At 36.1% G+C, this 144,179-nt stretch overlaps 5 protein-coding genes, 3 long non-coding RNA genes and 1 pseudogene across 14 annotated transcripts in view; 1 reads left to right on the top strand and 8 right to left on the bottom strand.

The window, feature by feature from the left end:
* Window positions 1-11,919, top strand: part of LOC109068998 (melatonin receptor type 1B-A-like) — a 16,074-nt gene extending 4,155 nt beyond the window's left edge. The window contains exon 2 of the mRNA XM_042771610.1: window positions 7,948-11,919. Coding sequence (XP_042627544.1) covers window positions 7,948-8,816 — 869 coding nt within the window. The 3' untranslated portion in view covers window positions 8,817-11,919. The remainder of the gene's footprint in view (window positions 1-7,947) is intronic.
* A 31,639-nt stretch (window positions 11,920-43,558) lies between these two features.
* LOC109104466 (proton-coupled amino acid transporter 4-like) lies at window positions 43,559-68,656 on the bottom strand. Its single transcript, XM_042771609.1, has 12 exons — window positions 68,376-68,656; window positions 67,190-67,309; window positions 66,387-66,486; window positions 66,077-66,167; window positions 65,399-65,487; window positions 60,577-60,673; window positions 56,415-56,498; window positions 55,935-56,198; window positions 53,456-53,554; window positions 52,321-52,490; window positions 49,654-49,823; window positions 43,559-43,852 (listed from the first exon to the last, which is right to left on the bottom strand). The coding sequence occupies exons 2-12, from the start codon at window positions 67,209-67,211 to the stop codon at window positions 43,602-43,604; spliced, it is 1,437 nt and encodes a 478-aa protein (XP_042627543.1). The 5' UTR covers window positions 67,212-67,309; window positions 68,376-68,656; the 3' UTR covers window positions 43,559-43,601.
* A 5,735-nt stretch (window positions 68,657-74,391) lies between these two features.
* On the bottom strand, window positions 74,392-81,491 carry LOC109104465 (coiled-coil domain-containing protein 150-like). Of its 7 annotated transcripts, XM_042771605.1 has the most exons (10): window positions 81,192-81,491; window positions 79,955-80,132; window positions 78,807-78,854; window positions 78,522-78,614; window positions 78,363-78,446; window positions 78,014-78,122; window positions 77,056-77,120; window positions 75,853-75,925; window positions 74,835-74,912; window positions 74,392-74,528 (listed from the first exon to the last, which is right to left on the bottom strand). In XM_042771605.1, exons 2-8 carry the CDS (start codon window positions 80,051-80,053, stop codon window positions 75,893-75,895), a joined length of 531 nt encoding a protein of 176 aa, XP_042627539.1. In that variant the 5' UTR covers window positions 80,054-80,132; window positions 81,192-81,491; the 3' UTR covers window positions 74,392-74,528; window positions 74,835-74,912; window positions 75,853-75,892. The 7 variants fall into 7 exon arrangements, with proteins under 7 accessions (XP_042627539.1, XP_042627542.1, XP_042627536.1 ...); XM_042771602.1 differs by lacking the exons at window positions 74,392-74,528; window positions 74,835-74,912; window positions 75,853-75,925 and adding an exon at window positions 76,597-76,974; XM_042771604.1 differs by lacking the exons at window positions 74,392-74,528; window positions 74,835-74,912; window positions 75,853-75,925 and adding an exon at window positions 76,597-76,974 and having other exon boundaries at window positions 78,074-78,122.
* Window positions 81,492-85,119: 3,628 nt separating this feature from the next.
* On the bottom strand, window positions 85,120-86,363 carry LOC122147748. Its single transcript, XR_006161818.1, has 3 exons — window positions 86,302-86,363; window positions 85,287-85,433; window positions 85,120-85,151 (listed from the first exon to the last, which is right to left on the bottom strand). It is a non-coding gene; the product is annotated as an uncharacterized LOC122147748 (long non-coding RNA).
* Window positions 86,364-86,734: 371 nt separating this feature from the next.
* LOC109104189 (ubiquitin carboxyl-terminal hydrolase 16-like) lies at window positions 86,735-94,199 on the bottom strand. Its single transcript, XM_019117558.2, has 17 exons — window positions 94,039-94,199; window positions 93,713-93,793; window positions 93,438-93,622; window positions 93,261-93,361; window positions 93,074-93,189; window positions 92,024-92,232; window positions 91,844-91,939; window positions 91,623-91,753; window positions 90,635-90,722; window positions 90,392-90,473; window positions 90,114-90,259; window positions 89,865-90,038; window positions 88,492-89,146; window positions 88,278-88,372; window positions 88,093-88,179; window positions 87,868-88,015; window positions 86,735-87,706 (listed from the first exon to the last, which is right to left on the bottom strand). The coding sequence occupies exons 2-17, from the start codon at window positions 93,771-93,773 to the stop codon at window positions 87,582-87,584; spliced, it is 2,499 nt and encodes an 832-aa protein (XP_018973103.2). The 5' UTR covers window positions 93,774-93,793; window positions 94,039-94,199; the 3' UTR covers window positions 86,735-87,581.
* A 2,072-nt stretch (window positions 94,200-96,271) lies between these two features.
* Window positions 96,272-97,423, bottom strand: LOC122134452. The gene is made up of 2 exons (XR_006161849.1): window positions 96,707-97,423; window positions 96,272-96,360 (listed from the first exon to the last, which is right to left on the bottom strand). It is a non-coding gene; the product is annotated as an uncharacterized LOC122134452 (long non-coding RNA).
* Window positions 97,424-103,647: 6,224 nt separating this feature from the next.
* On the bottom strand, window positions 103,648-119,668 carry LOC109104195 (annotated as a pseudogene).
* A 3,827-nt stretch (window positions 119,669-123,495) lies between these two features.
* LOC109075228 (NACHT, LRR and PYD domains-containing protein 3-like) overlaps window positions 123,496-144,179 on the bottom strand; it is a 388,647-nt gene continuing 367,963 nt past the window's right edge. Inside the window, 11 exon segments of the mRNA XM_042771796.1 lie at window positions 123,496-124,610; window positions 124,935-125,113; window positions 127,517-127,687; window positions 130,362-130,535; window positions 131,391-131,564; window positions 132,279-133,828; window positions 133,830-133,862; window positions 133,864-134,086; window positions 134,194-134,307; window positions 134,606-134,719; window positions 135,079-135,138. Coding sequence (XP_042627730.1) covers window positions 124,609-124,610; window positions 124,935-125,113; window positions 127,517-127,687; window positions 130,362-130,535; window positions 131,391-131,564; window positions 132,279-133,828; window positions 133,830-133,862; window positions 133,864-134,086; window positions 134,194-134,307; window positions 134,606-134,719; window positions 135,079-135,138 — 2,794 coding nt within the window. The 3' untranslated portion in view covers window positions 123,496-124,608.
* LOC122134447 lies at window positions 139,967-140,445 on the bottom strand. The gene is made up of 2 exons (XR_006161851.1): window positions 140,389-140,445; window positions 139,967-140,074 (listed from the first exon to the last, which is right to left on the bottom strand). It is a non-coding gene; the product is annotated as an uncharacterized LOC122134447 (long non-coding RNA).

Raw genomic sequence — 144,179 nt, 5'->3', positions numbered from 1 at the left:
ACACAGTACAAAGTACTCCAACATGTAAACTGCGTGCTAAGCACTGACAATAAATGCAAATAAACAGTTTGTCATATCCTGTAAACATGCGTTGGGACACCCATGACCCTCAGAACAGGCCTATTTCTCTGAAATATTGTCCACAATTCTGTCTAAATCTGTGTTTGTGAGCACTTCTCCTTTGCCCAGATAATCCATCCACCTCACAGGTGTGGCATATCATGATGCTGATTAGACACAATGATTATTGCACAGGTGTGCCTTTGGCTGGCCTCAATGGTGTGGCATTTTAAGATGCTGATTTTTATCAATGATTATTGTGCAGGTGTTGTTGTAAGTTTTGAGGGAGCTTACAATTGGCATGCTGACTGCAGGAATGTCCACCAGAGCTGTTGCCCGTGAATTGAATGTTCATTTCTCTACCATAAGCCGTCTCCAAAGGCGTTTCAGAAAATTTGGCAATACATCCAACCGGCCTCACAACCGCAGACCACGTTTAACCACACCAGTCCAGGACCTCCACATCCAGCATCTTCACCTCCAAGATCAACTGAGACCAGCCACCCGGATAGCTGCTGCAACAACTGGTTTGCATAACCAAAGAATGTATGCACAAACCATCAGAAACCGTCTCAGGGAAGCTCATCTGCATGCTTGTCGTGCTCATTTGGGTCTCGACCTGACTGCAGTTCGTCATCGTAACTGACTTGAGTGGTCAAATGCTCACATTCGATGGCGTCTGGCACTTTGGAGAGGTGTTCTCTTCACGGATTAATCCAGGTTTTCACTGTACAGGGCAAGATGGCAGGTATGGCGTTGTGTGGGTGAACGGTTTACTGATGTAAACATTGTGGATCGAGTGGCCCATGGTGGCGGTGGGGTTATGGTATGGGCAGGCGTATGTTATGGACAACAAACACAGGGGCATTTTATTGATGACATTTTGAATGCACAGAGATACCGTGATGAGATCCTGAGGCCCATTGTTGTGCCATTCCTCCACGACCATCACCTCATGTTGCAGCATGATAATGCACAGCCCCATATTCCATATTCCTGGAAGCTAAAAACATCCCAGTTCTTGCATGGCCAGCATACTCACCGGACATGTCACCCATAGAGCATGTTTTGGATGCTCTGGATTGGCGTATATGACAGCTTGTTTCAGTTCCTGCCAATATCCAGCACAATACAGTAAAACTGCACGTTTTAGAGTGGAGTTTTATTGTGGCCAGCCTAAGGCACACCTGTGCAATAATCATGCTGTCTAATCAGCATCTTGATATGCCACACCTGTGAGGTGGATGGATTATCTCGGCAAAGGACAAGTGCTCACTAACACAGATTTAGACAGATTTGTGAACAATATTTGAGAGAAATAGGCCTTTGTGTACAAAGAAAGAGTCTTAGATCTTTGAGTGCAGCTCATGAAAAATGAGGGCAAAAACATTTTATAATTTTGTTCAGTGTAATATACTTTCTGTCTCATTCAATTATAACACTGGATCAGAGAAATAGGTTATTTTAAACACTTGACTGATGTTGTAATTAATTTTGGAGCAAACAAGTTGTGATTTAATGCTATGTTAAGATAACATGCTAGCTTAGCCATTATGCACTAGTTGCCAGAATGTGACTTATATTTTATGATTAATTTGAAAAGCAAATCCACGTAAGATCAGCATAATATTTCTTTATTTTAAGAAGGTAATTTCATACAAAGGCAAGTAAGGTGAAGTGAGAAGTTTGATCAAAGTAATGAGGGAATAAAACACTGTGACTAGACATAGGCGTCGTTCACTCCTGCAGTCATCAACATGCGCTCCATAATGCCATCACAAGCACAGCAGTCCTCTACATCACCCAGTAATCACATTAAATGATCAAATAAACCTTAGGCAGCTGCCAAAATATTAGGGACTTTAAGCAGCCGCCACTGATGGAACGGCAACGGCATTCAGACATCATATTGAGCTTGCATGACTTTAACTACTACTTCTTGAAGTTCTACTGTAACCATCTACTATGGGAGAATAGCTGGTTAGAACATGACAGATTAGCTAAGTAAATGTTACGTTTTATGGTATATAGCAGTGCAATTGCATCAGTATATGACTCTACCATTAGTCTTTTATTTAATCTGTGTTGATATGTTTTAAATTTAAGCTAATTTTAACGATAGATATGCTAGGTCGCATTTTCTGACACAAAATTCATTTAGGCATTCATCTTCCTCCATGACACTGAAAATAAAAGGCAAATACTGCTTTCACTGTAAATCTAGGTTTTTAGATTTATTAGCATCAAACACGAGTAAAAACTCTTCTTCTGACAATAGATTATCATTTAATGTCAAAAGCAATCCTTCTCCATTCCATTCGCAGCTGTTGCTTAAAGTCCCTATTCTCAATGCAGGAAAACCCCTGTACATTGCGTCTGGGCTAAAAAGTTGCACTTTAACACACCATGAAGACAACAGCCAACTATCACATATGTTTGAGTGGTAATAGTCTAAATTTGTCAATCAAAAACCGAAACTGAAACCAGGACTGCTGATATATAAACCATTACCAAAGCAGCACTGCCTTAACATTTTGAATATTTGAATTTTGTGTGTCCTCTTAACTTTGTCATTTGCTCACTTTCATCACTTTCTCTTTTCTTCTCATGCCCTGGTTGCCCAACCTGAACAGCCAATCCGAGTAATCTGTCTCAACGACTGCTTGATGCCGATTCAACACACTCATTGGCCATAAATGCTGCCAACAGGGTCTGACTACTGCCGACGGCAGAGAACATACCCTAAAACTGAGCTGACAAATGCTCAACAACAGCCTCCCGTTTGCTGCCGGCTGACAGTCATCTTGGTGTGTCATGGCCTCTTGTAACTTTATGCTGTGCACACTTGCAGATTACCTAGCAATCTTGTAAAATCTCAGCGAGAGGTGGCTCTTTGTCATTTCTGCAAAAAAAGCACAAGAGGTCAGAGATTAAGAGCTGTAAAAGTGATTGGTGCGTCTGAAAATGTAGAGGTCAAAGTGTTAAAGTTTGGAATGGAACACAGGCTGCAGAGGTCAGTCAAAAACAGCATCAGTGTCAACGGAGACCGGCCACGTCAGCGACGCGCAGTGAAACATGATCCATGCTGACAAAGAAAAATGTTGCGTTTTCTACATGAATGTGTGTGTGTGTGAGTGTGTGGCCATTTTATACAAAACAGTTTAATCATCCAACAAAGCCGCTCCTTTATACACACACCTACTAAAATTTCCTCAGATACAGGGTTATTGGTGCCAAGTGAGATTACAAATTCCCCGGGGACATTGCCTGTGGAGCTGCTACGTCAGGAAGCACTTTAGACCTGCGTTCATTTATCTTATGCACACACACCCAGTTAGGTAAAAGAGAGATGGTACTGTGGTAGAAACTTTCATGTGTGTATTTACCTTATGAAATAGTGAATGAGTTAGTGAAATCCTCGTTAGTTTGAGCATTAGAGATTTAATTAACATTCATGTTGACTAAGCACTATCCTTCGTTGCTGTCATTAATGGTTGTGTGTGTGTGGGGGGGGGCATTCTCTGTTATGCTGTTTTTAATTTAAGCCTTTGTGTGTGCTTATGTTTGTAAGAGAGACACCCGAAGGAAACTTTTAATTCTCAGAGGTATGTGGCTCAAAAGACCTAATGGAGTTCTCATGTGTGTCTCATTTCAATATCCCCTTCCTCCTAAAATTTTCTGCATGATGCGAAATTAAATTAGCTGTTACTGTACCTGAGCAAATCTGACCACAAGACATTGTTGAGCTCTTTTCTGAAACGAGATGTGATGGTCATTTTCTCAGGAGAAAAATCTAATTTTTAATGTCAGTGATGCCTAGGAGAAACGGTTGAAGCATTAATGAGTTCCATTGGTGTAGCTTGACATTTAGGCTATTGGTGGGCCAGACCATGATACTGGGTTTCTAGATTTAATATTAACCTGTTTAAATAATAGGCTTGAATCGCTCTTGCTCATCAGTTGTGCTTATATGTAATTAAATGTACCATCCAGTTTGTCCTAAGCATACATTTGGACCATATACTATAAGTGTAATATTAAAACAGTTGAAAACAGTATATTCTTAATCCAATTAGCCCATTTTTCATTTCCACTGTTTGACATTTAGAATTTTACAGCATGCAAAATTTTGAAAAAGTGACTTGAATAGTCAAAGGGATACTCCACCCAAGAATGAAAAGTCTCTCATCGACTACTTACACTCATGCCATCCCAGTATTTATGACTTTCTCTCTTCTGTGAAACACAAACATAAAAAAAAAATGAAAACTGGCCTGCATCAAACAGTACTTGCTGAATGAAATCCTGTACTTTTTTTTTTTTTTAAACAGTTTTGGGGTGCTCAATTCAAAAATAGAGCCCGTTTTGATCGGCCATGTCACACTTTCTCACAAAATATGTGTCTTAGTTAGCATTTTTGCTTTTGACAACCATTTGTCAGGTGAAGAAATCTTGTATTATGCCTTAATCAGCAAGAAAAGACATGATACCTGTCTTCATATGAGCCAGGTTACAACTATTTGTTCGATTCTCAGCCTATTTTTTTCACATGTATAAATGTTTTTGAAGACATTTCCACCTTTTCCAATCCTTTGTAAATTGTAAGTAACTGTAAATGATACATTTAGATTTAGAACTTCTTTTTTTTCATTAAAACTTTTGTCATTTAACTGCTTTTGTTATTTGATAAAATGCATTAAAGCTGATACATATATATAATTAGAATTTTTTTTTTATTGATAGCTTTGAATTCGGCATCTTCAAATGAGGTAATATTGGTTAAATCAGCAGAATTTTTTTTTTCAAGATGTGTGATGTAAACGTGTTGAGTATCGACATGAGACATGAAAGTCTTCTGTTTCTTCTAGATTATGGATGATGGTTGCATTCGTTTTGAAGTACCAGCTTTGAAGGACCAGTCCAATTGTATGGATGAGAGATGGATTATTGTAAAATATTGCAAAGCTTGTAATTTTTAATGTGACATTGATATTAGGAGCTTCTGCTGTATCAGCTTTAGCTGCATTTTGGGTTCTTTGCTTCATTATTTTGTTCTGCTCTCGCAATGTAAAACACACCACAGATAGTGCAGATCAGGTCATCCAATTAAATTTTTAAAAAATTCTATGAATTTTTCTACTGGAATACACATGGAATCTCTCATTTCTCTTACCAATTCACTTGCATCTCTCTCTGTTTTTCGTGAGGTGCTTTTAAAACTTTATTTTCTCTCCTTGTCTTCCCTTCTAATCCCTTTTAGCATCCATTACTGGGAATGTTTCCAAAGTAGGGAACTGCTATAGACCAGACATCGGATATTTTTTGTCTCTCAAATCACGGCAGGCATTTTACATTTCATTTATGCATTTGGCATACGCTTTTATACAAAGTGAATTTGCATTGAAGATAATACAGTTCATTGGTTCACAGAGAACTGAATTTTGAAATATACTGAACATGATGGTTTTGGTGAACAACATCGATGTAATAAGTTAGTGATACAATAATTTTAAAGCAGGGGCCAATGTGTTTTTGAGTGTGAAGGCAGCAGTTCAAAAATTCATCTGTTTAGCAAACACACTTAATGTTGTTCCAAATGTCAAAGCCTAGAATCCCACAGGAAGCATTTGTGTATCTGGCGCACAATTCATCTCCTGAACACTTATTCCTCACACCCTCTTCCTCACATCAGTATGCGGTAGGATCACAGAGATAATGAGCGAAGTGTGTGTGTGTGTGTGTGTGTGTGTGTGTGTGTGTGTGTGTGTGTGTGTGTGTGTGTGTGTGTGTGTGGTGCTCTACTAAAGCCGATTTTTATTTGTTTCTTTGCTTAGGCATCTCTGTCGAGCTACACTCTGTTTTCAGGTTCAACAGCATACATTCTGGCCCAGTTTCTGAACAAGAGATTAGACCAAATTTCTCTCTCAGAAAGCCTTTCGACGTTCCAATTAAAACATTTAAAAGTCCAGCTGATTTCTTCCTCTTGCCTGTTAATCTTCTTGTGAGAAGAACGAAAGAGAGGGAAGGCAAATTGAGTTGTAATAAGTGAGAAGGAAAGAGATGGATCAGAAATCAGATACGGTGAGAGATATTGACACAAAGCGAGAGAACGATAGCAGACATTGACGTATCCAAATGAGAAAGACAAAATGGAGAAGAAGAGGGAGAGTGAGATAAGAGGAAATGGATGGCTGTGAAAGTTGACAGCGATTTGTGGTGACAGGGCTTGTCCTGTGATGCAACACTTTGAAAAGGTTTACGTTTATGCAAATGAGCATCAATAGAATTTAAACAGTGTCAGAAAGGGCTGTTCTAAGCTTGTTTGAATCATGCATTGATAGTCATTCATCTTGTTCATGACAAAATGCATTGCTGCAATATCTATACCAATGTATTTGAGCAAGAGGAATGGCTGCTAGTGACCTGCCGACCTCCGGCAATAAAATCAGTGTGAATGGAGCATCAGTCATTTGCATGAGGAATAGATTATTAACCTAAAATGATCGCTTTCTGTATGGATTCTTTTTTGCAGATGCATTCAATCGATTTTCATTGAATGCATGTATCCGTTAAAAAAAACTATTTCAGTTCTGTAACGCATTGGTTTAGGCATACAAGTGTGTGTGTACAGTACTGTGTTGAACTCCATATGAACTGCATCTATAAATGCTAATACATCCTGATCTGAGGAGAAAACCTCAACTCCCAACAAACCAGTACACAACACATGCATGCGAGAGACCGGCTGGTAAACAAAGCAAACATGCACAAAAAGTGCGGTGTCTGTGACACTGGGTCCATACAGTGCTTCTGTAGAGGAGAACTCAGTGTCACAGACACCGCACTTAATCTAATGGATCTGAACCAAACAGTCAGAATACTACAGCTCCTGAGCCTGTCCTACACACACACACACACACACACACACACACACACACACACACATGCTCCCACACTCCCAGACATGCAATATGTCAACTACAGTTCAGGTGCTGTTATCAAGTTTCCTTTCTTGTGTTTGTGTGTTCTACATTTTGTGTTTTACCTTTGTAAAAAAAAATACATTCTTTTTATTTTATAGTGGCAAATAAATGCTGCATTAGTGTCATGATTTCATGGAAAAACAAATGTCTAAATCTGAAGAACCTCATGCATTTTTATTGGAATCTGTTTTTCACAGTTACTTAACAAGTGAGAAAGAGAAATTTACAATGTGTTGTTCAAAAACACAGCATCCTACGCTGATGTAATGTGATACAGCATCAGACATCATCTCTTCTATCTGAAATTGCTGTTCTGACACTGAAAAGCCCTGTCTACAGTAACCTTTCATTGGTTTAAATCTTATTCCACACAGTTATATATGAAACATCTTTTTTTATCTAGATGTTAGTAGCTACACTACTGTTAACTACTTGTCACGAAGTTTTCAGTAATGATGCTGAAAATTCAGCTTTGCATCAAATTAATAAATGAAATTTTAAAACATTCAAATAGAAAAAGTTTTTTAAATTGTAATAATAATTTTACAATATTACTGTTTTAATGTATTTTTGATAAGTGCAAATAAATGCAGCCTTGGTAAGCATAAGAGAAATATATATGCATTAAAAATAAAAAACAACTTACCAATCCCAAACCTTTGAACAGTAGTGTAGTTACAGTACTTGACTACATCTTACTGTTGTTGCCATTTCTAATTTGCTGGTTTTTATATAATGTAATAGTCAAGTAAGCGAATTTTGTAATTTTGAGTTTTTACAATTTAGAAACTGGTAACTATAATAATTTTGACATGATCTGAATGTAACAAAACAGTTCACCTTACTCTAATGCCATAACTTAGGTCTTGTATTTAAATTTTTTCTCTCTGTGTGTGTGTCTTAGGTAATGCATTTGTAGTGAGCCTGGCTTTCGCCGATCTCCTGGTGGTTTGCTATCCCTACCCTCTGGTCTTGCATGGCATGCTGCACGCGGGCTGGTTGCCGGGGGAGATGGAGTGTAAGGTCAGCGGCTTCCTGATGGGAGCGAGCGTCATCGGCTCCATCTTCAACATCACCGCCATCGCCATCAACCGCTACTGTTTCATCTGCCAGGCCAACACCTACGAGAAAATCTACGGCCGCGCCGGAACCTTGGCACTACTGATGTTAGTCTGGGTGCTCACCGCCATCGCCATTCTTCCAAACCTGGCACTGGGGTCGTTGACGTACGACCCTCGCGTTTATTCATGCACCTTTAGTCAAACGACAAGCGCGGGCTACACCATTGCTGTGGTGACCGTGCATTTCCTGCTTCCTATCGCGGTAGTAACGTTCTGCTATCTGAGGATTTGGGTGCTGGTGCTCCGTGTGAGGAGGCGGGTCACAACCGACGTCAGGCCACGCCCCCGTCCGAGTGAGTTACGCCACTTCTTGACCATGTTCGTCGTCTTTGTGCTGTTTGCCGTCTGCTGGGCGCCACTGAATTTGATTGGCCTGGCTGTAGCGGTGGACCCGCCCCGTGTAGCGCCCTTGGTCCCTGATTGGCTGTTTGTGGTGAGTTATTTCATGGCATACTTTAACTCCTGCCTGAACGCCGTAGTGTACGGACTGCTCAATCAGAACTTCCGCAGAGAATATCGAAGAATACTTCTGTCACTTTGTAAGCCACGCCTCTTCCTGCAGGAGACATCAAAGGGCGGAACTGAGCGCAGCAACAAACAGTCACCTGGCAACAACAATAACGATGATCAGCCCAAAGCAAACACAATATAACTTACCCACAATGCATTTCATTGTTCAGAGATATCAAAGAAAGAATGCTGCAAAAATGTTTTAAATTATGTCCACTAATCTTTTAAAAATGTCGTTTTTGTCTCACATTAGATACCACCCCAATACTTCATTTGTTGGAAACCATACAATTATAATAATCCTCAGTATTAGAAAAATTTATTACATCTCAGAAGTATTACAATCACATTCAATTAATGCATGCTAATGTTTGAGAACAGTGCAATAAATCATTACCAGACAAAAGGTGCAAGCTTGAGAAAGACAAAGACTGCAGAACATTTTCATCTTCTCCAAACATGCGCCCCTAGAAAATAACTTATATTTCTCACTGTTAGTTGGAGGCTGTTTTCTCCAGCCATCCATAAATTCTCACCTAACAGATCTCTCACAAGAAGGCAGCACCAGAGGACTTGCACAGTTTCACAAGTCTTTCCCTAATGATATAACAATATTAAAGAAACGCTCCCTGAATGCTTACACATTTGTGACCGTTCAGCACCTTGACATACGTTTTCCCGGCATTCCAACAGTGTTAGCACTTTTGGCACTGTAGAGCCTCCCCTTGTGCTATGCAACCAATTAATTTTAAACTCAACGGAGAAAGTGTAAAACTAGGGCTCCCTTAGGTTTGCAGCAGAGGTTATCCAAATGTTCCCCAAAACACTGCAGCATCGTCCTTGTAAAACTCCCCTATTGCTATGCAAACTCAACGTGAGCAACCCCCACAGCTGCATTCATACAAACACTGTGGAACTCTTCCTATATCCTTCCCACAAAATTGCTCTACTAGGTCTGTGGATGCAGTCCTATGGGAATATGCCAAAATGCTGCAAGAAAATGTTTTTATATTCTCCATAGGTTAAAAAACAAAACATCACACGCTCCCTATGTCTGCATGTGCACCAGAACAGATCTGCACATACTGCAAGTTACACCGTACTTACATTGAATCTATTAACAGGGTTCAAATGATCAACACAATTTAATCATATAAAAAAATGAGCGTAGGGCTTCATATTTATTTAACACAATGAATAGACTTTGTCAGCATCTTTAATTTCTTAACAGTCTGATTTATAAGAAGAAGAAGAAGAAGAAGAAGACAAAAGTTAAAATAATCTTTATTAATATACCAGCATGTCATTCTGTGTCAATAGACATTTTATACATACACACTTCAAGATGCCAGTCAATCAAACCACAAAATTAAAGAAGGACCAATTCTTCATGAAATACATTTGATAGCTTTGATATACTGTATGATCAATTCATACTGATACAATCATTTATAGATAGTTAGAAAGTCAAAACTGCACAGTGAGGAAAGTTTCCATCTCAGTCATCCATATCAGCGACTAAAATTACATTTTAAAGTTTCACTTCACAAATAATATAAGTTTTACTTTGCGTACCCAGTACTAGTAGTCTGTCTGTCTGTGATGATAAGCAATGGGCTCTGGCTGTTACCGTTTCACAAAGAACAAGCTTTGTGTTCCACTGCGCCGCTTTTGAATAATTTTTGAAAACCCAAATCTTTGATTCTACCTTTTCAGTACCTTTTCACATGCACACCCCGTTTTTAAATTGGTGTTTACGGTTAACTTTTAAAGCACGAGTCGAGATCCTGTAATCTTTTCCATGTCACTGAGCTGTGTTTTGCTCATTTAAAAGCAAAAAAGCGTTCTGTGTAAATGGCCTCTTGTATCATGTCAGCTCACCGCAGTTTTAAAGCCCGCCGACATTTATATAGCCAGCTATTCGGCGGTAAGTTTCAATAAACCGTCATTGACTGAAGTGCTGGATGAGGAAATAATAAAACTGTTCAGCGAAATTGAGTACTTTTAACTTCTTAGCTTTTTAGAGAATGGAATGTTAATATTATTTAGTTTAGTTTAATTAGTCACCTTACTAATTGGTCCTTATTCCTGACATTCGTTCAAAGAAAAGTTGTAAGTTACTGATTTTTAATGCCTTTTCTTCTGGTGTAATTCATTTTTAGTAATTAATGGGGTCATATGATATATTTTCATGTTTTCCTTTTTCATTAGTGTGCTAAGATCTGCAAAGTCACAAAGCTCAAAGTCTCCCACAAAAGGATTTTTTTCTATCGATTAGCGATTTTGGCCATGATTTGGTCGTCTGAGACAAATTTTGAAAATCCTAAAGATTCCTATAATCCTAGGCTAAAATCTGTAGTCTTTAATCGCTGGTTTGACATGTTCACCGAGGGCCGAGTAATGGCCGCTGCAATCAAATTTTACCTCCGACTAAATTCTGGCAGTGTCAGAAGATTTGGCGCACTGTCCTGCAGTGTGACTTCTCCTATGACGAACGTCAAACTGTCTTCGTTTTTCAAGACAAGCCATGATCAGAATTAATGCTAGAGATTTCTTCTAACCACATAAACTCCAGTTGCGCCACTGTTTTCATGTGGGTGTGTAGTGCTGCTTGCACTATTAAAAACGCTGCAGTTCATATGCTTTTAATGACAGCCAACATTACAGCCCTGCCTGCAATTCAGCTCGTAGTCACTGAACGTGTATAAGTTGATAATGTAAGACTCCGGACAAGTTTCCTCGCGTACACCCGTTTTTAACGCGTCTTGACTGTCGTACAGTCTACCATTAATGACAACTGAGATCCCACAGTGTGACATGATCATCATGTTCATACAGTCTGACAAGTACAATCCTAAAGGACTTTTAAAAATTGCACAGTGTGAGCCCGGCTTAAAAGAGATGGCTGATCCAGACTGGCCAAAACACCTCAATCGAATTCTCCCTCACATATCTATATCACTAACAGGGAATATTTGCATAATGCTGCCCAAATGTATACGCAAAGAAAGAAGGCATGGGGTGCATCTCAGTCAGCTCCCTAGCTCCCGACATCAGCTTACAGTAGGGCTGTGCGATATGGACAAAAAAAAAAACCTATCGCGATTTCTCTGATCAGTTTTGCGATTTAGATTTTAATCACGATTTTGACACACACAGACATGCTTTACAGTCATAAATGCATTCAGTATGAATTTGAAACATATTTCCAAAAGAAAACCAATTAGAGCTTTATCAAAAAGTTGTAACATTTCTCTAGCACAGACATGTCAAAATAATCACTAAGTAAAGGTGTTACAAAATGTGTAGACATATGGCAAAAAAATAAAAATAAAAATAAATCCCGTGTCCAGGGATTTTTATTTTATTTTTTATTTTTTTGCCATGCATTGCGTGCTGCATTCTGATTGGATTGGATAGCATACTGCGGGAGGTTGGGCCGCGGAAAATCGTGCTATAATGCGATTTAGAAATCGTGCATGCTCAAATCGTGATTTTATGACGATTTTGATTAATTGCACAGCGCTATCTTACAGTGTTGTAAAACGTCACTGCTGGTATTAATCAACAACAAGAAGGAACCAAACTTTTTTAAACACATTGTTCTGTTACTTATCCTGACAACATTTCAGCCAGATGTGCACAAAGGCTGTTTCTAAAAAAGGGGGCTATTCCAACTTTGCAAGGACAATCTGGCACTACTGAATCAGAGGCTGTATGTATGTTTTATGCAGAGTTTGGTGAAGTGTACAGTAATGTATATTGTTTGTTGTTCTTATGATCACAAGTGCAGATATGGATTTATGTTTACAAAGTATCCTCTGTCCTCAATTGGCTTGGTCATCTGAATTTTCAGATTTATCTGACTCAAACTGATATGGTAAAACTGACAACATTATTAACTGTCTTTATAATTGCTTTGGAAGCTGAAATTCATGATTAAGATAAGGGGCGTTACATTTCCATCACTGGGTCAGCCAATCAGAGCACACACTGAGCTTTTCAGAAGGAGGGGCTTCGTAGAAATTGGCGCGTTACAATGAGTGAAAATAATGTTTTTTTAACATTAAAGCATGTTAACATGATCTTTGAAAATAGCATCAAATGACCCCTTTAATCTCTATAACCTGTGCTCACCTAAGACATCTTTTAAGTACTTTTTCATTATTCTGGAAATTATGTTGCTAAAATATTTTTTTGTCTTTAAAGATACCACTCCAGATGTGTTCATTGTCAGACTGTGTATATAATCTTTGTGTGTATGTGAATGCGTAAGCCTCAGAAATTTAAAAACTAGAATCTGCCAAAAAAACTGATGTGAATTCACTAAACATGGGTTTCCTTTTATTCACATTAATCAGTGGATCTATCAGTTCAGGGTCAGATTTAAGCCTCAAATTTTAAGTACTTCAAATTATGAATACCAGTAGCAGTAAAGTTTTAACAGTTTATTCCGAAGAGTTTTTGGCTCCTTTTCAAAGGGGGCTTCAATTCTGGTTCCAGTGAGTAATAATAAAGCTTTATAAAAGGCAACAATGCACTTAAGTATTCTGCAATCTTTAAAAATCGTATTTTATAATCTTTTGAACCATGGTGCATTTTAGCAGTCTGTAACATTTTTATTTCACATGATTAGAAATAGATAAAATTTTTGCGTCGACGTAAATTGGGAAAAATGTTACTGAAACCCAAACACCATATGGTCCGAGAGTGCTCAGGGTGTTAAAAAATATTCCTACAAAGAGTCCAAGTTTACCTGACTGCATTTCAAGTTCTTAGTAACAATGATCTATTTCAGCTGTGAGTTCATATCAGACCATGTGAGGTGGGGGTTTCGACATATTTACCTGGGGTATTACAAACATAATAGGCTGCAGTCGCCCTTAAGCATGATTCAAAAGCACAACGAAGATGTCATTAGAAAGAGAGCGGTGTACTTGTTCTGTTTACAGTTCCAGTGTTATCTTAGTAATGGAGTTTGTCGCAGGACAGTGAATGACTCCATGTGTCTCTATGCATTTAAAACACGTCATGCCATCAGTCACCGATATCTTAGTACTCCAACCGAGCGCCCGAGCACTCGCATATCGTACTGTTTATATGGGTATTCCTTCTTTTGATTCTGAGTATTTTATATCAGTTTGTCTCATGGGTAACCTGATCTTAGTATTTACGATGAGAGTAGACTAATCTTAGTAACTTCAATGAGTATCTCACACTTCTTACTGTGGCGAGATCACATGCTCATTTCTTAGTACCTTTGATGACTATGATGAACAATCTCTGTATTTACGACAAATGCTCGTTTAGTAATCTCTTTGTCTTGGTAAACCTGATAAGTGCTGCCATCTTTGTGTCTGCAGTTAGTATTCTTGTCTTGGAATTTTTGATGAGTCCTTAAAAATCGAAGAAAAGCTTTTATCCAGCACCTGTAAAAGTGATATTCACATTGGTGGAATAAATATGATGTGCTTTGCTGAGAACGAATAAATATATTTATTATTGTATGTATTTGTTATTTATATTAATTATTTTTAAATAGTTTTTTGTTGTTATTGCTACCTTCTGTACTTTGATACCATTTCCCAGTCTGTGAGCATCCATTTTGATCACTGTAATTGTACTGTATTTGGCTAATTTAATTTTTTTTATATGGTACAAAGACTTGAGTACTTCTCTTCGTTTCCACAACAAGTACTAAACTGTCTTAAATGAGTTTACTTAAATGTTTTATGCAAAATTATTAATTTATTTCCAATTTTATTTAAATGTGAATACCCAGAAAAAAATGAAAAATAAAAACACTGTGCAGACTGTGTTACCTCAAGTTAAAGAACTAAATTAATTTGTAGTCAATAAATGAAGTTCTCTCATCTTAGTAATGCTGCTGTAGTGGTGAACATGAACTGATGTACTATGTTTGTAAAACTTAACTTAGTAAATCAAAGCATTAATCAGGTCAAACTGTTACAGCCCCAAACACTTGTGATATTTCATACCGCAAAATGAATGTGCATGAACGTTGATTGTTTTATTTGTATCTTTTGACTTTGTGCGCTTAAGGAACAAGACAGTGATTACTTTTGGACAAATCACGGCACGTGATAAATTGCTAAGAAAAAAAAAATGGACTTATGGGGAAAAAAGAGCCAAGAGGCTTTAAAAATAATGTGACATGGTCTAAAATGATACCATGATGAGTGCTGGTGTAAGATTTTACATGTTAATAAAACTTTTATTTTTAAGAAGTGTCCAATTTGTGTTTTCTTTTGACTCTTTGCTTCGCTGATGGAGTCACGTGTGAAGGAGTAAACACAATACCACAAACAGCGGACTGAGAACAAGCTGCTGGAGACCTCGTCCCCCTCTTTCTCCCTAAATATCCATCCTCAAGTGGTCCACTTTTCCTGAATTCTTAAATAAAGGGCTTTCGGGTTTTCTTGTTCCTTTCCCCTCCAAAGTCCTTTTCTTGTCAAATGCCTTTTTCCATCATCACTCAATCATGACCTCCTCTTATCACTCACGTCACTCTATTTCACCGTTTTCTTTGTCTCCACATGCCTTTTGCTCTTTCTTTGTCAGATCTTCTGCTTATTTAAGAGTGCATGCTAAATCAAACGTCAGTATAACTGGGGTAGTGATTTAAACTCCTAAAGGCACACCAAGAATGATAACTATAAGGATAATGACACAGCAACAGCTTCACAATAATGTTCACAATAATAAGCATGCGCTCCAATTACATCGTTTGCCACTTTAAATGTTCAAGCTCTTTAAAGCAGGATGGAATTTAGAGCTATATCTTTATCGGTATCATTATAGTTTCCATCCTTGTTGTAAACCCTTCATTAAATAGTGGTGTGTGACTTGTCCCAAGGCATTTGTGCTAAAGACGGATACCTAAAATTGTGTGGTTTGTTGAGGCGAGGTGTGCTATTACTTTTCACAGTAATCAGATTTTCATTTGGTGGATTATAAATTGCCAAAAAAGTCACCAAGGTGAAGGATGGCCTTGGGGTACTTGGGGTAGTTTTGGGAAACCTATTTTAAAACTAATGAAATTGGTTACAATGCTAAAAGCTGCACAAAGTAGGCTATACAATTTACAAAAACTAGTCAGCTAATTTCTAAGCTTAAAGTAGCTTACTACATTTAAGTTACTTAATATATATATATATATATATATATATATATATATATATATATATATATATATATATATATATATATTACTTAATATATAATTAATATATATTATTTTAAATATATAACCATCTCGAGATATAATTTATAATATAGATTATACTTTAAATAGAAATATAGTTTACTATAGGCAATTTTTTTGGCACATAACAATAAGAATTTTTAATCACTAGAAAAAGGATAGGCTACTCAGGATAAAAAAGGATACTCAGGATACACCATAATTTGTATAACGACAATAAAACATCTCAATAAGATGATGGACGGATTTAAATATTCTTCGGTAAAATAAAGATAAATGCTAAATCCCTTCTCAGAAATGAAGGGACTAGAATCGGTGAATCATTGTTTGAATTTTTTAATTTATACGAAGCGTCCTAGCGAACCAATTCAATAGAATGAATCGGAATTCCCAACGCAATATGCAGCGAGCAGTTCGAACGAACCGATTCATTAGAATGATTCAATTGTTTCAACGCTACATTTGAAACCGAGGATCCATTTAAAGCGAATCGAATCTCTACAATGAATCGAGTTTTCCTACAACCGGGAAAGAAGACCGTTGAGGTGAGTTTGTTTGATTATTTCCTCACCTTCTTTGCCAGTAGGTATGTGTTCACACCAACTTGGCCTTACAAAATACAAAAACTGCTGTTAAGCTAGTCGTGTATGTAGTTAGGTATAAGCTTAAAGAAAAAAACCTTAGCAAACGCCTAGCAAAACCCCGGCAATCAGTCACAACACCACATCACAGTGCCCATGCTTTTCTTAAGAAAATGTAAAAATGAAGCTTTATTTTTTTCTCTTTTGCTCTAGTTATTATTTTATTCTCATTATCCTTGTAAAAATGTGAGTCTTATGTGAGCTGCTAATCTGATTGGCCTCCTGCCTGCATATTAACTATCCAAAGTTTCTTCCGAATTCAATCCGTTTTCTATGTGGGAGAGAAAACCACATTCAATCATATCGAGGCAGAGGCGGCATGTGATAACCGAGGTGTACTGACAGACAGACAGATGAAATAAAGCTCTTGATTTTCCTCACTCTGATTTAAATGCAAATGAAAACTGTAAACAGTTGATATCTTCCAATTGAGCACCGCGTATGTTTTTGTGTGCTTATGCATGAAAGAACGTGACTGAGAGGCACTCGCCGCAATTATATGAAAAATGAATCTCAGATCTGTAAATAAAAGGATAAAGCCCTTTATTTTTCCCAGGGTATTCCTGTAGGACACCTTCAGAAGTTTTAGAAACTGCACGAACTTCCTGAGTCAGGCTGACTGTCTAAAAGCAGCCTGACAGGAACTGATTCTGTTAAGCTCAAATGGTTACTTTTAAAGTGAAAAGTGAAAGTGACGTGACATTCAGCCAAGTATGGTGACCCATACTCAGAATTCGTGCTCTGCATTTAACCCATCCGAAGTGCACACACACAGAGCAGTGAACACACACACACTGTGAACACACACCCGGAGCAGTGGGCAGCCATTTTTATGCTGCGGCGCCCGGGGAGCAGTTGGGGGTTCGATGCCTTGCTCAAGGGCACCTAAGTCATGGTATTGAAGGTGGAGAGAGAACTGTACATGCACTCCCCCCACCAACAATTCCTGCCGGCCCGAGACTCGAACTCACAACCCTTCGATTGGGAGTCCGACTCTCTAACCATTAGGCCACGACTTCCCCACATAATTTAAAGTTTTAAATTATAGCTCATACTTAAGGTTAGGGATTTAAACAAACACCTAATCCTAAGTATTAAACTTAGGTGTGTAACTCATTTCGCACCATTTTATGCTACAGATATGAATGCTATTCTACTTTTGTCATGGAGAGGTGTCTGAGTCATCAGACATACAATTTTTGGCTCACAGATGTATAAAATGGGTGAAAAAAAATCCCAGTTTTTTTTCATTTGGCAAAATAAGCAACAACAACATTCTAACCCAGTTAACAGGTAACATTCTCAGAACTTTGGCTAACATTATGGTAAAGGTTGTCTCAAAGGTATAAACAAGTTCTTCCAGTTACATTAATAGACTGGTCGTTAAAAGCTATTTGGTATTTAATAATGTTTCAAAACTTTAGCACAAGAGGATTATTTATGCTTAGTTCCTGGAACCTTTTGACTTAAACGTTTCAGAATGTTCAGATAAAGTTCAAAAGTCATGTTCCCATAAATGTTTGCAAAATAATAAAAATGGGATGTTCTCTTAACGTTTGTATAACCAAGAAAAAATGTTCCTATTATATCTGCAAAATTATAAAATGGTGCCTTTAACATGAAGACAAGAAAAAAAAGAACAGCAGTTCTTAGAACATATTTTTGTTAGCTGGGAAAATACTCCAAGCACGTACCTGAGCAATGCCTTAGAAAAGACTCAAACAATGACAACATGGCAAAATGAAAAAATATTGTGATTTTAATTTTATATAGCCTATATATGTATACACACACACACGTATATATGTATGAGAGCTGATTAACAGAACCGTTATATGTGATTAATCAGCCAAAACGTAATTTACAATAATGAACTTACATTTGCACAGACAGTAAAAAGTATGCCCAGGTGAACTTGACGTTACATGCTTCTAGTCAGAATTTTTTTAACTTACCTTAAAATACACTAAACTTAATGCAATTACCTGTAACTCTAAAACATGGGAAATGTATTTTCTATATAATAGAGTAACAGTAGTTACACTTTTTAAGACAGTTGCATATTATGTATTTTATATTAATGTGATTTTACTCACATTAAAACATAAAACTTCATTCTTTTAGCTTTTAGCTGTTAAACATTCCAGTTGAATTTCCCCACCTGTAGATTATTGAAGCATTTTATCTTCCGTAATCATAATTTAAGCTCCAGCTCTTCACATGTGACCGTTTGTTGTACGTCAGGCGAATGAGTTATGAGCGTTTGTCTCTGTCTCTGTGCCACACAGAACTTCAGCACTTACTCCAGACCTTTACGAGGGTGAAAAATGACAATCTTCCAGACTTCTATGTGGTTAATCTGTTCCAGGCCTCGTTTCAGACTGCTTGCGTGTGTGTGTGTGCTTATAGGACCAATCCACGGTGACCTCTGTATCATCATCAGCAGTGACGCGGTTATTATGGGCTGTCCGCCGTGTGTCCTGTGAATGATGACGCCTTTGCTGCGAAAGCAAAAATGTCTCCTTCGGTCATATATTCTGATGGAACGTTTCAGCAGGGTCGTGCTCGGCCTCATCTAACGATTTGGCAATTTTTGCAAGCGGCCTATTTTTTTTCTGGCTCTTGCGCCGCATCCTAACCAGATGTGATAGAGCGATAAAACACTCTCTTTCATGTAGGTAAATGTGCTTTTGTCCTAAACAGCCGCAACAAATGTCATTTTGACGCTTGGTTTATATCTGTTTTACCCAATCTTTTAATCTCACTGGTCAACAATAATGTTCCACATAACTATACTTCAAACGTCATCTGAAGTCTGACTGATCCAGTTTAACTCAATGGCATTTGGTTCCAGCGGTTCTTTGGTGAGTAAACACAAGTGTAATTTTAATCATTTATTTAATTATCGAAAGCATATATGTATGTGTATATATATATATATATATATATATATATATATATATATATATATATGTATGTATATGTGTGTGTATATGTACATGTATGTATATATGTGTATAAAATCTGTATGGATGGCAAGTCAGAAACCTAATTGATGTTTTAGGATTCTCCATTATTGCCAACTCTGTGGCTCTGCAAATGCCCCACCCTTTCTCTAATGAGTTTTCTCAAGGTAACAACCCTCCTGTGAAATTCTAAGAAATATGTGCTTTATCAACAAAAACCTCAGGAATTAAAAAAGGCGAATATTGCCTTCAAGTAGAAAAATGCATAAAACATCAGGCGTTCTTCTGTTGTTGCTCTTCAAGGCTTTGAAGGATTCATACCGACTTCAGGTTTGAATAGAAGCTCAGGTGAAGTGATTAGCTGAACACACAATGGCTGGGCTCTCCAAGGGCTTGATGCGCTCTACTCGATTCACTGCCAAGGTCCCTACAACAGGGTTGCTGGGATTTTATCCTCTGATTGACTTTTGACTTAAGAGCTGGGAATTTAGCTTCCTGGTAAGCTAACACTCAATAATCAATGACAAAACAATCACATCCTCATGCACACACATGCATGAGCAACCTCATGTTGTTTCTGCTAGTTTTTTTTCCCTATGTAGTCCCTATGCAGTAGTCACTATCAGCAAATGTTTAAGAACTCAACTTGGACTCAGTTCTGTTCCATTAGTTTATATGTCCTAATCTAGTCCTTGAAAGTAGTAAAGACAAACAGATTGGAAAGTGTAAACTAATGTACCTCGCTGTCCACAGAGGAGGATCTCGAACATGGGATTCAACTCAAGCTTCCCTCCAGATTACTTAAATAAAGATAATTAAGATTAAAAATGAAGGCGGTATGTCAGGATGCCAAAAGAATTGTCACAGGAGTGAAGTAAGTGCTGCTTGTATGCATTTGCGTTGTGATTGACACATACTAAATTAACAATCTCCTCATGAGCTTTCGTTTAGAACCCCATTATGATTTATTACAGATAGGGGGAGTGTTAATTATATGCAAAACTTGCTGCTATGATGCTAGAGTATTCTGGTGGTTGCAAAGTGGTGAATGGAAGTTTAAGGGGGTGTTTACATGACACCGGTTTCAACTAAAAACTGGAAATGTCTTTATGCATTTTGGTGGTTCATTTACATGATGACAGCGTTTTGGGAGCAAAATAATTTATCCAAAAAAAAAAAAAATCCTCTGGGATTATTATTTAGGGTATGTGATAATTAAGGTATGTGTAATGTCTTGAATAGTTCAGCAGTGGTTTCACTGGGAAAATCTTCCTAAAAGTGCTCTGAATGAGCTCTGGGGGTGTGGTGTGATTTACAAACTGGTTCTGATAGCGAAGAAATCTCTGACCCGTCTGATTAAAACAGCGATTGTGATCAGCCTTATGCTTAACCAAAGCTCTGACCTCTGCGACAGATGCCATTGTTGGCACGATAAAGGTCTGCAAATGGCACAGCCGTGATCAAAGCCCTAATGAAAAAGTGGTCAAAAGAAAGTCATATTAGAGGCTCTTACCTGAGTTGCAGTAACTTTGAGAAATGTGATGACATTGCAGATCTTAAGTTTAGCTCCCTGCAGGCATCCTTTGGGAAAACCTGACACTTCACCTGAATAACACTGGTGTGTTTGAGAAGAAAAGAAAGTGCATATGTATTATTATAGAATGCACATACAAGCATATGCATGTGCTACAAATAGAGCTGTGCATGCATTTCACTCTCTTTCTTTCTCTGGGTTCATCTTGTCCTTTGAGACACTAGTTATAAAAGTGCATTTATATAAGTAAATACTGGACTCAAACAGAGCTACAAAAACAAGAATGTTAGCACTTTCAAATATATCTTGTAATTTTACCAGTCCTTTTTGTTAACTTTAGGTTATAAAAAATAAGATGCATCATCTTGGACATAAATGACATAGCTATATTAAGTCATATTATGGCTGCATTCAGTATGCATAAATGTTTGTACATGAACATCTAAAATGTTGTGTGTGATATATATATATATATGTATGTATGTGTGTATATGTGTGTATGTGTTTTTTTTTTTTTGTATTATATGTATATATGTATATATATATATATAAATATACATATACGTGTGTGTGTGTGTATATGTATATGTGTATATGTATATATATATGTATACAGTATATGTATATATATGTATGTATTTTTTTTATGTGTATATATGTATATATATATATATATATAAAAAAACTTTTTTTCATGCAGTGTTTAAGACCTCAAAATAATTCAGAGACTTTTGGATTCCACTGTTCTTCTACGCACTTTCCAATTTTGTGCATGATGGGAAAGTATGTACTTTTGAGTGTGTAGTAAGAAAGTATGCCAGTTTTGGGAGACCGACACCTTTAACACTGTTTGCATTGATTTGTAACTGTCAGCACGTTAAAATTAATTTTAACCTCATTTTTAGCTTAATTTTACACTAGAAGATCTAAAACATTTGCCAAATTGTGCAGTGCTGTATATACAACAATACATATAGTAATGAATATTGCATCTTAACCTCCAGATTTTACCATAATTTTATGATATATTTTTCTCGACTCATTACTAATACATTAAAAATATTTTCTGAATAATAACTGGACAGAACTTAAACACTAGGCAGCGGTGTCAGCAATTTGTTTGAACCATGCAGTGTTGCATATTTTATGCATACTATTTAAAATATGCTGATTAAAATATACTAAAATATTAAACAATTCTTAAAGATTAAAGTATGCAGGATATTAAAACATACTGACATCATACTATTTACAATGTACTGTGCAACAGTCTATTTGGTTTCACACCCAGCCACTGTTTCCAACACACTATGATTTCTGACTAACTAATCCTGATCTCAAATGCTGGAATAAGACACTGCATGGGATTTAGTTACTACATAATTATGTATATGAATATTTACGTAGTGCAGCATGATCAATGCCAACAAAAAGAGGGCAGGTCTATGTGCAAAAGTGAATGTTAAAATATATTTAGCAAATAAATGAGTTAATATCATGTATGGCAATGTGGGAAAAAATATGTAATGTATAAATAAAATGATTGTTCATGACTCATTTTCTGCATTTCTGTCAGGGGTGATAATTTTTGAGCAAGGCATGAATGTGTGGATAATGACACTGTGATAGATGCGGTACTTGAGTTTCCAACAATGTCCTTTGGCATGAATAAATGGTTTAATTTACTGTGTTAAAGTAAAGATGAACTCTAAAAATGACCACATGATGAATCAGTTATGAAATGTCTGTTTTTTTTTTTTTTTTGGATGCCCGCAATATTGTGGTTTGTGTGTTAAATGTTGAGGCTAATTTGTGCGGTATCTAATGATGCTAGACATTTAGATTGGACCAGTTGCTGAAATAATGAGTTAGATCGAGTTTTGATGTGACGCGCCGCTTGCTGTCAGTAATGATCGGATGAGAAGCGTCCTGGTGGCGGATCATGAGTTGATCTTTTATTATGGACTGTTTGTGTCTCGCGTGGGCCACCTGGTACATGAGGGTGTGGGTGGATGTTGAAAATATGAGAACAAGAGTTACATTTTGAGCAGGTTGAAAGCAGCATCATCAATGGACGATTGTATCGTGATTTCTGTGGTATTGTATGTGTCTGTATGAGTATTTTATTGATGTCGGACATAAAAGCATCTCCACAGCGCAGGGAGACATTAGGTAGTACACAGATTAATAATGTAGTAAAGCGATTCACTGGGTTATCCATAGTTACAGGAAGGAAGGTGTTTGTGTGTGTGTATAAAAGTAAAGTTTCTTCTATGGGTTTTGGCAAAGAAGCATTTTTTTTTTGCATAGTGTTCTTGAGTTATACTAAAAAACCTTCACCATCACGTTCTTTGTTGTATTCTTTAGATCAGCATGCTACTTGGTTTCATGTGTTAACAAAGCACAAACAATGCTGGCCATACTACCACATTTTTTAAAGAGAAGTCAGTAAAACATTTTGAAAACCAGCTTCAATACAAGTTTGTGCTGTTGATTGCCACAGAAAATTATTCACCCTTCAGTTCATAAAGAGCAAAATCCTTTTTTACAGTTATTCACTTGGAATGGAGGATAATACAGTAACACACATTACAGTAAAAAATCAGCAAGACTGTTAGTTAAAAAAAAATAGAAAATATTAATTTTATTCAGCAAGGAGGCATTAAATTGATCAAAAATGCAATTTAAAGACATTTACATTGTTACAGTGTAAGTTTGATATTTTGATTCATCATTCATCCTGAAAAAAAAGTTTGGAGCAGCAAAAATGTGGAGCAGCACAACTGTTTTCAGCACTGATAATAGTAAGAAATGTTTCTTGCGCAGCAAATCAATCAGCATATTAAAATGAAATCTAAAGGATCATGTGACACTGAAGACTGGAGTAATGATGCTGAAAATTCAGCTTAAAGCACAGGAATATACTACAACCTAATATATATTACAATAGAAACCCTTTATTTGAAATTCTAATAATATTTCACAATATTACCATTTTTATTGTACGTTTGATCAAATAAATGCAGCCTTAGTGAGTGAGACTTCTTTGAATATGTATTATAAAATAATGCATTATAAAATATTATTTATGTAATATTTATGTTGTATATTTACACATTTTAAGTCAATTTTTAAGTGCATTAATGTGAATGATTTTTGTTTGATTTTATTAACTAAAGGATGAGTATCCTATGCAATCAGCCTCAAAAAACCTTCAGGAAACTTTAGTTTACATCTGTACACCATTTCCGTTCTAATTTTTCTTTATTTTGCATTTCTATCCCTAGGAGACAGCAATTAGTGACAGTAAGAAACCGAAACATGCACAAAAAAACCTCCAGATCTGTTGTTTTGTGTATTTACAGCTTATTAACCAAATACCTTTTGCAGTCTGAAATCTACGACGTTGGCAATGTGTGTGGAGTGGGTGCTCTCTAACTGGTTAGCAGTAGCGATGATTTAAATGCCTCTGTTTGAACGCTGTTATGTTTGAGTGTGCAGGTGCGCCAGGGTCACTTAACAGGGTAACAACACCAGATTTGTGCCAGAAAATCACAGATAATGGCTGCGTCCAAAATTGCATACTTTGAGTAGGTACTTTTTTGAATAATTACTCCATGACTGTGAAACGAGTACTATTTAAAATGAATGTGTGTAGTATGACTGTAATCTGGACGTACTATATACGCCATGTTGTTATTATCACATGCCCTACCAGCTTCAGTTACAGTTGTAAAGTCCATCCATATTTCCGAATCAAGCCAGTAGTAGTAGAAGTACTTTTTGCCAAATCTTTTATGAGTACTATGAATTCAAACATGCTTCCTCTCACATACTGTTTTCCACCTACTATATAGTAGAGAGGTGTGTGATTTCAGATGCAGCCCCTGTGTCCGAATATGCCTACTACCATAATATATAGTATGCAAGAAACAATATGTGAGCCAAGTAGTACAGTATGTCCGAATTCATAGGCTGCATCTGAAATTGCATACTTCCCTACCATATTGTATGAAAAGCTGTATGTGAACAGAGTTTATATGTCTAAATAGTATTCATAAAACAGTAGAGCAAAAAGTCCCCGGATGACTTGCTAATTCCAGTGAGATTTTGAAGGACACTCGACATCTGATGGACACTTTACTAACCCATGAGGCCACAGGAGAGAATTTGTGAATGCATTGTAGTGACACAACTGACACGGGTAGGTCACATTACAATGATACCATGATGAATATACATAGTATGTCTGGATCACGGTCATACTACATGCATTCATACCATGTAGATTACTATGTTTTTTAATGGCCTTGGCCACTAAGTAATAACTTGTTCAAAAGAAGTACCTACTAAGAGAATATGCAATTTCGGATGCAGCCATAGTATTCATAAAACAGCAGGTGAAAAGATCTTAAAACGGGTGGTTCTTTAGTATTAGTATATAATATTTTGGGTTTATATTGTAATTAGTATTCTTTAAAATTAGTATAACCTAACCTTCACGTTGTTGAAATACAAACCGGAAGGCAACAAGCACAGTGCTGAAAAGGGGCGGGACAACAGAAGGTCTGTATACTGTAGAACATACTTTTTTACAGTTATGAAGCAAGTTTCAAAACAAATGCAGTACCTACTATACAGTATTAGATTTTGAAAGTGAAAGTCTTGAAATTTGCCAAGTATGGTAACCCATACTCGGAATTGGTGCTCTGCATTTAACCCATCCAAGTGCACACACACAGCAGTGAGAAATGAACACACCGTGAACACACACCCGGAGCAGTGGGCAGCTATATTTCCAACGCCCAGGGAGCAACTGGGGGTTCAGTGCCTTGCTCAAGGGCACTTCAGCCATGGGTACTGAGGGTGGAAGAGAGCGCTGTTCATTCACTCCCTCCCACCTACAACTCCTGCCAGCACTGAGACTCGAAACCTGCGACCTTCGGGTTACAAGTCCAAATCTTTAACCATTAGGCCACAGCAGCCCCTGGATTTTGGATACAAACACTTAGAAACCACTCGAAACCACATAGCAACCACATAGCAATGTGTTAATAGCAACACCAAATGCATTTTAGCATGAAGTTATGCACGAGCAAACAGCGCTAAAACTCTAACTATGCAATATTTTCTGTTTGCAAATGCCTTAGCAATACAAATATACAATAGTTTGTCATACCAATAAAGTGAATTAGATCTGTAACAGATACTAAGAGAGAGAGAAAGAGTTTTGCATTGCAAGAACGGTCAGATAATTAGAGTACATCGTCTGTATGTGTGAAATAAATTATGATTTAGAGCATCTTTACAAATTAATATGATCCAGATGACATTATACGAAGGACGAAGGAAACTGTTAATAACTTTTCAAAGGCTTTGCACCACAATAATCAGAGAATAATTGTGTCTGCAACAGGGACCGTCTGCTATGATCAAGCTCCTGGTGAGTGTGTATGTGCGCGAGTATCTGTTCAGAGCTTGTGGTCTGTGTTTTTATCCCACCCTCCTGTAGTTTCCCTGTCTCGTAATTAATTGAATCTGTTTAATATTTTAGTTCAAAAGGTTCTGGCCGTCTGAAATATATTGATATTAATGTTCCGGAAGACGGTTATTACTCCAGCAGACGTGTGCTTTGTGCACGTGTGTTTGTGTATGACTTTGAAGTGGACTGTTTTAATTTATTTGCTTAATTATATTTCAAAGCTTCTAATGAAGTACAGCAGATTAGCATACACAATAAATCCATCAGTGGAAGCAGTGACAGCTCCTCACACACAGTGATATTAAAGCTGGACGTCCTCTCTCATCTCTCTGTTACGACCCCCTGCATGCGCTCTGTGTAATTAGCTTTTATCTGAAAGGACACCCAGGCTTCTGCAGTCACCCATCACTGCCGATACTGTCGAGAATTGCTTATGAAGATCTGCACCCCCCTCGATACGCCCGGACGTCAGGAACCTCCCCAGACACTCCGCCTGCAATTTCAGAGTTCGATGGCGGCAGCCTGTCCTTCATTCTTGTGGATTTATTTACTATCCTAAAAATAACCAAATTAAAAGTGCAATAGAAGTGACTTGCTATTAGTCAACACAAAATGAAGAAAATGACAGGTAGATTTGAAGATTAGTCTTTTTGAAGGCCATATTAATTTATTAACAAAGCTATTACTGTCATTATATCAAACTATAGTGATTTGAACATCATCCTCTTAATTCTAAGAACTAGCAATCAGATTGATTTGATAAAACTGAGACATGGATGTGGGAGTTTTTCACTTGGGCCATTAAGCAACTGCCTAGTACACAGACTGAAAATTATAGCAACCACCTAGTAACCGCTTATGGCACTTTCCACTGCATGGTACGGCATGGTATGGTTCACTTTTGGGGGGGTTTTCCACTGGGTATAGTACCTGGTACATGTTACTTTTTTTTTTAGTACCACCTCGGTTAAGGTTCCAATTGAACCGTTCCGTTACTAAAACGTGATGTGTAAACTCTGCTGATCACGGATTGGCCGGAGAGAATCATCCCTACCTGCATCACTGATCTTGCGACACAAACGCAACAGAAACGCTAGATTTAAATCAGCACAGCCAGCAAAGGATCGAATGCAACTATTTTGAATGAGCACACTTTTTTTTAACAACCAAAAAGTTTCATTGTCTGATGCGGAAGTACAGATGTTCCTCTCATTGATAGCAGAGACGCGGATCCAGCGAGAGCTTGATGGGGCGACGCAGAATGAAAACGTTTTTCAGGAGTCCCGGCAGTAGAGGTGGCGCAACTATAATGATGTGAATAAACGCGCCCACTCTAATGCGATAATTGACTGCAGTGGAAACGCAAACCGAGCAGAGTCGTGCCATACTGTAACGTACTGAGTCAAGTCATACCACGCAGTGGAAAAGCGCCATTCCTAGTGCATCCCTTCATCTCACTCTATTCTATTACATGTTATTATCTATAGCACAACTGTTCATACAATTTATTTATCTGCTTTTTTTTTTTTCTGTGTACTGGAAGCTTATGTCACTAAAACAAATTCCTTGTACGCGCAAGCATACTTGGCAATAAAGCTCTTTCTGATTTCTGATTCTGATTAGTAACCACTCATAATACCATAATACTGGAACCACCCGGAACACCCTAATAACCAACCAGAACACTGTAGTAACCACCCAGAATATCCTAAAAAACCACCTAGTATCCAATCAGAGCACTGTAGTAACCACCCAGAACACCCAAGCAACTTCGTAGTAACCACCCAGAACACCCAAGCAACTTCCTAGTAACCACCTAGAACACCCTAACAACCACCTTCTTGTAACTACAAACAACACTTAAATAGTAACCATCTAGCCAGTCACCCATAAAACCCTAGCAACTAATTACCAGCCACTCAGAACAACCCAGTAACCACATAGTAAACATTCAGAACACTTTAGTTACCAATAGCTGCCTAGTAACCACCTAGAACATCTTAGCAACTGCTTAATCACTCAGTAATTAAGCAGTAATCAATCACTCACGTCACTACCCACAAGGCTGTAGCAACCATCTGAAAAACCCTAGTGACCACCTAGCAACCACCCAGAATACCTTAGAATCCACATAGTAACCATTTATAACACCATATTAACTACACAGAACACCATACACCAACCACCTAGTAACCACTCATAAAAACTCTAGGATCCACTTAGTAATCACTCATAATTTCATAGGAAGCACCTCAAAATCACCCAGGATACCTTAGCAACCACCTGGTAACCAATCAGAACACCCAAGCAACTTCATAGTAAACATCTCTAGAGCACCCTAATGTCATTTCAACCCATGGACTAAAAAACAACCCACGGCAACAGTGTAGTAGTAGCCCAATTCCAATTCCCAACCACATGAATATCTGAGAAGTGTTGAGAGGATTTCCTCAGACAACGATGCTACAAATTGCAGTCTGCTTGATAAACAGCTGAACTAGCTAGCGTCTGAGCTCAGTCATGAATGTTTCAAAATACACTTCATCATGTGAAGCTATTAATTTCCATTAAGTACCGACTGACATGCTAAACACAAGCTGGCTCCATGAATATTTTAAGAGAGTGTGGAGCATCTAGAGAACTAAATGATCTGGTCTGGAATGAGCTGATATGACTTTAGACTTAGCAAGTGATGTATGAAAAGAACAGAGTGGAGAACTGAGCAGAGTGGTACAGACACGAGTGTGGATTTTCACTGATGGGTCCTTGCAGCTCAGCGCTGAGGACTCCTGGGAGATAAGGATGGTTGTAATTGAGTGTTGTTTGCTGTTTTGTTCTGACGATGACTGCACTGAATGTTGACAACAGACCCTGCAACAGAACATGAAACGCAAACACTTACAGTAGAGACCGACTCACTGAGGTAAATAACTCAGAGCACCGCAGAGCTACTCCTGGAAATTATCGACAAACAAAGAGCGAGAACACGAAAATAAGCCGTAAAGCATTCAGATGTCCAGAGATGTTTTTGTGTATCTATTAGTCGTGTGAAAGTGAAACAGAGCAAGATTGAGAAACAGTCATACTGAGGAACAGAAACATCTCCAGTAGCGATTCTCTAGGGGTGCACAGACTGACCAGCAGGGGTGACATCATGCAAATTACGTGTTCTGTCTGTATGTGTATTGTGTTTCTTTACAAAGTGACATCGCCAACTACTGGCCTGGCATGCATAATACAGCATTTTCAGTTGTTTTTGCAGATCCTATGTGAACAGGGATCGTTTTGACAACATTGTGGTCTGTATGCGAAACTTTTCAAAAATGCAAAGAAAAAACTTTGTTTTTAGTACAGTCATTGTTGTGTCAATGTACCTTAAGATTCAGGAGTTTTGAGCAAATCCCTAACCCTAAGTCTGAGCAATAATAGCAATGCTAGTGTTAGCAAACATAGTAATTAGCTTCATTTAAGAACAAAGTCAATTGGAAGTTCCCATCTAGAAGTGCACATACTCAAATACACTTATCTTTTCATAGCGAGTGACTCATTAGAGGCATGTTTGCTAATGAGGACACTCGATGAGCTCTCCACACTGAATGACGTCAGGACTGCACCCCAAGCGCTGACCTGCTCGTGTCGACCTGTGAATGAGTGCGTGAGAACCAAAGTATGAGACAGTGAGTTGTGTTGTGTAAATGAATCCTCCGCTTAAGGGACTTCATGGAGAATGGCTCAACAATCGGGCTCTGTCAAATGTTTCACACACGTTTGTGTGTGTTTATTAGTACTAGACTGTCAGCTGATGTGCAGATGTTACACAAAGGTCACATGCTCATGTAGTGATGTATTATATTCACAGCTGACTGTACTCAGCTTTTCATGTTTGTGCCTGTTATTTATACAATTGCTTTGACACAAAATAGTTTTTTAGTTCAATATTTTGCATATTTTGCATAAGAGAACCAAATTTTAAAGATCCAAAAATGACACATACCGTACTGTCAAAAATATATATTTATATATATATATATATATATATATATATATATATATATATATATATATATATATATATATATATATATATTGTCCTTCTATATATATATTCTGAAAATATATTTAAAAAAATTAAAATATTTTTAAAAATCATTTAAAAGTATTTAAAAGTATGTGTATATATATATATATATATATATATATATATATATATATATATATATATATATATATATATATATATATATATATATAAAAATCACTGTTTCCAAAATACATAGAAAATAAAATTTGACTAGAAAAATAACTTTTTTTTTTTTTCTTTTTTTGATGTATGGGACTGTATACATACCATTAAAGCAGTCCACATGACTCCTTGCGCTATAATCCAAGTGCAAAGACAGAGGGGAAGATTTTCAGCAAATAAACAGCTTGAAGTCTGAATATTTCCTGAAGGCAGATGGAAAAGAGCAGAAGAGAAAGATTTGAGAGAACAGACCTCCCTAGGTGCTTTATTGATCACTTCATGCAATAAAATGTTAAATCATTTTTTCACAAAGAGGTCTGAGCCCTCATAATAAAAATGGCACGTGGATCACTTGAGAAATGAAGAAAACCTGTTGCAAATGCAATAATGCTCAACATGTATGTAAAAGACCTTTTTCATTAACTTCTCAATTTTTTTTTCTTTCAAACAGAGCCATGTTTCCTTTTGCATGCATATACAGTAGTTCATACGCACATAATATTGATCTGCTTTCTAGTAAACCTGGACATAAACATTGAGAGATCAAAAAAAAAAAATTTTGTTTTTAGTATTATGTAATAATGAAATCAATATCCAATCACACAAAAATAAGAATAAAAAAGAAACTTCACAAAACACAAGTCATTCTCAGGAACTTGTGTTATTTGGCTATTTTTCATCATTTATTTTGTGTCATACAAAGTAAATAAAAATAGTCAGATATTTACATGTAACGCTGAAGACTGGAGTAATGATGCTAAAAAAATCAGTTTGCATCACAGGGATAAATTACAGTTTAAAATTGATATTTTTGAATGGCAGTGTATGTTAAACAAAAAAAATAATAAATTATAATGTGTAATTTAACTACCTGAATTATCTTGTAAACAATGTACTATATGGCTGTGGTTCTTACATTTTGGGCCTGAAGAGAATCTGAATTTTAAAATGATAAAAAAGGCTTTTTATGCACACATGAGATTGAGCCCCACACACACTAGTATGGTTCCCAGCTGGGCCTTGTGTCTGTCTCTAGCTATTACACCATACACACATCTGTCACTGCAGGCCACCAGTCCTTTCTCATTGGAGGTTTTTGACAAGGTCTGCCACTCCAGACCGTGATGGTGCAATAGCACACCCAAAAAATGAAAACTCTGTCATCATGCTGTGCCAAACACACAAAACTTTCTTCTTCAGTGGAACACAGAAATCGCATTCATGAATGTTCTTGTATATATGAAAGTAAAATGTGTTTGAAGCTCCGAAATGACACAAAAACCACCATAAAAACTCATGTTCTATATGTATAGAAGCTTGTTTTTTATGTGATTAAAAAATTAAAGTTGTGACATTTAATAGTGCCTTTTTGTATCACAATTCTGACTTTTTTGAAGTTTTTTTGCATGTTTATTTCTCAGTTCACAGGTCTGAGAAAAAAAAGTCTGAAGTGCAAGATGTTCACAATTAAAAGTTATAAAAAAAGGTAAAAATTATGAGATAAAAACTTGTAATTTTGAGGGGAAAAAATACAATTGTGAGACTGTAAAAAGTCATAAAAACCTTTTCTATTATTGTATTTTGTCTCAGAAATGGGCTTCTATGCATATGTGCTATAGTCTGTTATTAACACTAAACTGAAATAGTGTTTAAGTGTTTATCCATTGAAAATGCACCAAATTCGAATCATGCATGTCTGTTTGTACTTCAGTGACTTGAAGTAAAGTTATCAAAGTTTTGGATGAATGTGCAGAAGTCATATTGTCTACTTTCTGAAACATGTATGTTCCTTTTTGTGTCTTATTGGAGACTTTTCGATTTCAATTAAAATTTTTGTATAGAAAGAGTAACCTGAATATTCCCCAAACATGCACCTCTTATGTCCTGCAGAAGCAAGAAAGTCATTTGGAACTGCGTAAGTATTAACATTTTTGGCTGAGCTATTCCTTTAACATTGATGTCCCAAAGTAAACGCCCTGCTTTCATTCTGCCACGTTTCAGCAGGATCTTTAACTTTTGGCTCTGGGAGGAAACCAGGTGTCTTTATCTTTAACTGGAAGACAGAATTTATGTGTCAGAGAGAGAGATATAGCAAGAGAGAGAACCAGAGGATAGCTGAAGTCAAAGAGGTCAATCATTCAACTGTCTGAGACTGTAGCTCCAGCTGGCGTTTGTGTCTGTCTTACACACACACACACACACACACACGGTGTCACTAGGGTTCAGTAAGCCATCTGCCAAGACACTAGACTGATAAAGACACATCATCCAAACAAGTATTACATCTCTCACTGTCTGTTCTGCCCAGGAGTACACGCACAACAACAAACAACTCCCATTTCGTGTCAGCTAAACACTGATGACAGTTTGCGTAAAATAAATCTACAATAATGTCTCCAAATTAAAAGTAACGATTTTCTTTGCTGTACTGAATGAAAAATTGGCACACCGGCGTTGTGCGGCTTCAACAGGTTCATGCATTTGATGGACTGCTATGGCTCTCCGGCCGGCTTTTCTGCAGATAAACAACATTACACAAGACTAATGACGGACAAAAACTGGAGTGACTGAAAAATTATTTTTATTATTATCTTTTTTTTTTTGCAATGCAAACTATGTGTTTATTTAATGCTGTGAAGTCCGCTAAATGTAAAATCAATACATGAAATGAGAGCAAATCTCTAGTTGCCGTTTTAAAGGCAGATGTGCAGCTTTGTGTGACTCCTGATTCTGTTGATCAGGAAATCCTCTTTGACCTCGCACAGTATTATGCAGTCAGCGCTGGCACGGTTCCTAATGGGCTGCGAATTTACCTGATGAACTGAGAAATTTCACAGCATGTGGTGGGTACCTGCTTGAAGAATGAGTCGTTGAGGTGTTTCCTGAGGCAGCGTTCTGCCGGTGTTGGTAGTCTTTTATGTGACTGTTGGTGGTACAAGGGAGACTGAGCTTATTAAATATTTATTCTTAAGGAATGAAAGAACTAAATTAGGGGTGAGTGATATGGCAAAAATATATCACGATTTTTTTCAGGAAAATCACAATGAGGTTCCTTCTGTTGAACATAAAAGTTACTTTAGAGAATTTGGTTAACCAAATAGTTGCTGGTCACCAGTGACTTCCATAGTATTTTTTTTCTACTATCAGAGTCTACTATCAACCTGTCAGCACCTGTCATTAGTCTGTTTACTATAATTAGTCTGCTCTCACTTTAGGATCTGCATGCATCTAATATACAGGTGCGCATTTGTTTTTCTCTTAACAGTTAACTTTCACTTTAGACATAAAATGCGCAAAAATTAAATGGCAAGGCCTTTGTGAATAAGTGTAGTGTCCCGTGAGTGTAACTCTACCGCAAAGTTAACATTTGATGTGAATGTATGTCAAGTTACACAGTATATTGAGATTGAGGCACCAGAACTGCAACTGATAGAATGTGCGCTGTAGCACCATACTAAGATATTTCTTCAAAAGCAGATTGTGGAGACATTTTAATCATCCACGTTCAAAAATCGTGATACCGCACACCCCTAAACTAAAGTGATAAACATATCTAAGGTTTTAGTCAGTTTACTTAGTAAAAAGTAGTACTTATACTGATTACCTTACTTTTACTATAAAAGAATTTGATTAGAATTTTTGAAAAAAAGTTAAGGCTTTGAAGGTTATACGAATAGATGGATGGATGGAAGGGTGGATAGAATGAGGGATGGACGGACAGATGATAGAACGGCAGATGGACGGATGGATGAATAGAACAAAGGAGGTAGGGATGGTTGGATGGATAGAACGACAGATGGATGATAGAATGACGAACAAATAAATGGATGGATAGAATGATTGACGGATGGATAGAATGACAAATAAATAAATGGATGGATAGAATGACGAATGATAAATGGATGGATAGAACGATGGATGGATGGATGGCTAGAACGACAGAAGAATGATACAGATGGATGGATGGGTAGAATGACAAACGAATAGATGGATGGACAGAATGACGGATGGATGGATGGTGTACAGCAATATGGTCATCAGCAGAAAAACAATAATAAAATGTAATAATAATAAATCATTTAATTATTTGATCAGAAAACTTAAACATCAGTCTTGCTTAAAATGTCTTACAGACTGCCACTGTTCACTACCAGCTTTTCCCATTAGAAAGAAAATCACAAAAGCAATATCTGTTTTTTTTTCTTTGACAGCAGTGAGACAGCAGCGACATCAATTCAGATGTGATTAGTTTCTTAATGACATTTGAGCTACAATACACAATGTCTGCAGGCTTTAAAAAGGTGGGAGTGACTGTTGTCTGGATGTGCATCACAACAACACCTGAAATTATCCAGACTAATGTGAATAATTATAACATTATGTATATAATTAAGGAAATGATTGAATTGTCTTAGTTGACATGATTGTCTAAAGTGGACACTCTTCTTTGATTAATTTCTCCTTGTATGTTGGATGTGATGCCATCAGTACTTGAACCACCAGCTGTTATTTCACCATAATGTTTGCAAAAAGGTCTAAATCCATAATGAAGGTTCACCAGGCAGCGTGACGAGAAATTTAGTTTTAGTTAATGTATTCCACAAAGGTCAAAGTAATTTAGGGAAGAGTTGTGAAAAAATATTTTACCACAATCATGGAAATTTCTCTCCAGATGGGATGAGAGGATGGCTGAGTTGGTGCTTAATTTGCTCTGTAATATTTAGAGGTTTAAAGTCATAATGTAGAACCGCAAAACAAACATTAACCAAATTTACAGTTGGCTGACTTTCATTTTGTATGTTTCAAACCACCTCTTCTTCAAGAAATGCATCTTAGAGAGTACTGATCTTTTCATCACCTGTAAAAAGGATTTCAGTGTAAATTCAAACATTATCATACAACTTATCCAAAACTCAATTATATTGAATAGCTCCATAATCTGGCAGTCAAAAATTGCATAATTAGTTTCTGTATTTGAATTTGTCCTTACGAGTTTTAGGAAAAACATCTGGGATAAAGTTAACTTGAACTTGAAAGAGCAACAAAATGTTCTTCTGGGTGTGAAATGTGTCCTGGCCTTTTTAACTGAGTACCAAAAGAGCGTCCCCTGATATGTTTTGGCCAAACAGAAATGGAAGCGAAAAGTATTAAATACTGAAATATAAAAGTTGAAATATTTACTTTGCAATAGAACAGAAAACAAAGATAAACTATGCACATGTGTAAAGCTAAAAATCTAGTTTGTATTCATTAAAAACTAAAAGGAAAAATCTTAGTCCATGCTTCTCACAAGGTTCACTTATGCTTTAATCACCAGCTGGCAGGAGCAGTAAAGCTCTTCTCATCCCCAAATGTTACGCTTAATACAGAAGTTAATGCTCGCACCAGAGGCAGAAGTGCACATCACACCAAATGCACTGGATTTCAAACTCAACATACACTCATTAGCTCTTCGTCCCTGTACGACCTCAGTCCCAGTATACTGTGGATGCAGTATGAAGATACTTTCCCACAAGGTGCTCAAATCACCCATGTTCTCCTAAAACCAGGTGAAATAAGGGTGAGGCAGCATTTCATTTTCAACTCAAGACTACAAAAAGCCTCATAGATCATCCGAGGACAGCAGAATTATTGAACACGGTGAATATATGGTAAGTGAAAAGTAAGTCACACAGGGATATTTCACAAACACTTTAAATGCAGAAATGTTCCTAGTTAACAGTTCTTAGTAAAATGACTACCTAGAGGGACTCATTTGGAGCAATGTAAACATAAGTGGCTTCAAAAGACATGATTAGAAGTTTAATGTGATGGATGGATGGGTTACAGAACGATGGAGGGATGGAATGATAGATAGAATTAGACATAAATCATCTGAGAACACCAGAATTATTGGAACATTGAACTGGAGAGAAAAGTAAGTCACAGAGGGATATTTCACTTATAACACTTGAAATGAAGAAATGATTCTTATTTTTTTTTATTCTTTTTTTTAAAATGACTCACCCAGAGGGACTCATTCAGAGCAGTGTGATAGTTACATTGTTTAGAAGTGTCTTCAAAAGACATGATTAGAAGTTTAATGCGTTTTAGTTGCTACTTGCATTTGCACATGCATGCATTGTGTACAGTCAGCAGCTTCTCCAGGTAATTGCCATGATTAATGTGATCTTTAAGTCGCTTTGTTTAGAAAAGCATCAGCTATATAGCTAAGTGCATTTTAAATACAAATAATTTGTTTTAGTAAGTTGTATCTTTAAAAAAAATAAAATGCACAATTTTCACAACCTAATGCATAGATCATTTGAGCTTGGTGGTGATGTGAACAGATTTGGGGGGAAAAAAGCAAGTCAGATTGAAACACCTTTGACCTCAGACCAAGAATTACCTCAGAAGCACAATTTTATATTTAAAATACAATTGCATGACTTGAACAACACAATCCATAGATCATTTGTGCTTGGAAGTAATTTGAACAGATCAAGTCAAGTATGATTAGCCCCAAGCAAGCATCATAATTTGCAAAACCAACAGACATCACCATATGCATAAAACAAGTAGACTACCAGAGAAATCAATAAGCAAGTTAATCCGCTTTGGATCTGTTAGAAACAACAAAACAGATTTGAATCACAGATGCACTGACTACATTTTCGTCACGTAATAAAGGTAATTGCTTAATCCACTAAAAAACATTTAAACGACTCACGTTTGGTAAACAATCACTGTTGTTCACGGTACTTAGCAAGCCAGCAATCTTGAATACTTAATTCAATGGATCATTGAATCTGTGGATATTTTTAAAAAATGTTTGCACAGATTAAACTTGTTTTTCCTCTGTTTCTGGCAACAATCTAGACATAAAACTGACGGCTCTTTCCGCTGCAATTTTCATTTTAGTTAGGATACTGTCAGTTTTGAGCTTATAGTTCAGGTTTGTCGTCATTTTGTGCATCGCAAGTGTATCGCTGCATAAGGTTTTATTAGCCTCAGTGGTGTGGAATTGTTGTTCACAAATCAAAATCTCAAATTCCTGAGACTTTTCTATCATCATCTTGACTTGCAAAACAAGCACTTGATGGCTGATAGGAAAATGCTTTACTCATCCCTGAAGGGCAATTCAGGCATTTTTCTCAGTTTCTGCATTTGGATTAACAGAACGGTAAACAACCGTATTTTGTTACACAAGCACAAATGCATAAAGATTATGGATTGCAGTGATTTTGAGTGAGGATGTGTGACAATGACACACGGTCTGCTCCGGGAGCCACAGATGACCTGTCAGTCATCACAGACGGGCTCTGTGTGCGTTTAGACAGACTTGGCTCTTCCCATCCTTTACGCTGACTGTTTAGCCAAGCCTGGATCAGCTCATCCATTACTGATCACTGCGGGTAGACACATCCGTCTCACTCCATCTTCTGTAGACACACTCGCTCTGGTTCACACCAGAAAGCCATGCATTTCATTGTGTACGCATACCCACAGGACTGTATAGCAGTCATTATCATATTCATTCAGCCCTTTTTGGGGGAGAATTTTAATACACTTACAATGCACGCAAATATGGTATTAACTTTTTTTTTTTTTGGACGTACATCAGGGTAGCATCATTTGTTAGAATAAGGAAGCTAGAATAATGTTTTTGTACTAAAGAATGATTTCTGAAGGATCATGTGACACTGACGACTGGAGTAATGATGCTAAAAATTCAGCTTTGATCACAGGAATAAATCACATTTTACAATATATTCATATAGGAAACAGTTACTTTAAATTGTAATAATATTTCACAATATTGATTTTACTGTATTTTATAAAAAATAAATGCAGCATTTGTGAACATGAGTCTTCTTTCAAAAACATTTAAAAATCTTACCAAAAATCTTTTATAAGCAAAAGTAGACTGGGTTGCACAGATGTGGTGACATTAACAGGTTTCAATAACAGTTGATGTCTATATTCATCTATTATTAGCCTACAGAAAATAATTGACCTTACCTATAGTTTGCAAAACCTGCATTTAAAGTAATGCACATTTGCATTGAAATTTTATTTTACAGTGTTTGCGATGTACAGCCACTAGAATTTTCTGTACTGACTGATATTGTGAATGTTTTATTGGTGAATGTTACTAAAAATCATCTGTCTTCAAAATCTGTTATTCGCTCTTCCACTGAAACTACCTTCCTTTGCAGGAATAAAATGGCTTGCAAGTTGCAATTCACTTTAAGCATGTTCATGGGGACGAGCACTCGTGCAAAGTCAAGCGTTCATATGTTTCTGTCCTTACAGACAAACGCATATGTGACAAAGACCTCCAGACATGTCAGCTCGACGAAAGAAAGAAACTCTAAATATACTTTCTCGTAGGCTGCACCTATAAATACACATCACGTTGAGAGCCTTCCCTCTGAATTATGCACGCTTTTAAAGTGAGTCCTACTGCTCTCATTTGAATGATAGATGTTAAATTTTGTGCATGTCGAAAATAGATTTCCCAAACGGAGCTGGTGGATGGAGGAGGGTGCGCTCCTTCAGAAATCATTTCCAAAAGAGCAGGCGAGTCCTTTCTTACTCACTCCATCTTGCTTGCTCTGTGATCTGCGCTATATTTAGCTCGCAGAAGTCTATTTTTGTCCTCACATGCCAGACAGACTCCCCTCACGCACTCGTGCTCTCATGAAAACTCTCCCCGTTCTTTCTTCCTCCCTCCACGCCTCGCTTTCTCCCTCTATTTTCCAGCTTCTAATTTGCTCCATCTCTCTCTGATCCGAGTGTTTTGCCTCTCGCTTTTCATATTCGATCAGCCTCTCTCTCTCTTTCTCTCTGCCGCGTGCCAGTTGTCAGGTGTCCAGCTTTCTGCAGTGAGAGGAGCAAACATGAGGAGAATATAAACAAGACCCGAATAATGAGCCAGAGAGAGAGAGTAAGGAGAGACAGTAAGAAAGGGCTGTCTGGTGTCACTTTGGAGCTTTTTCAGATCTATTTAATTAATCAGAAATAGGAGGTAACGGCCAGACCTTAGGCGACAGGACGGATCTGTATTTCTATTTAAAGTAATCTTATTAAACGTGGCAATCAGCAGACATATTTCGATTCTGACTGACACCGATGACCATTATGATATGGACAACAAGCAATTCCGACATTTAATTTAAAGCAATCTGGCATCCATTCTTCCTGAATATTGCATGTTTCATTGCTAAATTGACCCCAAATGCATTCTTAACCAGTGTTGGTAAGGTTACTTTGGAAATGTAATAGGTTACAGATTACAAGTTACCTTATTTAAAATGTAATAGTAGTGTAACTTTTTCAAATACTTTATTAATGTAATTGATTACCTTTGATTACTTTTTGATTACTTTTCTAATGAATGTTTATTTGCAACTGTTAATCATTTTCAAACACTTACACCATGCAGGGTTAACCTCACAGTAGTGCTCAACACTGTTAGACTTTCACAACCCTTCATCACTTGAATTAAGATGATCAAATTTGAACACATCCACCACAAAATCAGATTTAGTACCAGCTTTTACTTTGAGATTGATCTGAAGTTCAATACATATTTAAAATCATAAGGAGTAGTTTACTGATACAGTTTTTGAAACCAAATCTTTGCTTAACACTGCATCTAACAATGGTTTGTTAAAAAATAGTTAATTAAAAAATAATAATAAATAAAAGCATTTATACATCACCTCAAATATGGTTATCTAATAAGCATGTGTCCTATTCTGTGTACTTAACTCCTCTTTATATATGATATGATGATAGTTTTCTCAAAATAAGTAAAATGCTCATGAAGAGCAGTTCTAGAGATTATGTTTATGTGTTCATGTAGTCATATATTGAGGCTGAAAACACAGCAAGCTTCTGTATTACATTAAACTGCATGTCTGCGCCTTTAATTTCCACGAGGAGCGTACTGAGAAAAAAATTTCAGGCTGGGAAATCTCACACTTATACACCAACAACAAATTCTGAAACATGGACAACCCTATTTTTTATGGATCTCACATGAAAAAAGTTTAAATCCTTTTGTTGGGGACATGCAAAATAATGCAAAGTTCTTTCCTGAACTGCACCTTCACTTCCATTTTTCTAGAAATGTATCAAAACTATACTTTCTAAATCGCCTACATGTCAAAATTAGTACATCACTACAATATCTTTATAGAAAAATCCTAATACTGAACATGAGTCATGTTTTTCCCTTACAAGAATTAACCATGCTTTTATTAGGCTACAGTAAAAGTACAGTAACCATGTTTTTTTTTTTGTTTTTTTTTTGGCAAATGGAATACCATTTGTACTTATTTTTTACTACAAATTCCATAGTTAAACTGTGGTTAGTGTAGCAAAAAAACATGGTTAATTTGTGGTTACCATGGTTTAACAATAGTATCTATTGTCTTTAGATTTATAGTAAAATCATCGTTAATTTTCATAAGAGTTGTTGTTCTCTGCCCTAGCTCCCCCTAAACCTCTAATAAAATATGATAATTTGTCTGCTAAATTTCTACTGAAACATTAGATAATAATAATGTCCTTTATACAGTATTTTGAGTGATGACTGATGAGCTAAGTAAACTAAGACAAAACTACAATAGCATATTTACAGATGAAACTGACCTGCACTTGAAACCTAGAACAGTAGTTTTGCTTCTCTGCTCCACCTGTGCGCTTCCACAGTCCACTCCTCTCTCGTATTGATTTCTCTGATCCAAACCGTTTGGCGGAGGCTCGGAGAGCACGCGAGTCGAAGCATTGCCAGTCACGACTAACTTATTCATGATTTATTAGAGAGTTAATTATCAAATGGCGAAGTGGAATGGAAAAAATTGCTTTAGTACATTTGGCAGGCAACTACACAATAATATTAAAACAGTGGGCCAAATCGTCTGCCAGGCCACCAGGAATTGTCCCGGTTCTCCCGATGGAAAGTCCACACCTGACGCAGAACGTGCAGGATACATATATACTCTTTTTGCAGTTTAATATTCACAGACACTAGTCCGTATCGCGTTTTGATTCAAGTGTACTGACCTATTGATTTATTCGTCCAAAATGTGGAATATTCCGTCCACGTTAGGTTAGGATTCTACGAACCAGACTGTGTTATAGGGCCGTATGTCAATTTGGGAAAGAAATCAATTAAATCTGTATGTGGATATGGTAAATATTCAAATGTAATCCCCTTTGTAATCGTTAACATTTTCATAAGTAACTATAATTTAATTACACATTTTTTCTAAGTAACTGTAACTGATTACAGTAACATTTATTTTGTAATTAAATTACGTAACGCCGTTACATGCAACTAGTTACTCCCCAACACTGTTCTTAACACACGTTCCGATCTTATTGTGAATTAATTATCAGTGCACATTATTTCAAAGACTAAAAAATATAGTTTGACTTTCATCAAAATCTAATAACTTCCTCTGCCACTGAAACAAATCTTCTTTCGGATGACATCACCAAACCCTCTTTAATTTTTTCACCCAGGCGCTATTCTGGTATAAATTGTAAATTCACGATTTAAAATCTAATGGCCAAAATGTATCCTCAATCATTATCCTGTTTCACTTGGAAGTTGTTTATTTTAGTAAACTATATTAACTGTACTTACTAACATTGCTTGTTCAAAATACAATTCAAAACAACAACAAAAAGATGACAAATTAATTTTAGTTTTGTATACAACCCATCTGAATTAACATGAAAATGCCACTAGTCATCAATAACACTAATGTGAGTGCTGGGAAATTTAATTCTATTTAACATTTTTAAGTCACACCAGTAAGCTTTGGTAGCTCTGAAAATGCTTAAATAAAAGTTAAATGCTGAGAACACTAAAATAATAGATATAATTTTTTTTAAAACTGAACTGAAGATGAAATAGAAATAAAATGTATTTCTATAAATTAACAGTAAAAATGTATTTTTGTTGATAATCAGAAATGCATCATTAAAAGGATTATTTAGAAACACGCTTTCATACTTAGAGTTTTTACTATAAAGCTTCTTGAATGCCTTCTTTTGTACATGCATTAGTGCACACTTGATTTTTGCTGGTCTTTACAAACTGAGAGATGTCCAAAACTGTGTGTTAAATGACAACAAATTCAGATTGAAACCGGTTGAAAACCGCTTGTTTTGGATCCTGAATAGTTCTACTCGTTTATTACAATCAAGAGTGGATTTTTATTTAACAGCTTAAAAGCCTGTAATACATTTAACGTTCCAATGTTTGTCATTAAATAAAAGACTCATTAATCCCCCTGAATACTGCAGCAGTCAAAAAAAGAACAAAATAAATAAATATCGCAAGGCTCAGGAGAAACGATTGGTTTATTAATAATACCTCTAGTCAGCAGGAATGTGCATTCTTTACAGTATGCGCTCTCCCTTAGTGTTAAAAGCTGACCGCCAGTCATGCTATACGGTCCACTGACCTGATGGAGTAAAACCCATTCCATCTACAGCAGGGTAGAGTCATGGAAAGTCCATGAGCCTGTGTGGAGGAAATATTTCCCACGCACACCATCACTCACTCACTAACACATGCATCCGCGCTACAGACGCACACCTCGGGCATGTGCCTGTGGAATGAAAAATGACAGAAAAAACACCTCAAACCCTATAAGACGAGCTCTCCGTCCCAGAGCCACAGTCACTCACAGGAAGAAGCATCTGTGCCGTTACAGTATTCAAAATGGTCGATGTTGTGTTTTTTTATTGTGGATGTGTGTTTTTTTTTGTTTTTTTTGTTTGTGTGGTTTTCTCTTGGGGGTGGTGTAGTGGGTGTGGTCCACTTCCTGTTGTCACGGAGATGGTCCTTGGTCGTCGGGATAAATGATCTCCTCCAGCGTCACGTAAGTTCCAGTCAGGAAGCCGATGAAGCCGAGGGCGGCGATGGAGAGGTCTTTGAGGAGCAGGAGAGGAGGAGGAGGTTGGCTGGGAAACGCAACCAGCTCCACCAGAGGCGGGAAGACAAGCGCCAGCGCCGAGCTGCTCACCGCGCCGACCAATGAGATCACCAGATCTAACCGCGGTATCAAGACTGCTGTTATGCCTGAGAGAGAGAGACACGAGGAGAAATGAGATTTTAGAAAGCATTAGTGGTGTTTGCCCGTGTGAATCTCAGAGCCACCATTCTGACAGCTCTGAGTGGTTGCCAAGGTGTTGCTAGGGAGTATCTGATGGTTGCTATGGAATTGCCATGTTTTTATAAGGGTGTCCTGCAGTTTTGTTACTGTTAACAACTTAAATAGTAAAAACCTTTTTTTTATAATTGAAATAATACTGAAATAAATTAGCCTGGTTGCCCTGAAAACTTACTGAAATGAGTTAAAGTTCTAAAATTACTAAAACTAAGACTGAAATATAAATCAATTAAAGCTAAATAAAAATATTTAACAAAGTAAAAAAAAAAAAATTTTTGAAAGCACAACAGAATTACTGAAACAAAGTTGAAAACTCAAAAAAAAAAGAAAAAAAAAATATATATATACATACTAAATATATACATATATACACTAATTACTGTAATGGCATTTAATAATAGTAAAAAACATTTGTTATCTGGGTAGTTGCTAGGGTGTTACTATACAGTTGCTAGGTGTTCAGTAGTATGTTGGGATATACTGTGTTGTGAGTGGTTACTAGGGTGTTCTGGTTGGTTGTTAAGAGTTCCCTAGGATGTATTGGGTTATATAAACCATCACAATGCATTTTCTCATGTTGTGGGTGGTCGCTAGGGTGTTGCTATGTGGGTGTGAGGATGTGTTGACACAGTGTTACAGTGCAGTTGCTAATGTGTTGTGGGTGGTTGCTAGGGTGTTGCTATGTGGCTGTGAGGATGTGTTGACACAGTGTTACAGTGCAGTTGCTAATGTGTTGTGGGTGGTTGCTAGGGTGTTGCTATGTGGCTGCGAGGATGTGTTGACACAGTGTTACAGTGCAGTTGCTAATGTTATGTGGGTGGTTGCTAGGGTGTTGCTATGTGGGTGTGAGGATGTGTTGACACAGTGTTACAGTGCAGTTGCTAATGTGTTGTGGGTGGTTGCTAGGGCATTGCTAAGGTGTTCTGGATAGACTGTTTGGTAGGAAACAATGCAGTTGCCTGTGTGTTGAGTGGTTGCTAGGGCCAAAATTTTAGGTCAGTTTTGTTCGTTTGCACTACAAGGCATGTTACATATCAAAATTTCATACTTGTGGTCACCACTAATTATAATAAAGAAAAACAGACGCAGATGGAGACCAATGTTATTTATGAGCAGTTTGTGCAAAAAGCTACAAAGCAACAACTTCACAATTTATCCAGCTGTGGTTTCGAACTGCAGTGTGTGTGTGTGTGTGTGTGTGTGTGTGTGTGTGTGTGTGTGTTTAACTCTCTGCCATCCTGACTGGTGTATGGACAGATGTATGCAGAGGATCGTGGCTGAAGGACTAAATCAAAAATCAATATTCATCTTTTCTGCTGACGTGGAAGACAAAACCCCTTCTCTTTTCTCTGAAAACAAAGGCACAACAATTTATAACCGCGCACATATACAGCTTTTAGTGGAATGACTGTAAATGCTCCTCGCAGCCTTTTATAAAAAGCACACACACTAAGGATGTCCACATATGTTTAATTCATGAGACTCGAGTGTGAAGTGTCACACCTGCGCTCTAAGCTACATCTCACTGTCTCGCTCTCCTTCTCTCTGTTGCAGAAGAAACCAGTAACATGTAACACACACTGGATTCTCGCTCTCGCATCTGAACACTATCTCACAAACACACATGAACACTTCAGCTTCTCCTCTCTGTGTGCTACTGCCACCCTCAGGATAAACGTTTGACAGTTCGGCACATGATATGAGAGATAAATTTAGATTTCAAAAAGGAAATCTAAAAACAAACAAGCAAGCATGCAAACAACCAAATATGAATAATAATTAAGGAATGTGATGTTTTATGCATACTGATGAAGCAAACATCTATTGCTATTTCATGTAATTGTTTTAGAGACAATCCAAGTCAGTGTTATCGAGTTTAAAGATAAACTGTATCCACAAATTCTATATCATCATTATAATCAATTATGATATCTAAATATGTATATTTATAGTCAGCCTTATTGTTAACTAAAACTGAAATTAAATAAAAAAAACAATGTAAAATTTTTATTAAACTTTTATTTTAGTAATTTAATTCTTAAATGATTATGATCTCATTAATTTTATTCTTATTTTTCTTCAGTAATTTGCTAACTGAAATAATTTGTTTAGTTTGTTAACATATTAAAATAAAAATAAAAAAATACAATAATAATAATAATAACTGAATAGACATTTAAAAAATGAAAAAACTGCACCTCAGACTTGATAAGGAAAATATCAAAATAAAACCAAATTCAAAACATTAATAAAAACTATGTTAATATGTACTGATACTAAAAGAACAATGATCCAAGTGTAGCAACCTGAGATTGCATAGCTTGATCCTTGATCCTTCCTACACAAACACCTCAAAGCCAGAGGCTTCTTGGAGAATGTCTCGGATTGAAGGGTCTCAGCATGCAGGTGTTTGATAAGCCCTATCACAGAGCTCCGTGACAGGCCTCAGCGAAGAGCTCCATGATGGGCCTGTCTCCACAGGGCAAGCAGGTAATAATTCACAGAGCCTCAGGAAGACTGAGATAAATGAGCAGACACTAAAAGAGTCCCTCAACTCTGCCCCAGCTCTCACACACACCATAAAAAACATACACGGCAACCACACACACACATGTATATCCATACACGCAATGTGCCCACTAATCTATCACAGCGCTCAGAGGGGTGACGGCCTCGGGCCGGGGTGAGAGGGAGGAAGCACGTCAGGCAGAAAGAACACACAGAGAGATAAAAGACAGCATGAACAAGTGACAGATTGAGAACTTCATCTTTTTATCTACCAGCACAGGCCACGGACCCGCAACCTTCAGAGCTCATTACCCCGTCCACCAGCATTTCCACGGGCCTCTTCTAGAACTTCCTCAGAGCTACATGCAGCATAAAACACTCCAACAGACCTACAAGATGCAGTTCCATGTGATATTTATGATAAATATTAAATAATTTTATATTTCAAGATGAATACAGTTTATTTAACATTTTTTACTTTAGTTGTTTGAATTTATAAAAATTCAATTAAAAATAAAATCTTTATTGAAATATGGAATTACTTAATTTTTATGTACCAAATCTGTATCCAGTCATGGTAATTTAAAGGTCAAAAGGTCTGTGTGTGTGTGTGTGTGTGTGTGTGTGTGTGTGTGTGTGTGTGTGTGTGTGTGTGTATTTTCTTTCTTTATATTTTTAGAGATCATGATATGATTCTAACAGTGATATATATTTTAATATTTTTTATTTATTTAATTTTAAATTAATAAATGATTTTAAAGTAATATATTTAATTATATATATATATATATATATATATATATATATATATATATATATATATATATATATATATATATATATATATATATTTTTTTTTTTTTTTTTTTTATATATCCTTATCGGTGTCATTACTTTTTCCATAATTTTTCCAGGTGTTTGTGACTACTGGATAGACTTTTGTAGACTGCCTTGAAAAAGAGCTATTTGCTCACAAAGCGTGAAGGATTTCAAAATTGTATTTATTCTCATGACTTTTCCATATATTTGACTTTTGCCTCAATTTCTAATTTAAATAATTACTGTGTATTTAGAGTGTGGGAACCCTGCTGTTTTTCATCCTCATAAATGTCCCTGGTCTTATTGTACACAACTCAATGGTGCATTTTATTGTGAATGCTTTTCATAATCTTTCATCAAAATGTAATGACTTTCCTGCAGTGTGGGCAGAGACAATAATATAAACCAGTAATATCTCGGCCAAACTCCACTGGATAAAATCAAGTTCCACTTAACAACATTTCCCACCAACTATCGTTTTACTCTGATATGCATAATTCTGAAAATGTTAAATGTAGTTTAGCAATGAATTAATGTGAATATTTTTCAAATCCCACCAAGCTCTTCACTTTAAATAATGGTGTCCGTGTTTCTTTCATGTCGGCCTGTTGCAACTTGAAACTTTGGAGAGAGAGACGGAGCAGCGAGTGACCGAGGGGGCGGGACAAAAGAGAGAAAGAAAGTCATGTATGTAATAATAAAAATCTTATAAGCAGAGAAAGTGATATGTCCAAGAGACCAGAGGGATGGATAGAACAAATGAATAGAGAGCAGGGCCACTGGGGAGGGAGGAAAGATTGTATCTACATAGAATGATAGATAGCTACAATATCAGTCGCTGGAATGGTAGATTGCAAGAAAGATGGGTCGCTAAAAAATAGCTAGAATGATGAATACCTGGAACAATAGATAGGTGGTTAGAACAAGACGTAGAATGATAGTTTCTATTAATAACAGCTAGAACAATAACTATAATAATAGATTAATAGCTTATATGATGTCTTGAACAATAGGTAGAACAATGGATAGTTAGCCAGAATGATAAAAAAGACAACTAGAATGATACAAAAAGCTAGACAGAACAGATGGATAGAATGAACAAGGAATGGATGAATGAACATTGGATGGATGGATGGATGGATACAATGAATAAGTGAACAATGGATGGATAGATGGTTGAATCGATAGAATGAACAATGGATGGATGATAGAATGATGGATGAACAGATAGATGATAGAATGAATGATGGATAGATGACAATGAATAATGGATGATGGACAGATGAATTAACAATGGATGAATGATGGATAGATGGACAGAATGAAAATGGATGGATAGAATGAATGATGGATGGATGAAGGAATGAACATTGGATGAATAGATGGATAGAATGAACAATGGATTGATGGATGATAGAAGGAATGATAAGCAGAACATCAGATAGAAAAATAGATAGCTAGAATAACTTGATGGATGGATAGATTAGATAAATATAATGGAAAAATGAAAAACTACACATAAAAACTTTAAAAATATGAATGAATATTATAATAGTACATAAATAATATTAAAAGCACACTGATAGGCAGATCCTGTTTTAACAGCTTGCATTTCACACAGTCTCGCTCCATTTTTCTCTGCTTCGAATACAAAAGCACACACCATCATCCACTCAATTCCTGCAACATTCTCTCTTCCTCTCTCATTCTCTTTTTTCACAGCAAACACTCTTTCACTCGTACCTGCATGACTGACGGTGTTAAACAAATATTTATTTTCATATTTTAGGTCTCTGGATGGTTCACGGTTCAGTGGCGGACTCAATTTTTCCAAAGGTAAAAAACATATATCAAACTAATCCAAAAGCCTTCAGCTTTACAATGGTTCACAGCATCCATCCATCATTTTGGGAGGGGAACAAACCTCCACTATCTCTCCTCTCATCACCAATGGATACTAGAGGCAGGATTAGGATGAGGAGAAGACAGGAATGGGGAAAAAAATGAGGGAAGCAAGGAACAGAATGAACGGATAGTTGGCTGGAAGTAGTGCAGAGAAAACAGAATGGGAAAGAGAGGATGATGGAGGAGGAGCATTATACAAGATGAACTAATAGTGCAATACTATTTAAAATGATATGTATTGAATGAAATACAAGTATACTTGTCATACAGCTTTTCCCCTTGTTTGATTCACAATCTTGAATTTTTCACTTTCAGTTTTCACTGAGCTCGACCCAATGCATTCTGGGACTGCTTTATCATAAAATACATGACTATGATTCTTTAAAATGCTGATTATAGAGGCAACTCACAGTGTTTTGGACAGGAGCGTGTGCATGTGTATGTGTGTGTGTGTGTGTGTGTGTGTGTGTTCACTCACAGGTGAGGCAGACGAGCAGCGCTCGGAGGCTGAGATCAGCCACCCGTCTCCAGCTCTTCCTGATGCGCTCACACACGGGCGGAATCAGAATCTCTGCCGGCACGAAAAACTGCACCGCAAAACTCACAAACACCCCGAACGAGTACAAGACCTTCACCAGCTGATTAGACCTGCAACACACACACAGACACACACATGAATACTGCAGAGAAACAGAGAACAGATCCAGTCAGAAACCACAGAACCTGCAATTAAAGGGATAGTTCACCCAAAAATGAAAATACTGTCATTAATTACTCACCCTCAAGTCATTCCAAACCTGTAAGACCCTTTGTTCATCTCCAGAACACAAATTAAGATATTTTTGATGCATTCAAAGAGCTCTTTGACCCTCCCATAGACAGCAAGGGTACTACCACAATCAAGGTCCAGAAACATAGTAAGGACATCAGTAAAATAGTCCATGTGACATCAGTGGTTCAACTGTGATTTTACGAAGCTACAAGAATACTTTTTAATACGCTGAGTTGCTGTGTTGAAAACAGTGCTGCTTTACATTTTTGTGGAAACGTGATGCTTTTTTTTTCTTCAGCATTCAAAGAACATTTATTGGAAATATTTTGTAACATAAATGTCTTTACTGTCACTTTTAATTAATTTAATGCATCCTTTCTTTATTAAAAAAAATATATATATATATAAAAAACTGACCTTAAACTTAAGGTCATCAACTTAAATGTTAGTGTTGTTTAACAGCGTCACATTTCAGAACACTGCCGTCACTGCTGGATATGTCAACAAACCAGACGCTGAATCAGATATTGGATCTGGTGGCAGATTGTCCTCGGCTGAAAGGATGCTAATGACATCCAGAAATACGTTAACTGCTAATAAAAGTCTCCAGGAAAGTTAGAAATGGTAGGATTTATTTAGAGCTACACTTAAAAGCAGCTGGTTTCTTCGTAAAATCAGCTTTGATTTCTCCGTAATTTGATCTTAAGTGGCTCAGAGCTGCGATCAATCAGTCGAGATGTTTCTGACAGTGACTCCAGCGAGGAGTTTAATATTAGTTCTCTGAATTTAACTCCACTATAGCAGAGTGCTGCGACAACTAAATTGAACTGACTTAACACTCAGATGTGATAGATGAGACTTATTTTTCAGCTTTTGCCGCTTTTTACTTGGAGGTAGTCGAGAAAAACATAAGGAGAGACTCGGTTGAGAACATGATGCAGGCCAGACTGAACTCGTTTTAAAGTTCTAACGTGAATCAGTTTGTATTAATATATTTTATATAAATATATATATATAAATCGTTTTTTTTATTATAATTATTTATACTATAATGTTACCATTATATTGATTTATATTTATTTATACTATTAAACACTCACCGGCCAATTTATTAGGTACACCTATTCAATTGCTTGGTAACACAAATTGCTAATCAGCCAATCACATGGCAGCAGCTCAATGCATTTAGGCATCTAGATGTGGTGAAGACGACTTGCTGAAGTTCAAACCGAGCATCAGAATGGGGAAGAAAGGGGATTTAAGTGACTTTGAATGTGGAATGGTTGTTGGTGCAGACGGGCTGATCTGAGTATTTCAAAAACTGCTGATCTACTGAGATTTTCACAGCAAGGCAACAGTAACTCAAATAACCGCTCGTTACAACCAAGGTCTGCAGAATAGCATCTCTGAACACACAACACGTCGAACCCTGAAGCAGATGGGCTACAGCAGCAGAATACCACACCGGATGCCGCTCCTGTCAGCTAAGAACAGGAAATGGAGGCTACAATTCACACAGGCTCACCAAAATTGGACAACAGAAGATTGGAAAAATGTTGCCTGGTCTGATGAGTCTCGATTACTGCTGCAACATTCAGATGGTAGGGTCAGAATTTGGCATAAAGAACATGAAAGCATGGCTCCATCCTGCCTTGTCTCAACGGTTCAGGCTGCTGGTGGTGGTGTAATGGTGTTGGGGATATATTCTTGGCACACTTTGGGCCCCTTAGTACCAATTGAGCATTGTTTAAACGCCACAGCCTACCTGAGTATTGTTGCTGACCATGTCCATCCCTTTATGACTACAGTGTACTCATCTTCTGATGGCTACTTCCAGCAGGATAATGCACCATGTCACAAAGCTCAAATCATCTCAGACTGGTTTCTTGAACATGACAATGAGTTCACTTTACTCAAATGACCTCCACAGTCACCAGATCTCAATCCAATAGAGCAACTTTGGGATGCGGTGGAACGGGAGATTCACATCATGGATGTGCACCCAACAAATCTCCAGCAACTGCGTGATGCTATCATGTCAATATGGACCAAAATATCTGAGGAATGTTTCCAACACCTTGTTGAATCTATGCCATGAAGAATTAAGGCAGTTCTGAAGGCAAAAGGGGGTCCAACCCGGTACTAGCAAGGTGTACCTAATAAAGTGGCCAGTAAGTGTGTATATACACAATACTGTTCAAAAGTTTGGGGTCAGTATGAATAAAAACATCATTCAGCAGGCATGCATTAAATGTATTATGTAACAAAAGATTTCTATTTTAAATAAATGCTGTTCTTTTGAACATAGAGAGAAATCCACATCACCTCTCTGATGTCTGATGGACTTTTGAAGTGTCTATGCATCATATTTACCAGGAGTCATGTGGAAGGTTAAGTGTGATGCTTCCTTTGATGCCGTCTCTGAAGCGGAGGTATCCCAGCGTCGCCAGGGTCACGTAGAGGATGATGATGAAGCCCATGCCAATGTTAAGGGCTTGAGGGAATCGCTTCGGTTCCCTCATTTGATTCTCCAATGGAAGAACCTACACAAACAAAGCGAGAGAGAGAAAAATACAGGAGACTGATCGGTACGTGGTCAAGCTTTGCTCCAGGCATCACATGCACAAAGCCTAGCCCAAAAAGTAGTGTGCAAGATGATGCTGCCTTCTAAGACACCTTCCTTTGATCAAATTCAGAAGCACATCATGCATCCTGTAGCTCAAATAGCAAAGCATGGAGCTAGCAACGGCAAGGTCATGGGTTCAATCCCCAGGGAATGCATGAATCAAGGAATCTGCAAGTATCAGCACTTCCAGTTTATTACGTTTTGACACCATTTTCAAGACCTTTACAAAAATGTTTCACCAGTTACTCTAATGGAGAAAGAAAATAAAATCCACCATTGTCTTTCCATGACTTTCCAGCAGAGGAAAAAAAAAGAGAGAGATCGATTATGGAGGTCAAAATTTATTATCACTCCTTGCAGCATTGTTTACTTGTTTTGTAATTAAATGGCAAGGTAATATAACACAATTTATAGTAAATTATAAAATGCATATTAAGTTATTTTTTAAAGAAGAAGAAAAAAACTATTTTGTAATATTGCACTAAAAATATGCAAGTTGCTTTGGATAAAAGCATCTGCCAGATCTAATAATGTAAATGTACTCTTTGCAGAAAAAAAAAATCCCATTGCATTGCAACTAGCTCAGCATTTAAAATAAATAAATACATTTATTTTAATAAATTATTATTTATTAATAATTTATAAGACCATAGAAAAAAGCAAGAAGCACACTATTAAATAGTCAGCAAATACAGTAAATATTAAAAATATTACTACAATATAAAATGACTATATTATAATTATACCTAATTTCTTCAATACCACGAGTAAAATTATGATTTAAAAAAAAAGATTAAAAATAAAAATAACAGATAAACGTCAAACACCATGTATAGTAGAAGTATCAAAATCAAAAAAATAAAACCTGAATCATCATCTCACCACTCCAATTCCCTCAAAGGCAAATATGGCTGTTCCAAAGAAGAAGGAAAACTTCCTCCACGTGGAGGCGTACGGCAGACGTCTGGGATCACTCACATCCTACAGACAGTCAGAGATGGTAACAGGCATTATATAGTTTCACATCAGGATTATAATTGCAGTCTTTCTTTGTGACACAGAGGATGAAAGACGCACACACGTACAGGAACAGTACATGTACAGATCTAGCGTCAGCCGCCCACAACCCTGACGATCTGCTGCATACAAAAAAGCCTCCAATATGATTTGATAGCTTTATACAATTTGTGAGCGTTTGCATGCATAGGCTTGTATCAGTCGTGTTCTTAGGCTGAACAATGAGGAGGATTCCTGACTACTAAAGTGGATATATGAGACTAGACATCTAGACAGATATCAGACAGCACAATTAATCAGAATAAAACCAAAATTGTGATATGGCTTAGTGCAATTATCAAATCACAAAGCCTGTGATATATTTAAATAAATATGCACAGCGAGAGTGAAGCACAGCTCTGTTCTTTTTTTTTCAGCATCTCAGAGCAGCTTTGTTCACAGGAAATGCTGCTCGAAACAAACTCCTCTCTGCATCAGTTTGAGTTGCATTTGCGAACGTAACATGTGTCCACCAACTTCCCAAATTTGTAATGAGATACTCTGATAACCTCGCTTCTCATTACAATAACTGAAGCTCATTGCAGCTTTAAGGGATCCATGAGGTTTATGCCAAAATAAAATCTTGATGGTTTAACATTTGAAAATGAAGAAATTAGACAGCCATAATTAACGGTCATATAAGTAGGGCTGTGCAAAAAATCAAAAGCGATTTCCATGCGCATCTCATCAGTAAAGACGCTCCTGTGATTAGTAGTATATCTCCAGCACGTGCGTTAAGATCAGGGTTGCCATGTTTTCACAACAAATCCTGCCCAGTTGCTTCTCAGAATCAGAATCAGAATCAGAAAGAGCTTTATTGCCAAGTATGCTTACGCATACAAGGAATTTGTTTTAGTGACATAAGCTTCCAGTAAACAGAGACAACAACAACAAAAAAAAAAACAAAAAAACAAATTGCAAATAAATAAATTGTATGAACAGTTGTGCTATAGATGACAATGGATTAGAATAGAGTAAGATGCAGAGATGTACTTGGATGGAGGGGTAACAAATAAATATAAGTAACAAATAAATATAACTAGTCCAAAACTAGCCCAATCACGTTTCAAGGAGGTTCCCCGATAAAAATTGCATCCCGGGGTTAAAATATAAGTTTTTTGGCAGGGTTGCCTTGGTAAAATTTGCATTTTAGGGGCTAAATATCACGTTATTGGTATTGGGGTCGTTTCAACCCACGAACATGAAAAACAACCGCAGACTTGGCAACACTGGTTCAGGTGGAGCGGAATTTACTACACAGAGCCGTAGTCCACCGACAAGCTACACAAAATCGCTTTTTAAAAATCGACAAAGAATCGCCTGCGATTTTAAACTCGATTTTGTGTAGATTGTCGGTGTACTACGGCTCTGTGTAGTAAATGCCAACCAATGTTGCCAAGTCTGTGGTTGTTTTCCATGTTCGCGGGTTGAAGCGACCCCAATGCCAATAACGTTATATTTAGCCCCTAAAATGTGAATTTTACCAAGGCAACCATGCCAAAAATGTGTATTTTTATCGCCCGGAACGAAACGCGATTAGACTAGTTTTGAGAAGCAATTGGGCAGGTTTTGTTTTGAAAACCTGGCAACCCTGATCTGAACGCACGTGCTGGAGATATACTACTAATCACAGGAGCGCCTTTACTGAGGAGATGACTGAGGAGAGCACAGCCCTACATATAAGTATTGTATTTAACAGTTGTACTGTAAAGTAAAATAAGTAAAATACTTTTTTTTTTTTTTTGTAGTGAAATTCCATTAGTAATATTTCTTAGATTTATTAACTAATAATAATTATTATTACTATTATAATATTTTTGTTAAATACTTGATTATTTTACAAAAATTACAAATATTTCAATAGTAATATTTCTTATTTTAATAGTTTTGTTTAATAAAAATAATAATAATTATTATTATTTTATTACGTTTCTTAAATACTTGATTTATTTTACAGTAACATATTAAAGTAGTTATTTTACAGTTAAATATTACATTAGTAATATTTCTTATTTTAATAGTTTTGTTTACTAAATAAATAATAATTCTAAATATTTATTATATAACTTTTTATTAAACACTTGATTTTACAGTCAATTATTACATTAAAAATATTACTATTTTAATAGTTTTGATTAGTAGTAATAGTAGTAGTAATAATAATAATTATTATTATTTTATAGTCGTATTGCTATATAATCACAGCAAACCTGGAGCTTTATAAGAATGCATTTTAAATCACAATCTTAAAAAAAAAAGGCAAATCAGTTTTCCCTCAAATTGTGCAGCTGGCACACATACTTACGTTGAGTATATATGTGAAGATGAGGATGAGGCTGACAGCCATACAGAGGTTGGCGATGGCGGAGAGTGCGGCCATGTTCCTCAGGTCTCTGATGAAGGTCAGAACGATGATGAAGGGAACGAGGAAGACCATGTAGAGCCGCAGGTCCAGCCCTGTAGCCACGGCGACAGAAGGTGTATCCGGGGAGACGGCGCCCTCCTCTGAGCTGTTGGAGTGTATCAGCACAGTCTCCACAGAGCCGTTCAGATGAGTTCCCTCCATCACCTAACAAACACACACACAGCTTTGACTTCATTCAAAAAAAGAGTATGCATGAATTGCCTTTTACATTCGAAAAAAGAAATCTGACTGGAAGCTGCTGGGCTTTATTCTGGAAATGTGTATTTCCATTAGTTTTCATAAGCACCGGCTCCGTCACATAATAAAAATCAGTTCATCTATGGAGACAATGAACTTCTGGAGCTCGACGGTCACACATACCTGTTTAATGTTCTCAGCCAGGAACACAAAATAAACACTACAGAAGCCCAGCTGGGTCAAAACCAGGAAGAAATTCACCAAGTGTGTAAAAGATATTGACATGAGAGCAAATCACAGAATTATATGAGAAGACAGAGAACTTGTAACTTAGCTGATTATTTTGTTTGTTTTATTTTTCCATTAAAATAAGAGATTTTATTGTTACTATTGCCTCCAGTGAGACTTTACTTTCAAACTACAAACCAAGCCTCAAACAAGAACAAACACAAGGGAGTCTTCTACGTCACTCCTGAAGGACTTTAACCTGCAGGCGGGTGAGTGCTTTATGGTTTGGGGTCTTCTACCTCACTCTTGAAGTACTTTATTATTTATAGGTTTAAAGGTGTAAGATAAAAGGACACACCGAGTAACATGGCGCCCAACTTGCGGGGCTTGAGGTTTGAGTTTTAAGTTGAAATTCTAGTTACCACATTGAAGAGCTACCAGTAAGACCCACATACTGTAGACCAATCCAGAAAGGATTCAGAGATACTAATGCCGAGGGTATTAGCATATTCCAGTCCAGAGAAAGGACTGAAGGGCCAAGGAAACGGGGTCGCTACCCGTGAGATTGTTAATAAGAAATATAATTAGAGAAGCTGTGAGTAGAGGAAACAGGGAAATATATATGGTTCCAGTGAGTCCAGTTATAGAGGGTCTAATACTGTAGCTGGAATAATAGAAATGTCTCAAGAAAAGCAAGTAACTATAAACCTCATTGTTAAAGAGCGAGAACAAGAGGAAATAAAGAGTATTATTAAGAGCCAAAAAGAGAGATGTATATGTCAAGAATGTATAAACACCTCACAACCTACGGCACCATTTAGTGAGGATTTTGAATGTAAAGTGACAGAATACCACTCTCAGGGGTCAGGAGAGTGGCTGTCTGATTCAGATGAGCAGGAAACAACAGACAGTGCCAGCAGTGAGTCATCAGAAGATGATATTAGAGAAGTAAGATTTCGAAATAAGAGAGCAGGCAAGTTAGAGCTAAAAGAGTGTTGCATCAAATAAATAATGATTGGCCTGAAGTTAATTTTAACGGGATAAAATATAAAAATCCTAGAAGCAGAGAAAGAGGCAGACAATTAGAGAGAAAGTGGGATCAAAAAGTAATCAGAGGATGCAGTTTCACGTATGGTCAAATGAGGTCAGCAAGTAGATCTCCATCAGCCAAAGTATTGCTGGGGCAGAAGTTTGGACAAAGTCTGGTTATAATTTTCAGGAAGGATATTGTTATATGAGGAAGGCAATTAGGGAGATGGACAGAATGCTAAAGGTCCTTAAAAAAGAAAATAAAAAACTGCAACTGACATTAGAAGAGCCAGAACCTGAATATAGCATGGAGAAAGACTCCAGAGAACAGACAAGGAGAGTCAGGATTAGATCATAAACACCAGTTCCAGCGAACAGGACAACTCCTAGATACCTCACATTTAATGCCTCAAAAGAGTCAAGAGAAGAACAGGTTGATTTACAATCTGAATTATTAGAGTTAAACTTAACTGAGACTGTAAGGTAGCAGGTAGGAGGCAGGAAACAGGGCGAGGACCTCAGTGTTTACGCAACACGCATTATGAAAGCAGCTGAAGCTGCAAGACTTGGCATTGATTCAATCACCAGGTTAGTGCACACTTGCACAGACCGTGCTGTCTCACAAGAGGTGACTGGGACAGAGGATAAGTTTAAGACGTGGAAAAAAGACTCAGTTGAAGCTCAAAAAGATGGTGTACCAATATTAAATATGTGGCTGTCAATAAAAGATGAGATCCCTCATGAGGACAAGATCAGGTTGTTGCATGTAGTAGGTAGAAGTATACCTGTATGTGTAATGAGTATACCATTAGCCACAATATTAAACAATGCCAGCAAAAAAGAAATTGAAAACAGATTAGCAGCAGAGTATGATCTTACTACCCAGCATATAAAAAAAGAAGAGAGCAAAACCGCTCAGAGCAGGTTTATAAAAAAAAGGTGGCAGCATTAAACCATTTAAACCTAGAACTGGGGAGCAGAAAAGATATAATACTAGGTTCCAGAGTAGGCAGACTAACCAAAGTGTCCCTAGTTCTCAGAAGTGGACTAATCAGAGTCCAACAAATTAGAGAATAAGAAAAGCCCAGAGTAGTAAATAAGACAGTGACACCTGTTAAGAATAGCTTTATCCCAGATGAAAAATGGGATCTAATGACTCCAGAAGATAAGAGAAAGATAATAAATAAAAGAAAAAATATTACAGTTACCCCAAAGAAGGTGCAGGAGAAATAAAGTGATTGAGCAAACACAGAAGAAACAGGAAGTACGAAAAGAGTAACAATACAAAAATATCTGACTGAAGCAAATGAATCAAAAGCCATGTGATACGTTTTCTAAAGGGATTGTTCACCTAAAAATGGAAATATTATTATTAAGTAAAACTATTAAAATACATTTTATTTATTGAAATAAAGCTGAAATAAGGTAATATGTAAATATTAGATTTAAATGAGAAAGTTTGTCTTTGCAGCTGATGGAAATAAACTGAGAAAAATACTAAAAGAGTAAAAAAAAAAAATTTACAAATAAAAAGTAAATTATTTTTTTAAAAACAAAAATGACAAAAGTCCACAACAGTAAAATTTAATACAACATTTGAATGAAATTTAAGAAAATATTCAAATGATGTATTGCATTTAATGAAAATATAAAAATAAAAGGAGATTAAAAAGTTGAATAAAATTGTAATTGTATATAATTAATACTAAAATAACACTAAACAGAAATTGTCATAATTTACTCAACCTCATGTCGTTCGAAAACTATGAATTTCTTTTGAACCCATATGACTTTTCATTTAAAAATCCTGCTCTTTTTTTATGAATAAATACTTTTAAAAAAGGCTTTTTCACAAACAAATGTATAGCTATATATGCCATATAAAATATTATTACAATATTTAATATTATTTACATATACAAAAATTATTATAATTATTTATTTTATATTAGTATTATTAGTATAGTATAATAATATATTTATAATATATTACATATTTTTTCAATATGTAGTACATTATCCGAAACAGAGTAAATGATGACAGAATTTTATGTTAAATAAAATGTTACTTTTTTTAATAATAATAATTACTATTATTAATAATTTTGTTGTAGTAGTAGTTTCATCAGGGTTTTATTATTCAAAGTGCATGATATTATTTTCTGTCACAGATAAAAATGAGGCAGCATTTCCTGGTAAGACAGATCTTTTTAAGATTCTGGGGGCGAGGTCTGTCTGTGTGTGGGACATCAGATGTGAAAACACACCACTGCAGGCAGCGTCCTGTCTCTGCGCACGCTAATGAATATATTCATTCAAGCACAGACATTTGCCCTCTTGCCATCCATCGCTCTCACTATCACATATGCACATGTGAGGGGTGTGTGGGGGGGGCTGTCATGCCAATGAACTGCATGATGGGATAGCTCACCTCCCAAAATGAGCACCTTTCCTCAGGCACTGGGAGGAACTCATCTCCATGGCAAACTGCAATTAAAAAAAAATATCACTCCAAATTTAAAAATAGTATTTAAAGCAAAAAAACACTTTCTAATAAAATTTTATTTTAATATTAGTATTATTAGTATAAGTATAATAATATATTTATACGTAAATACATGGCAATTTTTTTTTTCATGTAGTTTAAAAATTTATCGAAAAAACAGAGTAAATGATGGGGGTTAAATAACATTGTTTACTTTTTTTTAAATAATAATACATTACTATTATTTTAATAATTTTTTGTTGTAGTAGTAGTATTCATCAGGGGGGTTTTTTGTTATTCAAAGGTGCATGATATTATTTTTCTGACACAGATAAAAAATGATGGCAGCAGCTCCCTGGTAAGACAGATCTTTTTAAGGGATTCTGGGGGCGAGGTCTGTCTGTGTGTGGGGACATCAGATGTGAAAACACAACCACTGCAGGCAGCGTCCTGTCTCTGCGCACGCTAATGAAATATATTCCATTCAGCACAGAATTTGCCCTCTTGCCATCCATCGCTCTCACTATCACATATGCACATGTGAGGGGTGTGTGGGGGGGGCGGGCTGTTCATGCCAATGAACTGCATGTTGGGGATAGCTCACCTCCCAAAATGAGCACCTTTCCTCAGGCACTGGGAGGAACTCATCTCCATGGCAACTGCAACTGTGTCACTGTAACCAAGGGGGGAACGTTTCAACCTGTGAGGAAGGAGAGACAGAGAGAGAAAAACAAAGGCAAATATTCTTCAAGAACAAAGCAGTGCAGAAAAAAAAAAAAAAAAAACGCTTTTTGTGTAATTCTAGAGGGAAAAATGCAGTCAAAACACTTCAATAAAAGAGGAGGGACAAAAAAAGTTCACCACACATGGCACTCATATTGCATGTGGTTGGGGACAAAACTGACCCCTAAAGCTAAATCTTTAAAAATAACTCCCAAAAATACTCATTTCACACAAAGCAGGGGTGCATGCTTAAGGTTTTCATTAACTATAATAACCCTGATGCAATAATCCCAAAACAGCCAAATCTCATCTGATTAACTGATAATCTAATAGCATATCCTCACTGCGATAACTTGACAAATGTGACAGCACACTGATGAGCGTGAGGTTGACATCTCTTCACGCGAACACTGACATGAGCTGAAGATGCAGGACCCGGATCTGATTTGTGTGGTGGAGTGGGCTGCGCTTCCAGGAGTCCGACCCGAGGGAGAGGCCTTTGATCGCGTTTGAACGCATGCATGAAGCGGCGTTTTTTAAGTGTGAACGCACAGACAGAAATCCAGACTGCAGGAAAGTCCACACGCTAGAAAACCGCTGCGTTCTGAATACACAATACGCATGCTTCAAATGCTTGAGCTGACTGCAAAAACACTATGACTATAATTTCACAAACAATCTGAGACTGATATTTATTTGAACAGTTAAAGAGATTTATTTCCCAGGTTACCCATCAGGAACGGCCCTTCAAATGTGACATGGGAGCCTCTTTATTCAGCTCTCACTGCATGTGTGTTTGCTGTGTTGCATGGAAGTGAGCTTTAGTTTTCCGTCACCAACAGGATCAAATGTTTGGTTAGAATTTCAGGAAATTTTCCATGAAAAGAGAGGGGAAAACTCCACCAGGGGGCCACAGTAATCTGAAAGTCACCTGCACTGTGTGATGCTTTATCTAGAAGCTTAGATGGGAACCTGCTTTGTGTGAAATTAACTATTTTTGGGGGTTATTTTTGTCTATTATCCAGGTAAAGAGAAGAATGACAGGAAGTTAGTCGGGAGAGAGAAGAATGGGACTGAGATATGAGTGTAACACAGATGGATGAAAAGCTAATAATTAAATCATTAAAATATAAATAAAAGCATCAAAAAAATAAAATTATAATAATTATGTGTGTGTATATATAAGATGTATAAAACAATAAAAACCTGCGTGCCATGTGACCATTAACCAACATCACAGAACTGTGATCATGCAAATACATTGTTAAATTATTGAAATATTCAATTATAAGGGGTCTTCAAGGCAATATTTTAGGTCAATGGGGTTCAGCTGACAAAAAAAATAAAATCATACAAGCATTATAAGTTGGAGTAGAACAAGGGTTATTATAGTTAAATAAAACTAGCACCTTATATATTGTCACGTGTATGCTCTGTTCTCCCTGCCTTGACCTAGTTTCCCTTTGTTGATTGATTAGTTCATTACTTTCCACCTGTGTTCATTAATTATCTTATTAGTTCATTGTTTGGTTTAGTATTTATATCCCTGCCTTTCCTCAGTTACTTTGTCCTGTCTCCGTCGTGTAAAGAGGTTTTTTTCTCCATCTCTCCCTTGTGGATTTATTAAAGACTGTTTGTTTGATATCTGCCTCCTTCGAGCTTGTTTCTCCTGGCAATCCGAGCCAGTTGAAAATCGATTCAAATATGTGACTATTCAAATCGGTTGAGATGCTGAACAAATCATGATTATAATGGTTGTTTTAGTTTTTGTGGTTGTATGTCTGAGGGGAACTTACTGTCTTTAGAAAAGTTTTTATGTTGTATTTTTTTTTCATCTTGCCTCTGTATAAAGCATTTTAAAGTTCATAAGTGCCAGTGCTGCTTTGTTTACAGCAGAAACCAAGGAGGAAGCTTTAGCGCCCACCTGATTGGGCAGAGTTGTAATCTGCGTCTCGTTCACGTCTGCTCCGGTTTTCAGAGATAGTTTCACAAAACTGAAGTCCAAACCATTCTGTTTTTGATTCAAAGTTTTGAATTAGGTTTTTAGAAATTTTAAACAAAAACTCATTTAAAAACTCAGCATGTATGCAGCATCTTTGTTTGGATCATGATTAAAATGCAGTAGTTGCCTCTAATTTTAAATGGAAAGAGCACAGACAAACCCTTATTTTAATTATATGAAGAGATTTATTTTGTGTTATTTGATTTCGGGCTTGTTTTACAAATTTCAATTTATTTTTGTTATTTACATTATATTTAAATTTTGTTATTTAGCAGACGCTTTTATCCAAAGCGACTTACAAATGAGGAAGCAATCAAAACCAACAAAAGAGCACTGATATGCAAGTGCTATATTAGTATGTTATTATAATGTTATTTCAATTTCACAAAGAAACATGCAGCATTTTGTCCAAGCAATAATCTAAGGACACATTTAATTTATAATTTGTCTTAAATCTCATTTTGTTAAATTGTGAATTGATTCGTGAAATCAAAATTGTGAATCGTATCATGACTTCAGTAAATCATTACATCCCTAGTATGTATATGTATGTGTGTGTGTATATATATAAACTTTCGTTACTTGGAGTTAGTGTTAACAGAAAATAAAATATTTTAAAAAACATATTATAAACGTATTAATAAGCTTATTTTTCATCTAGGTGCCAGGCAACATTTCTCATTTAAAGCTGCATGATTCTGCAGATTTATTTTTTTTTTTGTCTCCAATAGAGATCATGATTCTTCTGAACTAAACAATAGAATGTGTAATTTACTAGAGACTGTTACAAAATAGTAATTTAAATGTTTAATTAATTTGAATGAAGATTATATTATATATAATATATTATATATATATATATATATTATATATATATATATATAATATATATATTTTTTTTTTTTTTTTTTTTTAATTATATTTAATAAACCAAAACTAATAATTTAAGTTTTTAATATTACAATTATGAAAAAGCGGTTTAAATTCATGATTCAATGACTCACTACTTTCACTTGTATGGTTACTGGATGAATCAGAGTTTTTGAACAAACCTCTTGAATGAATGATTCAATGACAAATACATTTTGTAACAGTCACTTGTCGCCACCTAGTGTTTGAATCGAGATTGCGATCTTTTAACAATTAATCATGCAGTTCTATTTCTTTCACTTAAATGAACTAAAATAAGTACAACTAAATCCCATGCAAACAAAAAAAGAACTAAACTGCTCAAATTCCAATTTTAAATTCCAATATTAATAAGTCAGTATTTTAGTATCAGAGATACTATTATAGTTTTTATTTTAAAATTTTCTGTTTTCATGTTAATTTTAGTAATTATGTTGTTTTTTTTTGTAATTTTTTGTTAGTAGTCTTATACTGTATGTATATGCAGTTTTTATGCATTTTTATTATATTTTGTTATTTTAGTATGAGAATTTTACCTTTGCAACTAGTTGAAATGAAAGGTTTTTGTTGTTGTTGTTGTTGTTGTTTTTTCAGTTAACGTTTATTTTAATCTTTTGGTTTTCATTAGTATCGTATGTTTTTTTTTTTTGTTTTAGTTTAATTTATTTTTGTTTTGAGTTTTAGTTAACTACACCCTGACTGAGATAACTCAAACCTAGGTCACTCATGTTTGCATCAATCTGCGTCTCATTCAGAATAAGTGAAAGCTAGTATTTTATTTAGAATAGAGGAAAATAACACCTTAACCACCAGTGTTCAGTTACTGTAATATTACTTTTTGCAGTAACTAGTAGTGCAACTAATTACAAATAAGATTTCAGTAATAATATTAGTTACCATCCATAAATCAGCTTAGTTACCTTTGATGCCCCAACCCCGCTGATTTAAAATCCAACAATCAAATAATTTTCCCTAGATTATTTTGAGTTCTAATTTTCATGACATGCAATGTGATGTCCCCAGTGCAGCAGGCAAGCTTGGAATATGGAAAAGCTTACATTCAGCAGAAAAAGATGATCTGAACAATGAGTAAGTTGTGGCTTTACTTTACAACGGCATTACATCCCACCCACACCCCTCTGATCATCATGTGGTACAATAAATAATAAAAAATCTACCTATAACCTAACCCTTTCTTACAAACTTATGTGATTTGATAATGAAAGCTTCAAGCTGCACATGACAATTAATGAGATTAATACAACACTTCTACTTGAATGTCACTATCAATCACTATCGAGTGTTTGTAACTTCTGACTGTGATCCAATGTGGATTTTGGTCAAATTATGAGACAGAAATAAGCTGTTAGTAACATTCTAGAAGAATTTTATGCGTAAGATACACAATCACAACTTCTGTGGGGCGAAGAAAGAGTAATATAACTAGTAGTGTAACTAATTACTGTTGCCAGAAAGTAATAAGTAAAGTAATTATGTTACATTACTTTTGTAATGAGTAACTAGTAATGAGTAATAAATTACATTCTTTGAGTAACTAGCCCAACACTGTTCACCACAGAAACCATGCTTAGTCAAGCCTAGTCCTAGTTCTGCTTTCCAACAGCCACTTTTCAAAATCAAACCACTTCTCCATTAAATGAAATGTCTCACATTTTTTTTCAACTACATTTTTAAACACCATGCCATGAAAAAGGAAAAAAACAAAAGAGAAGCTGAAATGTGATTGGTTGTGGCGACTGAAGCAGTGGGCTGTGATTGGTGCGTTCTTACCGCTCACTGAGCTGATGACTGCAGCTGACCAGGATGTGCATGCAGTGCACACACACAACGCCCATCAGAACCAGACTAACTGGACCGAGCTGAAGGAAAATAAAAAGCAGAATCATGTGTTTTAGACTCTTTTAAAACTGTTTTAAGTGTTTTAATCTGCTAGAGCAATAAAGCCTTATCGTTCTCTCTCAGTATGAACTTTGCTTACATTCTGCACAAGGCCTTTATGGCAGCAATAAAGCTTGTGGACTGACACGCTTACAAACAAACAGCAGTTGAGCTGTCAGCACACAAAACAGCCTACACGGGTTCAGTCTGTAAACCAGTCTGACCTGTTTTAAACCCACATTCCACCCATTAAACAGTCAGTATCCGGCGATCAGGACATGATGGTGAAAACAAACTAATTTAATCACAGGGGCAATAAAGCTGGGAACAACTAATACATTTAATAGTCCTCAAAGCATTTCAGGTTTTTACAGTCGGATTCATGGTGTACTTGGTGTACAGTCTGAACCTGAAAACCTGGACACAAAATCTAGAAGAGTGTTCAGATTCCGCCGGGATAGTTTTAAAACTTTAGAAAAAGGAAAGTAAGGTTCTGTATGCGACAGAAATTGATTTATACTGGGTTTATCGCTGATGTGTTTTCACAGAAGAAGCTGCAATGCTGCATACCACAATCCCAGCATTCTTCACTGCTAGAGGAAGCCCAAGCAACCCTGTGCCGATATTCCCCTTTAAGAGATGCAGCAGCGTTTGAGTGAACCTGAGGAACAGAGAAAACAGACGTTTTGTCTGCATTCATGTTGATATTCTAAACAGGAAGATGTCAGACATGAGAGAGGTTACAACATGGTGTATTACGTAACATAAGAATATGCTGTTTATATATACACACACATCTGCTACAGATAAAACTGACTGTTTGTAAACAAACGGCTGTTTTAACCCAAATCTCCAAAAGAAACCCTGATGTGAGACTCACGTGATGCCTTGCGGCAGATGTTCTGGATCTTCATCTATGTCTTCATCCTCCTCCTCCTCACCTCCTGCTTCCTCCATCAGAGGGGTCATCACCTCCATGTCTACTCCGTGAAATAAAACCACAGATTTAAAGGCACTGGATCTTACGGAGTATTAAATGAATGGCCTAATTAAACAGACCTAGTTAAAAATTTAAAAACAGCACCCTGATGCTTTATTCAGTTCATAAAGAAACACCGGAGCAGCCCAAAATAGTGTCCGCTCAGCCTCATATGGACAGTGTGTTTTTCAGACCATGCATCTGGTGATCATAACAGGTCAGAGATAAAATTGCCCTAAAGTTTAAAGAACACAGGTATCGCTGCTGAGAAAGCACTTGGTGTGGTTCTAAGTAAATTAAAAAAGTATACAAATATAGAAATATAATTTAAAAATTGATAACTATATTTTATTTTATATATACATATTTGTGTGTGTATTTTACATTACTTTTATCTTTCAATAAATATTAAAAAAAACAAAAAACATTTTAAATATTACTTTTAATATAGTGCATATGTGTTATTCAAAACAATACTACATAATGTTTTATATTTTGTATATTTATTTACAATGTGTTATTCAAAAAAATTTAAATATTAACATTTATGTATTTTATTTTAAAATGATCTGGTGTACTGTGTTGTTGTTTTTATTATTAATAATAATAATAATAATAATGTGTTATTCAAAACAATACTACACAGCATGTTTTAAAAATAGATTGGTTCAGTGTCGTCTGTGAGGTAAAACACACATCATTACCTAGTTGCTCGGCTGCTGGCATCTTGTGCCGCTCATCTGGAGGGTGTTTGCTTAAACCTGCTGAAGCTGATTCTGCTGCGGGTGTTGTGTGCTCTGATGAGTTGGCACACGGGGAATCAGCTGTAGACGGCATACGCAATGACACACGTTCATTACACTCCAAACACACGACAGACAGAAAACTCAAACTACACCATTTGACTTGTTGCACACTAATGTGACATTTTAAAACTAACTTGTAATTACATTACGGTTAAATGTTAAGTAGTTCCTAACTGTTAAGCAGCTTAAAAGCATATAAATATTATGCATATTGTGTTGCAAATACTAAGCAAACTACCAGACTCATGTTTAGACACACCTATTCTTTATCATGACAATTTTCCACATTTTAGAGTAATAGTAAAGTCATCAAAACTATTAAACCCAAAATTATGGGAATGCACTCTGCTCTATTTATATATATATATATATATATATATATATATATATTTATATATATATATATATACGCACATAATATTAATTATATTATATTATATTATATACGTAATGCATAATATTATATAATACATATACAGTATTGCATAATAAATAATAATGATATACATAATTATAATATTATATAATGAAATCTACAGTATTGATATTATATAATACATATACAGTATTGCATAATAAATAATAATAATAATAATGATTATAATAACAATAAAAGCTACAATTAATCTATAATTGTTATACAAGCAATACACAACACAATATACTGTACAATAGAAAATTATATATCTAATGCACTTACTAATAAAAGTTAACATCACACATAGTACTCAATACACAATTTGTATTTTGTTACATAATTTAATACATATAATAATTTTACTTAATCACACTTAATTTTATTTTTATATACATACGGAATATTTTTAAAAAATGTGTTTGTGTTACATTATATATATTGATTTTTGTGTTTTTTGTTATTTATAATGTATTTTTTTGTTATTTTTTTTTTAACATTAGTGTTTTGATTAATAATTTTATTTATAGTTGTTTTTAGTTAAAAAGATATATTTTATAACTTTAGATTTTAGAAATAAATCAATATAAGGAGCTAAATGTTGATTATGTAGTGCATTATAAGCTGTATAACGTGATGAGTTCAGTAGTGGAAGTGTAGGTGTGTTACCGACGAAACGCAGAAATCACAGCCGCTCCTCTGTTGCTCTCTCCGGCTTCATGCGCGACCATCACCGGCCCTGTGCTGGATCCGCTATCCGCACCGAACAACCCGCGCGATCAGATTCAGACTCAAGCCCAAAGTGATGACATGCCATCCATGAATATGAGTCCTCGGTGTGAGATTTGTATTGGATCACAGCTGATGAGACTGACTCGCACGGTGGAAATCATCACCGGATCTCACACACAAACTATGCGCGCAACGTCACCGCGGGGATAACGAAGCAGATCCTTAAAGGAGCCGCGACACTAATACAGCCGCCGGATACGAGTGGTCACGGCCAGGAGTCACGTGTGACTGGTTTGTTTTAGCAGGTACTACACCATAATGCAGGCTATTTTTTTTTCTGACATTTTTACCCAACATACTGATTTTTTTTTTTTTTTTTTTTTATTTTAGTAGTTATGTTATATGTTTTTTGATGGTGTTTGTTTTCATTTAATTAAAGTAGTAATTATCAATCATATATGGAAGTTATATTTAAATTATTGTACAGTAGTATAATTTTGTATAACACATATAGTAGTAATAAATAGTAAAAACTGCATTACAGTGTTTGCTGCTTTCTTCTGAAACTTACTCTTAAATACTGGGATAGCTGCTTAATTTATCATTTTCTTTTTTGTGAATTGTTAATAAATTTGAAAAGTTATCTTTTTGTTGTGGGAGGAAGTGTGTGTTTTTTGTTTTTTAGGTGTAGGATGTTGATATTTAGTTTGGTTTTGTTTTTTTTGAAGATTATGTGTTCCACAAAGTAACTGAGTCCTCTTGCTAATATGAAGTGGGAGAAAAAAAATATATTTCAATGCTTTTGTGAGCAAACGCAAGGTTTTACGAGACAATGCATTACTTTTGTGAACGAGAGCGCAAAACGTTTTGCAAGCTAATGCAGAATTTCTCAGGGAAATGAAATACTTTTTGCATGAGAGATGGGAGGAAAATGATATTTCAGTCAGTGCATTCTCTCATAAAACGTTTGTGCTGAAAAACTATATTTGAATGCTTGTGTAAGCGAATGCAAAGTTCTTCAGGGGAATAAAAATACTTTTGCGAGAGGAAAAACTGTTTTTCAATGCATGCACTCACAAAGCTTTTGCAGAAAAACTATATTTCAGTTCTTGTGCACGTTAAGTTTCTTAAGGAGATGCGATTATTTTTGCGAGAAAACGTTTTGTCAGCAAAAGCAAAGTTCCTAAAAGAATGAAATACTTTTGTAAGAGATAGATGGGAGGAAAAACTTGAAAGATCAAAACAGTCTTATTAAAACCATACTTAAAGCAGTCAGCATGGCTTTCTATTTCTTTATTAATACTTTAAATGCTGTTATGTCATTAAACATTAAGGCACATTTTAAGATCCAAGTCCTGCTGGAATACATTTTAAAATAAGAGTAGGTTTGCTGCTTTGATTGTATATCACAGATGTGTCATAGAAACATGCACTTCGTTGTGCATATGCTTACACACACACACACACACACACACACACACACACACACACACATTAACCAAAAACATCAGCAACTGCTTGTTAAGAGGGATTCGGTAATGAGCAATAAGAAGTATACATTCTGGGTAACATACAATTCTGTCATTAATGGTTTCATGTGACACCCATCACTGTTCATTTGTGGATCTGTGTGTGTGTGTGCATTTGCATGCTACAAACATGTGCAATACTACAGTCACTTCTCATTTGTATTGACTTTGACCACAGAGTCATCAGATCTGGCCCGGTTCCTGGGTCAGTCTGAGTCTGCTGTGTCTCAGGTGCTTTGGCATGAAACTAGAACCCTGTAAATGCATTTGGAGCCAACAGGGCCGCCACAGACGTGAATGCTGGTGGCTGGGAGAGGTGCTCTGTCAGAAGCCGAAATGGAAGACTCCTTCAACATACTCCAAACATGACACAGAAAACCACTCCTTTATCAATCCATTCATCTTTATGATTGTGTCCAATTCATCCACCGAACTCTGCATTGTGAAGGAACAAGGGGAAATGAAAGAGAAAGACAAGGGCAGAGGAGATTTGGCTATTTGGAGTCTTTTTACTCGATGGCTCCGGGTCTCGTCGCCACGTAGACGAGGAGGACGATGAGCAGCACGAGCAAGATGAGCGTCGGTAGAACGATGGTTGTCACCTGCTCCCGCGCCTCCTGCATGGCCTGTTTGCGCTCCTTTTTGTCCTTCCACGACTCCTTCTTCGGCTTGCCCTTCAACTGACGCATGGCTCAGTGCGTTTCCACACAGCGGGTCACCGGCGATCCCGAAAGAAAACCCAAAAGGCAATCTCCTGTGAAAGCATATACAATTTTGTGATGCTAAATGTTTTAATTATTTTCTGTTGAAGCACATAAACATTTGTTAATGGCTTTTATTTATAAATTGATAAACAAATTAAGATTATAATTTCAAATTTACATAAATCTTAAATGTATATTTAGATGCTTTTAGTGGTCTTTCAGTTGAAGTGATGTAGAATATTCAATGAGAAAAATGCAGGGTGAAGTTTGAATTCATCCTTTAGGATTTAATTGGATCATGATTCATAATTCCATAGAATGGTTATTTTTTTTATAATAATGTACAGATAAATTCTACACAATAGTACCAGGAATGTATATTAAATAATACATTATATATATATATATATATATTATTAATAACTGATACAATTTTTTTATTTGACTTTAGGTTTTTAATCCCTTTGCTTTTTTGTATCTTTTAAATGATCCTGCAGTGTGACAAATTAATCTTTAAGAATGTCTTATGAATTATAAATGCATAATGATTATTAATAGAGCTTGAATTATTAAAAGATTTGGATTTCATCCATTAGGATTTGACTGGATGTGAAGTCAGTGGAAAAGTTGTTTCAGAGGCACAGCAAGTTATTATATTTTGGTAAGAGGGGAGTGAATACACAGGAGTGTATATTAAAAATATGTATACTCTATTCATACATTTTAATATGCATATATTATTAATAAATAATAATAATACTTTTAATGCATTTTTCTGTTAATTGATCCTGCGGTGTGACAAATTGGGCATTTTTAGATTTTTAAGTATGTCATTTAAATCATGAATGCATAATAACTGAAAGATGTTTAGGGTGGAGTAGAGCACTCACACTGTAGAATGCTGCTGTCCCTACAAAATAAAAATAAAAAGTACATTAAATATTGCTCCATATCTGTGTCTTCACGCTTTTAAAAAGTTATTTTTCCACCCGTAGTCATGGCAACTGAGCAAAGGCCAGCAGAAAGAAATCTGAATGTGTTAAGCGCGCACACACACACACACACACTGATTTCTTACTTTATCTCTGAGTCCATCACTGACTGATGTCTAGACATGCTGCTAATTCATACAATGGTAACACTTTAAAATAAGGTTCCATTAGTTAATGTTAGTTAAAAATGCATTAACATGAATGAACAATGAGCAATACATTTATTACAGTATTAATTAATCTTTGTTAATGTTAAAGAAAATTGTTTGTTCATGTAAATTCACATGCAGTGCTTTAACTAATGTTAACAAGCACAACTTTTGAATTTAATAATGCATCAGTAAATGCTGAAATTAACTAAGATTAATAAATGCTGTAGAAGTATTCTTCATGTTTAGTTAATGTTAGTTAACTAATGAACCTTAAGTGTTACCCATGTAATACAATTTAATGACTGCAAATGAGATTAAAAAAAAAATTAAAACAATAAAAAACTTAACAGAACTGTTCAACAAAAACAAAAACGTGTAGATTCTTGAACTAAAACAGGATTTCATTTGTGATGTGTGGTAAAAGATGTAAAAATAAATTTTAATAAGACTTAAGTATCATTCAGGCTGATTTCTTTGACCGATTCAGTAAAAAGAACCAATTAACTGATTTGCTCACAAACTAGAAAAGTGTGTATTTAATTTAGAAACTTCTATGACTAAAATGTTTTATTAATTCCCAATGCAACAAAATCATGTTCTATTATGAACCTGTCTGATTTATATTGGTGTACCATGAAACATTTCCACATTTGATCTACAGTAGGTTGATTTGATGAACCCTCATTTGTTGGTGCACAACTTGTAAATAATGTCCTAGATTACCTGAACTCACTCTATAATACATCTACACAACATCCGGAGCCCACCCAGCACAAGACAGCATGACATGAACACGAACATGATAGTCCATGCTGTGTGAATTCATGCGGATTCGTGTCACATCATGAATCAGTTCTACAGGTGGTGTGTTCAACTTCTCTCCACATGAAAACAAAAGTTACAGTTCTCAGCATCTCTGCTCGAAACACACTACAACAGCGTTTGAGAAGAGCAGAGTTCCAGTCAAGCTTTCAGATCAGGCCAATACAGTACAGAACACACTAGAAGTCTCCCGCGTGACAGCACGAGCCGCACGCGTTCTCTTCTGCGTCGAAGTTGCGCGTCGGTGATAACGATGAGCTATCGACAACAAATCATCGACCTGTTGCATGCGAAACGACTCTAAAACTACCCGGCTCCACTTCACACACGCGGACCGCCCTGCTGCTTGTGAGAATGCGCTAAACGTGGACAGCGTCTCGTGCACTGCGTGGACACTTCCACGCACTTTTCGCTTACCGCTGCAGTCTGTGCACCGCCCGGAGGGGTTTCGTACAGAGTGTTTTTAATTTTCCGCAGTCGTTGTCACGGTTCCCGGAGGTTTTGAGTGAGTGAGTGAGTGAGTGAGCGGGGGCTCGATCGAGATTACGTGGCAGTACTGGAGCCGCGCGCGCTCTCTCTCCCTGTCTGCGGGGGCACGAGACACGGAAAGGAGGTGAAAAAAAAACCCATCTGTAGTGAAAGTGAGTCCTTACCACCGACAGGGGGAGACGATAAACAGAGCTGAGTGTTCTGTTACACAAAAACTTTTGCTTTTTTTTTTTTTTTTTTTAATAACAAACATAAAATGCCCGCATTACGTCAGTGAGTTCCGTAACATACTCCGTAAAAAACAACTAAGAATCAGAGGAGTGGCCCACAGGTTTTTAGCCAATCAGAGTACATGCGCTGGCTTTTTACGTGTTCTGGTTGGCTGACACATCAGAGATGGGCGGGGTTTGGGGGAAGGACGTGGGGTCTTGGAGACGGGAACTTTTCAGTTTATAGATACTAAACGTTCAAGAGAAGTAACATTTGTTTTGAGCAATGCATTACCTTAGAAATAGATTTTAAAAACCCATAATATAATATCATTATATTTATTTAATATAAATATATTTAATATCCTGAATATATATATATATATATATATATATATATATATATATATATATATATATATATATATATATATATTTATAATATTTTATATATATATTAAATCTATATTTTTAATATACACTACCATTCAAAAGTGTGAGGTTGCTAGTTTTTATTTTTTTTAAATGTGACAAAAAAATTTATAGAAAATAATTTGATAGAAATGTATTTTATAATGATATGGTAAAAAAAGTAATATTGTGAAATATTATTGCAACTTAAAATAACCGCTATTTAAAAATATTTTAAAATGTAACTATTTCTGTGATGCGCAGCTGAATTTTCAGCATCATTCCTCCAGTCTTCAGTGTCACATGATCTTCAGAAATCATTCTAATATGCTGATTTGCTGCTCAAGAAACATTTCTGATTATTAGGAATGTTGAAAACAGTTGTGCTGCTTAATATTTTTGTGGAAACCTTTTTTATTATTATTATTAATATAAATTTCAATAGAACAGCATTTATTTAAAAACAGAAATCTTTGGTAACATACATACATACATATATGTATTTTCTTAATCCATTTTCCAAACCAGTTAAAATACTTCTAAAAAATGCTTCAGTACAATTGATCACTGAATTTTTAGGAGCCTTTTTAATGAATTTTGAACAAACAGTATAAAATAATTTCATGAATCATGTTTCATTTGCTACCTGAGCTGAAGTGGACCATGTGCTGTCTTCTCCCCTCTTGCGAAAGCTCTGTGAGTTTCTGTGGCTCAGCCTGGCCATTAAAGCTCTCAGATTTAGAGCAGACCCCTCTGTGGTCCTTGTCCATGTTCTCTGTGATCTGAGGAACAGAGAAGCAGGATGCAAATGAAGGAATCATATCAAAGGCAAAATTGAGAGGCAAAAGAAATTTCCATTCTCTGGAGAGCTTGCATGATTTCAACACTGGCTGTGATCAGAGGAGGAGGCATGCAAAAATCTGACATGCTTTTGAGCATCAATTTCAAGATTGTAGATCATATTGGAAACAACAGCATTCAGACTCAACTTAAAGGGATAGTTTACTCAACAATAAAAATTATCTCATTAAATGTCTCTATTATTATTGCTTGTGTATAAATGGATGTTGATGGTGTTTTTCTTTTACCTGCTTTGACTCCAGATAAACTTCCCTGAGTCTCACTTCTGCCTCATCCTGGAGCCGTTTCAAACTCTCTTCCAGGTGCTGCACACATATAAAAGCAGCATTCAGCACAAAACCTCTGATTATTCCTTTACATAATGGCAATTCTCCAGCACTTTGTTGGTCTTGCAGTATTGATGACCTGAAGGGAGTAACAGACAGGAAGATGAAGGGAACTGTAGCTTGCTGATACTGCACAGAGGAAGGAAAATGAGGAGAGAGAATCACAAAGCAAACAGAAACTGAGAAAGAGATGAAAGATGGGCAGAAAAGGAGGATGGGTAGCGGGTACTAATGACTCCTGTAATTTCACATGGACCACAAGAACTGAGGGCACCGTCTGGGACAGTGTCAGAGATTTAAGGTGAAAAAGAGAGCGCTGACCCAACATTTCTCCTGTAGTGTGCGATTGAGATCTCTTTCGGCCTGTAGCTCCGCCTGCTGAGTGGAATACAGACACTGCAGCTCAGACTGGAGAGAAAACATCTCAGAGCGCAGCTGCAGCAAAGACTGAGACTGAAACACACTGTGAGATATAATCTTTAATAGGGATGGATCGCGACGTTCACTGTAGTCCAGCAAGTTGGTTATAAAGAGATTATCCAAATTTTTACTAGGATTTTACTAATATTTTTAGCAGAAGTGCTTTAAAGGGTGAATTTAGAAATTCAACTTTTTAGACTGTTCAAGCTAGTAAAGCAGCGCTTGTATAATAACTTTTCTGCCTTCAACTACACATTTCAAGACAAATATGGTCAAACTTCAAATCAAGTTGGATGAACAGTGCTCCTATTATTATTCACAATATTTAAATTCACAATATTAATAAATTATAAACTCTGGGCAAGTTTCCTGTTGTCTAGCTGAGCTTCGTCAAGAGCTTTTTGCAAAGATTCAACCTTCCAAAATTGTATGTATACAGTTAAACTCCTTCATCACATCTCTTATTTATTTGGTCATCGGTGCGTTTGTGTGCCTTTACCTTCTCATTGTTCCTTGTGTTGTGATTCTCTACTTCAGCTTCAAGCCTCTGAATCTCTAACATAGCCTGCAGTCTGACAAACACAACATAATGCTGATTACTACAAACAATCACTGAGTGAACACACACAAAAATCATGTTTACAGTGATGCACTTATAATAGAAGTCTATATAGCAAGAAATGAGCAAATATTCCACAGAAATGAGCAAATATTAAAGCTTTTTATTAAGTTTTCCATATAAAAATGTTATTTTGAGCAGAAGTGTCTAAATTTAATGTTTAAGTTTTTTATTTGTTTTTTTGTGTAGAAGTGTTATTTTGAGCAGAAGTGTCTAATTTCCTTTTCAAGCAACATAGCCTGCCTCTGAAAAGGTAAACTGATTTTAAGACGTTTTGATGACATAATTTAAAGCAAAAATGAGCCTTGACGATGAGCAAATATTGCTTTTTCTTACATATAAAAATGTTATGCAGCTAAATTTTCCTTTAGTTTCAGTTATAGTTTCCTTTCAGCAAATGATGAACTGGTTTAAGGGGTTTTTTCATATTTGTTTTGTTTTTATTGTTATATTTTTTTTTATGGTTATGGTTTAATTTGTTTAAGTGGTTTTATGGGTTTATGATTTTTTGTGGTTTTTTGTGATGTTTTTATCAGCTGTTTGGACTCTCATTCTGACGGCACCCATTCACTGCAGAGCATCCATCGGTGAGCAATTGATTTAATGTTAAATTTCTTATATTTTTTTGATTTTATGAGGGTGTGTACATTTCCAAAAAATGTACATTTTTGGTTGAACTATTCCTTTAAACATGCTCACTGTGAAAACAGCACTGCTACAATGAGATACACTGAAAACTTTTGGGTAATGCTCCCTACATCCATGCCACAAGTCCTGCCATATTAGCTAGTGCAACAAAAAACGAGTCCCCTGTTAAGTTGAACTGACCCTGATCCTTTGATCAGACGTTTGTCCTCTTGTAGTCTCTCTCACACACACCTCTCTACTGAGTGTGTGTAGTTCCTGTGCTCTTTCTCTTAGCTCTGCATACAGTGTCTGTGTGTTCTGCTGCAGACGAGAGTGAGACGACAAGACGTTCTCCAGAGTTTGTGCTACTTCATTCTGTTACGCACAAAACATAAAAAATGATCTTTTGTTAATTCAACTAATAGGTTCCAACTGTCCTTCTTATGAAAAACTCACCATGTCTCTGTGGTGTTGCTGTAGTGCACAGAGTTGCTCTTTTAGTGTCTGATTTCTCTCTGCGTCTGAGAATGAGACAGAAAGAGTGTTAAATATTCAGCAGTTCACTAGTTGAAGGGGTCATATCGTGCATTATTTAATAGTTACCCTTAAAGTTCTCTTATAAAGTTTTTCAATTCTGAAAAACAACCATTATTTTGTATTAAATCACCATTTTGCACCCTACGCCCCAAAACACTTTGCTGCTCTCACACAGTTTTCAAATGCTCCATCATTCCATAACCACATAAAACAACTGCCACTGAAATGAGATGCTAGTATTATATTGCTCTGGCTCTGCAGGATACAATCATAAACACTGAATGGACATTGTTAAATGCTAGTCATATGTAAATGTTTTGCTTTCTAATGTCTAGAATCAAGGGATGCAAGGTATAATGGTACCATGTCAGTTAATGACCAATATTATAGATAATACAAATCTTTTAATAACACTTCAATCTAATCTCAAAATGAACATCCATTTTCATATTGTAAATTATAATGCTATGATGTTTAACATGTACTTGCAGCATTTAAAATGACTGGTTGTAGCTTTTAGTGTTTTCTTAATTTAATTTTAAAATCAGTCATATCTAGACAGTAATTTTTGGCTCATCAGGCAGAACTGTAATACTGGCTCAGCACTACAGAAATCTTGTGGTTTTTAAATGAAGCAGTTTTGTTGCTTAGTACATTAATTATTTAGTTTATTTATAATAGATTGTCTTTTTGGACTGGAGAGGAAGTACAGCAAACTATCTGAACCCTTTAATCAATAAACAGTGTTAAAATTTGACCAGTTTCAGTTGCTTTTCTGCACCTGAACGGCACAGAGCTTGTGAAAGTGGTTGTTAGAGTATGTGTGTGTGTGTGTGTGTGTGTGTGTGTGTGTGTGTGTGTGTGTGTGTGTGTTTACCTGTGTGTAAGTGTTCTGCAGCGCAGTGTTGACAGTGTTGTGTCTGACAGTGTTGAGTACATTCTGCTTTCAATGTCTTCAGGTCAGTGGCCATCTGCTGCACTCGTGCCTGTGTAACCACACACACACACACACACACACACACACACACACACACACACACACACACACACACACACACACACACACACACACACACACTCTATTCATTTGAAGCCTGGTGTGTGTTTCTGACATATGATGTGTGTGTTCATCATATGACTGTTCAAGCATCATTGTATGTCACACTGTGCAAAATGTGTGCAATAAATCCATATACATGCAACGTGTGTGTCTGTGTGAATCAGACCTGCAGCTTGCCCTTCTCGTAGGCCAGTTTGTTCTCGCTGTCTGTCAAGTCCCAAAGCATCTGTTCAATCTGACGATGAGTTACCTGAGAGAGAGAGAGACTTACTAGCACACTCTTCTTTTGATGTGCATCTGACTCAGTGATCTTTTGATCTCAAACCTGCTGATGCTCCAAGGCTGCAAGGCTCTCCATCAGCTCCTTGTTGTCCTCCTTCTGTTTCTGCAGTGCTGAGTTCACCATGCACAACTCCACCTGTCAATCACGGGGGAAGAAGAAGATGTTTATGGTAATTGCTGTAGTGGAGTCAGTATAGCTCCGCTTTATATCCAGCAAATACATGAGAAGAAAGTTCAGAGTAAAAACTCAACCAGGAACTGAACTGATCTCCTGAATGCACTAGAGAAGGACTGGAAGTGACGTCATATTTGGTCAGAAGTACAGTACCTTGATCTCTGACAGCTGTGTTTTCAGCAAAATGACTGCAGAGTTCATCTGAGATTTGGAAATAGAAAGTTTGGGCCACAAGTGGTTTGTGGTACAGTGCTTTTACAAACGTTAAGAGCTGTTGTTAATATGACGTTAAAAGAATTATGTGGTAATGCACAAACACTTGTTGCTGTATTGCTTTGATAAAACGGCAGCTTTTTAATAGCATTAATGAAAATAATAACAATAAAATAATAATGTATTAACATTATGAATTTTTTATATTAATGATTATAATACATGATAATACATGTATAATAAATACAATATTTATTTATTATAATATAATTATTATTTTATTTTTATAATTATCTTTTTTTTATAATAACTTAAATACATTTAAATCATCTTAATATGATACTTTGTATAATGTGTAATGTATATTAATGATATAATTATGTATAACTTAATAAAGCATTGTATTATTACTATTATTAAATCATTTTGTTATTGTCATTGTCATCATAATTATTATTAATCAAAACTTATTTTTTTTATTATTAAAATAATCATTTTAATAATTAATACATTATAAAATGTGTATATTACGTAAAATGTATCATATATAATTATGATACCTTATAATAAATTATTATTAAATTAATCATGATAATAATTTTGATACATTGTATAATGTGTATATGTATATGAATTATTTTATTATGTATAATTTAATAAAACATTGTAGTTTTATTATTATCATCATTTTCATTATAAATACTATTAATAAAAATGTATTTGATGTATCAAATTAATCATTTTAATAATTATAAAACATTATAAAATGTGTATATTATGTATAATTTATCATATATAATTATGATACCTTTTAATACATTTTTATTAAATTAGTAAATTATAATACATAATATAATATATAATGCATATTGCTACTACTACTGCTACTGCTACTACTGCTACTACCAATAATAATTATAATTTTTATTATTATTATTATTATTATTATTATTATAATAATAATAATAATAATAAATGTTTCAAATGTGGTTCAGTGCCAGAACTATTTGTTTCGTTCATATACAGTACATTTGAACAACAGTGCTTGTGTCCTTTTCTTTTAACTTATAAAAGAACTTTCAACTGACCTTCCTCTTTATCCGATCTCTCTCTTCTCTCAGGGTCTCTCCATCTTTCACGGCACAGCTGAGCTCCCCCTGAAGCCTCTGGATGCTGCGTTCCAGCATCTGCTGATGATTGACAGCCGTCTCCAGGGAAACGGTGGAACTCTGCTGCAGTTTGCCATGATCTGCCTTCAGAGCCTCCCTTTGAGAGAAATTAAAAGAGCTGATGATTACAAACATTAAAATCCTGATGTCATTTATAGTGCATTATGTCAGAACTGTGATTAACAATCATATTTTCTTTTATCTTGTGTAGTTTTGGTAATGGCTTTCAAGGATCATTTTGTCATCAGCCTAATCTAACAATCTACAAGTGAGATGAATTGACATTAAAACTGAAATTAAATAGAAATAGCTTAATTTTGTTGTGATATTCTGTCTGTAGTCGAGTGTTTTCCAGTTTTAATGAATGAAGAGCAGCAGAAAACCACCAGAACACCAGAAAAGGAAACTTTATCACGTTGTTGGCTTAACAAAAGACGGATACATATGGGCCAGATGAATAACGGCCTAAATTTTAGTCTGTTTTTCACCCAAATTATTTGAATGAGTTTATAGAACACAGTGAATAAATTATATGCACTACTATATGACACTTTTATAAGCTGTTGGAGCTTGACATTTATAATTACCTTCCATTCATCCCTCCTTGACTTTCACAGATGATAAAGTCACATGGGTTTGCAGTAAATGAAAGGATGTTTGTTCTTTTAATATTGCATTATTAGTTTTTATTTACTAATTTATTTGGGAATATCGTAAGAGCCCATTTTTAATAATTAAAAAGCTTTATGTAAATTTTTGCAACACAGAAAGTAAACTAAAAATTGATGTTTTTTTCACATAAATTCTTCAATAAGAACAATTTAACTCCTTATATTGCAGCTCACTCTTTTCCCCTTTAGTATTATAATATATAATACAACATTTTAAAGTCAATCAGATTATGGGGGGTACTCAAATGTTGTTCCACTTTCAAATGGGGTCATCACCAAACAAAACTGAGAACCATTGCTCTAATTCAAATCTGTACAATGACAGTATGCTGGCTTTGTTGAGCTAAAATAAATACAATATGTAATGCTAAATAGATTGTGGCCCAGAATTTGCCCCGCCCTCTTCTTTAGCTCCTCCCTGTTGAGTAATTAAGTAAGATCATGGCAAATGATGACATAATATGAACCTTTTCTTGTCAGTTTACCTGTCTTCTCTCCCTCTCTACCACTCTCTCCATCTCATCCACTCTCAGCAGCACTGCATTGTGGGATTGCTCAGCCTCAAAGTGTCCTGTGGTCTCCTGTGCCATCTGCAAACTGATGCAGAAGGTCAAGAACTATCAAATCAGACTGGAATGACTATAATACTTATGACATTATGAAGATTTATCAGTTTAAATTGGAAAAATATGACTATACACTCTTTAAAAACAGTGCTGTTATTGTTAACTAAAAATAAAAATGATTGAATTATATTGTTTGTTTGATGCTAATATCAGATATGCATTTTGATTTAGAATTTAGATATTATAGAAACTGACGATCCATGTGTGAGATGATAATATAAAATGTAATAATTTTATATTTATATATATATATATATATATATATATATGTACAGAGCAAAAGTTTGGAAACATTACTATTTTTAATGTTTTTGAAAGAAGTCTCTTCTGCTCATCAAGGCTGCATTTATTTGATCAAAAATACAGAAAAAACAGTAATATTGTGAAATATTATTACAACTTAAAATAATAGTTTTCTATTTGAATATACTTTAAAAAAAAAAATTTATTCCTGTGATGCAAAGCTGAATTTTCAGCATCATTACTCCAGCCTTCAGTGTCACATGTAACATCCAGTCTATCACATGATCATTTAGAAATCATTCTAATATTCTGATTTATTGTGAGTGTTGGAAACAGTTCTGCTGTCTAATATATTTGATGAATAAAATAAACTGCATTTATTCAAAATAAAAAAAAAATTCTAATAATATATATTCTAATAATATATTTTCTTTACTATCACTTTTTATCAATTTAACACATCCTTCCTGAATAAAATTATTGATTTTATTTTAAAAAAAGAAAGAAAAAAAAATGACTGACCCGAAATTACTGACCAGTAGTGTATATTGTTATTACAAAATATTTATATTTTAAAAACATAGCTTCTTCTTCTTTTTTTTTTTTTTTACTTTTTATTCATTAAAGTATCCTAAAAAAGTATCACATGTTCTGAAAAAATATTAAGCAGCAGAACTGTTTCCAACTTTGATAATGAATCATCATATTAGAATGATTTCTAAAGGATCATGTGATAACGATCCTAAAAATTCAGCTTTGCATCACAGAAATAAATGATCATTTAAAGTATAATAAATTTAAAAACAATTATTTTAAATTGTAATAATATATCACAATATTACATTTTTTTTCTGTATTTTTGATCAAATAAATGCAGGCTTGATGAGCAGAAGAAACTTCTTTCAAAAACATTAAAAATAGTAATGTTTCCAAACTTTTGATCTGTACTGTATATATATATATATATATATATATATATATATATATATATATATATATATATATATATATATATATATAAATGAAACATTACCTTGTCATAGTGTTTTATAATTTATACAGATAACTGTTATATATGCCAATAAAATAAATATAATAGCCATATTAGAATAAATTGCCTTATTACTTATATTAGCGCTTTATCATTAACATATATATATATATATATATATATATATATATATATATATATATATATATATATATATATATATATATATATATATATACAATTTAAATATTGTAATATTACATAATGTTGTGTGTATCTGTCACGCCCACTGAAGACTCGTCAGTAGATCACACGTGCGCTGAAGTGAACTAACCCTAGTTACCCTGAAAGTAACCTCCGATTTTGGAACCGAAAGCTGAGGTTATCCGCTCGCTTATCCTCAAACATACCTGGGTATGTCACACAACCTGCTTTTTGGAATACACCCCAGATTTCATTTGTTTTTATCTGTTGTTGTTGCTCGAGTGAGCCCAGCACTTCCGGCTTAGATGGTTACCGTGGAGACCGTTCCCTCGTGCGCCGTTCTAAATTCCCGCCATAGCGATAGAAAACGAAACTAGAGTAGAAAAAAAAGCTTTGAATGGAATTATTACGGAAGTGAGGCGTAGTGCCCTGATTGGTCAGGTATGTGAATATACAAATTAAACGTTTAATTTTAACTTTTTTTTTTTCACTGGGTATGTTTGATTTTAATAGCTTTTAAAGTTTCTCAAAATCATTACTCTGGTGTAAATTTTTATTCCAACTACTGCTGAAAGAACCACAAGTAGGGCTCGCTGCAGCCTGCGGTGGACATCCAACCCCGCCCACATCCAAGTGTGATGTCAGAAACCACGCCCATCCCCGACACAACCCCGCCCACATCCAAGTGTGACGTCAGAAGTCACGCCCATCCCGACACAACCCCGCCCACGTCCAAGTGTGACGTAAACGAAAGCCACGCCCATATCAAATACTTCTCCTGTGATTTCCCCATCCCCGTACCTGGAAACCCGGAAGTATGTTGAAGCAATTTATGGAAGTTAATGGGATCTAAATAAAATAATATTGTCCTTCGTTTTACTAATACGTTTTCTTATTTTTGTAAAGGATGTCTAGGCTAAAATGGCACAACTTAAATCTAATATATATTTAATATGTCTAATATACGGAGCTGATTTCGTCATCATAACAGCTCCTAAAACGCTTATGTTGATTAAAGTAGGCTAATTGTCAATTAAAACTTTTAAACCTTACCTTGTTCATTTATGTAATGAGATAAATTCACATTTATTAAAAAACTATTTTGACCTACCCAAGGCAAAATTGAAATGCATCAAATTTAAAGGGGACAATTAGATTTTAGTATTGTAAAAGTATGCAAAATTATTGTAAAAGTTGGTATTGTATAATTGTCATTTAATTTTCTTAAGATTTATTCCACTTATCATAAAGTGTTAACATTTGAATGATAGAATCAACAGTTCCCCATATGCAGTTGGCTACACATACTTAGGCTGAATAAAGATTGCATTGATAGATTATATAAGTAACATGACATTGACCTTCAGGCCTTGTTCATCACAACTTGATATGAAACATGTCCAGGTCCTCCACATACTTAAAGATGAATGAATGAGGCATCCATTGTTTCATTGGGTATTTTTATATTTATTATTTTACAAAAATAATTACATGTACAATTTTACAAAATAAATAAATAAATAAATAATAATAATAATAATAATAATAATATACACCACCAGTTTTTGAACAGTAAGATTTTTATTATTTTTGAAAGTCTCTTCTGCTCACCAAGCCAGCATTTATTTGATCCAAAACACAGCAAAAACAGTACCGTGAAATATTTTTACAATTTAAAAGAACTGCTTTCTCTTTGAATGTATTTTAAAATGCAGGTTTATTCCTGTGATCAAAGCTGAATTTTCTTCATCATTACTCCAGTCTTCAGTGTATTAACATAATAATAATAAAATGTTTTTTGAGCATCAAATCAGCATATTAGAATGATTTCTGAAGGATCTTGTGACTGGAGTAAGTCACCTTTTAAATCACAGGAATAAATTTCATTTTAATAGAAATATAGAAAATTGTTATTATTTTAAATAGCAAAATATATTACAAAAGCAAAATATTATACAAATATTTTAAAATTGGACTGTTTTTGCTGTACTTCGGATTAAATAAATGCAGGCTTGATGAGCAGAAGATATTTCTTTAAAAACATAAAAAAATCTCACTTTTGACTGGTTGTGTTTAACAAAAGGTATGCTCCAAATATTATAAAGTCTGAGCAGCTGAATGAGCAGCTGAATGATCAGATAAACAGTTCTTGACATGCAGTACACACACATACATACAAAGACTACACAGAAAGATTCCTTGCTTTAATATATCCTCCGATTCTCCCTCCAGGTAGTCTTTGATGGCATTCTGTTGATTTTTACTGTCCATCTGGAGAACGGCAGGCCCTGTCACCTCCCCACAGAATAACCCACGATGACTCTGTACCACGCTGGACCAATGTCCCTTACGAACTTCCACTTTATGTCCTCTTGGCGCTCCTGTTAAAAATAGAGAATACATACGTGTTGGGGGTATATGTGTCCACTAAAAATTATTTACCTCATCATTCTACATAAACATATTTATGATTTTAAACAACAAAAATCAATCAATATCTAAAGAAATGCTCTCACCATACCTCCATGCACCACTGCATGGCTTATGTGGTCCTTCAAGTGAACTGTAACAAGTAATTTTCTTTACTGGTGAAACTGCAGCAGGGACCCCTTAACCCGGGAGAACTGCCCTGCATCAGCCTTGGACTGAATATGTGTAGAATGCTGTAAAACATGACAAACAAACATTATGTGATCTTTTCGTTAATAAAGAAGAATACAAAGATAATTTGTGACATACACAGAGTTATCCAGCAAGACATAATGAAATGATGCGGTTGCCCAACCAAGTAACTGTGCATGGGTACTGTGATCAGAGTATATCATTAAAGATGTCATATGTATGTGATTGTTTTGTGTGTGTGAGTGTGTGTGTGTGTGTGTGTGTGTGTGTGTGTGTGTGGTGGTGGTGGTGGTGGGGGGGTCAGGTAAGTACATATGTGTGAGAGGGATGAAGTGTGTGTGTCTGAGTGGGTGAGATGAGTGTTAGGTGTGGGGGGGGAGGGTTTAAAAAATATTGCACATTGATTCATAATTGATTTTATGTTGTAAGACTTGTGTTGTGTGCCTTCTATCTATCTATCTATCTGTCTCTCTATCTATCTACACATGTATGTATGTATGTATATATGTATGTATTTGTGTGTGTGTGTGTGTGTGTGTGTGTGTGTGTACACATGCATGCCACGAATACATATATACATACAGTACATGTGTGGATAGATAGACCCCCCCAACATAAAAACACTCATCTCACCCCCCAACCCCCACACACACACACACACACACACATATATATATATATATATATATATATACACATATATATATATATATATATATATACACATATATATATATATATATATATATATATATATATATATATATATATATATATATAAGTATATTTGTTGCTAGCAATAACGTGCCTGTGTGAAGTTGAAATTAAAAATACTTACTGTTGTTTATGCACATGTACACAAATGACGCACACGTTCGGTAAATACCAAAGATATTTTTTTTTACTTACCGACACGGCAAACAACAGCTTCTTTTTTTAGCGGTTGGCAAACAATACAAATGATCTTCTTATCGATGTTTCTTCCTGTTTCAAAATGATTGAGAATGTGACGTATTTTGACATGGGCGTGGTCTGTGACGTCACACTTGGATGTGGGCCGGGTTGGATGTCCACCGCAGGCTGCAGCGAGACGCTCCTCGAAAGAACAGCCAGGTCACGTGCTGCTTGTTACTTTTCTCAGCGCAGTCAAGTCGGAACTAATCACAGTTGTTTACGATGAAAGGACACGGGATTTATTTTACAGCGATTGATGCGTCAGATATTTATGTACATGAGAAATCATATCTTTCATTTATCAATAGAAAACGGTACCCCCCAATAATAATCTGTTTCCTTGAACTCAATGCAAAACACAAAGTATTGTTTAGACAAAATACGCTCGTTTTGAGTAGTGAAAATTGTCAATTTTATTTATTTGTATTTTAAGCCTTCTTAAAATGTTAGAAAACAAATATCTGCCATTATATTGAGGACAGCGAGGTATTTACTGCAATATAAAATTGTACTAATATATATATAACAGTTTAGTTTTATATTTAAGAAATAAAAAGGATGAATCTCTGTAATGTCGGTCATATTTCACCCCAAAATAAAACGAAAATATAGTTGGATTATATATCATATAAAAAATTAAGCCTATTCTTAAAACCATTATTTATTTAGATTTTAAACACATTTTAAATAACTGATAACATTTGAAAAATGTGTCCATGATCATTTACTAAACGTAGATAAAAATAAGAGTTATTATAACAATGAGAATAAATTATATATACCATTAATTTTGGGGTGGAATATGACCTTTCCTTATGAGATTAATCTAAAATGACTATCAGTCTTTCCAGGAAGATTGAAGGATACTCAAGAGACTCTTTGAGAAACACTGTATGAGGCAAACAACCGCACCACAGCCTCATCAAGCCGTCCCATCATGATCTAGACGTAAGAAAAAATATTTCATCGCTTCTGAATCACCACTGAAAATTATTAACTTCTGTTAAAAAAAAAAAATCCCAAGTAAGTTCTGCATCGTGACTGTTTGGATGAATGAAAACTCTCCCCTGAACAGCAGCTGATAACAGAGAAAGAAAATAAAAGATGATGCTCATTTGATTCAAGTTTTCAATTCATTAGCAGTGTGTTTTAACAGGATTTCCCAGCAGCAGCAGCACCCGAGTCGGAATGAAGCACCAGCAGCCCTTTGTTTTGAAGACGGTTCCTCATATGAGTTATGAGATCTTCTCGTAGAACAGGAGGTAGGCTTGGGAACCCTGCACTTTGGCCTCCGGAACCGGATGAACACTGCTGTCGCTGATGTGAAACCATGATCCTTTACTGGCCTCGGCGTGACCTGCTACGAGATGATGATTGGAAATAGATGATAATAATCAAAATGTCACTTTGCAATCAGCTCACATCAAGTTTCACTGATTTTATGTCCTTTAATATTAATGCATGTTCATATAAATCCATTTAGTTAAACGAAACCTCAGATTCAGCAGCGCAGATACTCACAACCAGCATCCAGCCCGTTTTCTACATAACTGTGTGTTGAAGGTCGTGATTTGACGTAAGCTGTATAATGTCCAGACCGCATGGTGCCGCTGTGCTCCACTATACCGTAAAGACTATACAGCACCCGCGTCTCGTCCTCCTTCACGCCCTAAAAACACAAACATTGTCTGATGCACACAGTTTTGAGTGAGTGATGGAAGGATGGATAAATGATCATTTGCTCACCTTGCAGTTTAAAGAGCAGAATGGAGCGAGATCCAGGATCTGAGGAAACTGCACATGTCTGTTCACCTTACACACACTGTATCCAACCTACAGGTGAACGACACAATGAAGGGCTTAAATGCAGATTTCTTTGAGTTGACTGGTGTGAAGAGATGTATGTGGGAGAGGAGGAACAAGCTGTTTACCTGCTGGAATCTCTTCAGGTGGAGCGTGAGAACCGCTGGAGGATCAGAGATCAGCATCTGCTTCAGGGCATCTCTGTAAACAGCTTTCTTACAACCTGACGACAACGACAAAACCTGTTCAGAAGCACTGCTCTCACAATTGAGGTTTATGCAGTTTTGTGTTTAATGACAAAAAAACTGGAGAGCAGCAAACACAGGTAAGTGAGCACAGTACCGTCTGCGGCTTTATGTCCAGACTGGCGTTTTGTGCAGGTGACACACATCAGTCTGTTGTTCTCTGTGAGATGTTCCACCTCAGTGAACTGATACAGACAGGACTCCACCGAACACTCCTGCTTCTCCGGCGCCGTCCTGCTGGCCAGGGATTGAAAGGCCAGCTCCGGGTCCTGATTCACTACGGTGTATTCTTTAGCATCACCTGAGGCCTCATCTCCACTCTCCATCTCTCCTTCTGAAGCTGTTTTTAGTGACACAGCATTCAGTTCTGCTACTAACTGATCCTCTTCATCACAAAGCTGGTCAGCACCGTCCTCTTTCTCAATTGCATTCACGTCTTCTATTTCTTCTCCCTCCACAGACACGTCTTCAGTGGTCTGGTCTTCAGATAAAGCAGTGAAGCGGTTGTTGACAGAAGTAGCATGTTCTTGCTCAGGTTCCTCATCATCTTCATCCTCATTTTGTGAGCATGCAGGAGGTTTCTCGAGGCTCAGATGCTCCTGGATGTTTTCGCCTGATTCTGCATCAGTGCTGCCGTTTACTGATACACTCTGATTGGAGGCGTCTGCTGGATCGGTGCTGCTAGCTGTGCTCTGATTGGTCAGAGAGTCCAGAATGACTTTACTGCCCAGTTTCTGCTGACGTCTCTGACCCTATGGACACAAAAGTCAATAATAAGCATATAGCGGTATCTCACATCATCTGAATTCGACTTAATATTTTGGAAATGATGTTACTGGAACATATGTTTTTGATATAGAGTTTGAAACTGCAGTTAATAATAAAAAGCAATATTTTGCAATTTAATTCTGTCTTATGTAATGACGATATATACATAATAGAATTTAATGAAATGAGCATTTATTTTGCATATTTTCTCAAAAAAAAAAAAAAAAAAGAACAGTTGAGGCTAAAATGTGCATTAATCCGCCAAAGCGATTATTAATAAATGGCAATATAAAGGCAAAATATAAATACTAGATTTCTATGAGATTTAAAGAACATTTATTTTACATACTGCGATATTTACTCAAAACTCACAAAAAAAAATTGTTTTGGAGCTAAAATGTTTGTTAAGCAGCTAAATCAAATCAGCTAAATAACATTTTTGCAATTTAATTCTGGCTCATATAATGATGATATATACACACTAGATTTTAAATTAAATTAAAATTTATTTTAAACAATATATACTCCATTCACAAAAAAAAAAAAGTTGGAGCTTAATTGTCTGTTAATCATTCAATGCCGTTAACACTAAATATTAAACAGCCTGGTCAATATATATGAGCATCACTAGTTATAACAGATGTAATAACAAAGACATTATTATTCCCACTTATTGATTTGAACCTGTGTGTGTGTCTTTACCTTGGCCTGTTTCTTGGCCTGTTTCTTTGCTTTCTTCTGCTGGTACTTGCTTCCTGTTCCTGTAGGCATGTCTTCATTCCCATTGGCCAGAGATGCTGTGTTTTCTCGGTCTCCATCATCACTGACGCTGATGCGATGCTGGGTGACCTTCTTCTGATTCTTCTTCCTGTAGGCCTGGAGCAAACACTCAAATCAGTTAACTTTCCCAGAATATTCACATGAGGGATAAAGCGTCTATATGGAGCTCACCTCATCAGCTACAGGAAGAGAAAGATCCAGAAACATCTCTGTCACCAGAGACACAGTTCTGCACTCTTTACACATCACTGTGCTGCTCATCTCTCCTCCAAACACTCGGTCCACAAAGTTCTTGGGTGCACCGTTTTTCTCATACTCTGGTGAACATGATGCAAGAAAAAGTCAAAGTATATAAATATAATTTTACTCATGTTTTGTGTTTAATCATGCTTTAACATTACATTAAAATATATCATTTGCCATTCTGGTAATCTGATAATGACTTGTACCTTTAATAACCTTCTTCATCTGCTCAGCCTCTAAGCTTTTGCCAGAGTTTTTCAAAGCCTTCAGAATTCCAGAATTAACTCTCTGGAAAATAAATAAACAGCAGGAGGACTCAGTTACACTAAAATGTCTCAAACATTCTTTATAGTCTTATGAAATGACAGGGAACTAGCAGACATGAGTCCACTGCTAAGCTGATGCACATTTCTTCTGGTCTGTGTTCATGTCCTGTTAAAGGGTCATACTTTGACTTCTTCTGCTCTCATGCCGTCCAGAAGGTACCGCAGAAGCTCCTGACTGTCCTGCTGCTGAAAGCCTTTAAATCGTGGAGCTCTGTGAACAACAGATAACAAGAAAGACTGCATTTATTTAATATACAGAACACAGAAAAAAAAACATGTATATTGTAAATTATTATTGCAATTTAATAGAACTGTGTTTCATTTTAATATATTCTAAAATATAATTTATTCATGTGATTCGCAGCTGAATTTTCAGCATCATTACTCCAGTCTTCAGTGTCACATGATCCTTCAGAAATCATTCTAATATGCTGATTTGGAATTATTTTCAGGATTATTTGGTAGTAGTCACTTGTTTCAAAAAATAAAATGGACCTATTTTTAATTACATTTTGAACGTAGGGTAAATATTGTTTTAATTATTTTTGGAGGCTTTCTGTTATTTGTGAACCTGGACCACAAAACTAGTCATAAGGGTCATCATCTGAAAGCTGAATAAATGAACTTTCCATTGATGTATGATTTGTTAGGATCGGACAAAATGTGGCGAGATACAACTATTTGAAAATCTAGAATCTGAGGATGCAAAAAAAATCTAAATACTAAGAAAATCACCTTTAAAGTTGTCCAAATGAAGTTCTTAGCCATACATATTACTAATCAAAAATTAAGTTTTAATATATTTACAGTAGGAAATTTACAAATCATCTTCATGGAACCTGATCTTTACTTTATATCCTAATGATTTTTGGCATAAAAGAAAAATCAATAATTTTGACCCATACAATGTATTTTTGGCTATTGCTACCCCAGCGATTTTAGACTGGTTTTGTGCTCCAGGGTCACATTTGATCTATTGTAAATAGATAATCCAGTCTCTCAAGTTCATCATGACCAAACTAAATATACGCAAAAAAATCTTTTCAGGACAGAACATCGTTCTTGTTATGTGAGGCGTCTGCGCTGGGACCTCTTTTGTTTAGCTACTTACTTTTTACACACTTGTGTGAAGAGTTCTTTCGGGGTCACCACACCTTTCTTGGTCTCCTGGATTTCATTCAGTAACTGACACATTGCCAGCGTGAGCGAGCCGGGCCTTTCCAGCTGGATCTGAAGAGGATCCTGAAAACATAATGTGAAAACATCCTGTTAGATGAAGCTTTATTCATAAAATGAGCCAGAGAAGAACATACTGCGGCTCAGCATCAGTACCAGCTCAGAAGACAGTGCAGGAGTGACGGTGAAGCAGCTCTTCTCATCTGTGATCTGGCTCAGCAGTTCTCGCAAAAACTGCGTCTGTGATAAATTCTGAGAGGGAGACGAGAACATCAGGGTTAGCGGAGCATGCAAGCGTGTTTCTGTTTGTCATGTGAAGTGTTTTATACTCTGCACCTGCACGACTGCATTGAAGAAGCACGTGTTTCCCAGATTACTGAGACCCCTGACGTTCACAGCACCAGAGCTTCCTGCGGATGCTGCTTTCTGTCTTCTGGGACTCTCATCATGATTCGAGCTGCTCTTTTGCTTCTCCTTGTTCTCTTTCTCTTCGTCCAGCACTTGCTCTGTTGGATTCGTCACTAAGCTCTCTTCCTTTTTACTTTCTGCAGAGTATGTATGCAAATGTATGCTTTTTAAGGCAAAACCAATGTTATTTCATGCACTGGTCAATTTTAAGGCTATTATGCTTCCAAAACATTTCAGACCAATGGAAAGAAAACATCCAAAATACACATTTAAGTGTTTATTTATTACACTTTACCTTTTTTAATTATGAAACATATCTTTAGAAGTAATTTCCTCAAATTGAGTCGGAAATCTCCCCTTCAGCAGCACTTGCATACACCTTTCAAGTTTATACATTTTGAAGTTTTTTTTATAGAAATGTTTGTTTATATATATCATTTGCATGATTTATATAACATTTTATTCCTAACAACATGATGAAAATTTACTTTTTTTGCCTGTTTACACTATTTTCTGATTTATTGTGTGATTAATAAACCCTAATAAAAACCTTTAACTCTAATACGTCAATAAAACTGGAATTTTCAACATGGCTTAAACGTTCCGATTTAGAATCTGAAAATTCAAATTAGCGCATATTTAAGTAGATAACATCTAATTTGCATATTTAAAAACCTGTAATACTTCTAATACAATAAAAACCTTAAAATATTATGATTAATCAGCTGGGGGAAGTATGGTGATATCTATAAGTTAGCATTTTTACCCTATTCATGTGTGGTGTCTTGCCTTAAATTAGTGCCTTTGGTAATCCCAAACACTTTTAGAATATTAAATACCTAAATATATATATTGATAAAAATCACAAAAATGATTAAAAAAAAAAACGTGCAGTTTCTATGATCATCAGCCTCTAAAATCCATAAACTACAGATATTTTATAAGCGTAAATTGACCTAAAAAGTCTAAAACACCTACTTTTGTTGGAGTTCCTCTTGCTGGGATCCGTCAGCACTTCTTTTCTTATGTTTGTGATCAACTGCGCCAGCTTCCCCGTCCTGGAATACTGAACTTCATCATCACAGATGTAACACCTGCGGCACACAGAGCTCTGAATACACAAACCTGCCACATTTCAGTGAGGAGGTGGATGTGTGTCACTCACCAGACGCTCCAGACGTCCAGACTGAGCACTAAACAGTGCGGCTCGGACCGAGGCGTCTCGTAGTGCTTGATCGCATGCTGATTCTCCGATCTCCCGCAGCCCTGACGAGGACCACACCATGGGTTGTTATGTGCAGCTGGTCAACAGTAATGTGTTATAAGTCACCTGAGCACTTACTCTGTGGCCGCATTTCAGGCACATCCACACAGCTGGACTTTCTCTGTCAGGTTCATCCTCAGAGATCTGCTTTTCAACAGGTTTGTCCGGCTCACAGTCTTGACACGAGCTCCATTGCTCATCCAGACCGGCTTTCTTCAGTAAGCTGTGCTCTATTCCTTTCCGGATGTGAGAGCAGGACACCCCTACAGAGCAGCAGAAGAATCATGTGTGAGGTGTCATGATTTAAATCACTGTCAGCATCTCATTGTTCAGGGCAGCTGTCATACACATACCTGCTGTCTCAGTGCTGCTGTCTGCTCGAGGACTTCTGTCTTTCCCCTTCTTTTTACCCATTCTGGTTTATAGAGGAGCACCTGAATGGGGTCAAAAGCATGGCATGTATATTAACAGCACATAATAATACAACATAATAAATGACTGTATCAGCAAATACCGCTCTCCGATACAAAATACGTTGAGAAAAGTAATAAAGTTGTGTCGGTTTAATTAGTATACAATTAATATTGGACGTTAAATAAACCGCTGAAAATGCAAATTAACCGCAGCAGCTGCTATTTTCAGAAGAAAAACATGGCGAAAACAGTTTAAGTAAACTTACGAAGCCACGAAATTCATTTAAAACTCTGTAAAGGGAATTTCATCCATCCAAATTCCCGTAATTATATAGTTTGTAGCGACACAAACCGCATTATAACGTCAGCGTAAAGCATGAGCACCAACTGCTCTGAGTGTTTCCGGGTGACGCTCGATGCGCCTGAGGTTCATTTCAAAATAAGAGTCTTACTGAAGCGTATTTAAATTCAGGTTGGACATGACACATATCTTGTTTTTCACTGTCTAATCTAGTGGTATCTGTCACTGTCAAAAGCTACATCTATAAAATGTTAATTAGACTAGATTTACACTCAAAAAAAAAAAAACCTCAAAACCCCTATTTGTGGATAATTTTGACATTTTTATTTTAATTCTGTGACCTGCATGCGTGTGCCTTTTTATTATAAAATGTGTATTCAGTAATATTATCTATTTATGACTACAAACAAATTAAGCTTTGTTCATTTTCGGTTTGTGTGTTACATGCTTTTACACTTTTTTACCTTCACACAAATTAGCTTTTTCGGTGATTGATTACCTCGTGATCTGAAGGATCCAAAAAGACAGCGAATATATATATATATATATATATGAGCCAAAAGGTGTGTTCTATGAAATGTGGGGTCTTCTATTCTCCATCCAATCTCTAAAAAAGTTATTTAATTCTAAATAAGATTGAGTTATTCCAAATATGTACAGTACGTGGAGTGAAGTTCATACAGTAACTTGAAATGATTTGATAAAACAGAGATAATTCTAGTGGATATTTTTGTAAAAGAAAAAAAAATGAGCAAAAGAAAATTAATTTTACCTACATTATTAAAATTCCTCTGCAAATACAAATCCAAAAACTTTATTGTCTTGCCAGCAAAGGGAAGGAAACATTACAGGTTAAAAAAATGCAACATTTTAAATATAAATTTCTGTTCAGTAGTCAGGCTCTTGATGCTCTCTAATGTAAAACATGTCACCTTACACTAAATTTACACATAGTAATAAAGTAAAAAAAATACTGTTATTATAAAATGTATCTCTTTCTCCCATAACCAAAGTTGTCTATAGTGCACAATATACATATCTTTTATACAATATCTATGGCTTGTTAATTAAAATGTTTTACTTTTGTCACTTAAAAAGATAGTTCACACAAAAATGAAAACTCTGCCATCTAAGAAACAACAAAATTTGAAACAAGTGTTACAGCATCTGTACTGTAATCAATATCTAGCAAATTCAAAACAACCCCAAATTGTTCACAGTGGTTTTCAACATTCATGCACAGAGCATCATGTACAAAACTTAAATTATACAGCAAGTTCAGGTCCTCTAAAGAGACAAAAGAACAGACCCACAAAATATAAAAACAATACAATGATGTGAATTGAGTGTGATCGCTGTGAGTCTCTGTGTCTTGAGTCTCTGTTGACTGTGTGACTTCAGAAATTGAATCAAGAGGAATATGATTCAACATTAGTAATTAAACTAAAAACAATTAGTAATGAACTGTGTTCAGACTCAGAGACAGGATGAAAAAAGTAAGAAACTAAAGACTATCCACCTTTTTCCTCAATGTGGAAGTAAGCCTATGAGTGAGACTTCCGGTTCATTAGCTGTTATAGGTAATAACGAGGAGAATAACAACGTGCAGTAAACGGTAAAACTGTTTGCAGTACAAACTAGAGTGTTCTTAATTAAGATAACTTATTAAAATAATATGATAGGACACATGAACTGTCAATATCAAGCAGCAAAACGAACTGTTTTGTACAGCTAAAAATATCTGGACGGACATGAGACTGGAAGCTAGATCCATAGAATTTACAAATGGTGGCGCACATTTTTACGTCTGGAAAAAGGTGGATAATATAAAAGATTTTGGTGTAAACTTGAATAGATCATCATAAAAGTAGCTAAAAAATACAAATATTTTACAAAAATGAATTTTCAATTAAATAATTTGCATATTTGTTCCTCTCTGCTGGTAGACACATTAATAACATCTATCTGTTCATTAATCAGGCTCTTGATTTTTCCTCAAAGTAAAACTTTTAAACCTTTTCTTGATTTTACAGCTACATTGTTATAAGTATCTTGTAAATCTAAAATAATTCCAACTCGCTAATGGTACTTATCAGCACTGATTTTCATGAGCTTATACATTTTTTTTCTCTAATAAATTATTGTGGAAATCCATAATTGAAGAGAACAGAGATTAAAAAAAGATTGCCATTGGTCTCTGTGTCTTCAGTCTCTGTTGATTGTGTGACTGAGTGTCTCTGTAGCAGCTGATCCTGAAGAAACTGGACTGACTTATAAATACTGAGTTCTAAAATAAAACACACAGACAGTCACATATGAGAATGAGACATTAATGCTGTCACATCACATCAGCAGATCCATTTCAGAAAAAACAGGCAGAGATATGAATGAGAAACTGCTAGTATATTAATAACAGTAAATGACCAACAACTCTCTCTTTATGACAGAGACACTGTAAAATATGAAAATATTAATATATTGGTAGATCACTCACATCACAGAATGTTAAATTGTATAGACTAATGCAGAACTGAATAATTATCTAACACAAATACTCCAGTTACACACATACTGTAAGACGCCTGTTACTAAACATGGGCCAATTTAAATGCTTTAAATAAAAATATACTTACAGTGGTATAATCTCTCCAGTTTGTAATGTGGATCATCCTTCAGATCAGAGAGTAATTTCACATCTGATTGACTTAGTCCATTCCAAGACAGATCCAGTTCTTTCAGGTGTGAGGGGTTTGATCTCAGAGCTGAAGCCAGAGCAGCACAACCTTCATCTGTGAGACCACAATCAACCAACCTGTAGAGAACAATGACACACTGTGAATTGTAGTTGAAGTGTCTGTAGTTTGTTATTGACTCTGGTCTCAGAGCAGGAGAGGAGATATAATGATAATTACTGCCACATACTGCTGCTGATATAATGAAATTTATGAATGTTGATGCTCAGTGGTGCTGTTTGAAACTCATGTGCTTCAGGACTGAACAGACACACAAAGTTGTCTTTTTTTGTTTTGCACAAAATGGTTCAAGCACAACTTTTGATGTTCTTCAAAAAGAAGACAACAAATGTATGATATTTCCTTGGAAAGTGTTTAAAGACATTCCCGAAATAATGTTATTGTGCTGTATGTGTGACTGTGAGGGACAGAGAGAAGATACTAAGAAGGGGGATGGGTTTCATTCAGAAATGATCACCCTATTTTTTTTTTCTTTACCGTCCATTGTTAGAGCTTTTGAGCACTGAAAAGTTGTGGGACTCAAAAAAATGGTCATTTGAATTTAGAACAGCAAAGGGAAGGGGTGTGTGATTTTTATCGTCTTTGATAATATTGCAATTGTTGTTTGCCGGGGGAAAAAACATCTTGAGAGTCCAGAAGCATTCACTGTGTGATGAAGCCTATTGGAATGCAGTTTGAATGCCCCTACATTTCAAGTTATGAAAGCAAAAAAAAAAAAAAAAATCCCCATGTATAGGTTTTTGTTTTTTTTTATAAAATATGATATAGTTAAGCAATTTCTCACAAGCATAAGTTTTTATACAACGGTTCAACAAACAAGAAGTTAAAACTGAGTGAGTTACATTTTAGACACATACTAGCTGTTTTTTCCTGTTTTGCCAATGAAACAATGAACAAAGCCAGATCAGAACATTTTCACATCTCAAAACAACACTGCAGTCTTTCGTTCCTAAATGAATCTGTTTTTTAATTAATCGAGTGAGTCAATGATCCAATAATCCATTTATAATTTATAAGCAAGATGGCACTGCACATGGCAGCCACAGTGCTTCGCACTCCAGTAGTTTTAGTGTTTTTGTTAGTTTTTCCTGTTTTTTGTTTTTCAAATACGATCAGTTTCACCAGGGATGAACTTCTGAACATTCGGCAGAACATACCACAAAATCTCCTACCGGTTTTCGATTATTCGGATGTTTTGCTGAACATAGTACAGGTGTTTCTCAATAAATTAGAATGTCGAGGAAAAGTTAATTTATTTCAGTAATTCAACTCAAATTGTGAAACTCATGTATTAAATAAATTCAATGCACACAGACTGAAGTAGTTTAAGTCTTTGGTTCTTTTAATTGTGATGATTTTGGCTCACATTTAATAAAAACCCACTTCCAATAAGGTTTTAGTTATTAACATTAATTATATTCAATTACATTAACAACAATAGTATGGCATTTATTAATGTGAGTCTCTCTCTCTGTCTTTCTCTCTCTCTCTCTCTCTCACACACACACACACACACACACACACACACACACACACACACACACACACACACACACACACACACACACACACAACAAATTAGAATACTTCATAAAACCAATAAAAAAAAAAAAAAAAAAAAACATTTAGTGAATTGTTGGCCTTCTGGAAAGTATGTTAATTTACTGTACATGTACTCAATACTTGGTAGGGGCTCCTTTTGCTTTAATTACTGCCTCAATTCTGTGTCCCATGGAGGTGATCAGTTTGTGGCACTGCTGAGGTGGTATGGAAGCCCAGGTTTCTTTGACAGTGGCCTTGAGCTCATCTGCATTTTTTGGTCTCTTGTTTCTCATTTTCCCCTTTACAATAGCCCATAGATTCTTTATGGGGTTCAGGTCTGTTGAGTTTGCTGGCCAATCAAGCACACCAACACCATGGTCATTTAACCAACTTTTGGTGCTTTTGGCAGTGTGGGTAGGTGCCAAATCCTGCTGGAAAATGAAATCAGCATCTTGATGTCTTGGTGACATTCATCTCCCAGAACCTGAAGTGGGACACTCACAACGGCCTAACAGAGGCTGTACTTTCTTCATCAGCTAAGGAAGTTTAACCTCTCACAGGAGCTGCATGAACAGTTCTACTTGGCCATCGAGTCAGTCCTGTGTACTTCTACAATTGTCTGTTTTGGTTTAGTTACAAAATCAGACATCAGAAGACTACAGAGAACGGTTCGGACTGCTGAAAGGATCATTGGTGCTCCCATGCCCACCCTTCAAGAACTGTATACATCCAGAGTGAGGAAAAGGGCTCAGAAAATCACTCCGGATCCCTTACATCAAAGTTATCCCCTTTTTGAACTTTTGCCATCTGGCTGACGCTACAAAACCCCAAATACCAGGAAAGCCAGGCACAAGAACAGTTTCTTCCCCAAGGCAATCTACCTTATGAAGAGTTAAATGTCCCCCCCCATTATGCAATAAAAATGTGCAATAATCTTGTATTTATTTGTTACCACCTCCATCCCAGTAAAGCCCTGCATCTCTTTCTAATCTATTACATTCTAAGCAGAGCAGGAAGCCCGGGTGGAGCCGACGGAACTGGAGTCCGCCAGGCCAGAGCAGACGGAACTGGAGTCCGCCAGGCCAGAGCAGACGGAACTGGAGCCCGCCAGCCCAGAGCAGACAGAACTGGAGCCCACCAGGGTGTAGCAGAGGACCACCACAGCCGAGCAGATAGAACTGAAGCCCACCAGGGCATAGCAGATGGAACTGAAGCCCACCAGGGTGGAGCAGAGGACCACCACAGCCAAACAGATGGGACAGAAGCCCACCAGGGCAGAGCAGATGGAACTGAAGCCCACCAGGGTGGAGCAGGTGGAACTGTAGCCCACCAGGGAGGAGCAGAGGACCACCACAGCCAAGCAGACGGGACAGAAACCCACCAGGGTGGAGCAGAGGACCACCACAGCCAAACAGATGGGACAGAAGCTAAACTGGGGGGGGGTGGTGGAGTTGAAGCCCACCAGGGCGGAGCAGATGGAACAGGTGCCCACCAGGGCGGAGCAGACGGGACAGAAGCCCACCAGGGTGGAGCAGAGGACCACCACAGCCGAGCAGACGGGACAGAAACCCACCAGGGTGGAGCAGAAGACCACCAGAGCCAAACAGATGGGACAGAATCCCACCAGGGCAGAGCAGAAGACCACCACAGCCAAGCAGATGGGACAGAAGCCCACTAGGGCGGAGCAGATGGAACTGAAGCACACCAGGGCGGAGCAGAAGGAACTGGAGCCCACCAAGGAGGAGCAGGCAGAACTGGAGCCCACCAAGGCGGAGCAGGCAGAACTGGAGCCCACCAGGGCGGAGCAGGCAGAACTGGAGCCCACCAAGGCGGAGCAGGTGGAACTGGAGCCCACCAGGGTGGAGCAGGCGGAACTGGAGCCCACCAGGGCGGAGCAGGAGGAACTGGAGCGCATACAAGGAATTTCCGCAGGCGGAACTGAAGCCCACCAGGGCAGAGCAGATGGGGTCGGGATCCATGGCAGAGACTGGGGCCTAGAGAAAGCAGAGACAGACAACACAGGCAGTGCATTCCTGGTCTCAGGGACCGAGGCAGGGAACACAGAGAGTTCATAAACGGCCTCCATAGCCATGACAGGACAGAACGAGAGTTCACAGACCACCTCCATAGCCGTGACAGGACAGAATGAGGATTCGCAGACGGCATTCATAGCTGTGACAGGACAGGACAAGAGGTCATAGGCGGCCTCCATAACCGTGACAGGACAGGACGAGAGTTCACTGACGGCCTCCATAGCCGTGACAGGACAGGACGAGAGTTCACAGGTTGATACCACTGACACCTCTGGAGGTGCTGCAGCACCTCTGGAAGTTCTACAGCGGTACCTACAGAAAACAGGGGGAGTTTATTAATAGTCTTTTTAGCAGGGCAGAAGCAATGTTCATCAATGGTTCCTTTGACAGTGACATAATGGGATGAAAGTGAGTTGCTGGGCACCACCTCCTCTAGAGTTTCAGTGGTGGTGTACGCAGCCCAAACGCAACATAAAACAATGGGGAATCAGTTCCTGCACAGGAGGGGTTGAGCGCTCTGGTTTTGGGATACCAGCTGCTCTTACTGACAGCAGCGGTGGATCCTCCGTGCTGGATGCCAATCTGGGATACTGAAGAGCTGACCTCCAGGCTCTGGGTGCAACAGACAAGACGTGACGAGCCTCTGGAAGTTCAGCGGAGACGTGGTGAGCCTCTGGAAGTTCAGCTGAGACGTGGCGAGACTCTGGAAGTTCAGCTGAGACATGGTGAGACTCTGGAAGTTCAGCTGAGATGTGGTGAGACTCTGGAAGTTCAGCTGGAAGTTCAGCTGGAAGTTCAGCTGAGATGTGACGAGACTCTGGAAGATCAACGGTGACTCGATTTGACTCTGGAGGATCAACGGTGACTCGATTTGACTCTGGAAGATCAACGGTGACTCGATTTGACTCTGGAAGATCAACGGTGACTCGATTTGACTCTGGAAGATCAACGGTGACTAGACTTGACTCTGGAGGATCAACGGTGACTCGATTTGACTCTGGAAGATCAACGGTGACTAGACTTGACTCTGGAAGATCAACGGTGACTAGACTTGACTCTGGAAGAGCAACGGTGACTAGACTTTACTCTGGAAGATCAACGGTGACTTGATTTGACTCTGGAAGATCAACGGTGACTCGATTTGACTTTGGAAGATCAACGTGACTTGACGGGGCATTGTCGTGTCCACCATTTTGTGGCCAGGCCCTACTTTCACAGCTATTTTGTGAGTGCGCTCATGTGCAGCTGCCATTTCACGAATGAGTGCGATGTCGCGTTCCTCCTCTGTGACACCCATAGTAAACAAAGAGCCAACAGACAACAAAGCATAGTCCAGGAACTGACAGAGTGATGAACGCGGACCCTCGCGTCTAAACTTAGATTGGAGAGGTTGATTTATTCCAATTGCAGAAGAAAATCTCTATCAAAATAATGTCTGGTAACTCAGAATAGCAAGCAATGGCTAAAAACTCTCTAATATGGTTAACCAGTGATTATGGGCCTTGCTTAATGGCGAACAGTATTTTTGTAGTGTCCATACCTGGCCAGTAACTATAAACTGAAACAAGACTATGAAAACTAGAAACTGAAACAAGACTATGAAAACTAGAAACTGAAACAAGACTATGGAAACAAACACGGAATGGCTTGCTATCGCTAGGAGAGGGACATGTGCAGAACAATACTCGGCAGTGTGTGAAAGGAAGTCCAATGCTTATAAAGCGTGTCTGATTGATTGTGCTGTGTGTGTGTGATAGGTCTCAGGTGCATGGTGTGATTGTTATCAGGTGAATGTGATTGGTGCAATGGAGCATGGGAAATGTAGTCCAGGGTGTACTGTGTGTGAGAGTCTGTGTGGTGGATGATGACCTCTGGTGGTGAATGAACGACAGTTCAGTGACCGGATTCATTCATTCATTCATTCATTCATGCATTCATTCATTCATGCATTCATGCATTCATTCATTCATTCATGCATTCATGCATTCATTCATTCATTCATTCATTCATTCATTCATTCATTCATTCATTCATTTTTCCCATAGCATTTGTAAATGTAAAAAAGAGCATTAGGTATAAGAGCATTACATATATGAAAAGTATATGAACAAGTAAGCTTGTAATTACTGTATAATTTCAGTTAAAATCATTTGTAGATTTTTAAAAAAGTGCATGATCAAATGAATCGAAAGTTTAATGACATTTGTAAGCATTAACTTTTGATCCGTTAAGCATTATATAATATTTGTTAATGATTTATGATTGAAGCTTTTAATAAATGTAAACCATCTGTCAAATAATTTGAAGACTTTTTAAAAAGAACATGATCATGAATTGAAAGTTGAATGACATTTGCAAGCATTTCAAATGACATTAAATAATGATCTGTTAATCATTAGGTAATGTTTAAAAAGTACATTAGTAAGCATTAACAAGCATGTTATCTCACATTTCTAGCTATGTGAATTTATATTATCTAATGATCTGTTAAGCATTATATAATGTTTGTTAATGATTTTTTTTTTACTATGGCCCTGTATGACGTCATAAAGTGTGAAATTTCTTGTATGGGCACTTCTCCTGGAAGAGTGTGCGCACACAGCAACCAGAGCGAGAGCAAGAGCAGCCTATCAACATGCTTCATTCGGGTTAGGGAAGTCATCAGCAGCGCTGCACAGGAGTTGCTTGAGAAGGATTTGTCATTTTGTATCTAGACCACAAAATAAACAATGTCACTAAAGACATTGTTTTTGGTTGTGAGGGAAAGATAATCTTGTTTAGCTTCACAAAGAACCCAGTGTTAAGGGAATAGTTGGTTTCTCCAGGGCAGCAACGAAGTTGTGCAAGTGTGTTTGTTTGTTCCCAGCATTTTGGTGACAAATGTTTTTATAAACAAATCAAATAAAATTTAAGTCAGTAAAGTTTTTGTTCCTGTTGTATGTCGATGTCACAGCTTGCAGACAAAATTATCTGCCTACATCTGTGTTCTTTAATTTACACATTCTGAGTGCATCAACCACAGAACATTCCACTCCCGTCAGGACTTATGAAACTGCAGTCTCGCACCAATTTTTCCTGTTTTGTTAATCTGGCCTTTACTGTGATTACTGAACATTTACTTTACAAGCAGATTTTAGTCCAAACATTTACACCAAAGGACAGGCTTACCATGGACAAAGATGTGTGAGACTGTCAGAGAGATGATCTTACCACAGTTTCTCCAGTTTACAGTGAGAATCTTGAAGTGCAGCACAGAGAAGCTTTATGTCCAAGTCTCGTAGTTTATTCTCGGACAGATCCAGTTCTCTCAGGTGTGAAGGATTTGATCTCAGAGCTGAAGCCAGAGCAGCACAACCTTCACCTGTGATTCCACAATCTCTCAACCTGTACAGAGATGAAAATGGTTCTTGTAAACACTATGAACTGAAAAATAAATAACAATAAATAACTTATTTTTTAAAGAAAATTTATTATTAAATAATATTAAATTAAATTGGTCTAAAGTGTCAGTAAATAAATTTATATTACAATATGTATTAATAATACTATTATTTTAAATGATACTCTTTTGAAATATCCATTCATATGTATCAATGATAAAAAATGTTTCTTGAGCAGCAAATCAGAAGATTAAAACAATCTTACCATCTCTGAACAGTATGAAACACTGTACAGAAAACATGAAAATACTGACCACTAAACTCTGGAAAACACTCGCAGCACTGATGATTTATGAGCTTTTAGAATTTCTTAATGTTTTTAACAGTGAAGTGATTGTTCTCAGTGATACTTACTGAACTGAACTGGACTTTAATCACAGGCAGCAGCTTCTGAAGAACCTTCATATTATCAGCTTTATTGTTTCCTCCAACAAATTTATTAAGATCAAACTTATCCAGCTTCTTCTTTGATGTCAACAACACAAAAACTACAGCTGACCACTGAGATGAGGAGAGATTGGCTTCACTTATTCTTCCAGATCTCAGATATTGCTGTATTTCCTCCACTAGTGAACGATCACCCAGTTCATTTAGACAGTGGAACAGATTGATGGATTTTTCTGGAGAGTCAATGGTCCTGATCTTTTTCTTTATGTACTTAACGGTTTTCTGATTTTTGTCTTATTTTTTTTTTGTTTGTTTGTTTAGTCATTGTATGTGAGAGTTGTTTCTTGTCTGTTTCATTAGTCTTTGTAGAAGAACCTGATGAGACCAGATGTCCATTTTTACTCTGTAGAGCCTCATTCACAGCTCTCTGATGCAGAGCAGATAATGAAATATGTTCTGGTGAATTGAGCTGAAACCAGTCCTTAACTCCAAAACACAAACACTGTCTGGGGATTTGGTGAAACACATTTCTGTTGTGGTTTGTACAGGAGAGGTGCACATACAGAGCTGCTATATGTTCCTGAACACTCAGATGAACAAAGCAGAAGACTTTTCCCTGATACAAGCCAAACTCCTCTCTGAAGATCTGAGTGCACAATCCTGAGTACACTGATGCTTCTGTCACATCAATGCCACACTCTCTCAGGTCTTCCTCATAGAAGATCAGGTTGCCTCTATCCAGCTGCTCATATGCCAGTTTCCCTAGTTTGAAAATCATCTCTTTGTCTTTGCTCTTCTTCTCATTGTACTTTGTGTCTTTGATGTTAATCTGTGTCGTCAGGAAGTGTGTGTACATTTGAGTGAGAGTCTTGGGAATCTCTCCACTCTCTGCTCGACTCAACATCTTCTCCAGAACAGCGGCTGAGATCCAGCAGAACACTGGGATGTGGCACATGATGAAGAGGCTCCTTGATGACTTCAGGTGTGAGATGATTCTGTTGGCCAGTCTCCGATCACTGATTCTCTTCCTGAAGTATTCCTCCTTCTGTGGATCATTGAAGCCTCGTACCTCTGTCACTCGATGGACACACTCAGAGGGGACGAGATCAGCTGCTGCTGGTCTGGAGGTGATCCAGATGAGAGCAGAGGGAAGCAGATTCCCCACAATGAGGTTCGTCAGCAGCACGTCCACTGATGTCTCTTTGGTCACATCCTGTAGAGTCTCATTGCTTTGAAAGTTTAAGGGAAGACGGCACTCGTCCAGACCATCAAAGATGAACAACATTTTATATTCATCACTGGATATTTCCATATCTTTTGTTTCAGGGAAAAAGTCATGAAGAAGATCTGAAAGACTGAGTGTTTTGTCCTTCATCAGATTGATCTCTCTGAAAGGAAGTGGAAATATGAGCTGGACGTCCTGATTCTCTTTCCCTTCAGCCCAGTCCTGGATGAACTTCTGCACAGAGACTGTTTTCCAATGCACAGCGACTCCCTTTGTCAGCACAGTTCTGATGGGTTTGTCTTGTCCAGGTAAAGGTCTAAAGATGTCACTACATTTGATCGGTGTGTCCTCTGTTGCTGATCTCCTGGATTGTGTCTCAATCTGTCTCACCTCGTGCTCGTTACTGATCTCTCCACTCTCACTCTCTGTGATGTAGAGCTCTGTGTAGATCTTATTCAGGAGTGTTGGGTTTCCCTGCGTCGCTGTTCCCTCATACAGACACTCAAATTTCTTCTTCAGATTTGATCTAAATGTGTTGAGGACTTCATGGCTGTAAAATTCAAATACTAAATTTTTTACAAAAAGATAAAAAAATAAAATGTATAGAATATTTGTTTTCTGTATTATGAGACACTGGACATTATTATAATATAGGTTTATGAAATGTTATTAGGTTTATGAAAAGTTAATAATGAATTCTAAACAAATTCCTCAGGAATTGGAATTTAAATTATTTATCACTGAGACCAGGCTAAATGTTGGTGACATGTATGCACTTGGAGAACTCCCTTTAGGTATGATTTTAGGAAAATATTGTGTGTTATGGTGTGTCATTTCATTGTTATGACAACGATACCAATTGTATCAACCTTGTAAGTCGCACTCTGTCCCACTTATTTGGAAAGACTGTTGGCCTGCTTGGATGAGGTTAAGGAATAGATGTCTTTAATATTTTTTTAACTTAAATGAGGTAATGATTTTTGGTCCCTCTGAATCAGGTGACCTGGCCAAAATTAATCTGGGAACACAGAGCCCCTTTAGGAAACATCTGGTTAAAAATGTGGGTGTGGTTTGTGATAGTGCTCTACAGTTAGATGAAATGTCAAAATGAGTATCTTTCAACTGAGAATGATCTCTAGGATTAAGCCCTTTTATCCTTTATTTAGAAAAGGTTATTCATGCGTTTACCTTCACTCTATTAGACTACTGCTACACAATCGATTTTGGTGCTCAAAATAAAATCTTAGACAGATTATAGTTGGTCCAAAACACTGCCACAAGGTTGTCGACTGGTACCCGAAAATATATTCACATTACACCTGTTATGATAACCGCACAGGCTGCCAGTTTGTTTTAGAATGAATTGTAAGATTTTAATTGCATTATACAGCCCTGCCATATATTGCTGAACTGATTCAAGTTTGAGTACTTCGCTCTTATACGCATAATATGTTACTCGTTCCTGGGACTAAATTTAAGTCTAGAGGTGACCACGCTTTTGCGGTAGCTGCTCCTAGGCTATGGAATAATATAACGGATTATAATAGACAATCTTCAACCTTTGGTGAACTCCAAAGGAAAAATTAGACAGACGTCACATAGGGCTAAATATGTAGCATTTTAATAAAACTGTTAACGTTACGGCAGCGGGGAATTTGAATGTGCATGATTATTGTTATTTTATTTAATCTGTGTTATTTTAATGTTTTGTTTTTTTGACCTAAAATATAGAGACATCGATTGATGTGTCTGCATTCAAGCATTTCAGTGGGCTTAAATAGATCACTGTTTACAGCAGATTGAGTTCATAAAAAACGGACAGTTTTGACCTAAATATGATTTTCAGTTCTTGATTTTTTTGATTTTCAATCCTAAAATTCGACATTAGTAACTTACTGTTAGCAGCATCAGTAGCATGCGCGCTCACAGGATCTCCTGGTTCTTAATTGTGAATTCAGCTCACTGGAGACTCACACTAAATGGTTCATTTGAATCAGTGAGTTGTCGACTCGAGAACAGCTGCAATTGGATCATTCTAATTCATGAATGAATCGTTTGGTGCGATTTGCGATCCGATTTAAAAGGTTCATTGAAAAGAATCAGTTCGTTCATGCATCAGACACCGCTTCTGCGTGTCGGAGCATGTGATATATTATAAGGAGTAATGATATGTTTTATGAAATGTAGTGAAGTAAAAAGTACGATCTTATGCTTTGAAATGTAGTGAAGTAAAAGTTACTCAAAATTAACTACTCCAGTAAAGTACAGATACTTGAAAAATGTACTTAAGTACAGTAACGAAGTAAAGCTACTCTGTTACTGACCACCACTGGTAATACTTGCATTGTTAGGATGAAGAAGCAACAGTTGTGAAAGTTAGGCTCATGTAATCAACCACAAAGGTTAAAAATAGGTGAAGAGAGCATGTTGCAACATCAAGTAGAGATGGGATAGACTAAGACTAACTTGAAGAAGAGGAAGAGTGCTAGGCAAAGAGAGCAGCATAAGTGACAGAGGAAGGACATTCGTCTTATTAGACATGAGTCACAGACATGTGTGTAACTGGAATTCCCCAAAAAGAAGTATAAAAGGTCTGCATTAAGCATGAAGGACACCTGATAACCTATCGAGGGGAGCTTAACAGCATCTCAAATATTGCTGTTTAGAGTTTAAGTTTAGAACTCATGGCTAAGCTGATTTTGTTTTTGCATTAACTGCTTTGTATTGCAACCAACAAAATAAGAGATTGTGATTAATTGTTATGATTACCTCCTGTGAGATTTTACTTAAAAACTACAAACTCAGCCTCATACAAGAACAACCACAAGGGAGTCTTGTATGTAATACCTGAAGGACTTCAACCTGTGAGTGGGTGAGTACTTAATGGTTTAGGCTAGATTTGGATTTGGTAAGGATTTGACTATCCTTACCTTACTTACAATAATCACAGTGTTAAAGGAGTTAGATGAAAAAGACCCACCGTATAACAAAATGCAAATGTTCCTTTTAACTTCAAGTGTCTTTATATTGATTCTTAAACCGCAAAAGCAATCTTTTAGTCTATGTTGTTTTCAATTGATGTGCCTCCTGTCCTGCTGTCAGTTGTGGTGCTTCCTATCCAATAAATGTTTTATGTAATAAAAAGCTTTATGCTTTGTTACTTCTAATAAGAAACAAATTCTCACACTAAGAGTAAGAGATCCTGTTATACACAATTAATGGATGAGGCGCAAGCATATGGAGGGAAGTTCACCGCAGAGTTCATAACGGTCTCGAGTTATACAGGTAAATGCTATCTACTAGGGGTGCACGATAAATATCGGCTAATAATTAATACGCATCTCGTCAGTAAAGCCGGTTCTCTAATCAGCTGTAAATTCCATCAGGTGCGTGATTTCACATAGAGCAGCTGTTACTACACAGAGCTGTTGTTAACTGACAAGCTGCGCAAATCCTTGTTTATTATCAGCGTGTGTGTAGTAACAGCTGCTCTATGTGAAACTGATATACCTTCAAATATATATACCTACTTTTTCTTATTTTTTAATAAAAAAATAAAAATAGCTACAGTTGTGCTCAAAATTATTCATACCCTTGGTAAAAAATGATAAAAGAAGTCTTTGAAAATAAATCTTTATCTTTAATCTTTTTGATCTTTTATATTAAAAATGTACAAAAATCTAACATTTCACTGGAGAATAAGAATTTAAAATCGGGGGGATATCTCCTAATAAAATATATGTTTTTTTCTCTAATATATGTTGACCACAATTAATAATACCCTTTATTCAATACTTTTTGCATAATCCATTTGCCAAGATAACAGCTCTGAGTCTTCACCTATAAGGCTTGATGAGTTTGGAAAACATATGACAAGATATCAAAGACCATAATCACTCCTGATTCTTCAGATTCCCAGCTCTATGTTGGTACTTCATCTCTTCATTTTCTATAGGGTTCCAGGACTGTAATGGCATTGCATGTTTGTTTGTTTTTTTTTCATGATGCCATCTATCTGAATTATCTATATTCAGGATCTCTGGCAGAAAAATAGGCCCACAGCATTAAAGATACAGCAGTATATTTCATTGTACAAATGTGGTACATTTTTACTCCCGTGTTCACCAAACCCATCTTGAGTGTTTGCTGCTAAAAATCTAATTTTCTTTAGATTTATCTAACCATAAAAGCCAGTCCTGTTTGAAGTTCCATAAATTGTCTGGCACTATGCTGGAGTTTGTTTTTGGCAGAGAATGTTTTCTATTCTTGTTCTCTTTTTTTTTTATTGAAACCATCCCAAACAACGGTGATGTTAGTACTGTTTGATCATTTTTTAAGGTTTTCTGACCCTGAGACTCATCTATTTCCTGCAATTCTCCAGCTGTGGTCCTTGGAGAGTCTTTAGTCACTCAAACTCTCCTCCTCACCGTGCTTTAGGACAATATTACAGGCACACATCCTCTTACAGGCAGATATGTAGCATTTACTGTTGATTGGAACTTGGTAGAAATGGTAAAAATTGGTAGAAATGGGAATTTTCAATGCTTTAGCTCTTTTTATACAGCCACTTTCTATTTTGTGAAGTTCAACAATTTGTTGCTGCACATCAGGACTATATTCTTTGGTTTTACTCTGTGATGGATGATTAAAGGAATTTGGCCTTTATGTTCCTCATATTTATATTCCTGTGAAACAGGAAGCCATGGCTGGATAATTTTTTTATACTCACCCTGGTGTGCTAAAAATAAAATACAAAATATATATATACTTCAGAGATATTTTAATAAGAAGAATATCTAGGAGTACCAATAATTGTGGCCATTGTGTATTAGAGAAAAATATTTAATTGCATAATGTGATTTTCCCCCATTTTCACTTTTTCTTCAATTTAAGTTTAGATTTTTTTTTTTTAATAAAAGATCAAAATGGATAAACAATGAAGACTTATTTTCACAGCCTTCTTTGATCATATTTACCAAGGGTATGAATCATTTTGTATAACTGTATATCGAGATATATATTGTTGAAATAAAATTGTGATATGAAATACAGTACATCACATGTGTGGGTTGTGAAATATCATATGTGGTATGAAATAAAATTACTCATACCGTGAAATAAGATGTTGGTGATATCCCTGACCCCAATTTCGGGGTAATGATCTAAAACAAAGACAGAATAAAGTAAAATGTTTAATTGTTGTATTCATAGAAGTTCAACAGTCAAAAACGCTTATGAGATTTTGTTTTCAACTGCTGATAAAAAAACAAACAAACTGTAAATTGAAAACTGATTCAAAATTGAACTAACTGCTTTCCATACATTTCAAACCGATTTGAAAAAAAATTGTGTGTCAAAGTTGCATAAAAACAAATGCACTGATTGTGGAGGCAGTTTCACATCAAAATACCACAGAATTTACATAGCTGGAATGATCAACTGTTTAACTGCCCAATATCCAATATAAATATCCATCAGCTGCGTGTAGTCTGGGCCTGATGACATACTGCAACAGCTGGGGCAAGGCATTGGTTCTTGGGCTGCCCACGGGACCCAACTGCTAAAAATCCCTCGCGGGATGAGATGACGAGGAGAGGTTTTCATCTTTCGCCTAGCGAGGCCGGGCCTGTGGTCCCACGGTCTAAGAACATTACACGGGAGACCCCGTCTTGGTCGCGGGGTCACATCTTTAAATGTTATGTGTAGAAATGTTTGAAATGGAGTCAACACAAGAAGTTAGGAGAGCCAGAAATTAACCGGAAGCTTCTGTTTACGCAGCCAAAAGTTGTAAGCAATGCAGTTAGTCTGGCAGACATTTGGAAACAATTCTCATTTGATCACTGAAAAAAAAAGTAGAAAGAGCATATGTTGTCTTTCCTGGATATACTCGTCAAAATTCATGGTACGTTTTAGATTTGAGCATTCACACGCACATCTAGTGCAATGCCGTCAGCCAGATGGAGGCTCTGAACTGAGTGCTAAATGGAAGTTTTATGAGATTTGTCCGGATAAATTATTCCATTCTTTTGTTTCACATCACAATTTGTACAGACACTGTCCCCAACTTTTTTTTTGGAATCGGGTTGGTATAAAAAAACAATTCATATGCACATGGGATTTTGAGTGTGTTTTTTGTAGGTTTAAATGGGGCGAATTCTAAGGATGGTGATTGTTATACCTGAAATTCGTGTTGATGGACCTGTAGATTCTCTACACCACAGAGCAGGCTGTGCAAAGTTGTTGGTCTCTTTCGTTGGTAATGAACTAAAAGAAAAGACAGAATGAATTAAATTGTTTAAATTATTGTATTCATGTTCCTTCTTCAAAAAAAAATACTCATTGAACTTTCTATTTACATCATTTGACACAGACAATGTAAAATGAAACCAAGTGGCTTTCACGTTGTGTATCTCTTTGATACAACTGTCTTATTTAAAAAAAAAAAAAAAACTAAAGATTAAAGACCGTTTAAGATAAAGAAATGTTATACCTGAGAATTTGTGGATTAGCCAGAGACAAGTCCACTCCTCATAGACAACATGACTTGGAAATCGGGTTCTGATCTCTTCGCTGAAACTGAACTATAACCAAAACAGAATAACGATAATGTAAATTCTTGTTCTGATATTGAATTCACCAATCAAAAAAATCAAAACTGAAACTAAGTGATTTCATGCTATGTCTATTGCACTTGCCAAAAGGAGTAAGGTGAAACCTGGCATTATGTGTGTGCATTTTGCGTGGTGCTGCGTGAGCAGTTCAGTCTCTCCATGAGAGTGTGCGAGAGCACTGCAATGTCACTGGCCCAGAATAAAAAAAGAAATGCAATTATAAAAAACTTGAGGGACGATGTGGACCACTGACTCGATTGTGTAAGATGACACTTCCTGTGTCAACGTTCCGGCATGCAGCTCAACTTATAGACAGACGCTGATGTGTGGTGATTTGAAGCTATTTAGGTTATTTGAGAGAGAAAGAGGGGGGAGAGCGTGACAGTGATCATTCACTCACGCTGTTTGTGAAACTACGTCTCACACAGATTTCAAATTACTTCATAAGGATTTTAATGAAGAAATAGGACAGGTAGAGGACATCTCACCTTCAGAATTATAATATTTTCACATGTGCAGGACAGAGACTCGGAGGTCATGCCAAAAACTATCACGGACAGCGTAATCAGCTTAGATATCGGGCTTATTAGAGGACGCCATGATTCAACACTATACCAAACAGCTATATCGGCCGATAGTGATCGGCCAGCCGATCCATCGGAGCACCCCTACTTCATATTAAATTATAAAAACGATTATATATACAGATTTTAAGTGTATTGCGTATTACGACGTTCTAAGATATATATGTTGTGTATACCTTGGGTACACCACTGTTGTTGCTTTGCACGAGCCGTCATCTACTGTCATTGTAGTTTCCTCTTTTTTTAAAAAAAAAAAAAATGGGATTCATACTGTTGCGTAAAAATTTGTGATTCTTTGTAATAGCGTTCATTATCACTCTGTCATTTAAACGCCGCTTAATTAAAAGTTATTTCCTCGTTAATCTTTATAGTGCGGATGCAGTGGGCCTCGCATGCGTTTAAAAACTGCGGTGGCGCTAGTTGCGGTTGTTTTAACCAGTGTTTATATACCGCCTTATAAAAAAACAAAAACAGGTTTTTGTGTGTGGTGCTTTGTGTTTTTAGCATCGGTTTCTGTCATATTATTAAACCTAAATCATATTTAAAACTCTGTTATTCTGGATGTTAACTGCACACATATTTAGTCTATTTAGTTCTGAGTACCTATTTGTTAAATATATATTTTGTGACTGGATAATATTAAACCCCTTATTTTCCTTAGGACTTACACAAGTGAATATCATCACGCTAGGCATACTTCACCTTAAAATACAAACACCAATTATCTATAAATTTGTTGACGGCGGTGTGGTTTCTGTGCGTGTGTGGTCAATGGTTGCCATCTAAGGACAGATTATACCTATAGAATCGATGTTGATGGACCTGTTCGATATGTCTCTCCTCTCAGCATAGAGGCTGGCTTGTAGCACAGCTTGTTCTGGTTTCTTTCGTGGGTCAATGAACTCAAAGAAACGACGAAGATAAGGAAATTGGTTTAAGTATAGTATCATGTTTATTCGTTCAAAAAAAAACAATCAGAAGACTGATGACACTTTTCATTACATCTCTATGAGCAACTGTGGGGGGAAAAAAAGATTTACCGACGTTAAGATAAAGAAGAAATGTCTATCACCCCCCCCCTGACCAATTCTTGTGGATTAGCCATAGACTAAGTCAATACATCCAAATACGGACCACCCATGACCCAGAAAACACCATCCCCACCCCCCCCCCGTCTGCTGCTGTATTCTTCTGCTGAACGCAAATATACAAACGACACAGAATAAACGATAATGTAAATTATTGTATTGATATTAATTCACCAATCAAAAACACTAATGAGCTTTTCATGTCAAAACTGAACTAAGTGCTTTCATAAGGTAAACGTGTCTATCTGCCCAATATCCAATATAAGTACCATCAGTGGTGTAGTCGGGGCCATACGCAACAGAGGGCTGCATTGGGTTTGGGCTCCCGTGGGACCCAACGCAAATCTCGCGGGAGCGGGCGGTTTTATCTTTGCTGCGGGTGGGAGTGGGCGGTCAGAACATTTCACGGGAGACCCGCGGGGAACAGTGGTGTGTAGTAGAAATGGAGTCAACACAAGAAGTTGAGAAGAAAATTAAAGCTGCTGTTTACTTGACAAAAGCAAAGCAATGCAAGTCAGACATCTGGAAACTATTCTTATTTGTCACTGAAAAAAATGAGAAAGAGTGATTTCCTGTCCTCTCAAAATTCACACGTTTTATTTTGAGCATTCCCACATCTAGTGTGCCGTCAGAGAGGTGTATGGAAGTTTATGAGATTTGTAAATTATTCCATTCCTTTTTTACTCACAATTTGTACAGTGTCCCAACTTTTTTGGAATCGGGTTTGTAAAAACAATTATATATACATATTTTGAGTGTGTTTGTTTGTGTAAATGGTGCCTTCTAAGGAAACGTTATACCTGAAATCTTGTTGATGACCTGTAGATATGTCTCTCCACACAGACGCATGGCTGTACACAGCTTGTTCTGGTCTCTTTCGTGGTAATGAACTAAAAGAAAGACAGAATGAATTAAATTGTTTAAATTATTGTATTCATATTCCTTCTTCAAAAAAAAAATACTCATGAACTTTTCATTTACATCATATTGACACAGAAACTGTAAAATGAACCAAGTGCTTTCATCAGTGTATCTCTATGATCAACTGTTAATTTAAAAAAAAAAAAAAATTAAAGATAAAGAACGTTAAGATAAAGAAATGTTATACCTGAAATTTTGTGGATTAGCCATAGACAAGTCACTCCTCATAGACACATGACTGAAATCTGTTTCTGATCTCTTCCGCTGAACTGAACTATAACAAAGACAGAATAACGATAATGTAAATTATTGTATTGATATTAATTCACCAATCAAAAACAATCAAAACTGAACTAAGTGCTTTCATGCTCTGTATATGCACTGCAAACAGAGTAATGTGAACCTGGCATTATGTGTGTGCATTGCGCATGTGCGTGAGCGTTCAGTCTCCATGAGAGTGTACGAGCACTGAATGTCACTGGCAAAAATAAAAAAAGAAATGCAATTTATAAACTTTAGTGACGATGTGACACTGCCTCGATTGTGTAAGAGACAATTCCTGTGTCAACTGTTCAGCATGCAGCTCACTTATAGACAGACGCGATGTGTGGTGATTTGAAGCTATTTAGGTATTTTGAGAGAGAAAGAGAGCGTGCACGTAATGATTCACTCACACTGTTTGTGAAATTACGTCTCACACAAGGTTTTTAAATTACTTTATAAGTTATTTAATGAAGAAATATGAAGGCGAGTACCTCACCTTCAGCATTAAAATTATTTCACACGTGCCAGACAGAGACTCTGCATGTCAGTCCAAACCTCTCACGACAGCGTCATCAGCTAGATATCGGCCTAATTAGAGACCGCCGATCAAACATTCCAACATGATTATCGGCCAATAGTGATCGGCAGCCGATCAATCGGAGCACCCCTACTTCATATTAAAATAAAAACGATTATATATACATATTTTAAGAGTTTGGGTATTATGACGTATAAGGATCTATATTTGCGTAAACCTTGGGTACTCCCACTGTTTGTTGCTTCGCAAGTCTGTAATCTACTGTCACGTAGCTTCCTCTTTAATGGTATCCCATATTGTTGTGTAAAATTTGTGATTCTTTGTAATTGGTTCATTATCACTTCTGTCATTTAACGCCGCTAATAAAAGTTATTTCCTAGTTAATCGTTTAGTGCATGTATGCAGTGGGCCTAGCATGCGTTTAAAAACTGAGGTGTCGCTAGTTGCGGTTTGTTTTAACAGTTGTTTTATAACGCTAATAAAAAAAAACACAATGTTTTTGTGTGTTTTTGTTTGTTTTGGTTTGGTTTTGTTTATGTTTTTTAAACTAAATCTTTTTGCGTTTTTTTTTTCTGTTATTCTGGATGTTAACTTGAACAAATATTTAGTCTGAGTACCTATTTGTTATACATATATTTTGTGACTGGATAATATTAAACCCATTTTTTTCATTAGGACTCCACCACTGAATATCATACTGCTAGGAATAGTTCACATTAAAATAAAAACAATTATATATACATATTTTGTGTGTGTGTGTGTGTGTGTGTCAATGGTGCCTTCTAAGGAAAAGTTATACCTGAAATCTTGTTGATGACCTGTAGATATGTCTCTCCATATAGACGCATGGCTGTACACAGCTTGTTCTGGTTTCTTTCGTGGTAATGAACTAAAAGAAAGACAGAATAAAGGAAATTGTTTAAATTATCGTATTCAATGTTTATTCTTCTAAAAAAAAACAATCATGAACTTTTCATTTACATCTCTTTTGAATTTTGTGTGTGTATGAGCAAATGTGGGGGGTGTTAAGATATAGAGATGTTTTAGATGAAGTTTTGTTGTTTATGAAATTTTGTGGATTAGCCATAGACAAGTCACTCCTCATAGACACATGACTGAATTCTCTGAACTGAACTATAACAAAGACAGAATAACGATAATGTAAATTATTGTATTGATATTAATTCACCAATCAAAAACAATCAATGATGTATTAAGTGCTTTCATTAGGTAAACTTCTCTGATTTGGTAAAATTGTATATATGTTCAATATCGTGTTTTAGTCAGGGCCATACGCAACAGAGGGCTGCATTGGGTTTGGGCTCCCACGGGACCCAACGCAAATCTCGCTGGAGGGGGCGGGTTTTTTTTTTTTTGCTGGTGGGGGTGGTGGGTGGTAAGATTATTTGGGGGGAGAGCGGGGGGGGGTGGTGTTTTGTAGTAGTGGTGTAGTCAAAAGAAGTTGGTTGAGAAGATTAAAGCTGCTGTTCACACAAATATATATATACTTGACAAAAGCAAAGCAATGCAAGTCAGACATCTGGAAACTATTCTCATTTGTCACTGAAAAAAATTAGAAAGAGTGATTTCCTGTCCTCTCAAAATTCACACGTTTTATTTTGAGCATTCCCACATCTAGTGTGCCGTCAGAGAGGTGTATGGACGGATCTTGAAAGAAAGGCGCACAAGTCTGGGACTGCAGTCGGTCAGCAATACACTTTTAGTCTACGACTAGACTCTACGTTATTTATATATATATAGGCTATATATTTTTTTTTTTTTTTTTTTTGCAATTGCCTGTTAAGCAAGCTATTGTGAATGTGAAATTAGTGAGTTTTTTTAAAGCATTCTATTTTGTTTTATTTCGTTTTGTATTTATTTTGTTAAAAAGTATATCTAGCGTATTTTCAAAGTTCTCTGTGTTTATTTAATTAATGTTAAAAGTTATTTCCTAGTTAATCGTTTGGTGCATGTATGCAGTGGGCCGAGCCTGCGTTTAAAAACTGAGGTGTCGCTAGTTGCGGTTTTGTTTTAACGGTTAATGTTTTATAACGCTAATAAAATAAATACCCAATGTTTTTGTGTGTGGTGCTTTGGTTTAGCATCGGTATAAATAATTACTTTATTCATTTATTAATATAAATAAACAAATAAATAAATTATATATATATTTTTGTTTTTATTTTTTTATGGATAATTTTTTTTATTATTTTTTCATTAGTGATTATCATATTGATATGATTATTATATATTAAAATAAAAACAATTATTTTGTGTGTGTGTGTCAATGGTGCCTTCTAAGGAAACGTTATACCTGAAATCTTGTTGATGACCTGTAGATATGTCTCTCCACATAGACACAGGACTGTGCACAGCTTGTTCTGGTTTCTTTCGTGGTAATGAACTAAAAGAAAGACAGAATAAAGGAAATTGTTTAAATTATCGTATTCATGTTTATTCTTCAAAAAAAACAATCATGAACTTTTCATTTACATCTCTATGAGCAACTGTGGGGGAAAAAAGATAAAGAACTTTAAGATAAGGAAACGTTATACCTGAAATCTTGTTGATGACCTGTAGATATGTCACTCCACATAGACATAGGACTGTACACAGCTGGTTCTGATCTCTTTCGTGGTAATGAACTAAAAGAAAGACAGAATAAAGGAATCTGTTTAAATTATCGTATTCATGTTTATTCTTTAAAAAAAAAAAAAAAAAAACAATCATGAACTTTTCATTTACATCTCTATGAGCAACTGTGGGGGAAAAAAGATAAAGAACGTTAAGATAAAGAAATGTTATACCTGAAATTTTGTGGATTAGCCATAGACAAGTCACTCCTCATAGACACATGACTGAAATCTGGTTCTGATCTCTTCCGCTGAACTGAACTATAACAAACAGATAATAATAGATAGTATTATCTTAATTTGTATTACTGTACTCATTAATATATTCATAATTTAAAAACACTCATGATCTTCTGATTTAGACTATTCTTTACTTGGCTGGAACAGCAGCTACGCTAATTATGTCTCTATTTGTTTCTCTGTTTCTGCTGGGATTTACATCCTGTGGTAACTAGGATTTACACAAGCTCCAGTCTGCATCCAGAACACCTGAGAAGAGATGATGCCAACCCCTCAGAAGATCTCAGATGATGCTAACCCAGAGAAAACATACAGAGCTACTACATTTTTTTGTTATTTTTTTTTTTTAATTGTTGTTGTTAGTGTTGTTAGTCTTTTTTTTTTTTGTGTTTTTTTTTTTTTTCTGAACATTTCTGCTGTATGCACATAAACTGACAGTCACCACTGATAAACTACTACTAAATATTGTAGAAACTTAATTTTCTGTAAAGTTGCTTTGCAATGATTTGTATCGTAAAAAGTGCTATACAAATAAACTTGAATTGAATTGAATTGAATTGAATTGAATATTTTGATACAAAAACTGAAGTGCTTTCATAAATGTATTATAAAAACCTGATATTAATACCATAACACCAGGAAATTATACCAGAAATAAATTGTGATACCATAATACCAGAAAAAAGTAATAATATATATATATATTTACATTAAACACTTATATTTTAATTTACATCTTGAATTAAAAAAAAAAATGAAAATGCTTTTAAAGATACTTTTTGCTTACTTAATATGAATACTCTAATACCAGGAATACTTCATATAAAAACACAAATTATAATTATGTCAATGATGTCTTCTAAAGAAATGTTATACCTGAAATACTGTGGATAATCCATAGATCTGTCACTGCACATGAATTAATTCTGGTTCTGATCTCTTCTGGTGTACTGGACCATAACAAAGAGAGATTCAAGATATTATTAATAATAAAAAACTGTACTCATTCAATTATACATAATTAAAACACTTATGATCTTTTCATTTGCATCTTGATACAAAAAAAAAAAAAATGAACAAAGTGATATAATCAAATACATCAAAAAAGGAAGACTTCCTTACCTGTAAATATGAATGCGGAAGTCACCTGCCAAGCGTCTTGATACGTGAGCACTCACCTTGATTAACATTTAATTAAATACTAGTTCAAAAAACCTGCGCGTGCATTGCTTTTATAACTGTTCCAATAAAATTTATATTCCGTTCCAATAAAATTTATATTGGCGAAGCATCAACTGAACTTTTACTCTCACTTTACCTGTGACGCCCACGATGACGTAGACACGTACATTTCAGACGCGATTCTTCTTCCTCTTGGTTTTGAACGGCGGCTGGAAACCAACGTAAATAGGTGCATTACCGCCCCCTGTTGCTATTTATTTCACTTGAGCATTAAATTAAAACCTTAAAATTGAATTGAATTTTATTTTTCCTTATTTCTTCTATCATTTTTCCTCTTCCTTGTTCGTATATTTCTACATTCAAGAAATAGGCCTACATGAAGTATTGTTTCTTCACCATGACATCGTTCACATTACCTGTTTGGATGTTTCCCTATTATTTTAAGTGTGCTATTAAAATTTTAGTGCCCTAACAATATTCTGTTATAGATTATTTTCTTGATTTACCTATACACTTAATATTTTGATTTAGCCTACTTTGTTTATTAAACTGTATAGAAATCTACTATTACTACTAACACTCAGAGAGCATGCACTGTATGTTGGAGGCAGGTCTATCCCAGCAATCAATGGTCTGTCCCTCTGACCTCTTCTACTTTACTCTCTATTCCAGCTGGTCTCTGGAACTACCAGTCTGCTGTTAACAAAGCAGAATTTATTTCTTCTATTGCTACTAATTCCAGTCTTAACCTCATGGCCCTAACTGAGATTTATTTTAACGTTGCATATGGACAGCTCTGCATTTTTTTCTAGAAGCAGCGACAGGTAAATTCACTGTTTCTATGATAGATTCTATGATTCTATGATCTTACTTTTACTTTTTATTTCTGAAGCGATGAGGTGAAGTCAAGGTCGCCACCTCAAGCCACGCATGGTGGTACATTTTGTAATTTTTTTTCCATAGACAAATGATTAAGGCATTCCTATAATGTTCTATCAGATCAGTATCAAGCGCACAGGTGTTAGTTTGATCTAATTTGCTGGATTTTCGTCCATCATCCATTCAAATAACTTTATCCGAAAGCGTCTATTATTGGGGTCCAAACACCAGAGTGATGTCTTTATTCAAATGAGTTATACTTAATAGAAGAAGGCTACTATTATTTGTAGTAAAAGAAACAAATATGCCTAATGTTGTGTCTTCATATAAAAATGACCTTTTTGTGAAAAAACACACTAGACACAGCCTCTCAGCTGCATGAACTGTCAGGTGTTGAGATATGATGAGGATCTAAACTTCTTGCCACATCACAGCTGATTTTTTAAAATTGGAAATATTATGTTCATTTTTTTTCACCACTTGAGGGCATGTGTAAGCTTTCTTTCTGAGTGCTGGGGAGCTTGATGCAGCATTTGTGTTTTGAGTTAAGGTAAGGCTCTATACTTTTAATTTTCTTTTGTTATTTTTTGGGGCTTGTTTCAACCGATTGTAAAGATGAGCTGCTGTTGGTCTGGAAATATGCAAATGATTGTACAGTGTTCTAATTAATGTCCATGGAAATAAAGATACTTTTGTACCAGTTTTTAAAACTCACCATTATCACTTTGATTCAGCAGAATATTGATATTACTTCATATAGGTTTCAGATCTTCTCTCTTCCTTCAATGTGATAAATATAATGTATTTGTACCCATATTACTCTGTCTCCTCGAAACAGAGGTTTCTGTCTTCATTTAGCTCATCTTTTTGTGTTCTTTTGTTTTTAGTTTGGTCGTATAGTTCGAACTTCACATTAATTATTATCAGACTAAAATTTCAAACTTAAAAAGATTTAAGGTGAGCCGATACAGATTTCTGATTCTTCATTCATGTATTAACAAGGCTTTTTAAAGCATGTTATTGAATTCATGCAAGATTTATAATAATAAAAAAAATATAAGAATGAAGTATTGCACTATTTTTGCTGATCCCCAAAGTGAAAGAAATGACATTTCATAGCAACTTTATTTGAACAACAAATTAAAAACAGCTTTCTTTGAACAACAGCTTAAGTGTTTTCATTAATGTGTCTTTCTGCCAAAGACATAATATAAATAAAATAATACCATAAATATCTCATTTAAAAAAAAAACATTATAATAATAGGTCTGTTACATCCAGTCTATGGTTACATCCCGTGTAAAAATGTTTTGTTGATTATTTAATATAATAAAAAAATATGTGTATGTGAAGAGAATATAGACTTTTTGTGATTTTTAAGATGTGAATATATGTGTTTTTTTTTTTTTCTACAAAGAAAACAACTTGACAGGAATCAATGCTTAATAATTATCAGTAAATGTTAACAAAAATATATTAGCGAATAAATGCAAAGAAATATCTACAATAACAGTAAACAGGCAGCTAGGAAAAAAACAGAAAACACCTGCCTATGCCTGTTCTCACTGGCAAATCTTACCTGACACCCAATAAAATAAAACAGGTGAGTCTTCCAGACCTCTGCTTCCCTCGCTATGCTTACTAGATAACCGGCGTGAGCAAATAAATAAATCCACTACTCGTTACTGATTAGAAAACAAAGAGAAAAATAACAAAGAAATAACAACAAAGAATACTGAATACTAGATTACTCAAAGAATCAACAAATGCACAAAAACCCAAATTAAACTATAACAAAAGAGACCGAATCGCTCCAGGGAAGTGCAGAGAGAGGCAACCATTAGGAACAAAGGGAATGAGAGAAAGACACATTACTTTAGAAAAAAAGTAGCTATTTTTCAACAGAAAAGTATGAGGAGTCTTTGATAAAACTACAATGAATTGCATTCTAAAGGATGTAGCGGGCTCACAGTGAGATGTAAAAATGATTTTTCAAAGTAGTAAATAAAACAAAGATTACAGTTTTGCTTGAAAATCCTATTTCAGTTTTTCTACTTCAAAATTTCACATTTAATTCAATTTATCAATTATTTGTGAAACTTACTAGGAATTCCTGAGTGAAATTTGTTTCTATATTTGTTTTAAGCATATATTTACTACAGGTGAGATTTTGTCAATGGCCTACCTCTCTTTATAAGAGTACAGAAAATGTCGTAGTAGTACACTGGTAATTGCCAGACTGACTTACTACAGCTGACCTGAGATCTGTTTTAACCTTCCATCAACATCATGTAGTTTACTGAAGCAAAGGAATAACAGAAGGATGGATGCTGTGACACAAATGATCATTTACTAAACTTGCATCTCATCTCATCTCATCACAACACTATTTATACACTCATACACTTATTTATCGCACATACTTAGTCTACACTTCAAATTTGCACATAATATACCTGTACATACAAAACGGTCTATTGTAATATACCTGCATATACAATTGTCAATTTGTATATTGTTATTCCTTATTTACTTATTATTTATTTATTCTTTTATTATCTGTGTTTTTGTTCTGTCACTGTCATTCTGTTACACTGTGGAAGCTTCTGTCATGAAAACAAATTCCTCGTATGTGTAAACATACCTTACAGTAAAGCTCAATCTGATTCTGATTCATTGTTCAGGGCAGCTGTCATACATGTACCTGCTGTCTCAGTGCTGCTGTATGCTCGAGAACTTCTGTCTTTCCCCTTCTTTCTACCCATTCTGGTTTATAGAGGAGCACCTGAATGGGGTTTAAACAGTAACAGCATATACAGCACATAATAATACAATATAATACTTTTATCTAAATCCCGATAATTAAATAATTTATAGAGAAGTGAACTACATCAAAACAACAGTGTATAGCATGATCACCAACTGCTCGGAGCCTTTCCGGGTGAAGCTCGTTACCTTCAGTCTGACTAAAGCATATTTAAATTAAGATATGACAGGACACATATTTCTTGTCTTTCCTATCTAAACAGGAGACTGCACATCTAAGTATTTTTATTGTAAATCTGTATTCAGTAATATTACCTAATTACTACAACACACAAATTCGTCATTGTTCAATTTTGGTTTATTTGTTAGATGTTTTTACACTGTTTTAACTTCATACAAATATAAATTTTCAGTCATTCAACACCTCGTAATCAAGCCATCCAATCTTTAAAAAAAGTTTTTTTATTCTAAATATGATAGAGCAGTTATTCCAAATAGGTATGTGGAGTGAATGTTAACTACACAGTAACTTGAAGTATAGAATGATTCCATGAAAACCAGATTATTCAAGTGCATAAAGAAATCACACTGCAAAAGAAAATACATTTTACCTACATTATTAAAATTCTATTGCAAACACAAAACCAAAATCTGCCATCAATTACTAACTTTATTTTCTTGTCAGAAAAGGGAAGGATCATGTAGAATAGATACATCGAGACAATGACTCCAGTTTAGTAAGCAGTATTCAACCCAAAAGGTATAAGGAAATATTTCAGTAATCTGTCCACTTTAAAAGATCATTTAAATAGATTGGCTTACATAAAATAGGTAAACAATAAAATGTTATCCAGAAGTTTATATTATAGGTAAAAAGAGTAACATTTAAAATATTTATTTCTCTTCAGTAGTCAGGCTCCCTAATGTAAAACTTGTCATATTATACTAAATTACTCTGAATGTTAATATGTAAAAAGAAAGTTATTCATCAATTAATCTCATTCTCACATGCTTGTAGTGTATATGTTTGTATGTTACTGAGTGTTATTGAGTGTAGTGTACGTTGTAACCAATACAGCAAATTCAAAACAACCCCAAATAATACAGTAAATTCAGGTCCTCTGATGCCAAACTTACACTGCAAAGGTGGCACAGAAGCAATGGCATTTATGGGCCTTTACACAGACTGTTTAATGCTGCTCATAGGTGGTATAAATGCATTTACACAGATACAAATATTAGTCTGGCTTTTATGCTGCATTACATTGAATTTTGAGCAGCCTTGGCTGTGTGCAGATGCCTTAACAGATAATTGTGGAAATTTGATGAATAAAGTTTGGAACAAGTGTTTACAGCATCTGTACACATCGACTGTGTGTCTCTGTAGTGGTTCTTTATTCACCATCAGCTGATCCTGAGGAAACTGGACTGACATCTAAATTCTGAGAGTCCTACAATTAAACACACAGACAGTCACATATGAGAATGTTTTGGAGATATTCTGACCCCAGTCATCTAACCATCACTATTTGGCCCTTGTCAAAGTCACTTCTATCTTATTGTTTGGCCATTTTTCCTGATTCCAAATATGTAATTGATGAAGTGACTACTTTCTTGCTGACTAATATCCCACCCCTTGACAGGTGGCATTGTAACGGTATAATCAGTGTTATTCACTTGACCCATCAGTGGTTTTAATGTTTTTGCTGATCAGTGTATGAGCCCTGTTCCTAAATTTGGGGCAATTTAAAAGCTTCAAATAAAAATATACTTACAATAGAAAAACACTTTCAGTTCATAATGTTGATCATCCTTTAGATCAGAGAGCACCTTCACACCAGAACCTCGTATATTATTCCCCGACAGACCCAGCTGTCTCAGGTGTTCAGGGTTTGATCTCAGAGCTGAAGCCAGAGCAGTACAACCTTCATCTGTGATTCCACAATCGCACAACCTGGAGAGAACAGTGACACAAAGTGAACTGTCATTCAAGTGGCATTCCAGTGTAGTTTGTTATTGACTCTGGTCTCAGAGTAGGAGAGGAGATATAATGACAAGCAATGCCACATACTGCTGCTGACAGAATGAGATTTATGCATGTTTATGCTGTAATGATGATTGTGGCAACTCTGTCTGATATATATTGGCGCATGTGCACATGTGATCAGATATAGCCTATAGTGTGTGTTGGCAGCTTTGCTGCTGTTAAATAAAAGTGTTTAAATAAAAGTTCCTTTTCAATGCATGTCAAGTTTATTCATTAAAAGGTAGAACCATGAGCAAAACATGGTGTCAGAAGCATTGTTGGGCAGTTTTGCAATTTGATTACTTTTTTAGTAATTGAGTAATTTAACGCGTTATAATTTTCAAAATAGTAATTAGAGTATAGTTACAAGCCTAGGTCTCTATATGTTACTGCCGCATTACATTGCTGACAGAATGCAGTGTTTTATAATCTAGAGATAAAAGGATGTAGCAGACACACTGTCGAGTCAAGTGCCAGTGGATTAGAGACCTGCTCCCGCAAGACCAGATGCAACAGAGCATGGTGCGCGGTGCGGGATGAGATGAGCGAGCGCTGGTGCGAGCGGGAAGACACATATCTAAACATAAAATATCTAAAACAAGTAAACTGTTATACATATATTGCACAAAAGAAACAAAAACTAATATAAAATATAAACGATTAACAGATGCAAGCTTATGCAGAGTTTCTATTTAGGCTATAACACGTGTTTGTAGTGCTGAGCAATGCAGTGCTGAAATTTGCGTGCTCATGAATCCTCTCATTATAACACAAATTGTAAACATTATGAAAGATTCATTATGCATATATTTATTGTGTTATAACAGAGACTTGTGAGATTGCAATGAACTGAGATGTCTATTAGAGATTATAAATGCAGTGCTCTTTGCTGGCATTCTGCCAAACCATGCACGCAGCAGCCTATGCTTGCTTCAGTTTAACAAAAAAACAGTATTCTGTTAATGTTGATGCTTTAATAACAAATATTTATCGGGTGTGTGTATGATGAGATTTCATAAATTTCACGGAGAAAAAAGTAACTTAACTAATAATGTAACAAATTACTAATTACTTTTGAAATAAAGTAATCAGAGCAGTAACGTGATTACTTTTAAAAGGAGTAATCAGTAATTTGATTACATTTTCAGAGTAACTTGCCCAACACTGGTCGGAAGTGGTGGATCTAAAGGAAAGTGTGGATGATAGGAAAAGAGTAGAGAATAAAAGTTTGCAGATTACATGCACACCTGTGACCAGAAAACACTGAGGAGATGGAAGGAGATGGAGATTTGATGGAGATCTTGAGTCAGAGAAAGTGAAAGCATCATTATTTCTTCATGTGGTTGGTGATAAATCATTGAAAGTATATAATAATTTTACTTTTGAAGAAGAGTTTGCGCTTGTAGCCAATAATTGTTTAGTTTGAAAAAATTTGCATACCGAAGAGAAATGTTATCTATGAGAAGCCCTGATTTTTCATGTGCATGCTGTTTGAAACCGTCATGTGCTTCAGGACTGAACAGACACACAAAGTTGAATGTGAGATGCTGTTTCATAATGATATAAGGATGGATCTGTCAGGAGAAACAGTCACTTACCTCTAATAAACACCTACAGGAGGACATTTGCTTCATATTCCTCAATGCATAACATTTATTAACTTTTGTGATCAAACACATATTTTAGTTGTGTTTAATCTCATCTGGCAGTTTATAAAATAAAAATGTGATGAAATAATAAAAGTTTTAATGTACAATGTAAGAACTATTGTCTAAATGTGCACTGTTTTTCCTCCGAATTACCTCCAGCTTTATGGTATTTTATTTTCTTAAACGATATGTGATGACGGCTGAACTCTAAACCTCTGAGTTAGTCGTCATCTGCAGTAAGTCACATACTGTAGGCTCTGGATCACTCTTTTACACAATAATGATATCTGAACATTCATGTTAAATCTCCAGAACTAAGAATTGGCTTTTTGTTCAAATTATTGGTTCACAATAGCAGCAAAGACTTCCAGCAATCTAATGTATTTCACAGTTTCACCTCAATTCATGTCATGCTTAATGAGAACAATATATTTATGAGAACACAATGAGCTCATGGGATTTCAGAACAAGTAGAACATTTAAACAAAATTAAAATGAACCTTTTAAGGAGAGGAGTAAGTTGAGAAGTATTAATTAAACTACCAGTAAAAGTTTGGTGGGTTAAAAACAGGAGCAGAATGTGAGCAGATATGATGGAGATAAAATTAACATCATCTTTAGTCAACATTTGCTCTGAGATTTATTTTACAAGCTGGTTTTAGTCTTAGAAATGTAATCTTACCACAGTATCTCTAGTTTACAGCGAAGATCCTCCAATACAGAAGAAAGCAGATTCACTGAGTCTCCTAGCTCATTCACAGACAGATCCAGATGTCTCAGGTGTCCAGGGTTTGATTTCAGAGCCGAAGTCAAAGCAACACAACCTTCATATGTGATGCCACAATCTCTCAACCTGCAGAGAACAATGACACACTCTTCACTCTCTCAGATCAGAAAAGTTTAGCAGTAAATCCATTATTAAAGAGAAAGTACACACTTAAAACACAAATCAACATGTTTGATTGACTGATCACTGGACTGACATCTAAAATGCCACAGAGCACAAAACATGATCATAAAACATCTGAATTTAACATTTTAATACAACATTTTGTGCTAACATGCATGGAGTTGATATTGATTGTGGTTTGTGTGTGTGCTTGAATACATGATGTATTAGGACACAAATGTGTATTTACTATGGCTCCCCAATTAATGGAATTTCTAATCGTGATTACAATTACAGATGCCACAATTACGTAATCATTCAAAAGGTGCAAAAAAAATAAAAAATAAAAATAAATAAATTTACATTATTCTGCTTGATTAATTGTGTTTTTCCCCCCTACAGGTTACCTTGTTTTTCCCCCCCATTGTTTAAATTTTAGTTTTATAACATTATAATACCATACATATTTTTATTTCTTTATTAAATGAATCCAAACCAATGTATAGTTGACATTTGAGGCTTAATGCTATAAAAAAAGCAATTAAAGTGTTTGTGTATTGTGATAATTGTAATTAATAATCACAAGTACAATTTCAAGGGAATAATTGGCAATTATGATTTTTGTCGTAATCGTGCAGCCCTATACACATATCTCTAAACTCAAAATTGGGCACAACACCTGTCTTGCCAATCTCAATAAAGTCGAAATACTTCGAGAATAAAGTCGAATTATTACGAGAATAAAGTCGTAATATTTCGACAATAAAGTCAAAATGTTTTGAGAATTTAAATCATAGAAATTAAAGTTATAATATTTTGAGAGTAGGCCTTTATTGTGCATGCAAATGTCCCGAATTGAGAGCACCGGGAGAAGTTGAAGGCCACCGGAATTGATTTGAATATTGTTCAGCTTAATATCAAGAATATGATATTCATTAACAGACTGAACAGGAAACACTTTTTATCTTAACATCAGCTCACACACCCAATCGACATTCCTTCGGGTGTGCTGTAGCTCTCTTATTTAACGCGTTTTTAATACACTAAAAATATATGTGGGATTATTAGCAGATATCATACCATGTGTCATAGCTGGGGGGGACAGTATGCTTGGAAATAATATTTCATATCTTCCATTGCATTCGTTATTTGTAGTGCGCCAACCACCCAATAGCAATAAGTTTTGTGCTTTTGATAGACCTACTTTTAATGTCTTAGCTTTCAAAATCAGTTTTATAGTGAAACACAAATTATGTGTCTTGCAATAATGTGTTTTCAAGCTCTTTAATGATCAGATCACTGTATTTATGTGAAACAATTCATTAAATTAAACAGTTTTCTTTGTGAAAATTCAAAATATGTAAAAATTTATTCTCGTAATATTTCGACTTTAATCTCGTAATATTTTGACTTTATTCTCGTAATATTTCGACTTTATTCTCGTAATATTTCGACTTTAATCTCGTAATATTTCGACTTTATTCTCGTAATATTTCGACTTTATTCTCAAAATAATTCGACTTTATTCTCATAGTATTATGACTTTTTTCTCGAAACATTTTAACTTTATTCTCATAACATTTCAACTTTTTTTTCTAAATGTTTTGTGTTTTTTATTCTCAAAGTATTACGTCTTTATTCTCAAAGTATTATGACTTTATTCTCTAGTATTACGACGACTCTCATAATATTTTGACTTTAATCTCGTATTATTTCAACTTTATTTTCGTAATTTCGACTTTATTCTTGAAATATTCTGACTTTAATCTCGTAATTTTAGATTTTTTTTTTAACACGGCACTAAAATATCATCGTATCTGTGTGTGTGCAAAAAACTTCATTAACATCATATGTGAACCTCAAGGAACATGTTAAAATAATTATATTTTAGCCATTTCACATTAAAAAAAAAACATGGACAGTGGTTAAATTTTCAACCAATTTATGATTAAGACTGGGAAATTACTCCAAATTACTCCACTTCAAATTTTCATTGACAATGTAATTTGAACCTGTTTTAGCAAGACAAATGCAACCAATAACAACACGTTAAGGCAACAATGTCTCACACTGCTATAAAAATAAACAGGAATTTTCTGACTTTTGAGTGATTATTTAATGTTTTGTACACATTGTAATATTAATTATAATTAAAATGCATTTTGGCTTATTGACCACAATACTGCTGTTATTAATTGTTAAGAGGGTCACTTTTGATTCATTTTTAAAAAGAGCAGGGACTCGAGGACCCAAATCCCCTTTGAACACCCCTGCCATATCAATTAACTTAAAATAATGATTTGGTGGGGTTGGGATGAGGATAACCAAATCAGGGTGGTGGGTAGCTGATTTATTTTTAACAGCAGATTTTGGTGATGTAAGAGTTGATCTGCACATCTACAAGAATGAATCGATATTTTAATTTCTGACTGTGCTGAGCTCAAGTCTGTTTAAATTCAAGACACTGAAATGTTGATTGTGTGTGATTGTGATTGAGTGTGAATTGTGCATTTCAGTCCTGAAGTTTTATGTTACTGAGGAGCAGTTCATGTGTTCAATCATTTACATCTCAATCAGCTGAACACTTCAAATACACTTCACATTGTGTTTCATGTGTCAGAGTCATCTATGGTCTTACCTCAGTTTCTCCAGTTTACAATGAGGATTCTTCAGTAAATCAGAGAGCAGATTCACTTTCCAATCTACCATTTTATTTGATGACAGATTCAGTTCTCTCAGGTGTTCAGGGTTTGATCTCAGAGCTGAAGCCAGAGCAGCACAACCTTCATCTGTGATTCCACAATCACTCAACCTGTAGAGAACAATGACACACTCTCTTCACTCTCTCAGTTCAGATCAGATCACTTTAGCAGTGAATCCATTATTAAAGAGAAAGTACAAATTGACATGTTTGATGGATCTTTGCACAGCATGACTGTCAAGACTTTGTAAACAAACAAGTGTATTCCATGACAAAGATTGTTTCAATAATGTTAGCCCACTCACATACAATTCTATTAGCTGGAATCTTATCACATCTGGTTATGAAACAGTGTCAGTCCTGCAGTATCATGTTACTGAGAAGCAGCTCATGTGTTCAATCATTTACAGCTCAAATTAAACTCCATGGTAAACAAAGTATCTTAGCATATCTGTTGCTCGGGTGGGTCTGGCAGTGTGCTCACATACTGTCACTAAACGAGCTGGTAAAAGTGAATGTTAATTATTTGTTTACCTGTTGCTTTTAAAGGAACATGTAGTCTTTGTTGCAGCAATGAATTACAGTTACACTATGTTGTTATCTGAAATTTTTGCTAGGTTCACTAGCTAGCTTCAGTACATCAATTTCTTTGTTCAAAACAACTTACTAGACTTGCTGCTGTGTTAAATTTTGGAAAACCTTGCCAGGTATGTGGTAACCATTTTAGGCTATACAAAACTTTTGGCTTCCAACGCCCATGACCCATGACAAATATACTTTATATTGTGTTTTATGTGTGAGAGTCATATGATCTGACTCTCAAACCATTTGGCAGTTGTGGCCTAATGGTTAGAGAGTCAGACGTGAAGGTCGCAGGATCGATCTTCCAATCTTCCACCTTCAATACCCACGGTATTGGCATAGAGTATGGGTTACCATACTTGGCCTACAGGTCTCATCACTCACTCTAGTTTTTCCAGTTTACAATGAGGATCTTCAAATAAATCACAGAGCCGTGTCACACCAGAACTTTCTAGCTTATTTCCAGACAGATCCAGTTCTCTCAGGTGTGAGGGGTTTGATTTCAGAGCTGAAGCCAGAGCAGCACAACCTTCACCTGTGACACCACAATCTTTTAAACTGTAAAAAGATGACAACCATACTTGTTAAACACTATGAACTGAAAAAAGCAATCGAACAACTGTAATAAACATTCATTTTAAACATGGTCAAATACACACATATTTGTATAGCTATCTTTTTGTGTGGTTGCTTTATGTTTGTTTTTTTTTTTTTATACAGATCTAACAATATTTTCTATACACTAAAACTAAACCTACCCCTAACCTTACCCCTCACAGAAACAAAAACCATTTTCCGTTCCCCACAAGGTCAAAAATGTAAGGTTTTACTATCATTGTGGGGACATTTGGACCCCACAATGGAGGATAAACCTGTACACACAAAACTTTAGGACCGAATTTAATCAGCATTTACAAATTTACAATTCAATCTATTATTGTACTCATCTGTAAAATGGCAATGAAGAAAATATAAAATCAATCAACTATCCTAGCTATATAGTTTTAAATAGTTGTCCTCAAAAAAATGTGTTTTGTGTTTCAAGTATGTTGCCATATTGCTCCATTTATTGAAAAATCATGTTTTTAATGTGAAATATGATCTATATTATGTACTTATTATTCACTTGGTTGGTCTCAATTTCTGCTTGGTCCATTATGCCTGTTGTTTAAAAAAGACTTCTTTATGTGAAAAAAAAATTATAATAATACCTGGTAAGCCAGATTTATTTATAGGACTTCTCTGACTTTACAATTTGATTATCTTACTTACTGAACTGATCTGGATTCTTTAACCACCGGCAGAAGCATCTGAAGAACTTTCACATTTTCAGCTTTGCTTCTTTTAACAAATTTATCAAGATGAAACTCATCCATCTTCTTCTCTGATGTCAGCAACACAAAAGCTACAGCTGACCACTGAGATGAAGAGAGTTTGGCTTCAGTTATTCTTCCAGATTTTAGATACCGTTGTATTTCCTCAACTACTGAATGATCACCCAGTTCATTCAGACAGTGGAACAGATTGATGGATTTCTCTGGAGAGGGTATGTTCCTGATCTTCTTCTTGATGTACTCAATTGTTTCCTCATTGCTGTCAGATCTGATTTTTGTCTGTTTCATTAGTCTTCGCAGAAGACTCTGATTAGTCTTCACTGACAGACCCAGAAGAAACCGCAGGAAAAGATCCAGATGACCAGTTTTACTTTTTAGAGCCTCATCCACAGCTCTCTGATGCAGAGCAGAAAATGAAACATGTTTTGTTGAACTTAGTTGAAACCAGTCCCTAACTTTAGACCACAAACTCTGTTTGGTGATTTGGTCAAACACATTTCTGTTGTGGTTTGTACAGGAGAGGTGCACATACAGAGCCGCTAGATGTTCCTGAAGGCTCAGATGAACAAAGCAGAAGACTTTCCCCTGATACAAGCCCAATTCCTCTCTGAAGATCTGAGTGCACAATCCTGAGTACACTGATGCTTCTGTCACATCAATGCCACACTCTCTCAGGTCTTCCTCATAGAAGATCACATTGCCTTTCACAAGCTGCTGAAAAGCCAGTTTTCCCAGTTTGAGGATCATGTATTCATCTGTCACGTTCTTCTCATAGTCCTTCTCATGTTTGATGTTGGTCTGAAGAATCAGGAAGTGTGTGTACATCTGAGTGAGAGTCTTGGGAATCTCTCCACTCTCTGCTCGACTCAACATCTTCTCCAGAACAGCGGCTGAGATCCAGCAGAACACTGGGATGTGGCACATGATGAAGAGGCTCCTTGAGGACTTCAGGTGTGAGATGATTGTATTGGCCAGACTCTGATCACTGATTCTCTTCCTGAAGTATTCCTCCTTCTGTGGCTCACTGAAGCCTCGTACCTCTGTCACTCGATGGACACACTCAGAGGGGACGAGATCAGCTGCTGCTGGTCTGGAGGTGATCCAGATGAGAGCAGAGGGAAGCAGATTCCCCACAATGAGGTTTGTCAGCAGCACGTTCACTGAGACTGATTCACTTACATCACACAACCTCACATCGCTCTGAAAATCCAGAGACAGACGACACTCGTCCAGACCATCAAAGATGAACAACACTTTATATTCATCACTGAAAATGTCTATTTCTTTTGTTTCAGGGAAAAAGACCTGAAGAAGATCTGGAAGACTGAGTGTTTTGTCCTTCATCAGATTGATCTCTCTGAAAGGAAGTGGAAATATGAGCTGGACGTCCTGATTCTCTTTCCCTTCAGCCCAGTCCAGGATGAACTTCTGCACAGAGACTGTTTTTCCAATTCCAGCGACTCCCTTTGTCAGCACAGTTCTGATGGGGTTTGTCTTGTCTAGGTAAAGGTCTAAAGATGTCACTGCATTTTGATCGGTGTGTCCTCTGTTGCTGCTCTCCTGGATTGTGTCTCAATCTGTCTCACCTCGTGCTCGTTACTGATCTCTCCACTCTCACTCTCTGTGATGTAGAGCTCTGTGTAGATCTCTTTCAGGGATGTTGGGTTTCCCTGCATCGCTGTTCCCTCATACAGACACTCAAACTTCTTCATCAGATTTGATCTAAACGTGTTGAGGAGTTCATGGCTGTAAAATTAAAATACCACGTTATTACATAAGTTAATGAGAACTAGTTTTCTTTTTTTTGTATTCTGTATCATCATCAAATCATATCTTTTACAGAAATGTTATACCTGAGATCAGTCTGTGTATCTCCACTCTTAGGATGTAGTGGATGACTCGCAGACCCTTCACTCCTCATAGACACACAGCTGGGCTCTGGTTCTGATTTCTTATGATGAAATGAACTTAAAAAAAAACAGATTACAGTGAATGTTTTAAATTACTGTATTCAAATAAATATATATATATATATATTTATTTGTACAAACATTTTAAAGAGCACTTTATGATCTTTATTTGTGTAGATAAAAAAACTGTAAACTGAACTAAATGCTTTCACAAATTTGTCTCTGTGTTAGCACCACTATATATATTATCAAATGAAATAATATAATTTATCATTATTAGAATACTATTCTGATAATCCAAATATATTTTATAATGTTACTGATTATTCTTCATATTGTGATAGAAATATTATACCCAAGATCAGTCTGTGTATCTCTGCTCTTAAAATTTATTGCCAAAACCAAAGACTCGTCACTCTTCATAGACACACAGCTGGGTTCTGGTTCTGGACTCTTCTGATGAACTGAACTATAACAGAGAGAGATTTAAGAAAATCCTTTGAATTACTGTATTCAGGAAATTACATATTCATTTACCCTTTGATGAATTTATCTTTATGAAACACTTTAAATTGATATTTATTTTTATTTTAACTATTTAAAAAGTGTTTTCAAAGATGTGCCTTTGTGAGAAACATTATATACATTTTAATCAGTTACATATTCATTTAAAACTATAAATGTGTACAAAAACAATTTCTCATATCTTGTATAAAAGAGTACTGATACTACTCTGATAAAATAAAGTGTTGTGCTATAATCAAATTTGTATAGTATCATTATGTATCATAATTATATAATATATTTTACAGAAATGTTACAGGCTACCTGAGATCAGACTGTGTGTCTCCACTTTTAAACTCTATTGGCAAATCCAAAGACTTGTGACTACTCAGAGAGAGAGAGAGAGAGAGAGAGAGAGAGAGAGAGAGAGAGAGAGAGAGAGAGAGAGAGAGAGAGAGAGAGAGAGAGAGAGAGAGATAGAGAGAGAGAGAGAGAGAGAGAGAGCTTGTGAGGAGAGAGAGAGAGAGAGAGAGAGAGAGAGAGAGAGAGAGAGAGAGAGAGAGAGAGAGAGAGAGAGAGAGAGAGAGAGAGAGATTAGTCAATAGTTTCAATTACTGTATTGAAAATACTGTACTACTTCTGATCACTTCTGGTGGAGTAAACTATAACAGAAAAAAGATAATACTTTATGACGACCATCATTTTACGTAAGGTCCTAAAAGCCTTTATCATCAAACACCATCTTGCCATCTTCAGTCATTTAAAAGCGATTAAATATTGTTTAATGATTGTTTTTTTTTTTTGGAGTGTTTTATTCATCTCTGGATGTTTGTGTGTCATCCATGATGAAACAGAATCTGAGCTTCACCACTGACTCTGGATAGAAATGACAAACAAACACAATAATTCAGCTGAAAAGATCCTGAGAGTCGAAGAAACAGAATTATCACATCTCAAGATCCTAAAATCCTGTTTTTCTCGTTCCCAGAAGTCACCAGTACAGTGTCTAGTTTTGTTTTCTCACCTTGATCAATTTTTAATTAGCCTACATATCGACATGCTCCGCCTTTTCTATAAGTATACAGGTAAATTCACGGTTCCTATTAAAAACTCTGATAATACGCATTGTAAAGAAACGGTTCTAATTGTTTAAAAGGCGAAAAATCAACACATAGGCCTACTTTCACTTTCTATTTGAAACGGAAAAAAAAAAAACAGCTGTGTTCTGTGCTAGACTAACTGGAACTTGTATAGGCTACTGTTGTTGTTCTCTTGTTGGTCTGATTGCTTCTATTGTTCTCATTTGTAAGTCGCTTTGGATAAAAGCGTCTGCTAAATGATTAAATGTAAATGTAAATGAATGCCGATCTAGAGAGACGGAGAAACAGGATCATGAGACAAAAAAAATAATCATAATAAAAAATTTTAAAAAACCCTCATGAGATGCGCATTCACTCGAATTTAAATAATGTCTGTTTTTTGTCAGCACAAATCCTAAACTTAACCGCAGGCAACCCGAAACACATCCCGAATACGCCCTTCAGGGAAAATATATGAATGCGGAAGTTACCTGTAAAGCGTCAGGAGATCTGCGCACTCACCTTGATCAAAATATAATTACACAGAGATTCACACAAATCCTCCAACTTTCCTGTCAAGTAGCCACTGGTAAATTCATTAGCTATAAAGCACCCCACAAAAAACTTTAGTACTAATCCGTATTAAATCGATACATACATGGCGAAACACCTGAGCATTTACTTTCAATTTCTGTTTGTGTCTCGAGCGATAAACAAGTGACGTCTCGTGTCTTCCCTGACTGTTTAGCAAGGCAAACTTCAACTAATGATGGGACACTAGAGGGCGTTGAAGCTTCGTCCAGCTTTTTAAATGCGTCCTACACAATTTTACTTATTAAATAAAGTCAAGAAACTTTAGTTTATAAAATCTTGGGACATTTCAAAGCTATTTAATTCATTAGTTTTTTTGTTTGTTTGTCCTTAATCAAGCCCTAAGACAATCTCGGCTTCTGTGGTCGTTCCATCAAGTGTTCTGCTTTGTGACCGACTTTTTATTTTCTTTCCCAAAATTCACCTTTGCTTCATTGATACAATAACAATACTGATGTTATTTCACCAAATCTCACTTTTCATTGCTTAAAATGATTACATCTGAGTTTATCTTTTTAAACGCATCTTGTTTTCACTGGTTTAAGTAGGCTATCGTTATTAATTAGACTAAATAGGCCTACTTTAGATGATTAAAAGATGACTGAAAGCTTTTCAGTGATCTTCAGTAGCCTAAATGAAAGAATAAAATACACAAATCTAAGAGCAATATACTTTTGCTACTCTCCAAAATAAATGAACATCTCTACAAATCTTGTGATGTTTCAAAGCAACTTTATTTGAAGATATTTAAACAACTTTTGAACAGTAACATAACATTTGAATCATTAGAATCTCATATATTTGAATGACAGCGCAGATGACCGAGAGCTGATGTATGTGCTTGTTTAAGTGGCCTTTTTGTGTGAATCTCCTTCCACACTGGGGGCAGCTGAACGGTTTTTCATCATTATGAATCCTGAGGTGCTGCTTCAAATGACTAGCTGCTATAAAGCTCTTGCCACACTTAAAACACATGTGATCCCGCACAGCATCATGGATCTTCTGGTGCTGTTTCAAGGAGTCCCGCCGTGGAAAACTCTTTCCACACAAAGAGCATTTATGGGGCTTCTCTTTCATATGAAGTGTCAGGTGTTTTTTTAGATTTGCTGATGAGGTAAAGTTCTTCCCACACTGATCACACTTAAATGTTTTCTCTCCAGAGTGATGCAGCAGATGATAAGTGAGTCCTGATGACTGTATGAAGCTCTTCCCACACTGATGGCACGTGTGTGGCTTCTCTCCAGTGTGAATTCTTTCATGTGTCACAAGGTGGCCTTTTACTTTGAAACTCAGTCCACATTGAGAGCAGGTGAACGGTCTTTCAGTAGTGTGAGTTTTCTGATGCTTTCGCAGATACTCAGGTGTAATGAATGTCTTTCCGTAAAATATAGCAATGAAAAAATTAAGATACATATGTTCTTTACTTAAATAGGCTCTGGGATCATATAGACTCCAAACATATCATAATGGTTAATATAAAGTGTGGAATTAAGAAAGGGTGACTGTCTCATCACTGTTTTCTGATGTTGGCCTCAGAAATGCCATTAAGAGGAATGTGTCAACAATTATTAGTAATTAACTGCAAACTAAAGTATAACGAGACTAGATTATTTTTCTTCTCATCTTGGCTAAGTAGCAGTGGGCGTGCAGGCTGAAGCACGCTGGAATGGCACTCAAAGAACCCAAAAAGTAATGGCAAAAAGCATGGCTAAAAGCACAAAAGCAAAAGCGATGACTAAAAGCAAAATTTGATGGTGCCCTGAGTATTTAAACCGGGCTTTTGGACACATCCCAACTGGTGTTTTGACCAATTATACGCTTGGGGTGTTGCTATATATATATATCATAAATAAACCCATATGCGTTATTTTTTTCCATTATTAATCGCACCAATTAAAATGTTAAATAGACAATAAGTAGACATAATTACTTTTGTTGTTGAATATGAATAATTGTTTAGAGATTATCAGTTTATTTGAAGTGTCAGTTTTTACATTATGATTAATCAAACCTGAACACACACACATAGTGAAAGAGAAAAGCCGTATCTGTGTAGGCTATATTACGAAAGGAATGATAAAACGACGTGCTACGGTAGGTTAGATTTTTCGCTTATGTTTTTGACAGGACACACCGCAGCATATGAGTTAATGTTATACCTTTGTGGATGTGTTCTAAGATATGATGCTGTCATTCCAGTATCTTCAATTGCATCTAGAAGATCTTCATGAGGTTCCTGATTCTGACACGGTAATATAACACACCAGTGTTGCCAGATTGGATGAACAATTTCCAGCCCAAAAGCTCACCAAAACCCACCCACTCCAAAAAAATAAAAAATAAATAAAAATAACTCCTACAACTCCAAACATTAACTGTCAAAATAATGTGATAGAATGGTATTGCCATGTCAATCAAGGTGTTAAGGCCCATTTTTAACTCCTTAAAACAAAATAATGATGACAAAATAATATGAAAATAAATACATTTCACAGGAAAACTGATAAAATCAGAGCAAATACATTGAAAGAGAATTACCAAATATGACTAAAATATGCAGACACTGTCAAAATGGCAATCAAGAAATTCACCAATATCCTCGAAAAAACACGTGCATCATTTTCAATGTCAGCAGTCAGAATAAGCCTATTTAAATTCAAAAAGTGCCCAATATAAGTGATCGGAATAAACAAAGTAATTAACAGGTATTTCACACTCCTTCATGCACACACCATAACAGTCAAAATTGTCATTCATTGATGCATATAGAATAATAAAAATAAACAATAACAGTAATGCGCTTACCTTCGTGTCGAACTTTAACTTCAGACAGAACTAGAGGAAGTCTTTCGGGAAGCCATATTCAGTTTGGATTTTGATTAAATTATTCAACTGTGCTCTGATTTAAGAGTTACAATGATATTAGAGCCTTCATATCATCTCTCTCCACAGGTGTTATTCACGTTGTGAGAGTTGAGTCTTCACTCTTTAGCGTAACTTATATTCAGGCATTGTGATCACTTGAGTACACAGCCAATATATCTGATCCCTTATCGCGCTAAAAACCCGTCACTTATGAATCATCACTTCTGACTGCTGATCTGATCACTTGAGTACCCAGCCAATATATCTGATCCCTTATCGCGCTAAAAACCCATCACTTTGTATTTGCGGCTAAAAGTGCGGCAGGCAACATCAACATCAGCCGATTCTGCTGTGTGTGTCAAATACTATGATAAGAGTCCCATCTACATGGTTATTTATTCATGATATGAGTAAAGGATAAAAGACTCGAGTTGTTTTTAAAATATTTATTTATTATTAAAATATTGAGTGTTACAGCTACATTGTAATCAATATCTACTGAATCTAAAACAACTCCAACTCGCTAATGTTGCTTTTCAGCCTTTAAAATATTTATTTATTATTAAAATTTTGATTGTTTAATGTTGCTTTTCAGCCCTGATTTTCATGGGCCCTTTTTTATAAAATAAGTCTTAAATGATAAAGTGAGTTCATGGTAATGTTAATAAATATTTGTCTGTGTCTTCAGTCTCTGTTGATTGTGTGACTGTGGCGTCTCTAGCGGTTCTTTATTCACCATTAGCTGATCCTGAGGAAACTGGACTGACATCTAAATACTGAGAGTCCTACAATAAAACACATGAGTATGAGACATTACTGCTGTCACATCATATCAGATATTAGCATATTCATATTACAGATATGAATGAAAAAACGCTTACAGATTAAGAGAGTCCTACAATAAAACACATGAGTACCGCGGAGACACACTGCCAGAGACAGATATGAATGAAAAAACGCTTACAGATTAATAATCACATGATCAACAACTTTCTCTTTATCACTCACGGAGACACTGTAAGAGATTTATTGAAAAAGAGCTGAGGCCTGTTACTAAACTTGGGCCAAATTAAAAGCTTTAAATAAAAAGTATACTCACATAATTGCAGTGTCAGTAGTTTGTTATGTGGATCATCCTTCAGATCAGAAGAGAAACGGTACTTCAGATTGTCCTAGTTTTATTCGCCAGTCAGATCCATATCTCTCAGGGTGTGAGGGGTTTTGATCGCAAGCTGGAAGCCAGAGCGCACCCTTCATCTTGACGCCACAATAACACAACCTGCAGAGAAACAATGACCACTTTGCCATTGGTGTTCATTGTCTGTAGTTTCGATTATTCACTCTGGTCTCAGAGCCAGAGAGGAGAGATTATGAAAAGCCTTGCCAACATACTCCTACGAAGGTGTGAGATGAGATTTATGCATTTTGATGCTCAGTGTGCTTTCTGAATTTGGTGCTCATGGTGGGTGCGGTCATGACTCGCGTGACAGACAAGAAAATGAGGAAGGGGTGGATGTGTCATGTGCGTCAGGACTGAACAGACACAAAAAGATGAAGGTGAGATAGTGACTGGAGAAACAGTCACTTGCACGTCATGTGCGTTACAGATCTGGTGATGGTAGAGTGACGGTGGTGCTGTATGGGAAACTCTGTCTCGGGCGTTCTGGAGGCAGCGTGCGCTTAAGACTTTGGCTGCGCACTGCTGGTCTAGCCTGATACTTCCGCTTTTTTAATGCTATTTGAGAAAGAACAACATTCGGGACAGCTGTTTGTCAATTTTGTTGTGATTTCAAATATAATTATCTGTAACTTGCGCACAGCCTTGGGATTTGATATTTCCCCAGTCAAAGAGATAGGCCCCTGCACTGCATAGTATCTACCACTTGCATAAAGAATTTTTTGGGCCCATTCCTCCTATCCATTATCTAGATGACCCTTCCTATGTAGAGTTGACAACTGTGATGACAATCCTATCAGACTCACTAGACCCGTATATTTAAAAAGTAGGTGAAATATTTAAGTTCGCATCATAGAATCTAAAAATATGGCAGAGTTTAACACCGTCTTGTTATTGGCGACATTTCCATATCTCGAAACCTGTAACTCTAGATGAACAAAATATTTGTGATTCTGATCTTAGTATCTGGCACGCAAGATTATTTATATAACAGACACTCTAAACTACGACTGTTAATCTGAACCCGATGCATGCACCATAAATTGCTAGTGGCTTGGAGAGATGCCCCCCCCCCCCCCCTCTTCTCCAGCTTCTCCATTCTACAGTGAGGATCCTCCAGTGTAGGAAGAAAACTTGATGGACGTTATACTTGGAAGTTTGATTCCGATGCAGATTGAGCGTGTCCAGGTGTGATGGGTGGGACCTCCAGCTGATTGTAAAGCAAAATGTGGTTTGTACCTCAAAATGAGTACACCTTTACACTCAACCTTCAGACGAACATGGCACTTAGTAGCCGTTTATCTAATTGGCTTGATCCGATCAGTTTTAGCAGTGAATCCTGTTGTGCATTGGCTTAGCATATAACACGAAACAGTTTCAATAATCAACTAACTGATAACTGGGGTGATTCTGGAGATCTAATTGTCAAGAGCAACAAACATTTGCATTGCACATTTCACATATATTTGGGAAAGTCATTCTTATTTGTGGGATTTGTTGAATTTTGTAAATCGTATTATGCTTATTAGTGGATCAGATTCGTGATGAATTTGGAATAATGCATCCAGCATTCACCCCACAGTTCGACTGCTTGAAGCTCATAGTCCAGGCTATTGAAATTGTTTGAATGTACAATGTTCCAAGTATCTCTTCAGTGTGACTCTCATTCCCTGCTGTATTGTTGTTACTGAAGAGCAGCTCATGTGTATTACTATCATTTACAGCGCAATCAGCTGAACTCACAATAGCAGAAAGAGTCTGAACACTTGGTTTATGATTTACATTTTAAATTTTCATGTGTGGAGTCCATACATCCCTAACAAATGACTTTCAAAATAGTTATGTAGTTTTTGTCTACAGAAAGTTGTTTGAAAAGATGTTTTGTCAGCCGAACCACTGTACAAACCACTGATCCCTATACTGCCTTGTTTTCATTTGTGTCAAAAAAGAAATATGCCTGCCACACCTGCATAAAACATATTTCCATATGTAAATTTAACATAGTAAAATGCTATCGCATTAATCAGTATATAAATAAAAGAAAAATAATTTAATTTTTCCAAAATGTTATCATGGACTCTAGGTTCTTAGCTCAAGTGTTTAAGTGTTCAATCATTTCCAGCTCAATCAGCGGAACTCACAGCAGCAGAAAGTTTTTCAGTATATAACGATACGCCTTTTACTTGTGTTTCATTATTATAGAGTCGATGATCTTCCACACCAGTATCTCTCCAGTTTACAGTGATGATCCTTCAGACAGCAGAGAGCAGATTCACGACTAGAATGTTCCTATTTTATTCCCATACAGATTCAGTCTCTCAGTGTGAGGGTTTGATTTCAGAGCTGAGCTCAGAGAAAGCGCACCCTTCATCCTAGTGACCCACAATTACTCAACCTGTAGAGAACAATGACCACGGTCCGTCAATTTGTCATTTAGATCCAGCATCAGTCTAGCGCATTAAATCTGAAAGTTTTGATGGAACTTCAGGCATCAGTTTACCAGATACATAGCACCAAACAATAAGTTAATAAATGTAATTATCACTATTTTGATGACCTAAATCTGAGGACAACGAGGTGTCCTACATAGAGGATATTTCTGGTACCACAGATCCGGTATTTACAATATACTATGCAATTCAGTACGCAGAGAGCAGATTACAATTAATTACAGTTTATATTCCCCATAAGCTGAGTTTTATAATGTTATTAATTTATCTGTACTAAGGTATGTGTGTGCATGTGTGTGTACTGGCTTGACCTACATTTCACACTAAAGGTGTTATTATGTTTTGGTGTTTATTTACCCCAACATTTTGAAGGCATCCCAGCTGTCCCTAATCCCATAGTCGGTGTGTATTATGTTTCACATCTTTACCCCAACATTTTGAAGGCATCCCAGCTGTCCTTTTCTGTGAAAGAGGTTATGTAATTTTCATTGGGGTTATCGTGTTTAGATAGAATATCATCATTAACTCAGTATTTGAAAACCATTATGATCTGTAGGAGAGTCCAGTGCAGTGATTACTGCACCAACATGTATGTGTGTGTACGTCTGTGTTTACACAATAAAAACAAAATTTAAAAATGGTCACTGACGAAAGATTAACGTGATCAACAGTACCACAGTATCTACACTAGAAGCGAGTGACGCGATGTGGTGAAGGAAAGAAAGAAGAACTTATTATAATTGGTGTTGTTTACACTCTATTTAATAGTTTTAGATGAATGGATTCAGAGAATTGCTGACAGTAAATTGATGACCTGTTATACTTATGCTGTTCTACTTATGACATACTTCAGGCACCCACACTACTTTTTATACAAAGGACAAATCCATTTGTAATGGTTGCTTTGTCATGTTTGGCGTGGAAAGCTGTTGTGGATGTTTTTGAGGAGTGTCACGAGTGTCTAGTTTAGTGACTGTGTTAAGGTTGAGTCTGTTTTTTTTTTCATTTGTAATCCTATTATGGTTTGGTTTATGTGGAGTGATGTGTTTATGTTCTGACTGGGTTAAAGTCAAGTCTGTTTATAGTCAAGAAATCCTACCACAGTTTCTCTAGGGAGTGAAGAGTCTTCAGACCAGCAGAGAGCAGCTTCACACCAGTGTCTTTTAGGTTGTTATTAGAAGCAGCAACAACCTTCATCTGTGATGCCAAAACACCTCGAACCTGCAGAAGAAGGATGATCTTCTCTGTTCTGACTGTGTTGTT

The sequence above is a fragment of the Cyprinus carpio genome, chromosome A15 (assembly GCF_018340385.1).
Source record: "Cyprinus carpio isolate SPL01 chromosome A15, ASM1834038v1, whole genome shotgun sequence".
NCBI classification, from domain to species: domain Eukaryota; kingdom Metazoa; phylum Chordata; class Actinopteri; order Cypriniformes; family Cyprinidae; genus Cyprinus; species Cyprinus carpio.
Note: the sequence above shows the minus strand (reverse complement) of the source record. Positions and strands in the feature narration are given on the sequence as shown.

What these genes read in the sequence shown, in the direction of transcription:
- LOC109104189 (XM_019117558.2), bottom strand. Translation starts at nt 93,773, where the DNA reads ATGGGTAAAAAGAAGGGGAAAGACAGAAGTCCTCGAGCAGACAGCAGC. An exon ending in GATGAAGAAGGTTATTAAAG is followed by an intron (nt 90,260 to 90,391) that starts GTACAAGTCATT and finishes CATGTTCACCAG; the next exon opens with AGTATGAGAAAAACGGTGCA. An exon ending in AAACGGGCTGGATGCTGGTT is followed by an intron (nt 87,707 to 87,867) that starts GTGAGTATCTGC and finishes ATCATCTCGTAG; the next exon opens with CAGGTCACGCCGAGGCCAGT.
- LOC109104466 (XM_042771609.1), bottom strand. Translation starts at nt 67,211, where the DNA reads ATGCCAGCAGCCGAGCAACTAG. An exon ending in CATCTGCCGCAAGGCATCAC is followed by an intron (nt 66,168 to 66,386) that starts GTGAGTCTCACA and finishes TCTGTTCCTCAG; the next exon opens with GTTCACTCAAACGCTGCTGC. An exon ending in AAGGTGCTCATTTTGGGAGG is followed by an intron (nt 56,499 to 60,576) that starts TGAGCTATCCCC and finishes ATATCTTTTACA; the next exon opens with CACTTGGTGAATTTCTTCCT.
- LOC109104465 (XM_042771602.1), bottom strand. Translation starts at nt 80,053, where the DNA reads ATGCTGGAACGCAGCATCCAGAGGCTTCAGGGGGAGCTCAGCTGTGCC. An exon ending in ACGAGAAGGGCAAGCTGCAG is followed by an intron (nt 78,123 to 78,362) that starts GTCTGATTCACA and finishes GTGGTTACACAG; the next exon opens with GCACGAGTGCAGCAGATGGC. An exon ending in AGCAACACCACAGAGACATG is followed by an intron (nt 76,975 to 77,055) that starts GTGAGTTTTTCA and finishes TGTGCGTAACAG; the next exon opens with AATGAAGTAGCACAAACTCT.